The 110,802-nt window shown below is 50.0% G+C and overlaps 1 protein-coding gene across 3 annotated transcripts; it reads left to right on the forward strand.

The window, feature by feature from the left end:
• The first annotated feature begins 42,271 nt into the window (after positions 1-42,271).
• Positions 42,272-105,509, forward strand: CBFB (core-binding factor subunit beta). Of its 3 annotated transcripts, none has more exons than XM_068150434.1 (6): positions 42,279-42,459; positions 42,668-42,754; positions 48,139-48,255; positions 74,365-74,481; positions 83,734-83,860; positions 104,986-105,509. In XM_068150434.1, the coding sequence occupies exons 1-6, from the start codon at positions 42,382-42,384 to the stop codon at positions 105,006-105,008; spliced, it is 549 nt and encodes a 182-aa protein (XP_068006535.1). In that variant the 5' UTR covers positions 42,279-42,381; the 3' UTR covers positions 105,009-105,509. The 3 variants fall into 3 exon arrangements, with proteins under 3 accessions (XP_068006536.1, XP_068006535.1, XP_068006534.1); XM_068150433.1 differs by having other exon boundaries at positions 83,734-83,829; XM_068150435.1 differs by lacking the exon at positions 83,734-83,860 and having other exon boundaries at positions 42,272-42,459.
• The last annotated feature ends 5,293 nt before the right edge of the window (positions 105,510-110,802 follow it).

Below are 110,802 nucleotides of genomic sequence, written 5' to 3' on the forward strand. Positions count from 1 at the left end.
TGGAGGCAGAATTCCATTATTAATGTGCTGTTAATCACCTGGGCAATGAATACCCTGCCTGTGTTAACTGCCCTCTTCCTCCGGGCACAGCCGGCGGCTCTTGCGTGAGGAATAACACGGCAGAAAGAAGGTGGCTGGAGGCTCGGCCGCCCCGACGGACACCTTTGCTTCTCACCTAGGCTTAGTTGTTTGGCACTAAACCAGCTGGTGAAGTAGTGGGTGTGGGGAAGCCTGATCCACACAGCGAGGGCACAGATGGTCCTGCTGCCTCTTGAAGCTCTGGCATGGGCATCTTCATGCCCCACACACCTCCCACCCCAGAGATGCTGTGGAGGGATGGCTGTTCCCATGGGTGTAATCTAAAAAAGGGGAGGTTTGGACTAGACAGAAGGAAGATTTGGGGTTTTTTTAATGCTGATGTTCGTGAGATACTGACCCAGGCTGCCCCACAGGGTGGTAGGTGCCCCAGCCCTGGAACCATTCCAGGTGAGGTTGTTTGGGGCTCTGAGCAACTTGCTGTAGTCCCTTCTGGAGAAAAGGAGCCTGAAGGGAGGAGACCCTTCTCACTCTCTGCAACTCCCTGAAAGGAGGCTGGAGACAGGGGGAGGTCAGTCTCTTCCAAGGAACAAGCGATAAGATAAGAGGAAAGAGCCTCAAGTTGCACCAGGGGAGGTTTTAGGTTAGACATGAGGAATAATTTTTTCCCCTGAAGGGTTGCCAAGGCTGCACAGGGCAGTGGTGGAGTCTCCATCCCTGGAGGGATTCAAGAGAGATGGAGATGTGGTGTTGAGAGACATGATTTAGCAGTGACCTGGCAGTGCTGGGTTCACTTGTTGAACTTAGAGGTCTTCTCTAACCAAAATGATCTGATAATTCTATTAACTAAACCATCTGGTGCATGGGGCTCTAGGCAAGCCATGGGGACACCTCCCTACCAGCCCCACCTGCAGCAGGGCACACCCATGGCTGCTCTTTCCTGCAAGTGGAGACCCTACAAACTCTGGCCACTTTTCTACTTGTTATTGCCATCTTCCCCAAATTAAAGCATCTGACCACCACCAATGCTGGCAAGAGCCATAACCAGGCTGCCCCCCACAGCCACAAGGACCTTCACGTCCCTAAATGACCCTGGAGCACCGTGGGGGGTCCCTTAGGACAGGCTGATGCTCTCATGTGCACGTCCAACCTCAAGACCATAACCAGCTCACAGCTGAGGCCCACTGTGCTCTGGGAAGCTTAGCTTTCACCCAAGATGCCACGAGCAGGAGGGGTGATGGAGGGACCCCCATCTTCCCACAGCTGCCCTGCACAAAGCAGCTCATTCTCAGCAGCTTCCAGCACCGCTCCACAGCAGTAAATATTGCATTAGCTGTGGTGGGCTGGGGCTTTGGGCCCATCTCCAGCTTGGCAGGCTCCTCCTGACCAGCCAGCAGAAGCAGTACAGATTATGTGAGCTGGGAGCAGAGCAGAAAAGGGCAGAAAGCAGCCCAGGGGGGTGTGAGAAGCGTGGCTGTGCGGCGATCGAGGGGCAGCAGCGGCTTAGCTGCATCCTGCTTGCTCAGTCTCGGCAGCTGGCAAAACCCTCGTGCAACACAGCTTTGGTGGAGTTAAACTTTTCCTCTTAGGGGAAAAAAAAAAATGAAAGGAGGCAAAATAAAGTGACTTTCTGGACCCAAGTGTTTGGGAATCAAAGGCGAGAAGGTTCCAGCCCCGCTCGGGAAAGGGCTTTTCCGCTCCCAGGCGATGCTCTGGGGTTTTGCTGCTGTGATTTTGAAACTTTCTGGAATTTGTTTGGGTTTTGTTTCTGCTTGCTGGGAAAGGTCACAGCTTCCCAAGCAGGCAGGCAGGCAGGCAGGCAAGGAGGGAGAGCTCCGCTTTCCGACACAGCCCTTCGCTCCCAGCCTGCCCGGTCGTTGGGGAGCCTGGCTGCCCCGGCTCACCCACGGTGGAGGCTTAGGGCGGAGGGGATCTGAGGAGACAAGACAAGAGGCATTAACAGATTGCTCCACGAACAAAACCTGCACACAAAAGGCCAAAAACCCAGCGGGATGAAACGAATCCAAGGTGGTCCTTCCAAAGCTCCTGGCTCAGGGAGCTCCCGGCCCCGACTCCGGCGTTTCCCCTCCGTCCCGCTCACAACGGCCCTTTTGTTAAAACCTCACATCCTGACAGAATTTAATACCATTTTTATTTTTAATCCATCACATGTGTTTTGTTTGGACAAACCCGACAGGGCTCCGCTCGCCGGCAGCCCTTGCCCAGCACCACCGCATTTCTCAGAGCTTAACCTGTCGGCGGGGCCGGGACGCGGCGAGCCATCGTTACACGAGCACAAAGACCCCCACGGGCTCCTCTGCAGCCCGGGCAGGACGAGAGGAAAAGGTCCTCCGGTTGCACCAGGGGGAGGTTCAGGTTGGACATTACAAGAGAATTCTTTGCTGATTGGGTTCTCAAGCAGGCAGAGAGGGACCTGGGGGTACTGGTCGATGGCAGGCTGAACATGAGCCTGCAGTGTGCCCAGGCAGCCAAGAGGGCCAATGGCATCCTGGCCTGCATCAGGAACAGTGTGGCCAGCAGGAACAGGGAGGTCATTGTGCCCCTGTACACTGCACTGGTTAGGCCACACCTCGAGTACTGTGTCCAGTTCTGGGCCCCCTCAGTTTAGGAAGGAGGTTGAGCTGCTGGAACGAGTCCAGAGAAGGGCAACAAAGTTGGTGATGGGCTTGGAACACAAGCCCTATGAGGAAAGACCGAGGGAGCTGGGGTTGCTCAGCCTGGAGAAGAGGAGGCTCAGGGGTGACCTTATCACTCTCTACAACTACCTGAAGGGAGGTTGTAGACAGGCGGATGTTGGTCTCTTCTCCCAGGCAGCCAGTGCCAGAAACAAGAGGACACAGTCTCAGGCTGCACCAGGGGAGGTTCAGGTTGGATATTAGGAAGAAGTTCTATACAGAAAGAGTGATTGCCCATTGGAATGGCTGCCCAGGGAGGTGGTGGAGTCACCATCATTGGAGGTGTTCAGGAGGAGACTTGATGGGGTGCTTGGTGCCATGGGTTAGTTGTTTTGGGTGGGTTGGATTGGTTGATGGGTTGGACGCGATGATCTTGAAGGTCTCTTCCAAACTGGTTTGGTTTATTCTAAGTTCATTCTAAGCACTGGGGCAGGCTCCTCAGGGAGGTGGTTGAATCCCCCATCCCTGGAGGTGTTTCAAAGAGGCAGGGATGTGGTGCTGAGGGCCATGGTTTAGCAGCAGCCTTGGGAAAGGTGGATTCAATGCCCACACCAAGTGCTGGGTCCTGTGGCTCACAACGACCCTGTCAAGGCTCCAGGTGTATGGCACAGTGGCTGGAAACTGCCTGGTGAAAAAGGATCTGGCTGTGCTGGTCAACAGTGTTTGGAGATGAGCCACCGTGTGCCCAGCTGGTCAAGGCCAACAGTACCCTGGTCTGGATCAGTAATGGGGTGGCCAGCAGGAGTAGGGCAGGGATTAACCCCCTGTACTGGGCACTGGTGAGGCCACACCTCAAATACTGTGCCACTCACTTCAAGAAGCATGCTGAGGTACAGCAGCAGGTCCAGAGAAGGGCAACAAATTTGGTGAGGAGTCTGGAGAGCAGGGCTGGGTGAGGAGCAGATGAGGGACCTGGGGTTATTTAGTCTGGAGAAGAGAAGGCTGAGGGGAGACCTCATTGCTTTTGTAAGACCCACCTGGAGTACTGCATCCAGTTCTGGTTTCCCAATCATATGGGCACAGAGTTGTTGGAGTGAATTCAGAGGAGTCCACAAAGGTGATCCAAGGGCTGGAGCACCTTCGCCATGAGGACAGGCTGAGGGTTGTTCAGCCTGGAGAGAGAGAATATTCCTGGGGAACCTTAGAGCTGCCTTCCAGTAGCTGAAGGGATCCTGCAGGAAGGATGGAGGGGGACTTTTCATGAGGGTATCTAGAGATAGGACAAGGAGGAATGGTTTGAAGCTGAGGTAGAACAGGGTTAGACTGGAGCTTAAGAAGAAGGTCTTCAGTGCAAGGGTGGTGAGACTCAGGAACAGGTTTCCCAGAGAAGTTTGTGGATGGCCCCTCCTGCCAGGCTGGACAGGGCCTTGGAGCAACCAAGTCTAGTTGAGAGGTGTCCCTGCCCATGGCACGGGGGGGGGGGGGGGGGGGGGGGGGGGGGGGGAGAAGTTGATCTCTAAGGTCCCTTCCAACTTAAGCCACTCTGTGATTCCTGGGGCCCCACCCTTCAGATAGTTAGCGATACTATAAACAGGTAGTTACAACCAGATACTGCAAGCAGGTACTTACAAGCAGATGTTACAAACAGATATTTACAAACAGATGCTATAAACAGCTATTTACAAGCAGGTGTTAAACACAGCAGTTTACAAACTGTCTCTGCTCACCCTTTGCTCCTGAGCTGTCATATCCTCGGGTCCTGCTGCCTACCCCCTGGAGGAAGGCTGTGGTGCTGGGCTGCAGGGCAGCCAGGACTAGCACCCATGGGGCTGCGAAGGGAAGTGGCAGGCTCTGTAGGCACCCCAGCAGGCTCTGCAGCATGCCAGCAGGCTCTGCAGGCACCCCGGCAGTCTGTTGCAGCCCCTCAGCAGCCTCTGCAGCACCCCGGCAGGCTCTGCAGCCCCCCCAGCAGCCTCTGCAGCACCCCGGCAGGCTCTGCAGCACCCCAGCAGCCTCTGCAGCACCCCGGCAGGCTCTGCAGCACCCCAGCAGCCTCTGCAGCACCCCAGCAGCCTCTGCAGCACCCCGGCAGGATCTGCAGCACCCCGGCAGGATCTACAGCACCCCGGCAGGCTCTGCAGCACCCCGGCAGGATCTGCAGCACCCCGGCAGGCTCTGCAGCACCTCGGCAGGATCTGCAGCACCCCGGCAGGCTCTGCAGCACCCCGGCAGGCTCTGCAGCACCGCAGCAGGCTCTGCAGCACCCCGGCAGGCTCTGCAGCACCCCGGCAGGCTCTGCAGAACCCCAGCAGGCTCTGCAGCACCCCGGCAGGCTCTGCAGCACCTCGGCAGGCTCTCTGCAGCACCTCGGCAGGCTCTGCAGCACGTCGGCAGGATCTGCAGGCACCCCAGCAGCCTCTGCAGCGCCCCGGCAGGCTCTGCAGGCACCCCGGCAGGATCTGCAGCACCCCGGCAGGCTCTGCAGGCACCCCAGCAGCCTCTGCAGGCACCCCAGCAGCCTCTGCAGCGCCCCGGCAGGCTCTGCAGGCACCCCGGCAGGATCTGCAGCACCCCGGCAGGATCTGCAGGCACCCCCAGCAGGCTCTGCAGCACCCCGGCAGGCTCTGCAGCACCCCGGCAGGCTCTGCAGCACCTCGGCAGGATCTGCAGCACCCCGGCAGGCTCTGCAGCACCTCGGCAGGATCTGCAGCACCCCGGCAGGCTCTGCAGCACCTCGGCAGGATCTGCAGCACCCCGGCAGGATCTGCAGCACCCCGGCAGGCTCTGCAGCACCTCGGCAGGCTCTGCAGCACCCCGGCAGGCTCTGCTGCCCCACGGGGAGCGCTGCAGGTATCCCAGCAGGCTCTGCTGCCCCACGGGGAGCGCTGCAGGTATCCCAGCAGGGCTCTGAAGCCCCAAGGGGAGCGCTGCAGGTATCCCAGCAGGCTCTGAAGTACCACGGGGAGCGCTGCAGGTATCCCAGCAGGCTCTGAAGTACCACGGGGAGCGCTGCAGGTATCCCAGCAGGCTCTGAAGTACCACGGGGAGCGCTGCAGGTATCCCAGCAGGCTCTGAAGTACCATGGGGAGTGCTGCAGGTATCCCAGCAGGCTCTGCTGCCCTCGGGGAGTGCTGCAGGCACCCCGGCAGGCTCTGCTGCCCTCGGGGAGCGCTGCAGGCACCCCGGCAGGCTCTGCAGCACCCCGGCTTCCTGCTGGCCGTGGGTACATCTGGCTGCTGTCAGGAGCAGGGCCGTGCAGGGAGCACGCAGGGGCGAGCGCGGCCCCCCGGGGAGCGCCTTTGTGTGGGCCCTCAGAAGCGCCTGCTCTGCGGCCGGCTGCTCTAATGAGCTCCAGACCCTCTCGGGAACATCAGATGCGTTTCGCTGCCCTGCTCCAGAAGCCAGCCCTCTCCCCGAGCGGGGAGCGGGGAGCACGTCTGCTAGGGCTGGGATGGCAGTGCTTCAGAGAGCCCTGCCTTGGAGACCCCAGCAAGCCAGCAGCCCCAGACTAAGGCTGCGTGGTGGCTTTCAAGGGACAATAGCACAGCGAGAAATCCCACTTCAGACACTCCTTGCTCAAGAGAAGCCTGGCCAAGAACCCGCCAGCACGATGTGCTTTATAGCTGCAGGTCTCAGCCTCTGCCTCTGGCACAGCTGTGGCCCTTGGGTCACTTCTGCGTGCCAGGCTCTCAAGGGGCTTGATTTTACCCAGTGGGTTTTAGGCACACTAGGTTAGTCCTGGGATGGTTCTTTCTACATGCAGGTGATTGTTTGGTTTAAATCCCAGCTGGCAAACATGGCAGCACATGACAGCACATCTTCCCCTGGGCAGGAAGTGGTTGTTGATTGAAGCTCTGCTCTGCTCTGCCCTGCTGAGACCACACCTGGAGTACTGTGTCCAGTTTTGGGCTGCCCAACTCAAGAGAGGTAGGGATCTGCTGGAGAGAGTCCAACAGAGAGCCACGAGGATGATTAGGGGACCTGAGCATCTCCACTATACAACAACCCCATGCAGAGCTACAGGCTGGGGTCAGAGTGGCTGGAGAGCAGCCAGGCAGAAAGGGACCTGGGGGTACTGGTTGACAGCAGCTGAACATGAGCCAGCAGTGTGGCCAGGTGGCCAAGAAGGCCAATGGCATCCTGGCCTGCATCAGGAATAGTGTGGCCAGCAGGAGCAGGGAAGTCATTGTGCCCTGTGCTCAGCACTGGTTAGGCCACACCTTGAGTCCTGTGTCCAGCTCTGGGCCCCTCAGTTTAAGAAGGACATTGAGACTCTTGAATGTGTCCAGAGAAGGGCAACGAGGCTGGGGAGAGGCCTCGAGCACAGCCCTGTGAGGAGAGGCTGAGGGAGCTGGGGTTGCTTAGCCTGGAGAAGAGGAGGCTCAGGGGAGACCTTCTTGCTGCCTACAACTGCCTGAAGGGAGGTTGTAGCCAGGTGGGGGTTGGTCTCTTCTCCCAGGCAGCCAGCACCAGAGGACACAGTCTCACTACACCAGGGGAGGTTTAGGCTGGAGGTGAGGAGAAAGATCTTCCCAGACAGAGTTGTTGGCCATTGGAATGTGCTGCCCAGGGAGGTGGTGGAGTCCCCATCCCTGGAGGTGTTCAAGAGGGGATTGGATGTGGCACTTGGTGCCATGATCTAGTAGTCATGGTTTATTTAGTCTTGGGTGACAGGTTGGACTCGATGATCTTTGAGGTCGTTTCCAACCTTATTGATTCTATGATTCTATGAGAGGCTGAGAGCCCTGGGGCTGTTTAGTCTGCAGAAGAGAAGGCTAAGAGGGGACCTGATCAATGTCTATCAATATCTGGGGGAGAGGGGGTGTGTGTGCTGTGTCCAAGTGGAGGGGGCCAAGCTCTTTTTGGCAGTGTGCAATAACAAGACAAGGAACAATGAGTACAAACAGGAACATAGAAGGTTCCACTTCAACATGAGGAGAAACTTCTTTACAGTGAGGTTGACAGAGGATGACAGGTTGCATAGGGGGGTTGTGGGGTCTCCTCTGGAGGCTTTCATAACCCACCTGGATGCCCTTGAGTGCAGGCTACCCTGGGTAATCCTGCTTTAGGCAGGGGGGTTGGACTGGACGACCTCTGGAGGGCCCTTCCAACCTCTAACATTCTGTGACTCCACGAAAGGAGGGGGTGCACTTTATGAAAATCTGTATTTTTGAGCTGCTCAGTGATAGACAACCCAGGTTTCCCTCCTCTTCATCACTGATGGCTCCCTAGGGCACTGGCTGCAGGGATGTCCTGGCTGCAGGGGCACCCAGCTTTCATTTGGGTTTGGTGTGCAGTTGTGTTTTGGAGCATTGTGGTAAGCCAGGGTCTGAAGGTCTCTGAAGCTTTGTTTCAGTCAGACTATGAAACCAAAGGCAGAATAAGCTCCTGTGTGCTCGAGTTTGGGTTGTAACCTAAGGCAGGCTCTAGGAGACTTTTGTTTTTATAGGCAGACCTCCTGAGGGCAAACCAAGGCCATCAGCGCTACTGGGAGCATGCTTGCCAGAGGATGTGTGCCCACCAGCAGCAAGGGACGTGAGACAGGGGCTTTTCCCAGTTCCCAGCTGTTAAACAGAGCAGCATCACAAGCCTTTGGGAGGTCTGGAAGGATGCCTTAGCTGGGAGGTCCTGCAGCAGTCACCTGGGGACAGCCAGTGGGTGCCCTGCATTTATTTACCCCCCCCACACGACATGCCCAAGCGCTTCGTGCCAAACCACTGCGGGCCCTGCATTCAACCACCATCTGCCCTGGTGTGGCAGGGCTCTGGGACTGGCTGGTAGGTCGGCTCAGGTGTGGCATCTGTCTCTGGGGCTCTTTGTTACTCAGTAATCGTTGGACAAATCCAGGCTTTGTCACAGACTTGTAATGAAGCCCCAGACCGGCGGAAAATTCTGCGCTGGGCGGAGTCCAAGGGCGCTGGCGTTGCACAGGGGTCATGTTCAACTCATGGATTTATTTTGTTCCTGGGAACTCGATCCCTTGGAGCTGGCTCCCGGGCTGGGGCAGCACAAATGCTGGCCACTCCCTAAGAATAAACCTGGCTGGATAAACATGGGCTCCAATAGGAGACAAACATCCTATTCACCAGCTCTCCTGGAAAAGTCATCGGGGGAAAAGTCACTGCCAAAGCCTCTGCGGCAAAGGCATCTCTGGAACACCAGGCAAGGATGACCCAGGGGTCGGGGCCTGATCCAGGGAGAGGATGAGAACAGTGGGGCGCAGCAGGGCTGCCGGTTTGCTGCCTGCCTGTGGGAAACCTCTTGGCGTGGTGCTAATCTCCGTGGGGGAAATCCCACAGCGTGGTGCTTTGGCCCCTTGCCTGCAGGAGAGGACGGCAGGGCTTCTGCGCTGGGGAGGGTGGAGGACAAACTGAGGCTTTGTGTGTAAGAGCTGGCTTCAGCTCAGAGAGAAAAGGAACTGAGGAATAGCTGGGGGGAAACACAGAGGGGACTGAGGCTGCTTTGTGCCTGGGCAGGCCGGCCCAGATTGCGCTGGGGGACATAAAGCTGGGGACATATTGTGAGCACGTTGGAGAAGCGATGTGTTGTGCTGGCTGGTGTGTGGTGGGACAGAGCCCTGCTCAGCCCTTTGCCTGCCCTGCGAAGGAGAGCTGCCTGCCATGCCCACACCCAGCACTCATGGGTATCCCTGTACCCCCAGGCACCCAGATCAGCCTTCCAGAATACACCTCTCACCAACACAGGGACCTTGTTCCTGACTATTGCAGGGGGATTTTCCAATTAAACTGATTATTCAGCCCAAATCCTAAACTACTGCAGCTCCAGGCCTGGCCTACCCTGGTTCAGCTAAGCCAGCCCAGCCAGCCTAACTTAGCAGCACACGTTGTTAGAATCACAGAAATCATAGAACTGTTTCAGTTGGAAAAGAACCTCTAAGATCCTGAAGTCCAAACATCAGCCCTAACACCACCATGGCCATTAAACCATGGTCCAGACTGCCATGGCCACAGGTTTCTTGAACACCCCCAGGGGTGGTGACTCCACCACCATCCTGGACAGCCTGTTCCAATGCCTGACCACTCCTCCCACTGAGATACTTTTCCTCATATCTGACCTAAACCTCCTCTGGCACAATTTTCAGGCCATTTCATCTAGTTCTATCACTCAATACTAGAGAGAAGAGACTGATTCCCACCTGACTGATTCAGGGAGCAGTAAAGAGCAATCAGATCGCCACTCAGCCTCCTCTTCTCCAGAATAAGCATCCCCAGTTTTCCTCAGCTGCTCCTCACCAGCCCTGTTCTCCAGACCCTTCACCAGCTTCATTGCCCTTCTGTGGACAGTCTCCAGCACCTCAATGTCCTTCTTGTAGTGAGGGACCCAAAACTGAACCCAGTCTTCAAGGTATGAAGGAAAAAGGTCACTTCCATAGGAATCCATATGAGTCTGGAGCTGCCGTGGTCCATCGACTCTGGACAGGACGGGATGCAGTTCGGGCTGGGATGCTGGCACAGATGCTGTGCTCCATCACTCACCAGCCTCTACCCTCTGCTGTATCTGAAACGCTTCACTTCCTCCCCCAGGGAGAAGATCCCCAAAGTCATCCAACCTACCGGAACAGCCCCATCCCACGAGCAGAGCCCGCTCAGGTGCAGCTGAGGCGGCGGAGCAGCCTGCGGAGAAGTATGGGATCCAGATGCCAGGAGCAGGGCTCGGTGCGCTTCGAATGTAAGGCATAGGGAAAAAGTCCAGGCAGAGCCTCTTTATTGATTTTAATGAAAATAATCTGTTGCCTCGAACGAGGATGTTAATTAAAAGGCACCCGCTGCTCTTTATCGCTGGCTGAGTCTCTGGCAGCAGTAAAGAGAGAACCGAGTCGGGAGGCTGATGCCAAAACCTCCCCACGGGGAAGGTGGATGGTGCCGGGAGCGGGATGCGGGGCCGGAGCCTTCCTGCTCCCCTCTGCTTGGGGAGGGGGGTGGAAACAGCTCCCAACAGCTTGCAACCCTTGTGTGAGCCAGGCCTGACAAGCAAGGCTGCTGGAGAAGGGGGCGAGAGCTGAGGGTGCAGCCCACCCCAGCTCCTCTCCCCAGCAGATGCCAGCCCAGCTCTCCTGCTCACTTCATCCTTCCTCACAATAGCATCCCTTTACAGAGAGGGGTTCGTCAGGTTCTCTTCACCGTGTTACGCCTGAGACCACTACGCAGACAAAGAGGCACCAGGAGCACAAAAACTTGCTGCATCTTGCCTGGAGGCAGCAAATTTAAAAGCAAAATTGGATTCTTAAGGCCCCGTGGAAAGTCACTGAACCTGCCATGCAAGGTCTGCTGGCACAAAGGCAGGGACGCTGGAGAAGAACCCCTGGGTGAACGCTCAACTTTTCTGATACAGATCCAGCAGGCAAAGGCCCCAGGCTCAAAAGCAGGGTAGAGCTTCTGAGGTGGTTTGTTGGCTTTTGGTTGTTTGGTTGTTTTGCTTTTGTTTTTTAATCTGGACAAGAAAGATGGTTTTGATTCCTTGTGAAGCATCTCACTCATGGCTTGTTCCCCACCCCCCTGTGCAACGGCACACTGGGGCTTCTGCCCTCGTTTCTGGCCCTGCATGGTTCCTCCTCCCACCTCAAACCCCCCCTGGGTGGTTTGGAGGGTTTGTTAGATGATTTTTTTTTCCCCCAGCTCTCAGTGACCCTTGAGCTTCACCCTCACCTTCCTCCTCCATACCACTTTTCAGTGACCAACGGTAGATCAAACTCCACTCCCAGTCCATTCCCAGCCCTCCAAGAGCTTTGATTTTCATTTGACTTTCTTTCCCCCTCCTTGTACTGGAGAGGGCAGTGAAAAAAACCCCAGCTTCTACTTCAGGAAGGAGCTGTTTTGAGTGCAGCTCTGGGTTCCTGGGCTGCCCACAGAACAGCTCACAGCCCACGCACACCCCAGCTGTCTCCAGGAACGTGGGCTGATGCTGAGGACACCAAACTCTATCAACAGAATCCATTGGGTTGCTTTATTAAGCAAGTAATCTCTGAAGAACACCTCTGTGGGCTTTGGCCTACTTAATACAGGGCTTGGGGCTAAAAGCAATGCCAAAGCCAAGACTCAACCCATTACTGGAGGTAATTCCTATAATTTTCTATTAGATGGCTGGTAGGAGATGTTCAGAAGCCTTCCAGAGGCTTTTGAAGTAGCTGAGTTTTCTGCTCTCCCATTTGGTGTTGGGGTCTCCTGCAGCCCTCTTATTTTTTTTTTCCTGAGGGGCACCCTGTGTCCCCACTGTCACAGACTCACAGAATCAGCCAGGTTGGAAAAGACCTTAGAGATCATCAAGTCCTACCTATCACCCAAAACCTTCTATCAACTAGACCATGGCACCGAGTGCCTCATCCAGTCTCATGTTTTAAACACTTCAAGGGACCGTGACTCCACCACCTCCCCAGGCAGCCCATTCCAGTGGCCAATGAGTCTTTCAGTGAAGAATTTCTTCCCAACATCTTGCCTAAACTTCCCCTGGCACAGCTTGAGACTGTGTCCTCTTCTTCTGTCACTGGTTGCCTGGGAGACCACCACCCCACCTGGCTACAACCTCCCTCCTCATGGACAGGGGAGATGGGGGCCAGTGGGGATGTGCCCAGCATGCCTGTGCAGAGGTGAAGCCTGGGGTCCACACTGTCCTAGGCCTAACTGGAGCTTGGGGAGCTTTGCAACCAGCCATTAGACATGTTTACTCATGTATTCACCAAAGGTGCCTCCCCCAGCTCCCAGTAAACACCATCAAGACCCACCTCCTCTCCCCAGAGACCTCCCAGGGCAGATCCTGACCTCCCTAAGGCTCTTGGCAAGGAGGGCCACGCTCACTCCAGTGCAGGGCAGGGGGATGCCCAGGGCTTACCCATCAGATGGTGGCAGGTTTATGTAGATGGGGGAAGAAAGAGTGAGAGCAGCCCGCTCACCTGTGCCGACCCTGCCTGCTGCCAGGCTCAGCCACATCAAAGAGGCCATGTGGGTTACCCAGGATTGGAGTCAAGCTGCATGCAGGACTCACAGGAGCTGCTCTCACTGCCTGCTCCTGGGCATGCAGAAAACAAATGCGTTGAAACATTTGCTTAGAAAATGGTTTGGACTGGGGGGGTTTTCAGGGTGGGTTCCCCCCCCCCCAATTTTTTTCTTGTTTTGCTTTGTTTTCCCTTGGTCTGCAAGCTGAGGGTGAGTCATCTCCCAGCTTTCCTCAATGAGAGATCTAAAAGCACTGGGAGGAAAAAAAAAAGCAGCAAGCCCCAAAAGACAAAGCAAAACACGTCTGTTGTTTTAATCACGGCTGGGTTTCACAAGGACATAGCTGGTCTGGGCTGTGATGCAACCAGCTCTCTTCTTCCAAGTCACACACATGGGTTTTGATGTTCCTGCTGAGATCCTCTACTAGGCTGGCAAAAGCTGTTCAGTCTGCACCCTCACACTCCCCAGGGACCTCCTGTCCCGTATGTCTGGGAGCACACAGCATCACGAGGGGATAAGCAGGACCTCTGGCCTTGTTTTGTTTCGAGAATGCCAATGGCATCCTGGCCTGCATCAGGAACAGTGTGGCCAGCAGGAGCAGGGAGGTCATTGTGCCCTGTACTCAGCACTGGTTAGGCCACACGTTGAGTCCTGTGTCCAGTTCTGGGCCCCTCAGATTAGGAAAGATGTTTGAGTTGCTGGAAGGTGTCCAGAGAAGGGCAACAAAGCTGGGGAGGGGTCTGGAGCACAGCCCTGGTGAGGAGAGGCTGAGGAGCTGGGGTTGCTGAGCCTGGAGAAGAGGAGGCTCAGGGGAGACCTTCTTGCTGTCTGCAACTCTCTGAAGGGAGGTTGTAGCCAGGAGGGGGTTGGTCTCTTTCTCCCAGGCAACAGAACAAGAGGACACAGTCTCAGGCTGTGCCAGGGGAGGTTTAGGATGGATGTTAGGAAGAAGTTCTTCCAGAGAGAGAGATTGGCCACTGGAATGTGCTGCCCAGGGAGGTGGTGGAGTCACCATCCCTGGAGGTGTTTAGGAAGAGACTGGCTGGGGGTGCTTGGTGCCATGGTTTAGTTGATTAGATGGTTGTTGGGTGATAGGTTGGACTTGATGATCTCAAAGTTCTTTTCCAACCTGGTTAATTCTATTCTATTCTATTCTATTCTATTCTATTCTATTCTATTCTATTCTATTCTATTCATTCTATTCTATTCTGTTTCTGTTCTATTCTATTCTATTCTATTCTATTCTATTCTATTCTGTTCTATTCTGTTCTATTCTATAGCTATTCTATTCTATTCTATTCTATTCTATTCTATTCTATTCTATTCTATTCTATTCTCTCTGACATGGAACAGGCTCTTCTTATTTAAACAAGCAACCACTGCTCTCAGCTGCCCAGCACAGTGATGGTGTTGCTGTGTGCTAGCAGCCAAAGTGACAAATGGTCTAGGAGCTGGTGGACTGTGGCCACATGTGTTGGTGGCCAAACACAGCTTGCCTTCTCCTCCCACCTAGTCCTGGCTGTGCAAGGCATCTGGACAGTTGCAAGGAAGGAGAACCCATGATCTGTTTCACCCATGGTAAGGGTGATGAGCTGCAGCCCTGGGGATTTCTGATATAACATCCCTCGTATCAGATGATAGAACAAGAGGAAATGGCCTGAAAGTGTGCCAGGGGAAGTTTAGGGTAGAGATCAGGAAAAAACTAAGTTATTTATGGAAAGAGTGGCCAGGCATTGGAACAGGCTGCCCAGGGAGCTGGTGGAGTCACCATCCCGAGGGGCGTGTTGGGTTGGTGGTTGGACTCAGCGAGCTTAGAGAGCTTTTCCCACTGAAACAGTTCTATAATTCCATAGCAATCTGTCTGTACCTGGGGTTAAACCCCAGCCATGCTGTGCAGTACAGACACAGCCAGCTCAGTTTGCCTGCTCTGGGAGTACTAGAGCGAACAATGGCAGTGGCCAGCTGCTCTGGGGCTTGCTGCTGAGCCTGCAAAGGCAGGCAGCCATGAGAAGCCTGACAGGAGGACAGTGGAGCAAAGTGCAGAGCTCTTGCTTCAGCTAGGCCCAGGCAGCTCCGTGCACAGTTGTTGGTTTTCCTCCTTCCTTGCATTTAACTCAAAAGAGAGAGCAGACAATCCTGGTTGGCTCCATTTGCCTCTCCCCCTCCCCTCCCAAACAGAAAGTCACCCCCGGTTGTGGAGCGAGGGAGCATATTCAGAGCTGAGAGAACAGCAGCCACAGCATTCTTTCTAAGTCTGCTCTTTGATGAGCACCTCTGGCTCTTCCCCGAGATAAATCAGCCGTGGGGCTGGGTTGTGATCTGGAGGTGATATCTCCATGGCTGGGAAACACCCGGAGAGGGCTTGCGTCCTGCCGGGCTCTCCCCATCTGGGGTTGGGATCGTTTGCCACATGTTATCATTTAGAAATGAGCTCATTTCGTTTGGCCAGGCAGGAAAAGAGGTTGGAAAACATCTCAGGAAGGAGTGACCTGTGGAGGCTTTTTTCATCCCCCCCCTGTACCTTGTGTCTCCTGGGGAAAGTTCTGGGCCCCTCAGGTTAGGAAAGATGTGGAGTTGCTGAAGGTGTCCAGAGAAGGGCAACAAAGCTGGGGAGGGGGTCTGGAGCACAGCCCTGTGAGGAGAGGCTGAGGGAGCTGGGGTTGCTTAGCCTGGAGAAGAGGAGGCTCAGGGGGAGACCTTCTTGCTGTCTGCAACTCCCTGAAGGGAGGTTGTAGCCAGGAGGGGGTTGGTCTCTTCTCCCAGGCACCCAGCAGCAGAACAAGAGGACACAGTCTCAAGCTGCGCCAGGGGAGGTTTAGGCTGGATGTTAGGAAGAAGTTCTTCAGAGAGAGAGTGATTGTGCTGCCCAGGGGGGTGGTGGAGTCACCATCCCTGGAGGTGTTTAGGAAGAGACTGGAAGGGGTGCTTGGTGCCATGGTTTAGTTGATTAGATGGCGTTGGGTGATTGGTTGGAGTTGATGATCTCGAAGGTCTCTTCCAACCTGGTTTATTCTATTCTATTCTAAATATGGTGATGAAACAGAACACTCAGCTAAAGAAGGCTCTTCTGTGATGTCCAACAGCTCAGACAGGACCCATGAGCCTTTGGAGAGCTGACAGGGATCATCAGAGATGAGCAAGAGCTGCCTACTTAGCTGCAGTGGACACCAGCTCCAAGCCTGTTGGGAAGCATGAAGAGGACCTTGCCAGCCCTCCCTTACTCTGCAGGGGGTGAAGATGTCTCTGGTTGCTGTGAAAGGGTTGGATTAGATGACCTTTAAAGGCGCCCTTGCAACCCAAAGCATCCTGTGATTCCATGATCCCCCCTGGCACTCTGCAGCCATCAGGGGCACCCCTTCAGGAACCCTGCCCCCCTGCCCAGCAGTGTGGTGGTCTTGGGTACAGGGAACTGGGAGGTGGGCAGTGGGAGGGCAGCCCATGGGTCTGGTTTCAGAGGAACAGGTGTGGGGGAAGGGTCTATCCCAGCCACCTGTAGAGCTCTGCAGCTGAGGATCATCACATAGTTGCCTGCAGAGCTGTAAAAGGCTGCAGCCAGGGAGGATGTGTGCTTATGAGGTTCTGGTCCTGCAGGGGAGAGGAGGTTTTGGTGTCTGACTGCAGGTCTGAGGAGCTGCTTGAGCCTCTGCTCCCTACAGAAAGGCAAGCAACGCTGCAATCCAGGAGTGGTGTTGAGGTACTGCTTCTTGTAGGTTGTTGTGCTCTGTGGGGCTGTGCTATGGGTGTCTGAGCAAAGAGCAGGGAGGTGTTAAACCAAGAATCTCTCATTCATAAAAAGAAGTTGGGGCTCTCAGCAACTGCAGGAGGCATTTATGGATCTATGAAGGGAGACATTCTTTCTGGACCAGACTCTTGGAGGAGGTGACAGAGCACTCTGGGAGGTGTGTGTGGAGATTTTGGGTTTGATGGTGCTGGGTCAGTGGTTGGATTTGATTATCTTAAAGATCTCTTCCAAGCAAAATAATTCTATGACCTTGCTAGGATTAAAGGTACTTCTGCCCCACGGTAACTTAGAAGCTTGTGACTTGATGACAGTACTGAGCAGGGCCTGGAAAGTGTGACTGCAAGAGTGTGTGATTATCTGTGTCTCCAGAAAGGCTTTGAAACCAGAGGGCAGCTCTTGCCAGACTGGTGCCACCACAGTGCTGGACCAGAGGCACAAGATGCTGCATGAGAGAGAAGAGGTGAAATATTTTGGTACTGGAGCAAATGCACTGGCAGACTCTCAGCTGAGATCTTGTGGGGGGTTTGAGAGCCATAAATCCTGTGGGTTATCAAACACCTCTTCAAACTCCATGCTTACCATGGAGGAGGACCAACAATGCTTTGTCCTCGTGTGCCACCACAGCACAAGCTCACCAGAGGTGCTGGGATGAGTGAAGGTGGCCTTGTGGGAAGGCAGTGAAGCAGGAAAGTGAAGAGCAGGTCCACCTACAGGCTCTATTAAACATCCTAGATGTTGCAGATGGTCTCCTCTTGTGTGCTGCTGCTGCTCACCTGCAGCCAGGTGGTTTAGGGCTGGGGGAACTGAGCAGCTACTTAGAGCAACTGGGGGCAAATCAATTGAATGTTTTCCTTGGGAGTTAGTCCAACTTGCCTCTTGCATGCTGGATAGGTAAGAGAAAAGACTGAGGCTCTCTCTGAACCCCAGCACTGGCTGCACATGCCTGATGTGACCCAGGAAGGTGCAAAGGCTCGGGATAGTTCAGGTAGGATGTGGGGGGGACAATTTCTTCCCTCAACGGGTCATCAAGGTCTGGAAGAGGACTGCCCAGGGCAGTGATGGAGTCCCTGTCCCTGGAGGGATTGCAAAGCCTCCAGAGTGGAGGTAGAGTGTGGTGCTGGGGCAAATGGTTTATTGGTGACCTGGCAGTGCTGGGCTGATGGTTGAAATTGATGTTCTTAAAGGCCTCTTCCAACCAAAATGATTCTGTGCCTTGCTTAGACACCCAGGAGGCATGTGGTCACTGCTGGTGGAAAGAAAGCTGCCAAAAGAGCTGAGGAGGCCCAAGTGGCACTAGCCATAACTATTTTTAACATCAGACCTTATCAGAATACAACCACCACAGCAGCAGGAAGGCAAGGAGCTGCAGTAGGAGATCTAGAGAGTGATTACTGCTCCCTGCATGTCTTTTCCAGCCTGTGACCTGCCAGGAGCTCCAGTCTCCTCTGCTTGGTCCCTGCACCCTCTGAAAGGGTGCTGGTCTCATCCAGGCATAGCCACTGCAATGAGATGTGCAGCTATGTGCTTGGTTAGTTCTCTCTGTGCTGGCACCCTCCCAGAAAACACCTGGTACTTGGAATATGCTGTCTCCAGTGTAAATCCTGCCCAGAGCTGAGATGGGCACCAACCATGCACAGGGGGAGTGTGGCTGCTTGGGTAGAGTGGACTGAGAGTTGGGCAGCATGTGGAGTGAGTGTGGGGCTGCTCAGCTCTGTCCTCCAAAGAGACATGCATAAAGGCTTGAGAAATGTTGGGATGAATGGCATCATCACTTTCATGCTGGGCCCTCCTAATTTAAAGCAGGCCAAAATTCTCCCTAGTGTCAGGTGACAGAATGAGAGGCAATGGCCTGAAATTGTGGCAGGAGCAAGTTAGGGTGGATGTGAGAGAAATTTCTTGACTGCAAGAGTGGTCAGGGGATTGGCACAGGCTGCCCAGGGAGGTGGGAGTCCCCATGCCTGGAGGTGCTCAAGAAATGAGTGGCCCTGGCACTTTGGCACATGGTGGTGTTAGGCTGATGGCTGGGCTCATGATCTTGGAGGTTGCTTCCAACAGAAACAATTCTCTGATTTCATAAAGAGTGAAATCCTTCCAGTGCCCTCCTGGAGGGGTGGGAGCTGTTGGTGAAGCCCCAGAGGCCTGGCTCCAGGGAAGGACACAATGCAGTACGCTGGCTCTGTGCCACTGGTGGATCGTCCTTGGCCAGCCCTGCCTTGGTTGGGGGTCAGCCATGAGGACTGTGGTGGGTGGGGGGCAGTAGGGTCCCTGCTGCCAGGCTCACTGGCAGAGCTGGGTTTGAGACAGAAGAGGAAGCAAGAGAGTATTTGCATGCCCTGGCTACACCCAGCTCAACCAAATCAGCAGCAGATGAGCCCAGGCACACCTCCTGCCTGCTCCCTAATTTATGGCAGCAGAAGCAGGGAGGGGAAGGTGAGGGGGAGTAGGGGAGGGAGCAGCAAACAGGGCCATTAGACATGCAAATACTGCACTTTCTAGTTCTCCAGTGCTTTCCCTCCCAGCACCCCCCTGGCTTTTCCCACCACCGGCAGCCCAGGCCGGTACGCTGCACACGGCGGGGTGCAGAGAGCTGGGCGGGGAGAAGGGCAAGCCCGTGCTACGCCATCCCATCCCCGCTGCGCTGGCTGCCTCCATCCCGGTGCCCGCCCGGCCGGACGTGCCCAGGCACTGGAGGCTGCGTGTGGGCAGAGCCGGTGCCCACAGCTGGCTGCATGGCGGCGTGGGAGCCGCGGGGCTGCCGGGCTCGCCGCGGGCTGTGTGCTGCGCCCGGGCTGCAGAACAAAGCAGGTGCTTCACCTCCACACCGACCCTAGCAGACTTCCTCCTTGCAGTGTTCACCACCTTTCCAAGGCAGCTTCCCATGGGGACGAGCCAAGCAGAGCCGCCCGTGGGGCTGGCTGTGGGCCCTGGTGGGGAGGTGTCCTCCTCATCTGCCTGGTGGAGCTGCTGCCCCTGAGGAGCTCAGCTATGAACCAGGGGATGGGCCAAGCCCTCGTTGCTATGGAGCCCTTCTCAGAGGCACACCACAGAATCACAGGATGGTAGGGGTTGGAAAGGACCTCTGGATATCAAGTCCACTCTGCCTGCTAGAGCAGGTTGACCTAAAGCAGATAACATAGGAACATGTCCAGGGCAGCCTTGAAAGTCTCCAGACACTAAGACTCTACCACATACCTGGGCAGCCTGTGCCAGTGCTCTGCTACCCTCACAGTAAAGAAGTTCCTTCTCATGTGTAGATGGAACTTCTACATTGAAGTTCATGCCCATTACCTTGTCCTGTCACTGGGGAGCACTGAGAAGAGTCTGCCCCCATCCTCCTAAGATTTCCCCCTTCAGCCTCTTCTTCTGTTAAGCTAAACAGACCCGGCTCTCTCAGCCTTGGTACCTCTGGCTTTAGGACAATTCTTTTGGAGAGGCTAAGGTTTGCTTGTCCCTGCAAAACAGGAGCAAACCTGCTGAGCAGCTTTGGAATGAAAGCAGCAGTGGGAGAGCAGGATCAGTCCGTTTGCAGCTCCTCCAGAAAGGCTCTGTAATGAAGCGGTCCTTTGTGCATAGCAGGAATGGAAACAACAGCCCTCAAGTCTGACCCCAGACAATTGTTTTCAGCAAAGAGGGCTGGGGAGGCAATTAATAATGTTTAAATGAAGGAAAGGAGAGGGAAGGGGGGGGGGGGGGGGGGGAAGGCATGCCATGCTATATCTAGAAATTCATCTGAGGGCCAGGGCTGTGACAGAAAGATCTATGCTGCAGCATTTCTGTCAGGATAAATGACCCTCCTGAGAGAAGGAGGTTTTGAGGCTCTTTCTGCCCCACTGGACATAATTTAAGAAATGCATTACTGCTCAAAGTGGCTAATTTTAGCCAGTGGATGAGTTGCACAGGGTCATGCTTCTCCTCGTGCGCTGGAAGGAGAGGGGCTATGTTATTAGAGAGCCCTACTGCAAACAGTTTCTGATTAGAAGAGAGCCCATCAGCAGCGTTTCTGCAATTAGGGGTGGGCATCAAGTTCCCTGGCACTCGGAGGGGCTGCTAGCAAGCCTTCCTCTCCTCTGCTGGGAGCAGAGGGGCAGGCTGAGAGAAGGCAGCCCGTCTCTTCAGAGCTGCTGTGGAGTTTCTCAGCCAGAGCCAACTCTTCAAGTCAGGCTGTCAGAGTGCTCCAGCCCTGCCGTGAAGGGAGCCCCTTGAAGAGTAAGAAAAGAGAAAGGGTTTCGTGTCTGCTTCCAGCCCCTGCCCTCGCAGGGGAGCTGCACGGCGCTGGTTTTCCTGTGACATGGACGCTCGTCCCCCGAGACACGAACCCAGACCACCAAATTCATTTTGCAGAGACCACCAAACGGCCATCTGAGATCAATTAGCTTGTCATTACTCATCCCCATCAGGTCTGAACCGCTGACCTACAAGTGCGAGTCCGTATATTTGTCTCCCAGCAATGTGTAGAACCATCCAGCTACCTAATGAGAAGAGATTCCTCCATAAACAAAGCCGAGGAGGTCGTGCTCTCGCCGTCCATCGCCGGCTCCAATTAGCTTGAACCCGAGGGCCAAGTCGAGCTCAGCTTGACGGAGAGGTAGGAGTCTCTGGGGTGCCCAGCTCTGTGACAAGAGGCTGCTGACTGGAGCAGAATGGCTCCTGTTAGTGACAATTTCGAGCCGTCGGAGAGCTTGCAGTGCCGTTTTAACTCTGCATTTGAATGGTTGCTTTGTTATTAGCCTTATTTATTGAAGACACTAAAAAGGCAGTCCAGGGGCTGTGTTTGCTGGCTTGTGTGCGTTGGAAGCTCATTATTTAGATGAGGGGATTTAATGTGGAAGGAGAAATGCCTAGATAGGTCCATAGACCTTTTAATTAAAGAAGCTTGAACTTGACTGAAGCCTTTGCTGGCTGCAAAGGATGAGATTATTGCACACGGTCCTTTGGATTTAAACAGAATTGGACCCACAGCTCCTTTCCTCATTAAGAATTTCTTTGAAGGTCAATAAAACCTATCAGGGAGGCACCTTCTTACAAAAGATTGTGGTGATAGGACAAGGGGCAATGGCTTTGAGCTGGAAGAGGGGACACCGAATGGGAGATAAGGAAGAAATTCTTGAGAGTGAGGGTGGGGAGACACTGGAACAGGTTGCTCAGGGAGGATGTGGATGCCCACTCCCTGGAAGTGTTCAAGGTGCTTTCTAGCCTGGCCTTGAGCAGCCTGGTCAAGTGGGAGGTTGGCAGGAGGGTTGGAACTAGATGATTTTTAAGGACCTTTCCAACCCACACCACTCTAGGAAATACTCTTTCACAGAGGGTTCTCAAACACTGGAATGGTCTGCTTGGGGCAGTGGTGGAGTCACTGTCCCTGGAGGTGTTTAAGCTGCCTGTGGACCTGGCATGTAAGGACATGGTTTAGTGCCAACCCTTCAGTGCTGGGTCAGAGGTTGGACTGGATGACCTTGGAGGTCTCTTCCAACCAGATCTGTTCTGTGGGTCTGTGATGCTTTCTTGCCCATTTGTTTTCTGGTAGTGTATGGGGAGCCCTGGAAAACAGCATCACTCCAAACTTTGAATTCCTTCAGGATGGTTTGCAGGCACTGATGGGTTTTATACCTTTGGGGAGAGTTGCTCCAAGTTTCAGAGGTCTAGCATGTGCAGATGCTGCTGTGCAGGTGCAGAGGGTGGTGGCTGGGTGTCTCATTGCATGGGCTTGGGAAAAGGCTGGAGCATTGTTGGAAGCAGCCCCCATGGAGGGTCACAGCCCCCTTTTCATCCTCCACTTTGCAAGAGATGTTCTCCAGCAGCCAGCCCCTGAACCAGCTCAGGCTGCAAACCATCTCCTTCATAGAATGGTTTGGGTTGGAAGGGACCTTAAAGATCATTTGGTTCCAGCCCCCCTCTTGACATAGGCAGAGACACCTCCCACTAGACCAGGTTGCTCAAGGCCCCATTCAGCCTGGCCTTGAGCACCTCCAGGGAGGGGCAACGTGGCTGAATGGATGGCTTCAGCCAGACCTCCGAATGTGCTGTCAGGGCTTTTACTCAGGCCTTTCCGGTGCTGAAAATGTGGTTGTGGGTACTGGCCCTGCTCAGAGACATCTTCATGGCAGTGGCAGCACAAGCAGAACACTGTAGACCCTTCATCCATGGCTCTGTTCCTCTGAGCACAGCTGTCAGACTTGCTTATAATTCACTGGGCTTACTACTATTTAATTTTTCCACCCAAATGCAGAGCAATTGCTTTTTTCTTCAAGGCCAGGCAGAAAGGGACCTGGGGAAACTGGTCAATAGTAGGCTGAACATGAGCCAGCAGTGTGCCCAGGTGGCCAAGAAGACCAATGGCATCCTGGCCTGCATCAGGAACAGTGTGGCCAGCAGGAGCAGAGGGGTCATTCTGCCCCTGTACTCAGCACTGGTTAGGCCACACCTCGAGTACTGTGTCCAGTTCTGGGCCCCTCAGGTTAGGAAAGATGTTGAGTTGCTGAAGGTGTCCAGAGAAGGGCAACAAAGCTGGGGAGGGGTCTGGAGCACAGCCCTGTGAGGAGAGGCTGAGGGAGCTGGGGTTGCTTAGCCTGGAGAAGGGGAGGCTCAGGGGAGACCTTATTGCTTTCTACAACTCCCTGAAGGGAGGTTGTAGCCAGGTGAGGGTTGGTCTCTTCTCCCAGGCAGCCAGCAGCAGAACAAGAGGACACAGTCTCAAGCTGTGCCAGGGGAGGTTTAGGCTGGAGGTGAGGAGAAAGTTCTTCCCAGAGAGAGTTGTTGGCCATGGGGATGTGCTGCTCAGGGAGGTGGTGGAGTCCCCATCCCTGGAGGTGTTTAGGAAGAGACTGGCTGGGGTGCTTGGTGCCATGGTTTAGTTGATTAGATGGTGTTGGGTGAGAGGCTGGACTCTAGAATAAACCAGATTGGAAGAGACCTTAATCTCTTCATGTAATGGAGGTCTTCATTGGGAGCTGCATTTCCCAACACCTTCCTAGGAGGGTGGCAGCTGTCAGGAAAGCAAGTGCTGGTTGCACTGGGTGACCTTGTATTTGTCTTCAGCTTCCCCACTTGGTGTGAGTGGGGTCCATCACAGGCTCTTTTGGGTGCTTCTAATGAACATAGGCAGCAGAATGTGACAGATGAGGCTAGCTTGGCGTTAGTGCTACATGGTAGAAACCCAGGAAGTGCTCCTCTGGTGTTGAGAGGCAAGGTGCCTCAGCCCAAACTGGTGATTTAAAGAGGGAGCTTTGGGGAAATTGCCACAGCTTGGAAAATAATTGGTCCTTTTGTAAGCTCCTAGAGTCAATCAGAACTCCACCTTTCATGATTAAGACCCTTAGAATGTTTTCTTTGCCATACTTTTAAATTCCAAATGACTCAGTGCCTCTGAGGAATTATTCAATTGACACAAATTTGTTCCACCTAAAATGAATAGCAAGGCTGAGAAAGGGATAGGAAATTGTTCATTCATCACTGCCTGCCTTTCCCCCTGGTGTATATTTCTCCTGATCAAAATGCAGCCCTGATATTCAACCCAAGGAAAACATTTCAAGGGGTCCATCGTGTGGCACGAGCTTCCAAAACGCTTCTGAAGCTGATAGCAAGAAAACATCATACATCTTAGTCATGCTGTGGAGAGAGAAATGTAAGGTTCAGCTTTTACCACAGCTGCAGCAACCTCTACCTGGCCTTTCCACAAGATTCATGAGCCGATGGAGCAGGGCCGGAGGGACGCTGCTGCGTTACAGGCTTGGGTTTCGGTGTCTAAAGGAGCGGAAAAGTCGGCCTGTCTTTCAGGCCCCTGATTCAGAAAGAACCTGAAGCACAAGCTGGAGTCTCATTCAGGTCAATGGCTTTCAGGCATGTGCTGGATAAGTGCTGCCCTTGATCCGCTGTTTTTAAAGTAGAGCAGGGCAGCTTCAGGTTAGCTATAAGGAGGAAGCTCTTCACAATCAAGGCAGTGAGATACTAGAACAGGTTGCCCTGAGATAATGTGGAAGCCCTATCCCTGGAGATTAAGACCAGGCTGGATGAGACTCTGGCCAGCCTGATCTAGTGTGGGGTGTCCCTGCCCATGGCAGGGGGGTTGGAACTAGATGATCCTTGTGGTCCCTTCCAACCCTGAATGATACTATGAGATATTCAAGGTCTGGGCAGTCCAGTTGGAGCTGTCCCTGCTGACTGCAGCAGGGCTGGACAAGATGACCCTGGAGGGTCCCTTCCAACCTGATGCATTCTGTGATTCTATGATTTCTGCCTTGACAAGGAGCTGTGCTTGACAGACCAATCCCTTGGGGCTGGGACAATACCTCTGGCAAGAAAATCCCATGAAAGTAAGGAACCTTTGGAAGAGAAGCTAAGCTGCTGTTGAAGTACCTCTGAGTCCTGTGCTAGCTGTGTGGGCCTCCTGTGCTTCAGGAGTGCCAGACAGGGAAAACTGCACCTTCCTTCTCCAAACCATCAGCAGCTGGCCCACCTGCCTCATAGAATCAATAAGGTTGGAAAAGACCTCAGAGATCAAGTCCAACCCAACACCTCACAACTACTAAACCATGGCTCCAAGTGCCACATCCAATCCCCTCTTGAACACCTCCAGGGATGGGGACTCCACCACCTCCAGGGGCAGCACATCCCAATGGCCAACAACTCTCTCTGGGAAGATCTTTTTCCTCACCGCCAGCCTAAACCTCCCCTGGCACAGCTTGAGACTGTGTCCTCTTGTTCTGGTGCTGGGTGCCTGGGAGAAGAGACCAACCCCCACCTGGCTACAACCTCCCTTCAGGGAGTTGCAGACAGCAAGAAGGTCTCCCCTGAGCCTCCTCTTCTCCAGGCTAAGCAACCCCAGCTCCCTCAGCCTCTCCTCATAGGGTTGTGCTCCAAACCCCTCCCCAGCCTCGTTGCCCCTCTCTGGATGTGTTGTTCTTAAACTGATGAGCCCTGAACTAGACACAGGACTCAAGGTGTGGCCTAACCAGTGCTGAGGACAGGGCACAATGACCTCCCTGCTCCTGCTGGCCACAGATGCAGGCCAGGATGCCACTGGCCTTTGTGGCTGCCTGGGCACACTGCTGGCTCATGTTCAGCCTACTATCAATCAGCACCCCCAGGTCCCTTTCTGCCTGGCCACTCTCCAGCCACTCTGACCCCAGCCTGTAGCACTGCATGGGGTTGTTGTGGCCAAAGTGCAGCACCTGGCACTTGGCCTCTGCCCATCTGTCCAGCCTGTCAAGGTCCCTCTAGAGAATCCTCCTACCCTCTAACAGATCAACATTTATTCAGAGGACTGTTTTAACAGCTCAGTACCCCAAGAAAATGTAATTGTCTCTGTGAGCACCTCTCATGGGTGCTTGGCAGTGGATTTAAGTTTACCAGCAGGGAAACAGCCAGGAAGGCTTCATGTGCTGGAAATGAACATCAGGAAATCAAAAAGGCAATGCAGAAGTTTAAACAGATTGAGTAGATTAATGGAGAATGAATCTGTGGGAGGTAACATGACCTCTGCAGGTGTCCAAGAGCCTCCAAAACATTTGGTGAACTAAGGAGAGCACAGGGCAAGGATGCATCAGGGGAGAGATCAAACCTGTAAGTTGATCAGCAATGGGATATAACTATCAGCTACAGGAGGCAGAGACTGGGGATCAAGGTATTTGAACTGCAGGTGCTGCTTCACTCTGGCCCACTTCATGCAGCTGGGCAGGAACCCAAACTACACCTCAGTTTCCCTCCCTCTGCCCTTGGGATCTGGGGCATTTTAAACCCAGCTCTAACGTGTTGTCTTTGAAGGGAAAGCAGGATGAATAAAAAGTGAGCCCTTTGTGGAACTGCTAATGAAGACAAAGAGCTGAATTTTAGTCTCCTTTTTAATCTTTTTGGCAGTTCATGTGTTCCCTGGCTACACATGTTTTCTTACAGAGCAAAGCATAATCAGCTTTGCATCCTGCATTGCCACGAGCACTTCCTCTTCAGTTCAAAGGCAGCACAGTGGAACTGTGATGGAGGGACCCAGCTTTATGTCCATATTCATGCACACCTCTGCTTTAAACACAGCTCCTTGCACTTCACTTGGGGCTCGTGCTGCTGTTTTCTCACCTCTGCTTTGTGGCAATGTCACTTGGAGCACAGATCTTGTTTGTCATTAAACAGAAGTTGCTTGAGGAACAAAGCGGGGGAGGCCGGTGCCTCCAAACCCAGGGCAGCAGCGTCTTTAGCAGCTGGCCTCCCTGCTTGGCTCTGCAGCTACTGAGCTGAGCTGCTTGGGTTTGCCTCTGTAAGCATAAAAAAAAAGAGGGAAATGGCTTTAGGGGGGAAAAAAAAAGTGCAGCCCTGCCTTTCCAAGGGCTTTGCACACTCTTCTCATGTGCGAGCCAGTGTGCGGGCAGCAGCTGTGGGAGCAAGGAGTTTCCAGGCAGAGAGTTCAATCGCTGCAGAGCGCTCCTGGGCTTTTGTTAGATGTGTGCTGACACTCGTGGTGTTCCTAAATGCAGGCTCAGTGATAAATGCTGGGAAACAGACCCACGGGAGAGCACTGCAAGGACTTTCTGTGCTCCTGGGCGTGTGGCTTTGACACTGAGCTCTGGTTACCTGAAGAGCAGACTGACTCGGCCAGCTTTCATTTCAGCATGCTCCAAAGTCAGTTGGGGATGGAAGCTGATGGGATTTAATATGATTAAGGCTTTTGGGGGCTTTGGTTGGCTTGTTGGTTGATTTTTGTTTTGGTTGTGGTTTGGTTGGTTTGTTTTTTGTAGTGGACAGAAAGTGGAAGCTTTCCCCAGCTTTATTGTTTCCTGGAGACACTTTCAGGTATCTGTAGCTTCTCCAACCTGGTCAATTCTATCCTAGTCTTTGAGAAAGAAATCTCCAGCCATGTACATCTAAGGGGAGACAACTCACTTAACTTGAGCCTTTCACAGCCAAGATGTACAGTTGTGGCGGGTGACACACCTTGAAATGGGGAGAGCTGGACCTTAAAGCTCTGCTCTGCAATGCCTCATTGGCAGCTCTTACAGGAAAATTGCAGTGCTTGAATCAATGTCTCCTGCTAAGAACACTTTTCCTGCTCGTTGTCTGGTCCTCTCTCAGCTGAGAGGTGCCCAGACTGTCTCTTCCTTGGCAGAGAGAAACAGGTCTGCCATGGTTGCTTGCTGACTGGGAAGGACCTGCAGAGGATGGTTAGTTAGTCTTGTTTGCCCCTTCATAATGATCTGCGAGCTCTACCTTGGAGGTGGTGAGGGTGACCTGCTTGCAGGCAGATCCATCAGGCAGGTAACCCTGGAGTGTGATGGCAGGTTGGCTTCAGCACACTTTCATCCAGACTGGTTACTGGTGAAGCTGAAGGTGTGAACCCCTTGGATCTCTATTTGGCTCTTCCTGGAGGTAGAAGTAAAACCTGGGTGGCCAAACATTCTCCTTCTTGACCCTGGATCAGCAGCATGAAGAGCACACCCAGATTTTGTCTTTGGAAATTAATGCTGCTTCAGGTTCCTGCCAGATATTGGGTGGGGGGCTGAAGTCTGCAATGGCAGCAGACTCCTTATGAGAGCAAAAAGGAGCTGCTAAGATACCATGGTGGCAAATGAGCACTCAGCCAAGCTGAGTGAGAGCAGATGTGAAAGAGGCTGGGATCCAGCACTGTGGGAAATCAGTCTGCAGAGTGCAAAAGGAGAACAGATCCTGAGTTAATTGTAGCCATTTCCTATCTTGAGGCAAACCAAAGGAACACAGGTGAACAATTTGGTGCTGCTGAGAAAGCCACCCTAAATAAGAAGCATGTGAAAAATCAAGTCTAAGAGACAATGGGGTAGAAGAAACAAAACCCCTCTGGATCTCTAGAGATCTGGGAAGCTCAAAATTGGCACTCATGCAAATTTGTTGGTACATGATAAGGTTGAGGAAGCTGCTATGAGAAGCAAAAGAGAAGTGGTGAGAAGCTGTTCCCAGGGTAATGACCTGGCCACCAGACATCCCTGGCTGGGCAGCAGAAAGGTGTTCCCTGAATCTTCTGACACTCTCAAGTGTCTTCCTCTGATTCCCCAACGATTCCTCTTAGACTTTCTACCATTAACATTACAGACATTGAAAGGACCCTAAAGATGATCTAGTTCCAAACCCTCTGCCATAGGAAGGGACACTAGACCACGTTGCTCAAAGCCTCATCCAGCCTTCCAGGGATGAGGTATCCACAACTTCTCTGTGCAATCTCTTCCAGCTCCCCCACTTATGAAGCTTTGAAAGAGAAGGAACAGAAATGGCAAGTGGGAACAAAGTAGTTAGACATCTATGAAGACTGCCAAGTTCAAAGTGAAGTTATAAGGTAGAGGCTGAAAAACTCCCATCTAGGATCTTTCCTCAGAAAGATGAAGCATAGCAGACTGCTGGATGAAAGGGATGCATACAGCCTTGGCTCTGACAACAGAGTGGAAAATCCCTGGCTGGAGAAAAGAAGAAAGAGGTTAAGGTAGCTGTAAGGAGATCCTAGGATACTGGGCTCAGATAAGCCCTAGAGCAGAAGGAACAGCAGCCAAGAAAAGGAACTCCATCAATCAGCAGCCATGAAAATGTGTGTGAACTCTTCTGAAATTCCCAGGGAGAAGAACATTTTGGGTTGAGAAGTGATGAATGCAGAACTGTAAACCCTGGTGTCATCAGTCCTTCCTAGAAGCTAGCTTTCCTTGAGTGTGGACAAGTTGCACAACCTCCCTGTGCCTCTCTGCTTTATCACTTCTGTCAGATGGGCGTAGAGAGATTGTCTCTGTCAAAACATAGATGTGAAAGATCAACAGTTATAAAATCCTTCTACCAAGGGGAGAGCCTCACTGGTGGCATCTTTGAATTATTTGGTATGAAGTAAATATTGAGGGGCATTGCTATGTCACCTGGCTCACTTTTGAGCTGCTCTTTGCTACAGCAGGGATGGTTGCACTCTGTCTGCTCCTGACAGCCTCCCGTGATAGAAACTCATTTCTCCTGGGAAAGCTCTCCCAGGACCCACATTATCATTATGGTTAAATGTTCTGCTGTTACCTCATCTTGATCTTGCTGCTGGGAGCTGAACCCATTCATTACTGCTCACCCTATCTGCTGGGGGGGCGTTGGGTTTGGGAGATACAAGAGGTGTCTGTGTTAGGAGTGGGGATGCACCCATCAAGCGTGTCGGGTGGTTTTCATGGGAAGAAGCAGTCTGACTGCTTACAGCTTTGCCAAAGCTCAGCTATTTAGGCTAAAGCTTTTCCATGCCAGGCATTTCCCTCAAGCTGTTTTCCAGCCCCTGTTGGGCTTTTTTTTTTTTTTTCCCTTACCCTCCTCTTTGCCTTTTCTTTGTAAAATGCAGCCAAAACTCTCAGCTGTTGCAGAGAAGGAGGCTAGGGAATGATCCTGCTGCGCTATGGCTGAATGGGAGAACTTCAGGGATGGGACTATTTTTGGAAAGCCTTGAGTGTTCTGATCTGAAGGCAGGGACAGGGCTTTGACTTGAAGATCAGCTGGCCAGGTGCTAACCCTTCCACAAAATCAGATCTTTGTGGTGGACACAGGTTGGTTTGTCTGACTCCAGCTTGGGAACTTCAGTTGATACTGCGATGATTCAGTTTAGTCTGGAAAAGAACAAGATCTCCTCTCGGTCTTCTCATGTCTAGAAATACCTGAAGGGTGGATATCAAGAGGAAGGGGCCAGGCTCTTTTCAGTGGTGTCCTGTGATAGGACAAGGGGTAATGGATACAAACTGGAACCCAGCAAGTTCCACCTCCACATGAGGAGAAAATTCTCTGCTGTGATGGTGCTGGAGCCCTGGAGCAGGCTGCCCAGAGAGGTTGTGGAGTTTCCTTCTCCCTAGACACTTTCAAGCCCCACCTGGATGCATTCCTGTGTGATCTGCCTTGGGTGATCCTGCTTTGGCAGGGGGGTTGGACTCAATCTTCAGAGGTCCCTTCCAACCTCTACCATTCTCTGTTTCTCTAAGAGCCTGAGGAGTCACTCCTTGTTTGTGCAGTCTCACTCTGCACAAACCCAGTTTGGCAATGGAGTTAGAGGAAACCAAAGTGTGGAAGATCACTCTACCTGTGTGTCTGTTTTTCTCTCTTCTACACCACCAATTGCTGAGTCTGCAGGTCAAACTCTAGCAAATATGAGAATGGGGGAGAGAGCAGGTTTCAGAAATACTCTCAAAAGCCTTTAAAATGTATGGGTAAAAGGGGAGAGTGGAGGTGCAAATCCTGAGGGAGCCATCCTGCCTTTCTTGTAATGCTCCCCAGAGCAGCCTGTGTTTGTGCACATTGTCATTTGTTAAGCCCCTTGTGACAGGATTCCACTTCATATGTAAGCCATATTTTCCCTCTTTCAGTTTTCAAGGGTGGTTTCTTCCCCCCCTCAAACAGTTAAGACTGTTCCAAATCTGGGCTCTCTGATGAAACCAGAGCAGCCTTTAGATATACATTAATCATGGTTGGATTATGGGGTTGGAGTAGCCACTGGAATTTCTTTCTGGTGAAACTGGAAGTGACCTTTGTTTCTCCTTGTTCTGTGGGTCAGTCTTGAGCTTAACTGGACATCTACAAACACTGCAGCTGCTAACAGAGACCACAAAGGTGACCAAGAGGTGAGGAGCAGCCTCTGCCCTTCTTGTGGCTTGCTTCTTTTGCTGCTGCTGCTGCAGCATGGGCTTGTAGATGTCCCATTGGTCTCCTTCCTGTTGGTAAGCACAGGCCTGGGCAAGGGGAGCAAAGCAGAAAAATGCAGCAAATTACAAGAGTTGAGACTTGAGGGGAGGGAAATCCACATCTAATAGGAAAATCCTATGGCAGAGCATGCTGAAGAATCTGTCTTGGAACACAAAGAAGGCAGCAGAGCATCTGTAAATACATCCTTCAACGTGGAACATGCAATCAGATCTGCAGGGGGAAATTCTTGTGCTCTTATGAAGTCATGGCTAAGGCTGTGAGACTTCATTCTGACCCAGGGCGCACCCATCCCGATCCAGGTGGAGGGCTGGGGCCATCCTCATTCCTAGTCAGTAAAAAAGAAACAACACCAAAAAACACACAACCCCAACCGAATAGCTCTAGCAACAGAGGAGAAGCACAAACCCAAAGTTGCTATCAGCACCTTGCCTCTTTGAAATCCCTTCCAAATTCTCCTGGGATAAGATCAATGAGAACAAAAACAATAACAGTGCTGTATGAAAAGAAGGTGAAAAGGCAACTCCCTCAGCAGTACACACCCAAGCAATGGGCTTGGCTTTGCTTTCTTGGAGCTGCCATGAGGCAAGCAGAGCAAGGAAGAGCCCCAAAGCAGCAGCCAGCTTTCTGGGTTTTTCCTTACTTCACGAGTTCCACAATGAAAGCAGCGGTTGGCATCTCCTGTGCCGGAGTGCTCCCAGCCTGCCCGTGATGGAATGTGCTGATAACCAGAAGTATTTCCCTGCAGACTTGGTCTGAGACCCAGATTTAAATATTGCTAATTTCCAGCATTTGCCTCAGCAAGAGACTTCACCTCTTGGTGATCATCTGTAAAGGGTGGCAGCTCTTCCTAGCCTGGAATGGCAATAAAGCTGGTGAAGGGTCTGGAGAAGAGGTCTAAGAGTGGCTGAGCGAACTGGGACTGTTTAGCCTGGAGAAGAGGAGGCTGAGGGGAGACCTTCTGGCTCTCTACAACCCCCCCAGCACTCCAACCTTCTTTCAGGGAATCAGTCTCTTCTCCCTACTATCAAGTGGTAGAACAAGAGGAAATGGCCTTGAGTTGCATCAGGGGAGGTTTAGGTTGGATATGAAGAAAAATGTCTCTATGGAGGTCTTTTCCAACCTGGTCTATTCTGTTGTCTTCTATTCATGGTCACAGGTTGAAACAAGCTGCCCAGGGAGGTGGTGGAGTCACCGTTCCTGGAGCTGTTCAAGAAGTGTGTAGCCATGGCACCTTGGGACAGGGTTTAGTGGGCATGGTGGGGTTGGGTTGATGGTTGGACTGGATGATCTTAGAGGGCTTTTGCAACTCAATCCTGTGATTCTACAATTAGACTTTGTCCCCTAGGTTTTGTGCTCACCTGAGTGGAGCACCAGTTTCTCCAAGACCACAAGAAAGTAGCCAAGAGTCCATTTGTTATGAGACCAGGTGGCGTTAGCTGTATGCAAATGCATGGGTTTGATGTGTTCATTGTGACAACAGAACTCTGTGCAGATAAGAAATGTAACTTTTTGTATCAGGAACAGTGTGGCCAGCAGGAGCAGGGAGGTCATTGTGCCCTGGACTCAGCACTGGTTAGGCCACACCTTGAGTCCTGTGTCCAGTTCTGGGCCCCTCAGTTTAGGAAAGATGTTGAGATGCTGGAAGGTGTCCAGAGAAGGGCAACAAAGCTGGGGAGGGGGCTGGAGCACAGCCCTGTGAGGAGAGGCTGAGGGAGCTGGGGTTGCTTAGCCTGGAGGAGAGGAGGCTCAGGGGAGACCTTCTTGCTGTCTCCAACTCCCTGAAGGGAGGTTGTAGCCAGGAGGGGGTTGGTCTCTTCTCCCAGGCACCCGTCACCAGAACAAGAGGATACAGTTTCAAGCTGTGCCAGGGGAGGTTTAGGCTGGATGTTAGGAAGAAGTTCTTCCCAGCAAGAGAGATTGGCCATTGGGATGTGCTGCCCAGGGAGGTGGTGGAGTCCCCATCCCTGGAGGTGTTTAGGAAGAGACTGGCTGGGGTGCTTGGTGCCATGGTTTAGTTGATTAGATGGTGTTGGGTGATAGGTTGGACTCGATGATCTCGAAGGTCTTTTCCAACCTGGTTAATTCTATTCTATTTTCACCTCAAAAATGCAATTCTGTGAGGACAAGATTCTTGGAGCAAGAAGACAGGTTCAAAGGTAACATCTTACTGCCTTTGAGGCAAAAGTAAAGTTGAGATTGTCATAAAGGCAAAAAAAAAGTGAGAGTGACCCAGGCATCTGATTGGAAGTAGGAAACCTTTGACTACAGTATCTTCTGGAGAACTCCCTAGAAACAGAACAGGGGCTTTAAACAAAAAATCTTCTTGAGATTAATGCAGGCTGAGCCAATAAATCCTCTGGAGTACTCTGACTCTTCAAAACAAATAGGGAATGCTGGAAAGAGACATCTGATTGTGCAGAAACTTTGTTTCTCACCAGCAAAAATGCTTTCAGCTCAGGTGTGCCTGTGGCAAATCTCCCCCCCCGTGAAGCTTATTGGTATTTTTCACTTAGGCAAAGTCTTGAAATCTTTGAGTGCAGTTGGGAGTTAATTTCTGATTTGTCAAGGTAAATAAAAAAAGAAAGCTTCATAAATACAACTGCTTTCCACCACTGGAGCTGGGACAGGAAAGAATAAGCTCCAGGCTTACAAAAATAATCTCTTTTGAATCCAAAGGCTCACTTGGACATTATCTGTACTGAGACTGAATGACCTCTACCAGTTGTACTGAGTATAATCAAGAGTGTAACAGACTATAACACAGCTTGCTCAGAGATAAACATTCACATGTAAAACCAGAACAGGGTTTTGAGTCACCCTCTGTTTAGTTTTCTGCCCCACCATCTCAAATTCAACCCATGAACAACTCTCCCTAGAAGTGCTGGCATCCCATGCTTTGAATTTGAATACCCCTTGTGTTGATCGTGTAGTGAGTAGGGGTTGTTCAGCCTGGAAAGAAAGCTCCAGGGAGACCACCTGATGGTCTTTTAGTACTTCGAGTGGTCAATCAGAAAGCTAGGGACAGACTTCTAAGCAGAGCCTATTGTGACAGAACAAGTGGTGATGGTTTGAACTGAAAGTGGGAGATTGGGAGTGGAGAGATGGGAGAAATGTTTGGCACTGAGGGTGGGGAGAGCCTGGCCTGGGTTGCCCAGAGAGGTGGGAGATGCCTCATCCCTAGACCCATGGCAGGTCAGGTTGGTTGTGGTGCTGAGCAACCTGTGCTGGTTGCAGATGTCCCTGTTTACTGCAGGGGACTTGGACTAGATGAGCTTCAAAGGTCCTTTCCAGCCTAAACCATTCTATGAATGTGAAAGGATGGTTCCAGGACCAGACACTTGTGCTGTCCTTGCACATGAGCTTCTCTCTCTCATCAGCCACTGTGTGTGTCAACCAGTTTCTCAGTGTGGTGTATGATAATAAGAGGGGGGAAACAACCAAACCAACAACCCCAAATCTCCTGAAGCCTGGAAACAGAAGAGGAGGGAATAAAATTAATCCAAACAGATGGTGTTTCATCTTGTTTATCAGGTAGAGATTTAGCTACTGGAGGCTAGCAGAGCACATGCTTGTTGTGACTGTTTCTTAGGTAGACTCTCTGCTTGTGGCTCCTTAGTGTCACCTTCAGTTCTTCATGTGAAAGAAAACCTCCAGTATCCTGGATGGGGGTTAACTTGATACCCACTCTGAGCTGCCACATTACTACTGTCAGCTTGTACTGGGCCTGAGGAACTGAAACTGTCTGATTTGGTTGTCCTCATGTGGCTTCCTGGAAGCCCTTGAGATCTGAACATCTGCAGGGACTTCTAGAACAGCTATGAGATTACAGGACCTGTCCAGCCCTTTTATGTCTTGTTGTGCTTAGTGTCTTGTATGACATAGATGTGGAAGGCTGTCTGCTAGAGCATGCCACCCCTCAAACCCACACATACACTTCTGAAGAAGTTTTTAATGGATTAGGAGATGCCATGTAATGAGACAGTGTGGTTGATAGCAGACTCAGAAGGAGCTGTGCCTGAACAACATCCAGCTGAGTGCCATTAGCGTAGTCCCTGTGCCGATAACAGCATCTCCAGAGCTAATTTCACAAAGGCAGCTTTCAAATGCTTCCTTTTATGTCTGTAGGCTCGGGTGAGTCATGCCCTGTGCTCAGTTCAACTTTCTCCTCATTGCTCAACAGCAGGGATAATGACAGTGCCTGTGCACTTTACATGGAGATCCCAAGATCTTCATCTGAGCATCTTCAGTCATTTGATAGGTGGAGGAATTGGGGAATCAGAGGGGAAGTGATAGGCCCAAAATCCCTTAGCAGGCCACAGGCAAGGGGGGAAGAGGTATCAAGTCCTGTCCTCTGCTTGCCAGGTACTGGAGGCTCTCAGTTCATGTGTCTCTCTTCACAGTGCTGCAAGTGGTAACATGGAAAAGAGGGGGGAGTGTGTTAATATAAAAGCTGCATATTTCCACTGCCAAAACAGTCAGATGCCCCACAATCTCAGAAATGCAAGCCTGCTTTGGTCTGTCCCCAGTAACCAGTCTGAGAGTCAAGGGGCCTTCTGGGATAATCTGCTCTCTAATTGAGCAGTTCAGCCTGTGTTGCATCCCTGGAGGAATAATGGGTGCTGATGTTCTCAAGTTTCTTCTCACACTGGTTTCTGAAAAGCACCCGTGTTCCCCTGGAGAACTGAAAGTATGGAGCCTGAGTTTTCAGTTCATTCTGGTGGTGGGTTTTCCTAAGGCAGTGTCCAGCTCAATAACCAGAGGCTACCTTCACTACCTTGGGCTCCTGTATGTGGTTTTCCACTGTACTTGCACAGCTGCACATCCCTGATCTTTTTCTGATGAGTTGCTGGCATGCAAGTGGTCAGGAGCGTGTGTTCTGGAGGGTGTCCCAGGCTGTACAGGCCATGATGTGGTGGGAGAGGCCAGAATGTATGCTATGGAAACAAAGGCTATTTCTTTGTGACACAAACTGCTAAACTGCCAGGGCTCAAAACTAGAAATAGCCCAGGGTGTCCAGATTGCCCAGTGGGAAAGGGGTGGTCTTTGTTATTTTAGCCCTGCCCATGAAGACCTGGTTGGTCTCTTCTCCCAGGCAGCCACCAACAGAACAAGAGGACAACACAGTCTCAAGCTGTGCCAGGGGAGGTTTAGGCTGGATGTTAGGAAGAAATTCTTCACAGAGATTGGCCATTGGAAGGGGCTGCTTAGGAAAGTGGTGGAGTCACCATCACTGGGTGTGTTTTAAAAACAAGTCTGGTTGAGGCATTTAGTGCTATGGTTTCATTCAGTAGAGGGTGTTGGGTGATAGGTTGGACTTGATGATCTCTGAGGTCTTTTCCAGCCTGGTTACTTCTGTGATTCTTTTTTTGCACTGTAGTAGAAACTCAGGCTGAAGCAGAGGTGTGAATGTAGCTACTGTAGCACCAGAGTCATTGCAACTAGGGTGCTCGCTGACCAGGACTGGGAAGTTGGGCTTCAACAGCTTCAGGATGAGATGGTTCTCCTGTGTCCTGGCTGGGTACTCCAAATGATTTGGAACACCAAAAGGCAGGCAGGAGTCTTGTGCTGATGAGGAAGAGCCCCATTCAATGATTTCAAGTAGTACCTGCAGGCATATTCTTTTAGGAGAAAGGTTCTAGCTTTGCCATCTGGAGAGAACAGATGTATCTGTCTTATAGCCTGGTTGAGAGAAAGGAGACATCAGAGGTGCTGCTTCCTCCCTCATACCTGCCGTGCTTAGCATTTTTTAGGTGGTAGGCAGCTTCCCACTCAGAATGCAAAATTAGATCATTTTGTTTCATGGTACTGCTCTTATCTCTCTTTGTGTGCCAGGTGAGATGTTTAGGTATCAACTCTGGATGTAGCCAAGTACTGCAAGTTGTGTGCTGTCACATTTGGAGTCCCTACATCCACCTCTACATAAAGAACTTCCACAGATGTGAATTGACTCTCATAGCTCATGGCCCTCTGCATTGCCCAGCTCCCTCATTAGGGTTGTTTAGGGAGTTTTGAGATAAGATAGATCTTTATGCTGATGTACTCCAGGCTAGACACGAAAGGCTGCTCTGGAGGCAAGTTAGAGCATTTCAGGATGGTTTCTGCACGTGACTCTGGGTCCATGAACCAATCAGCAATACTCCATGCCACTGGTTGGGAGCATCAGTTGTAGTAAGGAAATACAAATCAGTCTAAGGGGGAAAAGTCAGTTTATCTGCTCAGTTTCTGCCCTTCTCCTTGAATTTCATCGAACCCATAAGCACAGACCTTGCGTAAGTGGATTGCATTTCACACCTATGTGCATAATTACACCTTGCAGACAGTTTATTAATGGCTCTCTAATCACAGAGTAGCTTGTATGTACATAATACTGGTGTTTGATTATGCTGCAGCTCCCATAGATCAATGGATACCCAGGAGCCTGGCTCATTAATGTCTCACATGTGAGAAATCTGGAGGACAATATCACATCGGTGCCATGCAGTGGTTCATTAAATACTGGTACCTCAGGGAAAGCAGAGGTGTGAAAGGCATGGTGGAGAAGGGTTGGAGAAAGAGCAGTGTATGCAGGACTTGGCACTTGAAGAAAGCAACCTTTGTCAAAAACATCCCACCTGTAAATCTTTCAGTGGTGTCCTGTCTCAATTAACCATGTTAGATCTTCTTTTGAAAGAGTCTGCTCTGAGAAAGGGCTCTGAAAGCACCGTGCCTGCAAGCTTCACAGAATGGTTTGGGTTGAAAGGGACCTGAAAGATCATCTAGTTCTAACCCCCGCCCCCCCCCCCCAGCCCTGGGCAGGGACACCTTCCACCAAACCAGGCTGCTCAACCTGGCCTTCAGCATGTCCAAGCAGGGGACATTTCTGGCTTGACTATTTCTGGTTTGTGAAGGTGACTCACCCAGAGGCCTGATGGGCAGCCTAAGCTCTTGTGAATCAACAGATGGAGGATTTGCAGACCCCTAGGTAGGGCTACAAATATTTGAACAGCCAGAGCCACACTGAAAGGGTTGGCAGAGAGATGACTGAGACACCTTTTAGGAAGCAGTTGCATTTGGATATGCCAAGGAGGAAAGGTTCTAGCTTGGTTTGTTGTTTTGATGACACAGCACTACAAACAAAAATAAGTTTGGTGAGCCATAGAATTCCCAGGAGTTTGTATCCCATCTCTAACACGATAACCTCAGCTCTCCCTCTCATGTCCCCCAGCTCTACCACCTGCAAAGCTGCTTCTGATCTCTGTTGACTGTCTGGCCAGTGGCCAACGACTCTGGCCAAGCAGAGTAAATAACTGTGGAAATTCTGCTGCAGCCTTTCTCACAGCAAAGCCGTTCATTTGTGTGCCTCTCCTCTGCTGAACTTTGCTGCCTGTCAGAGCTGAATTGCCTTGTGAGAGGCTGGAGCTGCCTGGGGTAGAGAGAGGGAGGAGATGGTCACATTTTATGAACTTTCCTTCATGAGAAAACAGGCCTAAAAGAATTGTGTTCTCCCAGTCTATCTGTTAAAAAGGAATTGGTTCCCTTCACTAAAGAGCTATTCTTCAGAGCAAAAGTTACTTGTGTATGGATCAGCTTAATGTAGAGAAACTGGACAAATCCAGCAGAATAATCATAGAAACACAAAACTGTCAGGATTGGAAGGGACCTCAAGGATCTCCCATTTCCAACCTCCCTGCCATGGGCAGGGACACCTCACACTCTACAGCGGGTTGCTCACAGCCACATCCAGCCTGGCCTTCAAAACCTCCAGGCATGAAGCTTCCACCACCTCCCTGGGCAACCTGTGCCAGTGTCTCACCACCTTCCTGGGGAAGAACTTCTTCCTCACATCCAATCAGAATCTCCCCATTTGTAGTTTTGTTCCATTCTTCCTAGTCCTATCATTACCTGACACCCTAAAAAGTCCTTCCCTACCCATCTTATGATACTGTGCCACCATTTTCCGCCTCAGCACCGCTCAGCTCTCCTGCTTCTGCATCAGACCAACTGAGGCAACAGACAGAGGCAGTGCCTGATCTGTTACAGACTTTCCAATAATATTGACTCAATTTAAAACAAAACAAAACAAATTTGCAGTGGAGAAAGGATGACAAAGGGTTAGACAAAGAGCTGCGTGGAGGCAAGCAGTCAAAGCTGGCGTTCTTTCCAAACCTCTGAAAAATCTGTGCCAAGGTCAAGAACCCAAACTTGCTGGGTGATTGTCTCCTGTTCCTTGTTTCAGGACTTTACAACCACTCATCTTGCTTTTGACCTTGGTAAATATTATCTCTTTTCCAGGTTGTTGTTTGGGAGAAGGCTCAGTCAGTTGGGGGGGAAGTGAGGAGGTGGGAGCTGGGCGATGTACTAGCAAGTAGTGAAAGATTATTGGAGGTTAAGAGAGCAGGTTTCTACCTTATGAACTTGGCAGCTCTCCTGCAGGTCTGCACTCTTGGTATTGATCATGTAGTGAGATGAATAGTGATATGGATTTTTTCCCCCCCCCTCCTTATTTTTTTTTTAATGTCTCATTTTGGGACCTTTAAATGTGGCTGGCATTCAGGAGAATTTCACTTAAGGGTTGATGGAGAGGTGGGCACAAGCCAACCTCATGGGGTTCAACAAGACCAAGTGCAGGGTCCTGCATCTGGGTCGAGGTAATCCCAGGCACAAATCCAGGCTGGGCAGTGACTGGCTGGAGAGCAGCCCTGAGGAGAGAGACTTGGGGGTGCTGGTGGATGAGAAGCTCAACATGACCTCTCAATGTGCACTTGCAGCCCAGAAAGCAAATCAGATCCTGGGCTGCATCAAGAGAAGTGTGGCCAGCAGGTCAAGGGAGGTGATCCTCGCCCTCTACTCAGCTCTGGTGAGACCCCACCTGGAGTACTGTGTCCAGTTCTGGAGCCTCTATTACAAGAGGGATCTGGAGGTGCTGGAAGGTGTCCAGAGAAGGGCCAGGAGGATGGTCAGAGGGCTGGAGCACCTCTCCTGTGAGGACAGACTGAAGGAGTTGGGGCTGTTCAGTCTGCAGAAGAGAAGGCTCTGAGGGGACTGCATTGTGGCCTTCCAGTATCTGAAGGGGGCCTACAGGAAAGCTGGGGAGGGACTTCTCAGGATCTCAGGTAGTGATAGGACTAGGGGGAATGGAATGAAGCTGGAGGTGGGGAGATTCAGGCTGGAGGTGAGGAGGAAATTCTTCCCCATGAGAGTGGTGAAACCCTGGAATGGGTTGTCCAAGGAGGTGGTCGAGGCCCTACCCCTGGAGGTGTTAGAATGGGCTGCCCAGGGAGGTGGTGGAGTCACTGTCCCTGGTGGTGTTCAAGAGGGGATTGGACGCAGCACTTGGTGCCATGGTCTAGTCATGAGGTCTGTGGTGACAGGTTGGACTTGATCTTTGAGATCTCTTCCAACATTGGTGATACTGTGATACTGTTTTTCAGACCAGGCTGGATGAGGCTCTGTCCAGCCTGATCTAGTGTGAGGTGTCCCTGCCCATGGCAGGGGGGTTGGAACTAGATGATCCTTGTGGTCCCTTCCAACCCTGAATGATTCTGTGATATAAACCTAAATGAATCAGGATACTCTATAATGCTTTCGTGTTTTCAATCTCAGCATATTTCCTTTTCCTACTTGGTTGTGACTGAAGGGAAGCTTTTAAAACAGTTCTTTTAACTTTAGAATTTACACAGGGAGCTGCCTTTTGCTAATGTGTCCATACTGGGAAGGAGGATATGGCTTAAACACACACAGAGTTACTGAATAAATCTGCAGTATGTATTACACATCTTTTTTTTAGGATCTTGTCTACACTAAGCAAGAAAATGTTAGTTTTCTTTTTTTATGAAGTCTATACACAATTAGTTAAGAGATCCAGACATTTCCCTCCTCTTTTTTTTCCTTTATTAATTTGCTCATACTTGATTCAAATCATGCCTTCTGGCTAACCTCAGCGTTGCCCTCTTCCAATTTGCATGAGTACGTGTAAAGTTAAGATTGTAATACTGGGAGATTGGAAGACCTCATTTCTTTATCAAGAGATCTAATATGCTCTAATATTTTTCTGCTGGCAGTAAGTATGGTAATATCCAACTGGGGTGGTGTTTTGTGTGTGAAGCTTATCCTTACGGTACTGCAGAGCTGCTAAAAACCTAGGGAAGTCAGGCATTGGAACAGGCTGTCCAGGGAGGTGGCGGAGTCACCATCCCTGGAGGGTGCTCAAGGAACCTGTGCCCGTGGCACTTTGGGTCATGATTTAATGGCCACGGGTGGTGTTGGGTTAGAGGTTGGACTCGATGATCTTAGAGGTCTCTCCCAAAGCAAAGCAATTCTGTGATTCTGTGAGTTGTTGGAGGAAAACAGTGCATCAAGGCTTGTATGCAAAAATGAATTTGGGGACAAGAGATGATGTCCTGCTGAGCTCCTTGGTTGAATTAGCGCCTGTGAAATGCCTGTTTCAGGCTGCAACCTTGGTGCTATGCTTTTTAAGCACGAACTTTTCAAGTGATGGGGTTTTGGCTCTAGGTACCAGGATTCCAAAGGCATGCTTTGCAGCAGTGGGTGCTCGGCTCTCTCCAGGAACAAGCCCCTTGCTCGCAGTCTGAGGAGGGGCAGCGACTGCCCCAGCCCCGTTTGGCTGGCGGGTTCCCTTGGCAGCCGTGAGGTACGATTCTGCGAGCACCTTTTGGCGCCTCGCAGCACCTCCTGGGGCGGGTTAGCTCCCGCTGGTCCATGAAGGGGTCCGGTGGGACGCCTGCCCTATCTCTCCTTCACCACCACCCACAGCGCAGGGGGCGACACGGGGCGGCCGCCTCCGCCCTCTCCGTCCGGAGCAGGTGCAGGGGCTGGCCGGGACAAGCCGCCGAGTCCCCCCGGCGATGGGACAGCCGCCACTGGGGCAGCGGGCAGCGCCGAGGCTGCTCCCTTCGAAGCAGGAAGCCGGAAACCATCGAGACAAGCCGGGTTAGCGAGAGGAGGGGGGAAGCAAGAGGGAGCCACGGAGCTCCCCTCACGCCCCGCGGGGTGAGTCAGGTCCGGCTGCGGGGATGGGGACGCCGGGCGGACACCGACTCAGCCCCCTCATCCCGCTTCCCGCCTCAGAGGAGGCGGAGGGAAGGAGGGAGAGGCGCGTCCCCGCGGCGCATGCGCGGCGGAGTTGTGAATGGTGCGGCTGTTCGGGCCGAGTTTACGAGCCGGGGAGGAAGTCGGAGAGGAGGGAGGGAGACAGAGAGCGAGCGGGGAGGCGGGAGCGGGCGGCGGCGGCTGCTGCTCTGAGCGGCGCGGCGAGGGGAGGAGGGAAGAGACAGGAGGGAGGGGGACGCCGGCGGCGGGGGCTAACAAAGGGCGAGGCGAGCGCTGGGGCTGGGACAGCGCGGGGCGGGCAGCCGGCGGCGGCCCCACCACCATGCCGCGGGTTGTCCCCGACCAGCGGAGCAAGTTCGAGAATGAGGAGTTCTTTAGGAAGCTGAGCCGTGAGTGCGAGGTGAGGCGGCAGAGAGGGCGCCCCGCAGCTTCCCTTTGCCTCCGCCGTGGGGAAAGTTTTTGGCGGAGGGGCCGGGGGAGAGCCCCGCGCCCTGCCTGGCATCAGCCGCGGCAAGGGAGCTGAGCCCTGCCAGGCGCAGTCAGTGCACTCCGCTACCCCCTTATCGCCGGCACTGGCCCCTCCTGATTGCGCGCCCTGTTCCCCGCAGATTAAATACACCGGCTTCAGGGACCGGCCCCACGAGGAGAGGCAGGCCCGCTTCCAGAACGCTTGCCGCGACGGCCGCTCCGAGATCGTAAGTTGCGCCGGGCTCCCCTCGGGGCCCGACGGGACCGGGCCGGGGCGGCTGCCGGCGCCTGTCCGCCGCGGACAGGGTGACGGCGGGGGCCGGGCAGCGCTCCCGGGCTCCTCCGACGCCTTCCCCTCCTTGTTTGCGAAAATACAAAGTTTTGCGGGAGGTTTTGAAAGAGGAAGGCTTGGGAGTAGCGAAGTAGGAACGCCGGGGTGTGGTGGGAGCGGGGTGCTGCGGGGCTCAGGGTGCGGGAAAGTTTTCCTTCGGGAAAAGGAGGAAAAAAGAAACCCCAAATAAAATTGGATCTGCCGCCTTTCAGCTTCCGAGGGAGAGGCGGGTTTGGTTAAAAGGCAGCGGCTTCTCTCCCTTCAGGAGCAGTGCTTTTTCTGCGCCCTGCCTTCACCAGGGCGGTTAGAGCGAGAGGTTGACTGGAGCGCAGGGTTGAGGGGAGGTGATGGGAGGTGAGGAAAATCTCCCTTCAGAGCCACCCGGCAGTGCGCTCCGCTCCCCGGGCACGTGTTACGGTTGTAAGCTGCTTATTTCAATAGGGCAACTTTTTTCCTTTCTTTATTTCTTTTTCTTTTTTTTTCTTTTAATTTTTTTTTCTCCCCTCCCCGGAAATAGTAGCTTCAGAAATGAGTAAAAATAGTATAGAATGTACTCGCTAAAAAGTCTTGAATGCGCTGCTTGGTGTATTTGTGAACTAGATCAAAGGCTTTGAGAATTAGGCTTAGAAACTCGCGACTTCATCTCAGTTGTTCTCATTCATTAAGGTTACTTACAGACTACTCTCTTCTGAATTGAGAAGTGAGATGAAGTATGGCTCGGAGTAGTCAAGAACCCGACCAGTTATTTCCTGGTTTGATTTTTGCTGTGTGTTCCTTCCATAGGATCAGTAGCTCTTACTATGAGAATGAAGTGCTTAACTCTTCACTGCTCTTAAAATGAAGAAGTAACCTCTCTTTCATTTAGAGCATGCGATGAGGGATGAGGTAAAATTGCATCCCCCTTGAAAATAACCCCTGCTTTTGCCTAGGTAGGTTGGAGACCATCCTTTAATTTCCTGTGGTATAGGTATTACTAGTCAGCTCCCAAGGAAATTATTCTCATGCACAGTGAAAACTACACTTCTGCCCATCCAAACACACACAATTGAGCAGCAAGTACTGCAGCTGATTTGTTCATTTGCTGTTTTGTGAGCGTGGGGCTGGACATTCAAGTACATGGTCCTTTTTTACTCAGTAACTTTATTTTAGCCCTGCTTGTTATCTGTGGTCTTAGAACCTGTAATATTGTTTTGTGAGAGGCCCTTTCTAGCTGCTCTCCTAATTTCACTGTTGGTTTGTTGTTTGCCTCTCTTCTTTTTTTTTTTTTACATTCATTTTTCATTCTACCTGTTTTGCTTCCTTGAAGAAGTCACCAGGGAGACAATGGGCAGGTCAGGGAGTGTAGTTTGCTAGTGCTAGAAGTTCCTGAGCAGGTGAAAGTGCACAATGTACCCGAGTCCTTTCCTAAAAACTAAGGGCCGTGTAGCTGATGGTAATCAGCTGCACAGGCTGCAGTGGAAAGCTACTCTATTTCTGTAAATGGGGAGTCACTGTAGTTTCAGCTTTTTACTTCTAAGCCTTTCTCTGCCAGGACTTCATCCCATGGCAGCAGGCAGTGATACCTGCCCTGTGTTATTTTTACTTCTGCTTAATTATAAAACAGCCTCCTGAATTTCTTGCTCGGAAACATCTGGTTTTGTTTTGTGAGCGGGGCACGAGTAGTCAGGTTTATTTAGAAATGGAGTGTGTGCAGTGGCTGATGCTAAAAAAAACAACCCCAAAACCTTAGCAACTTGACTGGTTTTTCAGTCTTGAATGTTTTTCCAGGCATCAAGGATTTATACTTTTATCTCCAAAGGGAGCTTTTGCAAACGGTCTTACATACTTTCAAGCAGGCAAAAAGGAAACAAACCCCAAACCGGGGAGCAGCTTGGGGATTTGGTGTAGAAGCAGCAGTGGGGTTTTGGTTAGTTCTGCCAAAACAGCTCTTGATTAAATAAAGTAATTACCTTTGTAACTGAGAAAGTAACTGTGAAATGTCAGGTGAGATTTGGGGTTCGCTGGCGTTGCTTTGATAACTTGAAAATGACTTTACGGCTTCCAGTTGGTGTTGGGAGCGCTCCTCACAACCTGTTTGTGTGGAAGGTTCCTGTGTTCATGTTGTCTGCGTGGTGGTCAGGTCACCCCTGTGCTGCCTCATTAGCTTTGTGCAAAATTGGAGGCATTTTAGATTGATCTGACATATTTTCAAGCAGGCAAAAAGGAAACCCAAAAAAACCCCAGACCAGGGAGCAGTTTAGGGATTTAATGCAGATCCAGCAGTGGGGGTTTGGTTAGTTCGGCCAAAACAGCTCTTGATTAAATGAAGTAATTGCCTTTGTAACTGTGAAATGCCAGGTGAGATTTTGGAGTGCAGTGGCATTGCTTTGATAACTTGAAAATGACTTTACAGCATCCTGTTGGTGTTGGGAACGCTCCTCACAACCTGTTTGTGTGGAAGGTTCCTGTGTTCATGTTGTCTGCGTGGTGGTCAGGTCACCCCTGTGCTGCCTCATCAGCTTTGTGCAAAATTGGAGGCATTTTAGATTGATCTGACATATTTTTAAGCAGGCAAAAAGGAAACCCAAAAAAACCCCAGACCAGGGAACAGTTTAGGGATTTAATGCAGAAGCAGCAGTGGGGTTTTGGTTAGTTCTGCCAAAACAGCTCTTGATTAAATGAAGTAATTGCCTTTATAACTGAGAAAGTAACTGTGAAATGTCAGGTGAGATTTTGGAGTTCAGTGGCATTGCTTTGATAACTTGAAAATGACTTTACGGCTTCCAGTTGGTGTTGGGAACGCTCCTCACAACCTGTTTGTGTGGAAGGTTCCTGTGTTCATGTTGTCTACGTGGTGGTCAGGTCACCCCTGTGCTGCCTCATCAGCTTTGTGCCAAATTGGAGGCATTTTAGGTTGAGCTTTAAAAGGCTCTGGATAGAAAAAAGTAAATACATATAGTGGTTGGTTTTTTTTCCAAGTTCAGTGATGTGATCTTGATTTATTTTTCAGTAAGAATCCTTTATAATTTGCCCAGGGAGGGAGATGGCAGGGCTCAGTGTAGCCCTGTGTGGCTGTTAGTGAGACCTTTCTCAAGTTTTCCTGCGTTCAGCTATGATTTGTAGCTTGGGAAGCACGCGAGTCTCTTAATTGGAGGCTTTAAGGGGAGGCAACGAGCTCCAAAAATCAGGGAATAAATCTGGATGGCTTGTGTTAAGAACTGATGGTTTAAATGGTGCCTGTGTGATTCTGTGAGGGTTTTGTGCTTTCATTTTCTTCCTTTCTCTTGCATTTTTTTTTTCCCCCATGGCTCTCCTGCACAAGTTGTGAGGTGGAAGCAAGGAGACGTGGGCACCTCGCTGCCTCACTTGGTTTCCCAGGAAGCCAGTAGAGTGCTTCTGATCCAGTATCCTTGGGATCTGCAGACACTGGGGTGGTCTGAAGGGCTGCAGTGCTCTCTTGGCTCACACTCTGAGATCTGCCTCCTTGCATTTTGTTTTGAGTGTGTAAATGAAGGAGTACAAAAGACATATTTGCGAAGGGTGCTGGGAGGTGAGAAGGTTCTTGAACAGGCTAAATGGTGATAGCTTATGAGTCAAAACCACCTGGAGATGGGTGTAATTTTTTTTGTTGCTGCATCAAGAGAATCACTTGGAGAAAAGCAAAGGGGTGATAAGAACTAGTCAGCCAGATGCTGGCGGTCTGCAGCCCTCCCAGTTTTGGTACCTCCTATTTGTGCAAGTGTACCCTTGATGAAGCTTCTGTTACAGTGGTGGAAACGCTTGCCTTGGCTTACTGTAGGGAGGGCAAATACTCATGTGCCTAGACAGTAGCCCTACTATTAGTAGGAGCAGTTCTTCCCATTGTAATGACATGGAGAATGACCTGACAGCTTTGAAAAAATGAATACCTTTTTTTATTTAAGAAAAAATAAATCTGCTTTTAAGGATAATGTGGCACAGAACCTGGTGGCAGAGTATGAGCATCACTTTGGTGGAGGGGGAAAAAAGTCAAGACAAAGCACTTCTACTTTCAAAATGGGATGTATTAATCCCGTGACAGCCCTGCAGTGCACCACCGGAACTGTCTTGAGAGAGAGAGACCTATTGTGTCATAGGTAGCAGTGCAGCTAGGCTGCAAAGTTGCTGAATTTTGGGGCTGCTTGGAAAAATGCTGCTTGTAAGGAAATGCCAACTGTCAGAGCAGTGTTTATAGTGCTTTTAAGGAAAAAAAATCCCCTGTGTTCCGGATTAATGGCCATTGAAACCTAAGTGATCGTGGTAATCAATATGGTGATTTGATTGCAACAAATTACTCCAACTCCCAAGGTTAAATAGAGAGCTTGCTTTTGGGGAGCGTGTTGGGGTGTTCTGGGGGCATGTGGGAGCATTTTGCATGCTTTTAGGGTACTTGTGTGGCAGAGAAAGGTGTAAATACTGCAAATCCAACACCTTCCTGCCAAAATCACCTTATTTATGTGTTATCTGCAAGCTGACTTCGTGGCTTGATGTACAAATAAATGCAGCGTTTATGAAGCAAACTGAATTGTATTTTCATTTGAAATGTAGAAAACTACTGGCTTGAAAGCCACACTTGCTTTTTTCTGCTTTGGTTGCCAGTCCCTTCAATGATTTTTACAAAGGGCTACAGTGGAGGATTCCTATGGTTGCCTCTTCCCACTGGCACAGCATCTGCCGGTTTGGATGCTGCTGGTGTCTTAGTGTGGCAGGAGGACTTTGTCCCGTGAAGCTTAATTGAGCTGTATGTCGATGCTGCTTGCCTGTAGACAATAATATAGGGCCTTTTCCATTTCAGTTCAGAGGAGTATTTGAGTACAAGCAGATTGTGAAAGGAAATGAGCCCTTTGCTGTTAAAAAAACCTTGACCTTAGTAACAGGTCTCAGGAGTTCATTTTCCTCCTGCAGTACTTCTTTCAGAGATCCTGTGCAAGCCCTCTAAAGAGCACAGGCAATTTTTAACATTGCAGGTACTGAGTCTCTGTGCAGGGCATCCAGACAGAGCTGAAAGGACAGAGCCTAATGTCAGCAAAACTGATTTGAACAAAAGTATTGATTCCATGTTGTATTTTCTATCCCAAGCAGCCAATGGCAAATGTTGTCAAAATGGAATCAGATGTTTGTAACTTAATACTCAAAGAAAAATGATGAGTGCATGTTTTTGACTTTAAGTATTCTCTCTGCTGCCTGGCTTAAGACATAAACTGATGTAAAAATAAATGACTGCCTGCATAATTTATGTAATGTCTTGCTCCCTGATCCTGTTTGTATTGATTTTTCTAAAAGGCTTTTGTGGCCACAGGAACCAATCTGTCTCTCCAGTTTTTTCCGGCCAGCTGGCAGGGGGAGCAGCGACAGACACCGACCCGGGAATATGTCGACTTTGAAAGAGAAGGAGGCAAGGTAAGAAGGAAATTGTTGCCACTGAAAGCAATTTGTGTGCTGTGCTGCTGGTCTTTATTAGTTCTATTACTAATATTTCACAGTTTGGCTTGGTGTAGGCAGTCACATGAGTACCACCGAGAGCTGGCAGGATAAAATCTGGTTTCGCTTCGCTTTAATATCTCTGGAGGCAAACACGTGGGCAGTGCTGGTGGCTTTTTAGTGTTTTGAAGAACTTAATTTTCTGCTGTCATGCTGGGGTGATCAAATTCTGCAGAGCAGTTGAAATTTGGTGCGGAGCAAGTGCTGCTAAAATGCTGCAGAAAGTAGACTTGGGCCGGTGGCTCGTGGTAGGCTGATGAAAATCTGCAGTTTGAACAGGTTTTCTTTAGTGGGTCTTGGGTTGCCAGTTGAGAGAGCAAGGATCCAGTGTGCTGCTTAGTGGAATGAAGTGTGTTTCTCAGTTTCACCAGGAGCAGCCTTGCTTTCAGAGTTGATTTCTGAGCTGCTTTTTTACTTCTTTTCCTCTGAGGTGGCTGTCCCATAGCCTGCTGTTGAAAGGTAGCGTTTCCTGATGACACTGATGGTTGCTCTAAAGCCGTGTTAGGTTTAAAGTCGGACACCTTGCCCTAGTCTCATCTGAATAAACTTCCTGAAATCACTTAGAGCTGGTTTTGTTTTACAGGAAAAACATGTTTCAAAAGTAGCTGCCATCACTTATCTATGCTACTGTAGATGCTTTGGGACCGGTCCAAAGATCACTGAATTTTCCTGCAGACCTCAGTAGGTTTGGACCAGCACTTAAGCCCCCACAGCCTTTCTTTTTCAGCTTAATTTCTCTATAATTATTCCATTTTAAGTTTGCTTTTTTTTTTTCAGTAGACTACAAAATCCTTTTGCCTAAAACATTTTGGTTGTGTTTTCCACCCCCTCCTCTTCTAACGAGTACAGCTAATGCTACCAAACCTACCAGGCTGCAGGAAATGTTTGAAGCACATTCAGGTTTAATGGCATGCTGGGTCTTTTAAATGCTGCTAGGTGGAAGGTAAATATTTCCTATGGTGGGAAGACCTGATTGGAAGGGGAAAAAAAAAAAGATTCCTGAGGGCAGATATGGTATTTGGAATTCAAGTTAATGAGGCTTTTTGGGGGGAAAAAAAAAATGTTTTCCATTTAGTCCTGTGAGGCTTGCAGAAGTCTTGACAAATTGGGGGGGAAGGAGTGAGATTGGCTGTGCTGGGTCCTGGCTGCTTTGCTAAGGAAACTGAATTGAATCTGGCTCTTGCTGAAAAATATTGATTCTGGCTCACAATTGAATGAGGAATTTTTTTTTTTGCTTGTAATGTGTAAGAAGACTGAGGTCTCTCTTGCCAGTTCAAAACTAATTTTATTTACTGGGCTGAGTTTTGTAACTTTGTTTTCTCTGAATGAGTTCTTCAAGTACTGAACGGCTTCATCCATTTTCTTGTGTTTTAATCATGGAAGAGCCTGGTATTAAAATAGAACATGAGCCTCCCTAATGAATGCCACTCCCTGTTTTATGTGTGTTTACAGTAAATTCTGGAGTGCTTCACTTTCAAATGCTTAGGAGGTATTTGTCTGAATGAGGCTAGAGGTGGACAGGCTAATAAATGGGAATAGCGTTGCTGCGACCAAATCGCACATTCACCCTGGCCGTCAAACTTCCCTGCTGTAAATCACACGTGAGTGCAGGCTGGCTCTGCCCAGAGCTCAGCTCCTCTGAAGTTATGGGAGTGGCTTCGTTCAGCAGAGGAGTCAGCAGAATTGGGAGAGTCTTTCTTTTACCTTATCAACACAAACACTGAAGTGCTTCGTACGAATTGTCTTGAGATTCGGTCCCCTGCAGATTGTTGTCACTTGGTTTGATTAAGAATTGCTTCTACAGACCTCAGCAGTCTCTTCAACACCATGTGATTTTCTTTTTTTCCCCCTAGCTCTGTGCAACATTGTTTTATGAGCTTTGATTCTGGAGGCAGTGCATAATGTGTGTTTTTTCATCACTGGATTTAAGCCAGCAAGGCATGTTTTTAATTATATGAATAAAAAACGACTGGGAGGGGAGTAGGAAGGGGGGGGGGGGGGGGGGAGTGGGGGTGGGAGAGCTGTCACTTAATTATTATTTCAGGCTTTAACTTTGAGATGTAGAATGTAGATAAACTTAACCAACAGGAGAATTATTTTTACTTGGGAATTCTGCTTCAGTGTTTAGCCAAGCAAGTGATGGCTCAGAATGGTTTGCCCAGAGTTGAAGTGTGTCACCCTTGTGCCTGAGCGGTTTTGTACCCAGCCTGACAAAGCCACCACTGCTGGAACCCTTTCTGAAATGATGGATTTTTAGGTAGAGGAGCACACTTCTGGATCTATGTCAGAGTCAGGATTCTGGGGAGTATCTCCTTCAGAGGCTTGAGGTTTTTCACCCTGGTGTTTCTTAACCGAGGGGTTTTTCCGTGTGCTTAATTTGCCTTTTAATGTGCTGCGTCTGATGCTCACAATGGTTGGGGTAAGCCTCTGGTGGATGCCCTGTCTTCATTAATTCAAGAGTTGGATAGCCAAGCGTTCACTTAATGTTTCTACTTGCTTTAAACTCACGCTTAACTCTCTTTCTTGAGGTAGTTTTAAAGATTCTGCCCTGTCTTTTGCCAGCAGCAAATGTAATTGCAGGCTTGAGCAATTTTTCAGGTTTGTCATATAGCAGAAGACAAAGGAGCACTAAAAATAGGTCCCTGGATTGTAAAAATGGTAGGGCATTGTTTTTCAGTGTGGTTGTGAGGGACATCAAATTCAGTGTATGCCCTCACTCTGGATATCTGAACCATACCAAGGCTTCCTCATCCTTTGGTCAGCTAATACCCAGTTTGGTGGGGTTTGAAAGAACAGATGAAGTTCAGAGGCAGTGTAGCAGTGGAATGCATGGCTTGAAATCTCACTTGGTTGAACACTTGGGATGACACAGAGAACTAGATTTTCATCTTGGTTCTTTGGTATCATTAATTCCTTAGACTTATTTTGTTGTGCTTAATGACAGTCTCTGATTGCTGCTCTGGCTTTGTACTGGTACCTTGTGAACTTCAGGATTAACTCTGTGTGTGTGTGTGGACTTAACACCTACTTTTATGGCAAGTCCCCTTGTTTTGTGAAGAACTATCAGACCAAGCTTTACTCACATAGAATCATAGAATCAATGAGGTTGGAAAAGACCTCAAAGATCATCAAGTCCAACCTGTCACCCAAGGCCTCATGACCACTAAACACATGATTCAGTCTGAATAATTCTTGCAGAAGATACAGTGTCCCAGGATTTTATTTGTTATTTGAGATGTTTATATAGCTCTCAGGTAGCATAGAATCATTCAGGGTTGGAAGGGACCACAAGGATCATCTAGTTCCAACCCCCCTGCCATGGGCAGGGACACCCCACACTAGATCAGCCTGGCCAGAGCCTCATCCAGCCTGGGCTTAAACACCTTCAGGGACGGGGCCTCGACTACCTCCCTGGACAACCCATTCCAGGGCTTCACCACTCTCATGGTGAAGAACCTCCTCCTCACCTCCAGCCTGAATCTCCCCACCTCCAGCTCCATTCCATTCCCCCTAGTCCTATCACTACCTGATATCCTGAGAAGTCCTTCCCCAGCCTTCCTGTAGGCCCCCTTCAGAGACTGGAAGGCCACAAGGTATCCTCTTTTGTTGTTTCAATACCAGCCACTGGTATTGGTGGAGTGTGTGAAGTTGTCTTACTTCCCCTCCCCTTTACACTGCTGTTCTCCATCTCGCTTCTAAGGCAGCTGAACTTCCTGTCTGCTGTTGAGCGGCTGCTGCTCACAAAGCAGAGTCTTCAGCACAGGCTTCTTTCAGCTGAATGTGCTGTGAACTCTGGAGGAGAGCACATCAGGCATGATTTAAATTGATTCAGAGTGCTTGCTTTGCCACATCTGGGAGGGAGCTACAGTTTCTACTCATTAGACTTTGTTCTAGCCGTGACTAAAGATTGCCAGACCTCAGTTTGCTCCCTGAAGATGCTGAGTTTCTACTTGTGCAGTTACAACTAGAGAAATTTTATTTGGCTCTAAGCTGATGAATTTAAAGAGCTGAAAATCTCTTCTGCTGCAGACACCACAGAACTGGATTGAGGAAGAGAAGTGCTGCATCTGAATTAAAACTGTATTGAAATGGCAGCTGACAGCACCGGTTTTCCCCATGGCTCCTCTTTTCCTTACTAGAGGTTTGATAGCTGGGACTTGTCCCCAGTTTCCTGACTTCCCATAGGTGGTTGGGGTGGTGCATTGGCTGCTTCATTTTCAGAGCAAATGCAGTTCCTAGTCACACACAGGATCACCAGGGGAATTTACTTGGAAGGTGAAGGCTTCATTGGTGAGAAATACCTGAATATCAGGTTAACCTGTATTGAGTCAGAAGTTTTACTTCCTTTTCTTTGGGCCTCACCACTTCATCAAGAATTTAGACAAAAGGTTTAGTCATTCAAACAGAGCTGGAGCAGCACCTTTGTTTCCTTCTTTTAGATATGGTTACTTTGAGTAATTCAGTAAGGGACTCTGATTTACAGTTTCAGCTCTCATTTTGCCCTTTCCAGAGAGCCCTGTTTATTACAGTAACACAGTATTGCCAAGGTTGGAAGAGACCTCAAGGATCGAGTCCAACCTGTCAGCACAGACCCATCACTAGACCATGGCACCAAGTGCCGCATCCAATCCCCTCTTGAACGCCTCCAGGGATGGTGACTCCACCACCTCCCTGGGCAGCACATCCCAATGACGAATGACTCTCTTGGTAAAGAACTTTCTCCTCACCTCAAGCCTAAACTTCCCCTGGTGCAGCTTGAGACTGTGCCCTCTTGTTCTGGTGCTGGTTGCTAGAGAGAAGAAACCAACCCCTTCCTGGCTACAACCACCTTTCAGGTAGTTGTAGAGGGTACTGAAGTCACCCCTGAGCCTCCTCTTCTCCAGGCTCAACAACCCCAGCTCCCTCAGCCTCTCCTCACAGGGCTGTGCTCAAGGCCTCTCCCCAGCCTTGTTGCCCTTCTCTGGACACCTTCAAGTGTTTCGATGTCCTTCTTAAACTGAGGGCCCCAGAACTGGACACAGGACTCAAGGTGTGGCCTAACCAATGCAGAGTACAGGGCACAATGACTTCCCTGCTCCTGCTGGCCACACTGTTCCTGATGCAGGCCAGGATGCCCTTGGCCTTCTTGACCACCTGGGCACACTACTGGCTCATGTTTAGGCAGCTGTTGATCAGCACCCCCAGGTCCCTCTCTGTTTGGGAGTTCTCCAGCCACTCTGACCCCAGCCTGTAGCTCTGCATGGGGTTGTTGTGGCCAAAGTGCAGCACCTGGCACTTGTTGAATGCCATCCCACTGGATTCTGCCCATCTCTCCAGTTGGTTGAGGTCCCTCTGCAGAGCCCTTCCACCCTCTAACTGACTAACATCTGCCCCTGAATCCCAAATCCCTGCATTTTCAGTCCTGCAGTATTTGGGGGTTTGGTTTATGCACTGTCACCATCTAAAATGTTCTCACAGTTAGCAGTTACTTGTGTGTGTGTGTTCCCTGGACTCCACATGGCTCTTTGGACAGAAAATAAATAGAATTTGAGTTTCATTTTGTTAATCAGTGGGAACAAGAGAGTCTGATGTTAGGGATGTAGGGAGGAGAACAGAAGTATGCTAGAGCCATAATGTTAAGTAAAGATGATGCTGTGGTGTGCCAGCACATAGGGCAAACTATCTCAGCCATGAGGTGCATGTGGTCTTAACTGCTGCCAACACTTCATGCTCTTAGTTGTCTGCTCCTTCAACCTGTTGTTGAAGGCACTTCAGGGGACAGTGCTGCAGCCCTCAAGAGCTGGGCATCGCCTAACAAACGTTGAGGGAGCTGTTTGTGGGGAGGCACGTGGGTCTGTAGGATGCAACTGAGTTAAGAGCTAGCAAATGTCAGCCTCTAAGGGGTATCTTGGTATTCTTTGTGGGTCACCTCTTAACAGGTGAGGGCAGCTGCTGAGGATATTTTGGTTCCTAGGAGCTCTCCTTCTCATAAACACTTTCTTTTGCAGGTCAGTGTTGTTGCTTCTGGATCTGAAGTCGAGCTGGGCTTCATTGCACAGCTCTCTACAGTCCTTGCCTGATTATTAGCTAGTCCCTTAATCACTGATAGGTTAGGGTAATGTTATTTTGTGGCCAGACTTACATTTTCACCTGCTGTTCTCTGCCTTTGTGCTAGCAGAATTCCTCTTCTGGCTTAGTCTCAGCTTGTGAAGCTTGAAAGATCTGACAGGTGCCTGTCCTCAGAATGGCTGCTTTTTCCAAGCACCCTTAAACAATTGTTCTTCCTCCCACTTGGATCTTCCTGATGACCTCACAACCCCAAAAATCATGGCAACCAGGCAGAGATTGTTCTGTGAAGAGCAGCTGAGGGTCAGTCAAGGTACTTCAGTTGCTGAGCTGTGTGCTTGGACCATTCAGGGTACTTTTGCTTGCTTCAGCCAGGGAAAATGGAGTTAACCCTGATGAAGCCCACATCACTCTCATTCCTTTATGTCTCAGGCTTGTTCTGTAAGTTTTAAACAAGGAAGTCAGTGTGTGGTGACTCTCTCAGCAGATAAATGGGCTTGGTGTTGTATCTAGTTTGTTGTACCCAGCCTGGCTTAACAGCTTCATTTGTTCTTGGAATTGTGTGGCAGGAGTCCTGCAGGGGCTTGATGAATAAGAAGAATCCACTGCTCTGGATGGCTCCTTTGGTCAGTTTTCAACCAGGATCCATCTCTATGATCTGGAGAGAGTATTAGTTTTCTATAGGTGCTTGTGATTCTGGGTTTTCATAGAATTGTCAGGGTTGGAAAGGACCTCAAGGATCATCTAGTCCCAACCCACCTGCCATGGGCAGGGACCCCTCACACTACAGCAGGTTGCTCACAGCCACATCCAGCCTGGCCTTCAAAACCTCCAGGGATGAGGCTTCCACCACCTCCCTGGGCAACCTGTGCCAGTGTCTCACCACCCTCCTGGGGAAGAACTTCTTACTGACATCTAATCTGAATCTACCCATTTCTAGTTTTGCTCCATCTCCCCCAGTCCTATCACTCCCTGACACCCTCAAAAGTCCCTCCCCAAATATTAAAATGCAGCTCTAAGGTCTCCCAGAGCCTTCTACCTAGCCCTCACACTAGATCCATCCAGCCTGGCCTTAAAAACTTCCAGGGATAGGACTTCTACCACCTCCCTGGGCAACCTGTTCTAGAGTCTCACAACCCTCCCAGTTTTATTACTGCTTGTGCTTAAGAGTCTTTTATTTAGGAGAGACAGCTCAGTTTCTTTGTTCTTTTTCTTTCTTTATGCTTCTACATCATTTTTTGCTTTAGAGGAGAGTAAAGCTTCCTCTTGTTTTGCCCAGCTCCTTTGACATGTGGGTCATTAAGACCTGCTCTTGCATAGAGGAGAGCCAGCTAATTGAAAACTCCATTTGAAGGCCACTGGGCATAGTGTATCAGCTTATCCACCCTCAGAACTGGGAGATGCCTCTGTCTGCATCCAGTTTATGCACTGTCACCAGTTAGCAAAGTGGATTTGGGGAGGAGGAATCTTGAGAGCTGATAGCTTGTTGGGTAGGTGTTGTCCTGTGCTGGCAAGCCGGACAGTTGTTCTTGCAGAGTGATTTATCACTGGGTGCCCTCTGCCACTAGAGCATGAGTCACACCAGGCCTCTCTCATGTGACAAGTACCCACAGCCTTTTCCTGGGAATCCTGTCACTCCTCCCATCCTCCAGAGGCCTGTGCAGCCCTGTTCTGCGTGTGGTGATGGTGCAGCTTTGACACAAAGCTCCGGAGCAGTGCTTGCAGCGCGGCTGCTCGTGGTGGCTACCAACCCTTTCTGTGGCTCATAGAATCAAGAAGGTTGGAAAAGACCTCCAAGATCACAGTCCAGCCAATAACACTGCCCAGTCCCCCACTGAACCATGTCCTTAAGCACCACATCTATGCAGCTTTCTGAACACTTCAGGCACGGTGACTCCACCACTGCCCTGGGCAGCCGGTTCCAGGGCTTCACAGCCCCTTTAGTGAAGGAATTCTGTGTGCAACCTAACCCTTCCCTGGCACAACTCGAGGCCATTTCCTCTTGTACTGTTGTTGCTTGTTACTAGGGAGAGGAGACCAACCCTCACCTCACTCCAGCCTCCTTTCTGGTAGTTGTAGAGAGCCAGAAGGTCTCAGCTCGGCCTCCTCCAGGCTGAACAACCCCAGTTCCCTCAGCTGCTCCTCACAAGACTTGTGCTGCAGTCCCTTCACCAGCTTTGCTACTTGCCTAACTACTTAAGATCTGCCATCAGTAAATCTGTTTCTGATTACCCTTTATTCCATCCTGTAGTAGCAGTTACATAACCTTGAACTTCTTTTGGTGGCCTAAACACACCCTATTGGAGTTGTGTAGACAAGCCTTCAAAGCTGCTCTCCTGCCATCATCCTCAAGCTGCCCAGAAGAGGAACAGAGCTAGCAAGCTAAACTGTGCATTCAGGAGAGCAGCTCTGTAGAAGGGGCAGATGAAAGCAGCACTTGGGATTGCTGCCACAGGGATCCTGGAGGAGATCCAGACGTTTGGGGTTGTTGAATCCCTCTCCTTTGCGTAATCAGTCTGCACTTACTAAGTGAAGTTGTTAACATCAGGCTGCTCTCTTCTCAATGAATGAGAAAAGTAAGAGCAGTGCTGGGGTGGATGTCTGCTGCTTCGTGAAGATCCCTTCATGCTTCCTACTAAAGAAAAGAAACATTCAATAGGATGATGAAGCATTTGCTACAAGGAACTGTCATTCCTCTGAAAGTTACTGAAATGCTTCTTCAAGCTTTATTGTCCAAAGCTCCAGTAACAAAATGAGCTAATTAGCTTGCATAATTGCATATTTGATGCTTTAACAAGTTGGCCTGGTGAAATATGTGCTGGGACAACAATATGGTGGGGGGGGGGGTGGGTAGAGGGCTCTTGCACAAGCCTGCTGTTCCAAGAGGATGAGTGCTAATGAAAGGATGGGGTTTTGGGGGGGAAGAGCTGATGCTGCAGATGTTTTGTCTGAGGAGAAAGTCTGTGTTTTCTGTTGCAGTAATATCTAGACTTGTAGATGAGATCCAGATTGTAGCTGCTTGAGGAGTCTGTGAAGACCTTCTGCCTTCTTTCTGTCTCTTAAGAGACTTTGCTTAGTTCACAGAATTGTCAGGGTTGGAAGGAACCTCAAGGATCATCTAGTTCCAAGATTCCTGCTTTCCACTAGATCAGGTTGCCCAGAGCCCCATCCAGCCTGGCCTCAAAAGCTTCCCGGGAGCAGGCAGCAGCTCTGTTGTGGGACTTGAGGGTATGCAACTTGGTTTGTCTGTTCATCTCGGTGTAAACAGAGCAGAAAACCCACAGAAGGTGACACGTGAGGCAGTGGAACAGGCTGCCCAGGGAGGTAGTGGAGTCACCATCCCTGGAGGTGTTCACTAAACAAGCAGATGTGGCACTCTGGGACCTAGCCTAGTGGTCATGGAGATGTTGGGTAGAAGGTTGGACTTGATCTTAAAGATCTTAGCCGACCTTAACGGTTCTGTGAGTGTGTGAGGGGAGGAGTTCTTAACCCCGGGCATACATTTTGCAGTAAGGGTCATTAAACTGTGAATTTTCCATTGAAATCCCCTGGCTGAGGACAGAATGTCGTCTGCCACATATTTCTGCTACTTTTAGGCCTGAAATCCAGGGCAGAAAGCAGCTCTTGGAACACTTGATGGGAGGTTTTATGTCCTGATGAAATCTCTCTTGATGGCAGTTGAGGAGCAGCCAGCATTGTCTGACAAAACAGGTCCAAGGTGACAAGAAATTTCTAGCCTCTTTTCAGCCCAGAATACCAAATTAGATTAAGACAAGGGAGGAGCAAACATTCTTCAGCAGGGGCACTACTGGATTTTTCTGGGTTTATTTGTGGAAAACTAATAGAAGCCTAAAAATGCTAAAGAATAGGAGAACTAAGGCAGGAAGACATCCAGACAAAGTAAACCAGCTCTAGTGGAGTGTTTTCCTCATGCTGCTGGAAAGTGTGTGGGGATTCCTTTCTAAAGCTTCAGGGTTTAGTTTATTTTTAATCTATTAAGGGCAAGCATTTTCAGGTGGGTAGAAGAGCAGTGGGCAACCATCTTGTGTCCAGATGTCTCCAAGTAGAGGAATCAAGAGTGCAACACCCTGCAAAGATATTGCACAACCTGGGAGCCTGGGGGGATTTCATTGCAGGAAGCTATCAGGGGATTAGATACAGCAGACCAGAAAGATTCATGGATTGACAGAATGGTTTAGGTTGGAAGGGACCTTAAAGATCATCTAGAATAGACTACAATAGAATTAACCAGGTTGGAAAAGACCTTTGAGATCGAGTCCAACCTATCACCCAACACCATCTAATCAAACTAAACCATGGCACCAAGCACCCCAGCCAGTCTCTTCCTAAACACCTCCAGGGATGGTGACTCCACCACCTCCCTGGGCAGCACATCCCAATGGCCAATCTCTCTTTCTGGGAAGAACTTCCTCCTAACATCCAGCCTGAACCTCCCCTGGCACAGCCTGAGACTGTGTCCTCTTGTTCTGGTGCTGGTTGCCTGGGAGAAGAGACCAACCCCCACCTGGCTACAACCTCCCTTCAGGGAGTTGCAGACAGCAAGAAGGTCTCCCCTGAGCCTCCTCTTCTCCAGGCTAAGCAACCCCAGCTCCCTCAGCCTCTCCTCACAGGGCTGTGCTCCAGACCCCTCCCCAACTTTGTTGCCCTTCTCTGGACACCTTCCAGCAACTCAACATCTTTCCTAAACTGAGGGGCTCAGAGCTGAACACAGGACTCAAGGTGTGGCCTAACCAGTGCAGTGTACAGGGGCAGAATGACCTCCCTGCTCCTGCTGGCCACACTATTCCTGATCCAGGCCAGGATGCCATTGGTCCTCTTGGCCACCTGGGCACACTGCTGGCTCATGTTCAACCTACTATCAAGCAGTACCCCCAGTTCCCTTTCTGCCTGGCTGCTCTCTAGCCACTCTATTCCCAGCCTGTAGCACTGCCTGGGGCTCTTGTGGCCAGTGTGTAGAACCTGGCACTTAGATGTGTTCAATCTCATGGACTTGGAATCTAGCTGCAAACCCCTGCCGTGGGCAGGGACACCTTCCACTAGCCCAGGTCGCTCAAGGCCTCATTCAGCCTGGCCTTCAACACCTCCAGGGAACAGGCATCCACAACCTCCCTGGGCAACCTGTTCCAGTCTCTCTCCACCTTCACTGTCAAGAATTTCTTCCTCATCTCCATTCTCAATCTCCCCTCTTCAAGCTCAAATCCATGCCCCTTGTGCTGTGACTATAATCCCTTGTCAAAAGTCCCTTCCCAGCTTTCCTTCAGGTACTGGAAGGCTGCTCTAAGGTCTCCCTGAAGCCTTCTATTCCCCAGAGTGAACAGGCACAGCTCTCTCAGCCTGCCCCCATAGGGGAGGTTCTCCAGCCCTCTGATCATACTCATGGCCTCCTCTGCACCCTCTCCAGCTGTTCTCATACTGGGGGCCTCAGAACTGGATGCAGTGCTCCAGGTGGGGTCCCCCCAGAGCAGTGGGGCAGATTCCCCTCCCTGTCCTGCTGCTCTCACTGCTTTGCACACAGCTGCTGTTGGGGCTGCCAGCAGCTGTTGCCAGCTCATGGTGAGTTTTTCATCAGCTGACAGCCCCAACATGTTACTAATGACTTCAGAAGGTCTTAGGGCAGGCTGTTCATGAGATGTGAAGGGTGGTACTTTCCTGACAAAGCTTCAGAGGATCAAGAATAAGAAGAACCTGATCTAGCCCTCTGAGGAGAGGCTGAGGGAGCTGGGGTTGCTGAGCCTGGAGAAGAGGAGGCTCAGGGGAGACCTTGCTGTCTCCAACTGCCTGAAGGGAGGTTGTAGCCAGGTGGGGGTTGGTCTCTTCTCCCAGGCGACCAGCACCAGAACAAGAGGACACAGTCTGAAGCTGTGCCAGGGGAAGTTTAGGCTGGAGGTGAGGAAGAAGTTTGTCACAGAGAGAGTTGTTGCCCTTTTGGATGTGCTGCTCAGGGAGATGGTGGAGTCCCCATCCCTGGAGGTGTTTAGGAATTGACTGGCTGGGGTGCTTGGTGCCATGGTTTAGTTGATCAGATGGTGTTGGCTGACAGGTCGGACTCAGTCTCAAAGGTCTTTTCCAACCTGGTTAATTCTATTCTATAGTGTGAGCTGTCCCTGCCTATGGCTGGGGGGATGGAACCAGATGATCCTTGAGGTCTCTTCCAACCCTAACAATTCTATGATTCATTCTGATACCTAGAACATGAGGAACTACAGCTTAGGTCAGCTAGAGGCTTTTGGATCTTCAAGAAGATTAATCAGGAGCTAACTTATAGGGAAAGGAAACTTCTTCCACTCTCCCATGGATCACACAGCTCTGGGGGTGTGCTGGGAGAATTCTTCTTGCATTTTGGCCAAGCAAAGCTGCATTTATGTAATTCACTGGCTTTATAACTGTGTTGCCTTCTTCTCAGGGTTTTGCTGTTTGGAGGACTTGGTATTAAAGATAAATCTGCAAAGTGCTCATTACTCTAAGAAAACTTCCCAGCCATTGCTAATGATGTTTCTCTGCAGAAGCTGATATTTTTCTCCAGAATAATTATGACACTGTGGAATTGTACTGGATGATGAAAGCTCTGTAGTTGTTAGGGCATACAAAACATTACTGATTCTCATTTATTTCAAGGCTTGATACAGCCCTGCTTCCTGAAGGACTGTTCATGCAGGCTTCCCAGCCTTGAGTCCTGCTTAAGGGCAAGGGTGAAGCTGTCAAAGTGCACAGAGGCATAGAATCATACCGTGCTTTGGGTTGGAAGGGACCTCCAAAGGTCATCCAGTCCAACCCCCCCTGCAGTCAGCAGAGGCATCCTCCACTAGATCAGGTTGCTCAAAGCCTTGTCATGCCTGACCTTGAGTGTCTCCAGGGATGGGGCCTCAACTACCTCCCTGGGCAACCTGTTCCAGTATTCCACCACCCTCATGGTGCTGAACTTGTTCCTCACATCCAATCTAAATCTGATCTTCTGTCATTTCAAACCATTACCCCTATCCTATCACTGCCAGCCTTTGGAAGCAGTCCCTCTGCAGCCTTCTTGTAGCCCCCTTCTGGTACTGGAAGGCTGCTCTAAGGTCTCCCTGGAGCCTTTTGTTCTCCAGGCTGAACAGCCCCAGCTCCCTCAGCCTGTCCTTGTAGCAGAGGTGCTCCATCCCCCTGATCATTTTCATGGCCTTCTGTCAGGTCCATGTCTCCCTCATGTTGAGGACCTCATAGCTGGATGCAGCACTTCAGTGAGATCTCGTTCAACCATCTTGGGACTTTTCCAACTGGAGCAAGTCTTTGATCCTCTGGATGTTTTTACTGCAAGGGACCTGGGGGTCCTGATTGACAGCTGGCTGAACATGAGCCAGCAGTGTGCCCAGGTGGCCAAGAAGGCCAATGGCATCCTGGCCTGCATCAGGAACAGTGTGGCCAGCAGGAGCAGGGAGGTCATTGTGCCCTGTACTCAGCACTGGTTAGGCCACACCTTGAGTCCTGTGTCCAGTTCTGGGCCCCTCAATTTAAGAAGGACGTTGAGAGACTTGAATGTGTCCAGAGAAGGGCAATGAGGCTGGGGAGGGGTCTGGAGCACAGCCCTGTGAGGAGAGGCTGAGGGAGCTGGGGCTGCTTAGCCTGCAGAAGAGGAGGCTCGGGGGAGACCTTCTTGCTGTCTGCAACTCCCTGAAGGGAGGTTGTAGCCAGGTGGGGGTTGGTCTCTTCTCCCAGGCACCCAGCACCAGAACCAGAGGACACAGTCTCAAGCTGTGCCAGGGGAGGTTTAGGCTGGAGGTGAGGAGAAAGTTCTTCCTGGAGAGTTGTTGGCCATTGGGATGTGCTGCCCAGGGAGGTGGTGGAGTCCCCATCCCTGGAGGTGTTCAAGAGGGGATTGGATGTGGCACTTGGTGCCATGGTTTAGTAGCCATGAGGTGTTGGGTGACAGGTTGGACTTGATGATCTTTGATGTCTCTTCCAACCTTATTGATTCTGTGTTTCTATGTGTTGCAGAAATAGTTTGTGTTCCACCTGAGTTTTATCCAGATGGGCATTTTGCAGAACTTCAGTGACCTTAGTAATGAAGCCAGGTGCCTTACACAGCCCTGCTTCAAACCTGGCCAGGGAACGCAACACCAGACCATCAGGTTTTGCTGTGAAGTTGAAAACCATAGCAAGTATTTCCTGAGGTGCCTTTCCAGTTGTGATCTGGAGCACATTCATTCCTCAGGGAATACACTAAGGGAGTGCTATCACTTGTTACCAAACACCACCTGCTTTAATTAGGGAGCTAAAACACATTTTTCTGTGGTTGGTTTTCTTGACTGCAACTTACTGCTGAAGAGTTTTGAGATGTTTTTTTCCCCCTCTTGGCTGTGAAATGCCTCAAGGTAATATTTCCAGCTGTATCTTGAATCACCTTTGACATTTGCATGTATCTATAGGCACATATACATGGATGGATTTCCATGGGGAGGGGGAAATGCATCTAAGAGACTAAAAGTTAGATTTAAAGAATCTATTCTTCTGCCTCCTGTGTCTGGCAGGTACAGTACTTTCCTAACAGATTGCCAGGGGAGGTGGTGGAAGCCTCATCCCTGGAGGATTTTAAGGCCAGGCTGGATGTGGCTGTGTGCAGCCTGCTGTAGTGTGAGGTCTCCTAGCCCATGGCAGGGGGGTTGGAACTGGATGATCTTGGAGGTCCCTTCCAGCCCTGACCATTCTGTGATAAGGGTTAGGCTAAATTAAAAAGCTTTCAGAGACATTATATCATAGCCACAACTTGATTAATTGTCACAACTTGAGGCAGAAGCAGGCTCAGCTAGGGAGGTATTGCCCTAAAAGAGGGGGAATAATGTAGAGGTTTCCAGTCTTTTTACACCAATTTGAGCTTTTGATGCACCAACAAACCCCTGCAATTAATAGCTGCAATAGTTAGCTCAGCTGCTTTTAGGTATTCCTGGAGTCATAGAATCATAGAATGGGCTGAGCTGGAAGGGACCTCCAAAGGCCATCCAGTCCAACCCCTTCTGCAGTCATCAGGGGACATCCTCCACCAGATCAGGCTGCCCAGGGCTCTGTCCAGCCTCACCCTGAATATCTCCAGGGATGGTGTTGCTATTAAAATTCTAGTAACAGGCTGTTAGCAATTCCTGGGATATTTTTCATTCCAGCAGATCCTTCTGTTCCTCACAGTCACTCAGTTGGGATTTCCACTGCTTTTTGTAGCCTTTTAAAATGTGGTGGCATGAAAGGCTGCATTTCACACTTCTCTTTTCCTTCTTAGCAGCCTAGACTGAGACTCTCAGCAAGCCAACTGCTTTGTTGATTATTCTGCATTTGCTGTGAGGGGATCCCCACCTTTTCATAGCTGATGGAACAAAGTACCCTCTTTCATTTGGAGCTCTGAACCTCCTTTCCAGAAGTTCTTTTTTGTATTCTGTAAAACCAAATAGAAAAGCCTGAGTGGTTGGGGGGGGGTTTGATCTGTTGGTGGGCTTGGGTGTGTGGAGGTGACACTGGGGAAAGAAGAATGCTTTAAAAAGTTGGGAGTGGGCTTTTTCCACAGGATACTTTAGAAGGGCCTGGTCACTGCTGAGCTTACCAGCCTCATCTCAAATTATTTCCAGAGGCTTAAAGACTCTCCAGCAGGGCCTGTTGTGGCAGGACAGTGGGTGATGGGTTGAAACTAAAAGGCAGATTTGGACTGGAAGAAAGGTTGAACACTGAGGGTGCTGAGATCCTGGTCAAGGTTGCCCAGGGAGCTGGGGGATGCCCAGTTCCTGGACCCACTCCATGTCAGATTGTGTGGGGCTCTGAGCAAGCTGCTCTAGTTGCAGATGTCCCTGCTGACTGCAGGGGGGTATGGGTGAGATGACCTTTAAAGGCCTCTTCCAACCCAAACCTTTCTTGGGCTATCTGATTCTAAAACTGCAAGTGAAACAGCTGTGTGCAGCCCTGAGGTGGAGGAACTGGCAGAAACAGGTCCCAGGCAGAGAAGTGACAGTGCTGGGTGCTGCACTTTGGCCACAACAGCCCCATGCAGAGCTACAGGCTGGGGTCAGAGTGGCTGGAGAGCAGCCAGACAGAGAGGGACCTGGGGGTGCTGGTTGACAGCTGCCTGAACATGAGCCAGCAGTGTGCCCAGGTGGCCAAGAAGACCAATGGCATTGTGGCCTGCATCAGGAATAGTGTGGCCAGCAGGAGCAGGGAAGTCATTTTGCCCTGTCCTCAGCACTGGTTAGGCCACACCTTGAGTCCTGTGTCCAGTTCTGGGCCCCTCAGTTTCAGAAGGACATTGAGATTCTTGAACTTGTCCAGAGAAGGGCAACAAGGCTGGAGAGAGGCCTCGAGCACAGCCCTGTGAGGAGAGGCTGAGGGAGCTGGGGTTGCTTAGCCTGGAGAGGAGAAGGCTTAGGGGAGACCTTCTTGCTGTCTGCAACTGTCTGAAGGGAGGTTGTAGCCAGGTGGGGGTTGGTCTCTTCTCCCAGGCAAGCAGCACCAAAACAAGAGGACACAGTCTCAAGCTGTGCCAGGGGAGGTTTAGGCTGGAGGTGAGGAGAAAGTTCTTCCCAGAGAGAGTTGTTGGCCATTGGGATGTGCTGCCCAGGGAGGTGGTGGAGTCCCCATCCCTGGAGGTGTTCAAGAGGGGATTGGATGTGGCCAATCTTGGTGCCATGGTTTAGTCATGAGGTGTTGGGTGACAGGTTGGACTCGATGATCTTTGAGGTCTCTTCCAACCTTGGTGACACTGTGATAGTGTATGGGCTGCTGTGCCTGCTGAGGTGTCCTGGAGCAGCCCTGTTGCTCTGGCCAGCATCATCCTGGAGTCCCAGCGTGGCAGCTGCACATGAAGCAGCCCCAGCCTGTCGCTGGTGATGTGGTGCAGTAGTGAGATAGCTGCCACCCTTGAGAAACTGGAGAGCTGTGTTCATCTTGAAAGCCACAGCCAGGTCATCCCTGTACAACTGATGAGGAAGGACTCTTGTCAGGAGGTGTCACTTCCTTTGCCTTGATAGAGAACAGGGTCAAGTTTAACATCTCCCAGGCCCTCATTTTCATAGAGTGGAAGCTGTTCAAGATGTAGCCTGCAAAACTATCTAGAAAACATTTCCTCCTTGTGTTTAAAGGAAGAGGAATCATTTGCTTGAAGGCAGGAGACAGCAGGGTTGATCTAAAACCGTTGGATTCTGGAGCTCTTCTGATTTGTAGTGATGTCTCTATTGTTCTGAGATGAAAAACGCTACAAAGCCTCCTGCACCCATAACGACTTTGTCAGTGGGCTGCTTTGCAGCCCTCTTCATTTACTGTTTCATTCCCAGTTCAAACTGTGTTCCCAAGGGGTTTGTTTCCTGAACCAGTTTAGGGTCTCTGCTGGGTGATGCAAGCTCTCCCTGGCTTGGTTGGGGTTTGTTAGTTTGTTTCCAGAGAGGAGGGGTCAGGATCAAAGAGTGTGGTGTGGAGTTGTCAGCTTTTGCTGTAACTTTAATTCTTTTTACACCAGTCAAGGCACTCCTCTGGTTTCTTCCCCAGAATAGCTGAGGGCTTTAGTGTGTAAGCTGTTTTGCAAAGTTTTAGAACAGCTTCCCCCATGCTCCCCCCCTCCCTTGGTGTTTCAGAGGTTGCTGCTTCTCTCTTTGTCTGCCCCCGTTTAGATACCCAGGCTAGCAACCCTTCTCTGACTATGACCTGGAAGGGAGTTGTTGTATTTTATACCATAGCTATGTAAGAGAGGCCATGGAGATGCTGAGGGACCCTGAAGCATCTCTGTGAGGAGCAAAAGCTGAGAGCCCTGGGACTGTTCAGCCTGGAGAGAAGCAGCCTGAGAGGGGATCTGCTCCATGATCAGCAAGAACTAATAGGGCAGGGGGGGAGGCAAGGGGATGGGGCTGAACTGTTGGCAGTGGTACCCAGTGACAGGACAAGTGGCAGCAGGCACAAACTGGAGCCCAGGAGGTTCCATCTGAACAGGAGGAGAAAATTCCTTGGTGTGGGGGTGCTGGAGCCCTGGAGCAGGCTGCCCAGAGAGGTTGTGGAGTCTTTCTCTGGAGGGATTCCAAACCCCGCCCTGGGCATTGTGATCCTGGGCAAGCTGCTGTGGGTGCTGCTGCTTTTAGCAGGGGGGGTTGGCCTGGATGATCTGCAGATGTCCCTTCCATCTCCCACCATGCTGGGATTCTGTGGTTTGAGGAGGGAGGGAGTGACTGCAGGCTGCAGGAGAGCTGTGCCAGATCTGTATGGCAAGCCCACCAGGCTGTGTGTGTGTGTGAGGATGTGTGGATGTGCATGAAGAGAAATCTTGAGAGGAGGAGGCACAGGAATGCAGAGGTTTCTCTTTGAACACCTTCAACAAGTAGTCTCCTTTTACTTGGCTGCACGCAGCCCATGTTGAGAGAAGCTGAAGTTAGCCTTAACTGATTGAACATCTTTCTTGCTTGTGGCAAATGCTTACGGCTCTTTCGTTCTTAATGGTCAGCACTTCATACGTGAAGTCAGCAGGGAGGCTGCTGCTTCAGTGTTTAAAAGTGGAGGATGATTCAGAAGGTGGGATCAAAACTGGGACAGACTTGGCTCAGCCAAGAGAGAGGCAGCCTGTGTGAGCAGTTGTGAATGGGCAGATGTGTGTGTGTGTGTGTGTGATGAGGCAGAGGGTGAGTCAGAACTGAGCCTCTGCTGTAAGAATGTGTTTTGCTCCAGCGTGCTGGGAAAATGAAAACAGAAAGGGGGGAGGGGGACACACCACAGCACTTCACTGGGGACTGGTGTTTCCTGGGGGGATGTTGAAGCTGGTCTCATGGGTGGTGGTGGTAGCTGTTGTGAGCCTGCTGATTCATTAGTCAGTGGGTGGTGAGAACTGTGTGCAATCTCTGGGGGAGGAAATGGCTTGGGTTGCTTTAGGGAGAAGGAACATTTTCTCTTAACTGCAGGATGTGTGGATGGAGCACACAGATAGCATATCTGGAGCACATCAGTTAAATACCCCTGGTGTTCTGAGATAAGGATTTACTAGAGGACTAAAATAGGATGTGAAACTGAGGTTTGAGGTCCTGGGCTGGAGTGAAGCAGCTTGTGTGTGTGTGTTTTCTTTTCTTCAAGTCATTGAGAACTGTACTCTGTCTGCTTCACTCCATAAAAAACCAAACTGGATTTGAAAAAACATGGACAAGTGGCCTTCCAGGAGCCACCCCCCTGCCTGTTTTTAGCAACAAAGGCAATTCCCAGTTGGCTGGGTTAGAGGAGAGGGTTGCTCCTTCAAATGCAGGTGAGAAGAAATAACAGATTACTTGAGAGAGGACACAAAGGAAGGTGAGAGACCCTGTGTGGCACAGAGAGAGGGCTTTGAGAACAAGCCAGCTTGAGGGCTGAGAAAGCACAAACACAGCTCAACAAGTGAGAGCTGAATGTATTGATGCAGCACCTCCCCAAGAACATGTGTGTTTGTGAAGCTGCTCATCCTCCATCCAGCCAACCTGCCAGCATGTAAGAGTTTACTCCTGGTGATTGTTCAGTCCCCAAGCAGAATATTTGTTCTAACACTAAAAGCCTGTTTCAGCTGTAAAAGCAGCATACCTACTTCTCTCATTTAAAAGGTTCCAAATGCTGCTTTGGTTTGCAGTAGGAGCTGGAAATGGAAGATGCAGTCTGAGGTGAAATGAGACTTGTAACAGCCACCTGAGCAAAACTTCAGCTGGTTTAAGCTAGGGAAAATTGCAGATTTCAGCGTGTGAGAGTCTCAGAATCTGACAGTGGTCAGCTTGGGCTGTGCCAGTGTGTGGAAACTGAGGCACATCTCACTCTCCTCCAGCGTGTGTATGATAGTGCTCAGCCCTCTGCTGTCACTGCCAGAACAGCTGCACCTCCTTTGGTTTATGGGGTGGGGGCATGTACACTGAAAGGAGGCAGCTGTACAACACAACTTCTCCTCTTGAATGTTCCTCTAATGTAGCACTAGGTTTGTCCACCAAAGATAAAGTTGGTGATTGCCTGACTTCCACCCCTCCTCCTTCCTGCTGCTCTCTAGAGCTTTTCAGCCAAGTGTCCAGCCAAGTGGTTCATCTGAGACTCACCCAGAATCATAGACTGGATTTGGTCTGAGCAAGCTGGTCTAGTGGGAGGTGTCCCTGCCCATGGTAGGGAGGTTGGAACTAGATGATTTTTAAGGTCCCTTCTAACCCATAGAACAGTTCGGTTTGGAAGGGATCTTAAAAACCATGAAATTCCAACCCCTGTGCCATGGGCAGGGACACCTCCTACTAGACCAGGTTGCTCAGGGCCTCGTCCAAAGTGGCCTTGGACACTTCCAGGCTTGGAGGCTCCACAACCTGTCTGGGCACCCTGTTCCAGTGCCTCACCAGCCTCCTGGGGAAGAACTTCCTAACAGCTAAATCCAGCTTCTTCCAGACACTCTGATGAAAAGCACCTGGAGGTGTGGGGCAGATTTGTAAACTGATACAAGTGCAGTCAATCTGGGGTTAGCAGCCAAACCTGGAAAGAGTTCCTCTAACAGATCTTTTTATCCACTTTCAATCAGTAATACTGAGGGGTAAAGGTGGGAGGCTCTATGAGGGTTGGGCTCAGTGATCTTGGGCCCCTCAGTCTAAGAAGGACATTGAGACTCCTGAAATTCTCCAGAGAAGAGCAACAAAGCTGGGGAGGGGTCTGGAGCACAGCCCTGTGAGGAGAGGCTGAGGGAGCTGGGGTTGCTTAGCCTGGAGAAGAGGAGGCTCAGGGGAGACCTCATTGCTGTCTGCAACTCCCTGAAGGGAGGTTGTAGCCAGGTGGGGGTTGGTCTCTTCTCCCAGGCACCCAGCATCAGAACAAGAGGACACAGTCTCAAGCTGTGCCAGGGGAGGTTTAGGCTGGAGGTGAGGAGAAAGTTCTTCCCAGAGAGAGTTGTTGGCCATTGGGATGTGCTGCCCAGGGAGGTGGTGGAGTCCCCATCCCTGGAGGTGTTTAAGGGGGGATTGGATGTGGCCCTTGCTGCCATGGTTTAGTAGTCATGAGGTGTTGGGGGACAGGTTGGACTTGATGATCTTTGAGGTCTCTTCCAACCTTATTGATTCTATGATTCTAGAGGTCTTTTCCAACTGCAGGACTTTTGCCTTTGCTCTGCTACTGTGACTACCTTAAGGTAACTTTCAGGGTAGAGAGCTCTGATGGTTTTAAAAAGCTAACTTGGTGCTGGGTGTTGAGGTGCCCTAACAGGTGATGGGCTCACAGCCCAGAGCAGTAGAATAGAATAGAATTGGCCAGGTTGGAAAAGACCTTTGAGATCATCCAGTCCAACCTTCTTAAACAGAGTAATGAGCACTTTCAGATTTATCTTTAATACCAAGTTCTCCAAACAGCAAAACCCTGAGAAGAAGGCAACACAGTTATAAAGCCAGTGAATTATACAAATGCAGCTTTGCTTGGCCAAAATGCAAGGAGAATTCTCCCAGCACACCCCCAGAGCTGTGTGATCCATGGGAGAGTGGAAGAAGTTTCCTTTCCCTATAAGTTAGCTCCTGATTAATCTTCTTGAAGATCCAAAAGCCTCTAGCTGACATAAGCTGTAGTTCCTCAAGTTGTGGTATCAGAATGAATCATAGAATTGTTAGGGTTGGAAGTGACCTCAAGGACCATCTAGTTCCACCCCCCCAGCCATAGGCAGGGACAGCTCACACTATAGAATAGAATTAACCAGGTTGGAAAAGACCTTTGAGACTGAGTCCAACCTATCAGCCAACACCATCTGATCAACTAAACCATGGCACCAAGCACCCCAGCCAGTCTCTTAGTATCATAGAATCATTCAGGGTTGGAAGGGACCACAAGGATCATCTAGTTCCCACCCCCCTGCCATGGGCAGGGACACCCCACACTAGATCAGGCTGGCCAGAGTCTCATCCAGCCTGGGCTTAAACATCCCCAGGGACGGGGCCTCGACCACCTCCCTGGACATCCTATTCCAGGGTTTCACCACTCTCATGGTGAAGAACCTCCTCCTCACCTCCAGCCTGAATCTCCCCACCTCCAGCTTCATTCCATTCCCCCTAGTCCTATCACTTCCTGAGAAGTCCATCCCCAGCCTTCCTGTAGGCCCCCTTCAGATACTGGAAGGCCACAATGAGGTCACCTTGGAGCCTTCTCTTCTGCAGACTGAACACCTCCAGGGATGGTGACTCCTCCACCTCCCTGGGCAGCACATCCCAATGGCCAGTTACTTTTTCTGGGAAGAACTTCTTCCTAACATCCAGCCTGAGCCTCCCCTGGCACAGCTTGAGACTGTGTCCTCTTGTTCCGGTTGCCTGGGAGAAGAGACCAACCCCCACCTGGCTACAACCTCCCTTCAGGGAGTTGCAGACAGCAAGAAGGTCTCCCCTGAGCCTCCTCTTCTCCAGGCTAAGCAACCCCAGCTCCCTCAGCCTTTCCTCACAGGGCTGTGCTCCAGACCCCTCCCCAGCTTTGTTGCCCTTCTCTGGACACCTTCCAGCATCTCAGCATCTTTCCTAACCTGAGGAGCTTGCTAATGGATCTGTTTGGTTTGGAAATGTCAAGGGAGCCAGCGTGGCTTTGTGTGAGGAGGAGGAAAGGTGTGGTTAAACGGTTTTGCCTTCAGCCTTAGAGGTGGTTTCCATTCTCCAGGAAGAGGAGAGGAGGGAAAAGGAGTTGAAATCCCTCTTTCTAAGCCACTGGGGAAAGCACCAGTGTGCTTCAGTGCGTTCTTCATGGGACAAGAGCTGCTGCACCAGCGTGTGTGGTCTCAACAGGGAATCATCCTGAATTGGAATGACCAGATGGTGATTGCAAAAACTCAACTCTCTTGCTGAGGGATTCCTCCTTTCAGAGGTGGAAACTGTTTGCTGTCTGATTCCTGGAAGTGCTGCTGAGCCCAGTGGGGTGAGGTTGAAGGCTCTGATTCAGGAGCTTTTGATCTCAGAAGGGCAAGCTGCGGGCCAGCGGCGCACGAGCTGCCGTGTCAGCAGCTCCGCCTTTGGGCAGGCTGCTCAGGGCTGATAGTGTGCATCAAGGATCACATCAGCTCTGACAACTTGCTTCCCTTTTCCCCTTCATCTTCTGAAGACTTTCAATGTTTCCAGCACTGCTCAGGCTTACAGCTGATGTGCAAGGTGGGCATTTGAAGTCGTGAGTCCTCAGCAGCTGCATGAGAGCTACGGCTGCTGAAAGGAGGCAGGTAGTGGCGGCACAGCATTCCAAACAAAGCATACTGTCCTGTTGGACAACTTCAGAAGCTACAGTTTGTCATCTCTGGGAAGTCCTCTGTGACTTTTGTTGTGGGCCAGAAGGAAAGGGGAGGCTAAGTGAAAGGAAAACGTGAAGATTAGCAAAGCCATAGAATGGTTTGGGTTGGAAGAGACCTTCAAGATCATCCACTTCCAACCCCCTGCCATGGACAGGGACACCTTCCACTAGGTGTGGTTGCTCAAGGACCCATCCAGCCTGGCTTTGAATGCTTCCAGGAGTGGAGCCTCCTATCAGAAATAGTGTGGCCAGCAGGAGTAGGGCAAGGATAGTGCCCCTGTACTGGGCACCGGTGAGGCCACACCTGGAATACTGGCTTCAGTTTTGGACCCCTTGCTCCAAGAATGACTATTTGTTGTTGAAGCAGGTCCTGAGAAGGGCAGCAAAGCTGTTGAAGGATCTGGAGAGCAGGGCTGGTGTGTCACCATTCCTGGAGATGTTCAAGAAACCTATGGCCATGGCACTTTGGGACATGGCTTAGTGCACATGGTGGTGTTGGGTCAATGGTTGGACTCCATGACCTTAGAGGTCTTTTCCAACCCAAACAATTCTGTGATTCTGTGTTACTTGTTTCAGTTCTTCCACAACACTTCCATCTTGTTCAGTGCTTAATTTCAGCTGGCCAGCCTTTGCACAAGGAAACTTTACCTCCTTTCTCTATCTCCTCTATCTCCAGGCCTTTTCTTGTTCTGCTTGGGTGACCTTAGCTGGTAAAGCGTTAGCACTGAGCAAGCAGGCACGGTTGGGCCGCTTTGAAATGCTAACCATCAATTACACTTTGAGGATTTGCCAGAGGATGAATGCAGAACTGTTAGAGGAGTCTCAGTGTGGAAATTCCACATCCTAACTGGGCTGCTCCTGAAGACTGAAAAGGCTCCACAGGATTTTGAATGTCTTGAAATCTGAAGTGGGCACAGGCGTGCATGCATGATTTGCCTCTCTGGTGATTGAACACAGACCGACTTCTGTTCCAGGAGGGCTTCTGACTTGCCAAGTAGACTCAAAATAACTACTGAAGGCTGATTCAATTTGCTCTTTCCTCCTTTTTTACTTTTTTTTTTTCCTTTACTATTTGGTTAATTTTGCTGTGGGGTGGTTGGTTGGGTTTGGGGTTGGTTGTTCTTTAAGGGCTGATGTCACCAAACACACAGTGTCAGAACTCATTAAGCATTGCATTTGCTTTGTTTTTAAATGCCCTGGGTGGAGATGAATCTGTGGCCTTTAGAAGGGGAAATTTCTTCTGCTTGAAATCCCTGTAGCATCTGCCATTACCTAGATAGATGCAGGGCCTTCAGCTCATGCATTATTCCTTGCTGCAGCTCCAGGCACTGTGCACGGTGGTGCTGCAGATGGGTTTGATCATCTGCTCTTGCTTCCCTTTGAAAAGCCTTTCCCAAATGCTGGAACAGGCACAGGAAGACTTGCTGCTTTTCAGCAGGCTGGGGATGGTAGAGCTTATTTTACTAAACTCCAACTAGTTGGCAGATTCCAGGAGGATTGAACCTGGTGCTTGCTCTTTCATAGAAGCATAGAATTGTCAGGGTTGGAAGGGACCTCAAGGCTCGGCCAGTCCCAACCCCCTGCCATGGGCAGGGACACCTCACACTACAGCAGGTTGCTCACAGCCACATCCAGCCTGGACTTTAAAAACCTCCAGGGCTGAGGCTTCCACCACCTCCCTGGGCAACCTGTGCCAATGTCTCACCACCCTCCTGGGGAAGAACTTCTTCCTCACATCCAATCTGAATCTACCTAGTGTTGGGTGATAGGTTGGGCTTGATGATCTCAAAGGTATTTTCCAGCCTGGTCTGATCTATTCTATTCTATCCATTTCTATTTTTGTTCCATTCCCCCTAGTCCTATCACTCCCTGACATCCTAAAAAGTCCCTTCCCAGCTTTCTTGTAGCCCCCTTCAGATAATGGAAGGCCACAGTAAGGTCTCCTTGGAGCCTCCTTCTCGTCAGACTGAACAATCCCAGCTCACTCAGTCTGTCTTCATAGGAGAGGTGCTCCAGCCCTCTGATCACCCTTGTGGCCCTTCTCTGGACACCTTCCAGCATGTCCATATCTTTCTTGTAACATGGGCTCTAGAACTGGACACAGTGCTCCAGGTGGGGTCTCACCAGTGTGGAGCAGAGAGGGAGAATCACCTCCCTTGACCTGCTGGCCACACTTCTCTTGCTGCAGCTCAGGCTGTGGTTGGCTCTCTGGGCTGCAAGTGCACACTGGTGGCTCATGTAGAGTTTCTCATCCCCCAGCACCCCCAAGTCCTTTTCTTCAGGGCTGCTCTCAAGCTCTTTGTTGAAAGAGCCTTGTGCTTTGGGGTAAAACACAGTGCTGCTTGGGAGGAGGAAAGCACGTGTCCTGGTTTAACCATTTAAATGTGCTGTAAAGGACCTTCTCTGCCTGGCAGCATGCCACTTTCTGTGACATGGAGGTAAGCTGACAAGAAAAACAGTGACTCTAACTGAAAGCAGTTACAGGACTCTAACCAACTCCTGATGCATGCCAGTTTATAAAACAAGAACGCAGCTTAAATTTGTTCCATCAGCACAGTAGGCAAAAGTTACAGCCCTGGCTTGATTAAAGGGAGTTCTTGGAAAGGAGGCAGGAGAAGCTGTGGAGTCTCATGTTACCAGCTGGTTTGGATGTTCTTCTAAGAATACATCTAGAAGCTTCCTGTGTCAGTGTTTTTCATGGGGCAGGCGTGTGTGGAAGCGCTTTGAAACCTCACAGGGTGTGCTGTGCTCTGCTTTCAGGTGTACTTGAAGGCACCTATGATTCTCAACGGTGTCTGTGTCATCTGGAAAGGCTGGATAGATCTCCAGAGACTGGATGGTATGGGCTGCCTGGAATTTGATGAAGAGAGAGCACAGGTAAGACAGTCTGCCCACGTGCCTTGGCCATTTGTCCTCCTGCAAGGAAAGGCGCAGTCAGGTGGTGAGCACGTTCTGCCTGGCTTGTTTCCTGCCTTTGCTGGGAGTACCAAGCCCCAAGAAAACTTCAGAACATAGAAGCTCAGACACATGTGGTTGTAGCTGAAGTAGTGTTTTAATTAGATCAGCATATTAGGGGTAGGAATCATCTGCAGTTTACAACTTTGTGGGTGATTTAGCACTCAGGGTGCTACAGAGCGGTGAATCTTGAAGTATTTGAGAAGCTATGGCTGTAACTTGTAACCATTTCACTGGCAAGTCCATCCAGCTGTTTATTTTGCAGTGGTTGGGGTGCTTTAAGCAGCTCTTTGGTTTATTACAGATGAGGGGAGGAGTATTTCTTTTGTTCTCTAACAGTGGTAGACTCTCTTTTAAGGTATGGGAACTTCTGAGAGCTTACTTCCTATCTACCTACTTCCTACCACTGAGATGACTGTTGAGCAGCTGGATCTTTGGACAGCACAAGAGGGAAGTAACTCCAGAGGAAATGACTTTTAAAGTGCATCTGATGGAGGAGGTTCACTTAACACAGCTGTAGGGCTCCTTATTGTTGGCAGACTTGAGACAGAGCTGTGCTTTTGAGATGGAGCCTGGTAACAAAGCTCCTAAAAGCTGTGGCACCAGGTTTGTGTGGGCTTCCACACAGGTCACCTGCCTCTGCAGGGGGCAGCAAAAGGGATGCAGGAACATCAGTTAGCAGAGTTCTGCCATCCAGTCTGTATTCTGTGGTGGACTCTGCACCAGGTTTGTGTGGGCTTCCACACAGGTCACCTGCCTCTGCAGGGGGCAGCAAATGGGATGCAGGAACATCAGTTAGCAGAGTTCTGCCATCCAGTCTGTATTCTGTGCACCAGGTTTGTGTAGTCTGATAATTTAGGAATGTATTAAAAAAATGCTTTCTGATGTAGGGGTTGGTTAAGCATGCAGAGAGAGGAAGAAGGGTGAGCAATTTCCTGCAGCCTGGTTTGTTTTCTTTTTCCCTCCCCAAGTTCTGTGTTCTCAGATGATTCTTAATGTTCTCTCTGCCTGGGTAGAGCCATTTTCTCCTGGTTTCTCTCTGAAGCCTTCCTTTCACTCAAGACCATCAAGACTCCCCTTGAATTCCCTTTGAACCACTGTTCAGTCTCTGCTAAAGGACAGCTCTCTTTCATGTTTCTTCATCTCCTTTCTTTTTGTTCCCTTAAATTCAGGGACCCAGCATCGTGGAACTTAACTGAGCTGCCTTGTGTGACACAGGTCATCCCCTTTCTCTCTTTGGTACCCCTCACATCTGTCTTCCATCTGGGGTTTTTTTTTCCTAGCCACACAAACTGGTTGGTTTTCCACATTACCTTTGTGCCCTCTGAACTGATTTACAGAAGGGTGCATTTTCTGTGTCCAGGCTCTCAGCCCTCCCTTGCTTGGGGCTTTCCCTTTTTTCACAGCCACAGCTGGTCACTGCGTCAGAAGTAGGAACCCTTTGGTTCCATCTAAACACCAAGAGCACCCTGCTGCCCCAGGCATGCAGAACTGCAGAGCACACTGATTGCAAGAGCTGGGAGTAACTCAAATCAAATTGTCTGTAGAGCTGTGTGCTGTTGCAGGCTTTGTGGTGCCTTTTCCCTCCCTAACCTAAACTGATCATTGCATTGTGGCTGTGTTCTGGGCTAAAAGAGATGCTTTGTGTTTAGAACAGTCTCTGAACTGGTCACAGCCCCACAGGCTTTCTTCAGCATGCCTGTAAGGAGAGGGTGTGCTGTTCTGAGAGTAGTCCTGCCACCTTTGGTTAATCCAGGAGAGAAGCCACAGAACCAAGTTGCAACTTGAACACAGCTGTGTGCTGCTATGTTCTCTACTGCCAGAGCTGGATGTTGGTGTTTTGAGCCAGCTAAGGCCCTATCATAGCATATCAGAGAGAAGAGAGATCAGAAGAGTACAGTAGCTTACTCAGCAAGGTCAAACACAGAACCCTGAGGACTGTGCCAAATAAATCCCAAGATTCTTGATCTCTAAGTGTTAAGTTGGAACCAGAGCACTGTCACCTGGCTTCTGGACTGAGATGAGAGAGATTTCACTCAGGGGTCAGGTGTCTGCCTCCCAAATTTGGATAGTTCCTGGATAAAATGGGCACCCTCCCAAAAAGGAGGGGGATTGGGTGACCTGTGTGTAGAATTTTCTCTTCTCAGTTTCCCCATGAATGCTTTCTCATGTTCTGGGTTTATTTTACTTTCCCAGTGTGTACACACTGTCTGGACTAGACTTAAGGATTCCTTCTTGCTGCCTCCAGAAAGTGTTTGTGCACTGGGCATGTGCTTTATTCTTTCTCTCTGTGTGTGTGAGGGGGGTGGTTGTCTGCTCTGAGGTGTCAGTGCTTGCCTGAGTTTTGAGTGCAGGGAGCTGAGCTGGAGGTGTTACAAGTGTGCATCTACAGAGATCTGCCTGTACTCAGTTGCAGATTGTGTCATTTGCTTTCAGTTTGTGCTTCTCAGTGATCACAAGGAGGTCATTGGTCATCCCCATTTGCTACAATAGTAATAGCTAAGAGTTTCCAGTGTCATAATGCACTACACAGCCCCAGAGCTGCCCTCTTGTATTTGCTAGTGCTGTAAACATTTGGGCAATCTTTGACATTCTTCAGTTTCCTTTTTCCTGTATCTGTCACTTCTGCTTCCCCTTTTAAGCCTGTTTTAATACTGCTGGTGGTAGTTGCCCTGACTGCTGACTGTGATCCCAAAATAACACAGATGTTAGAATGGTTTTAAGTGCCTCATACTTGAAACCTTTAGATGCCTGTGATAGCCACTGTCTTCTGTCATCAGAGGGCTTGCTGGCTTTCACACACCTCTTATTCCCACTTTCTGGCAGGCTTGCCCTATACAGATGCAAACCTCTTGCATTTTCTTGCCTCTTACCACTTCTTACTAATGCTAGGGTTGGACAAAACCCTTCTTTGTTGCCATGCTCTTGGAAATCACACTCTCCTTCACCAGCTCAAAAATAGTTTGGAGGGAAAAAAAATCACATGCCTAACAATAAATTACTTGGAGAGTAACTTTTAGTATTCTTTCCATTTAATGAGCAGCTTTTCCATGTCTTAACACTAACCAGTCTCACTTTCTCTTGCTGGAGCTCTGATTCAGCTACCTGTTCAGACTTCAGAGGACTAACAAAGAATAGAATAGAATAGCAGCAGACCAGAAAGATTCATGGATTGATAGAATGGCTTAGGTTGGAAGGGACCTTAAAGATCATCTAGAATAGAATTAACCAGGTTGGAAGAGACCTTTGAGACCATCAAGTCCAACCTATCACCCAACACCATCTAATCAACTAAACCACGGCACCAAGCACCCCAGCCAGTCTCTTCCTAAACACCTCCAGGGATGGGGACTCCACCACCTCCCTGGGCAGCACATCCCAATGGCCAACAACTCTCTCTGGGAAGAACTTTCTCCTCACCTCCAGCCTAAACCTCCCCTGGCACAGCTTGAGACTGTGTCCTCTTGTTCTGGTGCTGGTTGCCTGGGAGAAGAGACCAACCCCTCCTGGCTACAACCTCCCTTCAGGTAATTAAAGACAGTAATAAGGTCTCCCCTAAAGCTCCCCTGGTGCAGCTTGAGGCTGTGTCCTCTTGTTCTGGCACAGCTCTACAGAGGAGCTGGAATATGCTTCCCAGTTGGGCCTGAAATTTCCCTGGATTTGATATTTGTCTTTAGTGTCATTAAAAGAACCATTTCTATCTTCATTCTCAGGCTAGTTGTAAGTGGTTGTTCTCAAAGAGTCTTTTCCTAGCAGGCTGCTGGGTGTGAGGATTTGTGCATGGGCTGGGGTGTGTTTAAGCTTCTTTCTCTCTCTCTGTTGTGTTTTCCTGGGTGGGAGTGTTTTCTGGTCCCATGTCTATGTGGTTCATGTTTTGCTGCTGTTTTTCCTTAGTAGCAGCATTTTTGAATGACACTAAAATGGATAAATGATTTGGGCTCAGCTCAATTCTCCAGGCTGCAATTAGCACATTTGAGTGACATTTGGGGGGGGGAAAAAAACAACAACCCAACAAAAAAAGTTTTATTGAACTCCTGTTGTACAAGTTCCTGGAGTCAACAAAATGTCTCTGATCTACCACAGCTCCAGGAGCAGCACATTGGGGTTTGTACTTCAGAAAAAATAAGGTGTGGTGCTTTATTCCCCCTCCCTTTCCCAGACACCAGTAGAGCAGTGTTTCAGGTGTCAGCAAGTGCTCATTCTAGAGGCCAGCACAGTGATTCTCCCACTGTGAATTTCTGACTACTCAACTGACTGGACAGATGGGCAGAGTCCAACAGGATGGCATTCAACAAGTCCAAGTGCCAGGTGCTGCAATTTGGCCACAGCAACCCCAGGCAGGGCTACAGGCAGGGGTCAGAGTAGCTGAGAGCATGCAGGCAGAGAGGGACCTGGGGGTGCTGACTGACAGCCTCCTAAACATGAGCCTGCAGTGTGCCCAGGTGGCCAAGAAGGCCAATAGCATCCTGGCCTGCATCAGGAACAGTGTGGCCAGCAGGAGCAGGGAGGTCATTGTGCCCCTGTACTCCGCGCTGGTTAGGCCACACCTTGAGTCCTGTGTCCAGTTCTGGGCCCCTCAGTTTAGGAAGGACATCAAGACACTTGAACACGTCCAGAGAAGGGCAACAAGGCTGGGGAGAGGCCTTGAGCACAGCCCTGTGAGGAGAGGCTGAGGGAGCTGGGGTTGCTTAGCCTGGAGAAGAGAAGGCTCGGGGGAGACCTCATTGCTCTCCACAACTACTTGAAAGGTGGTTGTAGCCTGGAAGAGGTTGGTCTCTTCTCCCAGGCAACCAGCACCAGAACAAGAGGTCACAGTCTCCAGCTGTGCCAGGGGAAGTTTAGGCTGGAGGTGAGGAGAAAGTTCTTCCCAGAGAGAGTTGTTGGCCATTGGGATGTGCTGCCCAGGGAGGTGGTGGAGTCCCCATCCCTGGAGGTGTTCAAGAGGGGATTGGATGTGGCACTTGGTGCCATGGTTTAGTCATGAGGTTTGTGGTGACAGGTTGGGCTCTGATCTTTGATGTCTCTTCCAACCTTGGTGATACTGTGATACTGTGATTTAGTTGGGTTTTGGTTATGACCATATCTTTAAAATATTCTGGCTGAAGCTGTACATTAGTCTTTTCTTTCAGAAGCTTTTCAAATGATGGTAAAGAGCAAAACTATTCTATTAAAAAAACCACCCACCTGCTTTCATTTAGGTTGTTGGGGAAAAAAAACCAACCACCAACCAACCACACCACAAAGGGTGTTGAAGACATACCCCAGAGGCCACATCTGGAGTGTAGTTTCCAGTTCTGGGCTCCACAGTTCAGGAGTGATAGGGAACTACTGGAGGGAGTCCAACAGAGGCTACAAAGCTGCTGAGGGGCCTGGAGCAGCTCTGTGAGGAGCAAAGGCTGAGAGCCCTGGGGCTGTTGAGCCTGGAGAAGAGCAGCCCAGAGGGGAGCTGAGCAATGCTCAGCAAGAGCTAAAGGCTGGGGGGCAAGAGGCTGGGGCCAGACTCTTGTCAGAGGTGTTCAATGAAAGGACAGGGGACAAGAGGCATAAACTGGAACCCAGGAGATTCCATCTGAACAGGAGGAGAAACTTCTTTGTTGTGAGGGTGCTGGAGGCCTGGAGCAGGCTGCCCAGAGAGGTTGTGGAGTCTCCTTCTCTGGAGATATTCCACCCCCACCTGTCCATTGTGCTCCTGGGCAAGCTGCTGTGGGTGCCCTGCTTTAGCAGGGGGTTGGACTGGGTGATCTGCAGAGGTCCCTTCCATCTCCCACCATGCTGGCCTTCTGGCATACACAGCTTTTGTAAGCTAGAAAGAGGGCAGCTTTTCTGTAGTCACCTGGGAGCCAAGCTCATCTGTTTTATCTCCATCCTTCTGCATTATTAAGACCAAAATTTCCTTTCCACTGTCTGACCTTGGCTGCCATGTGTTACATGAACATAGCTCTAAAGGGCCAAACTCTGCTCTTAAAAAAGAGTAGGCAGTGTTAAAAATGTTATCTTACTGGCAGCTTTAAACACTGCCTTTCCAGACAGCTGCCTGGGGACCTGTTCCTGACTGGCAGCTGCGTGTATCTCACGGTGCTGGCCCACGAGGGACACTCATCCACATCAGTTCACAAAGGAGCTTCAGGCTGCAGGAGTGTGCCAAAGGCAAAAAAAGCCATTTAATGTTCTCTCAGACTAGGGATGCTTTAGCTCAAATTAAAACATTTATGCACTTAATCCCTGGGTAGATTAAAACTCAGCTGGGTTCTCAGCGTGTTTCTGTCCTCTTTAACAGTCAAGGTTAGGACTTTCCTTTTCAAGTTCTCAACTTGAAAGTAACATTTGCATGTGTGGGGGAGTCAGAAGCAGAATTAGTAGTAATTATAGCTGAGGGCTCGAGGGAGAGCCAGTGCAGTTTATCATAGAATGGGTTGGGATGGAAGGGACCTCCAAAGGTCATCCAGTCAGCAGGGGCATCCTCAACTAGATCAGGTTGCTCAGAGCCTTGTTGAGCCTGACCTTGAATATCTCCAGGGATGGGACCTCAACTACCTCTTTGGGCAACCTGTTCCAGTGTTCCAGCACCCTTACAGTGCAGAGCAATCTAAATCTCCTCTCATTTCAAATCCTTGCCCCTTGTGCTATCATTGCAGGCTTTTAGAAGGAGTCCCTGTCCCAGTGCAGAGTTTTGTGGAACCTCTTTGTTACTTAGTTCCTCCATTCTGAACATTGGAAGACAAGAGTGGCACCAGAACCATTTGTTTTCCTTCTGAGCAAAATATGTGGTCAGAGATCTCTTTTAAGAGAAGTAATTTGCACCCCAATTAATAATGGCTGAAGTGTTAATAACACTTTGAAAACCTTTCCTAATGAAAATAGGGTTTGAAGGACATGAATTTGTTAAAGCTCTTCCTGGGCACAAACCACTGTGGAAAATAAACCACAGGGCTGTGGAAAACCTGCAGGTACTACAGGAGGGTGCACAAATAAGTGGAGCAAGGACTTCTGCTTTGCACTTTATGCCTCTACATTTCATTGATTTAAATGGTAAGTGAGAGTTACTTCTGTGTAGTGATGCACCTCCAGCAGCTTTTCATAAAGCAGAGGTTTTAATTGGTTTGTACTTGGGTGATACCTGTTTTGGCTTTTAAATGAAAGAGAATAGAATTAACCAGGTTGGAAAAGACCTTTGAGATCATCAAGTCCAACCTATCACCCAACACCATCTCATCAACTAAACCATGGCACCAAGTGTCCCAGCCAGTCTCTTCCTAAACACCTCCAGGGATGGTGACTCCACCACCTCCCTGGGCAGCACATTCCAATGGCCAATCTCTCTTTCTGGGAAGAACTTTCTCCTCACCTCCAGCCTAAACCTCCCCTGGCACAGCTTGAGACTGTGTCCTCTTGTTCTGGTGCTGGTTGCCTGGGTGAAGAGACCAACCCCCACCTGGCTACAACCTCCCTTCAGGGAGTTGGAGACAGCAAGAAGGTCTCCCCTGAGCCTTCTCTTCTCCAGGCTAAGCAACCCCAGCTCCCTCAGCCTCTCCTCACAGGGCTTGTGCTTGAGCCCTCTCCCCAGCTTTGTTGCCCTTCTCTGGACACCTTCCAGCAACTCAACATCTTTCCTAAACTGAGGAGCCCAGAACTGGACACAGGACTCAAGGTGTGGCCTAACCAGTGCTGAGGACAGGGCACAATGACTTCCCTGCTCCTGCTTGCCACACTATGCAGGCCAGGATGCCATTGGCCTTCTTGGCCACCTGGACACACTACTGGCTCATATTTAGTCAGCTGTCAACCACTACCCCCAGGTCCCTTTCTGCCTGGCTGCTCTCCAGCCACTCTGACCCCAGCCTGGAGCACTGCATGGGGTTGGTGTGTAGAACCCATGTAGAATCAAATAACCATTATTTACATCATGATTTTATAGATTATTTTAGGTTGGAAGGGACCTTGAAGACCATCTAGTTCCAACCCCCCTGCCATTATCAGGGACACCTCCTAGTGCTAGTCAAGTCTAGATATGAGTGCTGTCCTCAAGGTGGCTTGCATCACAGAATGGCTTAGGCTGGGGGGGACCTCAGAGATTATCTACTCCAACCCCTCTGCCATGGGCAGGGACACCTCTCAGCTAGACTCAGCTGCTCAAGGCTTCATCCAACCTCACCTTGAACACCTTCAGGGAGAAGGCATCCACTGCTTTCCTGTGGCAGCCTATTCCTGTCTCACCACCCTTGTACTGAAGATCTTTTTCCTAAGATCCAGTTTCAACCTACTTTCCCTCAGTTTCAAACTGTTCTGCCTTGCTCTGTTTCTAGACACCCTCAAATCTTGCAGGATCCCTTCAGGTGCTGGAAGGCAGCTCTAAGGTCTCCCTGGAGTCTTCTCTTGTCCAGGATGAACACCCCCAGCCTGTCCTCACAGCAGAGGTGCTCTAGCCCTTAGACCATCTTTGTGGCCTTCCTCTGGACTCTCTTCCACAGTTTTGTGTCTTGTATGAGAACAAAAACGTTTTGCCTCTTTCCATGCAACTTCTGAGAATTCATAGAATCAGTAAGGTTGGAAAAGACCTCAAAGATCTTAATTTAGTAGGGATGTGTGCATTGGAGCTTGGAGCAGCCAGGTGGTGTTCACAAAAACCTTTAGAGCAGTTTTAATTTCCTATTGAAGTGGGAAGGGAACCAACAAACAACAACCCCAAAGTAGAATCATAGAATCAATAAGGTGGGAAGAGACCTCAAAGATCATCAAGTCCAACCTGTCACTCAACACCTCATGACTACTAAACCATGGCACCGAGTGCCACATCCAATCCCCTCTTGAACACCTCCAGGGATGGTGACTCCACCACCTCCCTGGGCAGCACATCCCAGTGGAGAACAGCTTTCTCTGTGAAGAACTTTCTCCTAGCTTTTAAGACAGCAGCAGTCTGGAGAAAGCAGCTCTCCTTTCAAAATGTGTTTGAGTAGCAGCTGCTTTGCAGCCTTGCTGATCTCCAGTGCAGTGATGGAGGTGAGTATTTCATTAACCTCTCTTGGCCTTTGCTGGTGCCACGCTGTGTTCCAGCAGATTCCATAGGACGTATTTGTCTCTGCTGCCAAGTGATCCCTGCTGTTCAACAGCGATGTGATGTGATGCAGAAATTGAGGGTAGGCTCTTGTGTCACTTCTGTGTCATCTGGTTTGGTAGCAGGAGGATGCTTTGGCACAACAAGCCTTTGAAGAAGCTCGGCGAAGGACTCGCGAGTTCGAAGACAGAGACAGGTCTCATCGGGAGGAAATGGAGGTGAGGGTTTCACAGCTGCTGTCAGTAACTGGTTAGTACTTTCCCAAAACTTTAGATTTGTTTCCATTTGTCTGTCTGTGCAATGTTGTGTGCTTGCTGTGTGCTTGCTGTTGTCACATCAGGATTGCCAAATGCGTTGTTTTGGACTCCTGTAAACTGCGTCGCAAAGGTTAAGCTGTGCTGCGAAGTCTCTGATTTTTATCCTTTCCTCCTTTCTGCAGGTGGCCTTTTCTGGGGGATAAATTTGTCCACAGAGCTGCCATCTCTATCTCAGCTGAGACTGTAGTAGCAGAGAGAGGAATCTTTTGCCCCATGCCCTTTTCCTGAACACAGGAAAGGCTTTGGGAGCTCTAGGCACATCATTTTGTAGCCCACTGGCCCAACGTTGTGTGAAACACTACCTGTGAATTTAATCAGATGCTACAATCTGCTGTCTTGTACAGGCTGCTTTTGTTTTCCTCTCACCTTTTTTCTTGCTGATGGGAGCTCTCACGCCTCTGTTTCACTGGTGTAGTTCCTCCTACCTTGTTTTCTGCTTCTTTAGGGCCCCACAGTCTTGAATCTTGCTCACTCTTGGTGAGAGCAGAAATGAAGGGGGACCAAGAAAAGAGGAGCCAGAGAAGGGAATGGAAACCAGCTGCTCTGAGATGTCAGAAAGGCAAGATCTGTGAGAGGGCAAGTAATACATAAAGAGTGTTGGCAAGTTAAGGCAGAGGCTGCAGGTCAGGCAGTGAATAAAGGGAAAACAAACACTTCAAATTGCTTTCCCTCACTGACTCTGTTTCCTACTTCCTAATTCATCAGTACAGCTTGAGCTCACTGTAATCAAATGTGATCAGTCTGCTGCTGCTTAGCTTTTTAGAACATTTGGATATTATTACAGCTAAGCTACTTTTCTCCTGGCATCCTTACTGATAATTGAGATGATCAGACAGACTTTGTTCCCTTCCAAGTGCAACTGGAAGAGGCTGAGCATGAGAATGGGAGGCAAAAGGCAGATGCAGAGAATGCCATCTCTCACTTAGAAGGGGTGGCTGCTGTGAATCTCTGTACCAGGTCAAATGGCAGCTGCAGCAAAGCTAAAATCCTTGCCTTGGAGGCCTCTCTATCCCTGGGTGCTTGGAGCAGCAGCTAGATTACCTGAATCATTGTCACAGCAGAGCTGGAGCTGCTTGTAAGTTCAGTACAAAAAGGTGGAATTAGCTTAATGCTGCTCATGATCTGCCTTAATTTTAACCACACAGTAGGAACTTTAAGCCCAGCTTTGTGTTTCTGACCTCAATTTACTTCAAGCTTTTCTTATTTTCCTTTCCTGTGCCCTTCTTCCCCACTCCTGTTACTACAGAGAAGCAGCTGTGTGCTTACTGAATGCTGTAAGCTGACAAAGAGTGAGGCTTCCTGCAATGACTCCTGGAGTTCTGTGAGTCTTATTCTTTCCTCCAGGTGTGGAAAACACTTGATTTGCAGCAAAGACACACAAAAACCTCTTCCAATTAAGAGTGAGATTGAGGTAATTCTGAGCATTTAGGGCAACATGACAGCCATCAAAACCTTTCACACTTGAGACAACAAGCAGCATCCCTGGCCAGCTGCAGGAGCTGGAGTCAATAGCTTCTGAGAAGGCTCTTGCTTTTAACAAGGCAGCAGGCAGTTGTTATTAAATCTTGTCCTTACTAGCTGCAAGTACCCATCTTCTCTTCCAACACCACCAGTGGTTGTCCCAGCTCTAAAGCACTGGGGTAGGTTACCTACAGAAAGGAAGGAAAGGAAAAAAAACCTTGCTGCCTTGAAGCCTGTTTCAGCAGAATGAAAGCACTGTCAGATGGATGTGATGTCAAACCCAGGTTGCTAAGACTTGGAGTGCATTTTGTTCTGCATGCTTTGTGTTTTTATTTTCCTTGTCCCTGTTGAATGTGTATAACCAAGAGATGTCTGCCTCAATTGCTTGGAGTTCTGTAATTGGTTTTTACATTTCAGTGTTCATTTGTGTGTTTGGTGGGAGGCATTCTGGAACGTTTACAAAGGAGCTTTTGCACTCTGGATCTTAGGACTGCATAAAACCCAGGATATTTTGGGGCAGAGGAGAGAGGGAGGGAGAGGGAGAGCAGAGATAGACTTACAGTGCAATTCCTAAGGAGGAATCAGGTTTCCTTCCAAACCATTCATTGTTTCCCTGCCTTTCACTTCACTTGTGTCCTAATGCAGTAGCCAGGCAGAATCAAATGAACTTTAATCAGTAAGCACTCACATAAAGTGCTTGTGGTCATCAGATAGAATTCTCAGTAGAAAGCAATGCATAAATGTATCTGCCCATGTTTGTTTTATTTATGGTCTGTATTGAATTTTCCAGTGCTCAATCAGCTTGGAAAGAGAGTTTGTCAGCTGTATCCCTCTGATGATGGCATTGCCAGTGGCTATAAGAACATTAGTCCCAGCTCTGTTGTGCACCTGGGGGTGTAAATCCTGCCTCTTTCCTTGGACTGCAGAGATGGGCAGCCAGGAGAGATGGGTTCTAAGGGTGCTGAGTGGCTTTTATGTGTGTTAGGCTGCACACAGATGAAGGTTCCCTCAGCATCCTCTTTTTCATGTGATATCTGTGTGCCTTTCATCGTTACTAAAAACTGATTTCCTGCTGAGCTTGGCAAGGAAAACAAAACTTGGGAATTGCCAGACCTGGAACAGGATCCCTTCAGTGCTAATGATTGCTGTAGGAATTGCAACATTGTCTAAACTCAGGGTATTTCAGACAGTAGAATTACAGCTGAAATGCCTTTAATAGAGACCAGATTCTGCTGCAGTGGGGGACAGAGGGGGAATCCTGCAATATTCCACCCGCTCCTACCCAAAACAGAGGCGCCAGCTCTTTGGAAACATTTATCCATCCGAAGCCTGGCAGCATCTGAAAATGATCAGCTGCAGTTCTTTATTTGTGCAGCTTGCTGGGCAGAAAAGATTCCCTGTTCTGAGCCTGTCTGTAGACTTGTAAACCAAAATGATGTCTCCTTGCCTAGGAGTGATCAGCAAGAGGTGGCTGGCAGCAGCTCAAAGGGCTCCTATCTGGATGTCAGAGGGGTGAGATTTTGAGAGGCAAGGGGGAAAGAGCAGCTGCAGGAACAACTTAGGAATAATTCCCAGATAGCATTGGGTTGGAAGGGACCTTCAAAGGTCATCTTGTTCAACCTTCATGCAGTGAGCAGGGACACATCCACCTGGAGCAAGCTGCCCAGGGACACACCAAGTCTGGGCCTGAATGTCTCCAGGGATGAGCAGAAGCTGCTGGGGGCTTGCTCTCTACAGGTGCTTGAGTCTTGCAGTAAAAGCTTTTGCTTTTTGTTTGGTATTCTGACCATAATAGCATGATGCAAAATGTGTTACATGGGCCAGAATGACTGAGAGGTTGGTAAGGCTGAGCGTGAGCCAGTGTGTGCCCAGGTGGCCAAGAAGGCACCAGCATCCTGGCCTGGATCAGCAGTGGTGTGGCCAGCAGGAGTAGGGCAGTGATCATGCCCCTGTACTTGTCACCAAAGAGGCTGCATCTCAAATCCTGGGTTCAGTTTTGGGGCCCTCACTCCCAGAAGGACATTGAGTTGCTGGAACAGGTCCAGAGAAGGGCACTGAAGCTGATGAAGGCTCTGGTTCACAAGTCTGGTGAGGAGCAGCTGAGGGACCTGGGGTTGTTTAACCTGGAGAAGAGGAGGCTGAGGGAAGACCTCACTGCTCTCTACAGCTCCCTGAGAGGAAGTTGCAGTGAGTTGGGGGTTGGTCTCTTCTCCCAGGGGACAAGCAACAGAACAAGAAGAAACATTCTCAAGTTGTGCCAGGGAAAATTTAGGCTGAACATGAGGAACAATTTCTTGCCCTTAAGGGCTGTGAAGGTCTTGAACAGGCTGTTCAGGGCAATGGAGAAGTCCCTGTGTCTGGAGGGAATAAAGAGCTGTGTCGATGTGGTGCTGTGGGGAATGGTTTAGTGGTGACCTGGCAGTGCTGGGCTAACAGTTGGACTCTGTTAAAGGTCTTTGCCAGCTAAAACTAACTCTGTGACTGGGTACAGCCCCCAGCTGCAGAAACTAGAGCACAAGGATCACTGCTGGGCCCTGTGCTCTTTAACATCTTTATTGGTGATCTGGATGAGGGCATTGAGTCCATCATCAGTAAATTTGCAGATGACACCAAGCTGGGGGCAGGAGTTGATCTGCTGGAGGGCAGAGAGGCTCTGCAGAGGGACCTCGACAGGCTGGGCAGATGGGCAGAGTCCAAGGGCATGAGATTGAACACATCTAAGTGCCAGGTTCTGCACATTGGCCACAACAACCCCAGGTAGTGCTACAGGCTGGGGTCAGAGTGGCTGGAGAGCAGCCAGGCAGAAAGGGACCTGGGGGTACTGGTTGACAGTAGGTTGAACATGAGCCAGCAGTGTGCCCAGGCAGCCAAGAAGGCCAATGGCATCCTGGCCTGCATCAGGAACAGTGTGGCCAGCAGGAGCAGGGAGGTCATTGTGCCCTGTACTCAGCCCTGGTTAGGCCACACCTTGAGTCCTGTGTCCAGTTCTGGGCCCCTCAGTTTAGGAAAGATGTTGAGTTGCTGGAAGGTGTCCAGAGAAGGGCAACAAAGCTGGGGAGGGGTCTGGAGCACAGCCCTGTGAGGAGAGGCTGAGGGAGCTGGGGTTGCTTAGCCTGGAGAAGAGGAGGCTCAGGGGAGACCTTGCTGTCTCCAACTCCCAGAAGGGAGGTTGTAGCCAGGTGGGGGTTGGTCTCTTCTCCCAGGCAGCCAGCACCAGAACAAGAGGTCACAGTCTCAAGCTGTGCCAGGGGAGGTTTAGGCTGGATGTTAGGAAGAAGTTCTTCCCAGCAAGAGAGATTGGCCATTGGGATGTGCTGCTCAGGGAGGTGGTGGAGTCCCCATCCCTGGAGGTGTATAGGAAGAGACTGGCTGGGGTGCTGGGTGCCATGGTTTAGTTGATGAGATGGTGCTGGGTGATAGGTTGAACTTGATGATCTCGAAGGTCTCTTCCAGCCTGGTTAATTCTATTCTATTCTCCACATTGAAAGTACCAGCCTGTGCTCAGCCCAGAGGAGCAACGCACAGGTGCCTCGTGGCAGCTCTTGGCTGCAGCAGAAGGGGATGGATGAAGATCTCCTGTGTGTTGCTCTGTGCAGGTGCAGGGGGTTTGTGGTTTGCTTTGTGCAGCCAAACCCTAACTTCAGAAGCCATCTCCAGCGCGCAGTTTGTCCTGCTCCCGAGCTCAGCTAAGGGTGTTCTTCTGCTGGCTTTCCTTGGGGGTGGGTTGGACCTCTTCTCAGTTTTCCACCTTCATTTGCTCACCTGGCATGTTTTAAATGTCCTCATTTTCTGGTTTGTGTCCACTTCCCATGTTCCTGCCACCCTCTTTATTTTAGCAGCACCGTGTGAGTAAGAGCAAGGAGGCAGAGTGGTTGGCTCTTCTCTCAGTCTAGTCTAGCAATCTGTCTGCTTGTGGTCTTGGGCTAAATTTAAATGGCATTAATGGCTAAGCAGAGCCATTTCAGGAAGCTGCATGAAATTCCCATTTGAAAAAACCTTCATTTTTGCTGGGGGGGGGGGGGAAGGAGGAAAGGGGAAAAAAAAAAGACTAAATAAAAAGCAGCTCTGGCTTGAAACTTGTTTCTTCCTGTAGAAATCCTCCTCAATACAAAGCACCCAAAATAAACCTCCATCCTTCAACAACTGCTGGATTCAAAGACAGGGAATCATAGGATGGTTTGGCTTGGAGAGGACCTCTAAAGGTCATCCAGTCCAACCCCCACCCGGAAGCCAGCAGGGACATCCTCCACTAGATCAGGTTGCTCAGAGCCTTGTTGAGCCTCACCTTGAATATCTGTAGGGATGGAGCCTCAGCTACCTCCCTGGGCAACCTGTTCCAGTGCTCCACCACCCTCATGGTGCAGAACTTGTTCCTAACACCCAATCTAAATCTGCTCTGCTCTAATTTCAGACCATTGCCACTTGTCCTATCACTTTGCAAACAGTCCCTCTGCAGACTTCTTGTAGCCCCCTTCAGGTACTGGAAGGCTGCTCTAAGGTCTCCCTGGAGCCTTAGAATTACATAGAATAAACCAGGTTGGAAGAGACCTTCAAGATCATCACGTCCAACCCATCAACCAATCCAACACCACCTAATCAACTAACCCATGGCACCAAGCACCCCATCAAGTCTCCTCCTGAACACCTCCAATGATGGTGACTCCACCACCTCCCTGGGCAGCACATTCCAATGGGCAATCACTCTCTCTATATAGAACTTCTTCCTATCATCCAGCCTGAACCTCCCCTGGTGCAGCCTGAGACTGTGTCCTCTTGTTCTGGTGCTGGCTGCCTGGGAGAAGAGACCAACATCTGTCTGTCTACAACCTCCCTTCAGGTAGTTGGAGACAGCAAGAAGGTCTCCCCTGAGTCTTCTCTTCTCCAGGCTAAGCAGCCCCAGCTCCCTCAGCCTCTCCTCACAGGGCTGTGTTCCAAGCCCCTCACCAACTTTGTTGCCCTTTGCTGGACTCGTTCCAGCAAGTCAACCTCCTTCCTAAACTGAGGGGCTCAGAACTGGACACAGGACTCATGGTGTGGCCTAACCAGTGCAGTCTACAGGGGCAGAATGACCTCCCTGCTCCTGCTGACCACTGTTCCTGATGCAGGCCAGGATGCCATTGGCCCTCCTGGCTGCCTGGGCACACTGCAGGCTCATGTTCAGCCTGCCATCAACCAGCACCCCCACGTCCCTCTCTACCTGGCTTCTCTCAGCCACTCTGACCCCAGCCTGTAGCCCTGCATGGGGTTGCTGTGGCCAAAGTGCACAACCTGGTACTTAGATGTGTTCAATCTTCTGCCCTTGGACTCTGCCCATCTGTCCTTCTGTTCTCCAGGCTGAACACTCTCCAGCCTGCTCTCATAGCAGAGCTGCTCCAACCCCCCTGATCATTTTTGTGGCCCTCCTCTGGTCCTGGTCCATCAGGTCCACATCCTTGTGTTGAGGGCTCCAGAGTGCTAACTTTGATGCTCCTCCAGGATTCTAGGCAGTAATCTTTAGTCTCCCTTCTGCCTTAAAAAAAAAAACACACCAACCAACCCATCCAAGCCAAAACAGAAAAGGGAATTGAAGATTAAACACCAGGCTAAATATGGCATAATTATTGTTGTCAAATATTATTGGCTGCAGCAGAAAATAGAATATTCCACTCAGGCTCTTTTCTGTTTGTTTTCATTTCTCCTTATCCAGCTCTTGTTTTTTTTGCTTGCTTTCCCCCCCTCACAAATTAATCTGGATTGAATTTATTTGTTACTTCTTGTGTGTACTTTCCAAGGATCTAAGAGCAGTCTAACCTTTAATGCAGCTTTTTGGATGTGGCAGAAGCCCAAACTGTTAATGCTTCCTATGCAGTGGTGGCAAGGGTCAGGGCTGGGCTGGCCCCTAGATGAGTGTCAGATGCCCTTTGCCTTCCCAGAGGGAATAGGAAAGGGAATAAGGGAGGGAGACTGATGGGTTGGGAGAGAAAGGGAAGCAGCTGGGAATGGGAAGAGGAGCAATAAAATGAAATACACAAATAGACACAAGCCAGTATCAACCCAAGCTTCTGATGCTGGGGGCAGGCACAGGGCACGTCCCAGCCTCAGCTCAGCCTCAGACAGGAACCAGATCGAGGAGCTGGAGTACAGGATCACAGGATGTTAGGGGTTGGAAGGGACCTCTGGAGATCATGGAGTCCAATTCCCCTGCCAGAGCAGGACTACATGACCATGTAATCTGGCATTGGATTCAGGAATACATCAGTCAGGATTGGAGGCCAAGCAGGCAGAGTCCTCCTGGGACATTGGCTGTTGGAGAGGCTTGACCCTGAAGATGATGCTCATGGGATGCAATCCCCTGTTGGTCAATTTAGGGTCACCTGTCCTGTCCACTGCTTCCCACAGGTGCCAGCTCTGACTTACTGCACATTAGCATAGGCCATGAGATTTAGTAGTGCCCTTGGTCTGCACAGGAGCAAGTCCAAGCCAGAGCCTTTCTGCACCCCAGCCACTGGCAGTAACTCTCCCCATCAGTGCTCTTACTGCTAGATGCAGCCACTGGCTGTGAGAACCTGCCCTGAACTGGAAGTGCCCTCACTGAGCAGAGACTGAGCTGGCAAGTCAAATCCTGACTAGAATTAGAACAGAATTAACCAGATTGGAAAAGACCTTTGAGGCCATCAAGTCCAACTATCACCCAACACCATCTAATCAACTAAACCATGGCACCAAGCACCCCAGCCAGTCTCTTCCTAAACACCTCCAGGGATGGGGACTCCACCACCTCCCTGGGCAGCACATCCCAATGGCCAATCTCTCTCTCTATGAAGAGCTTATTGCTAACATCCAGCCTGAACCTCCCCTGGCACAGCTTGAGACTGTGTTCTCTAAATTAGTTCTGGTCTAGCTCCAAGGGGGACAGGTGGGTAGTGCAGACTTGCTGTGCTGGTGTGTGAATATTTGCTGCCCTGTGGTTCTACAGTGAGACTACAGCCCAGTGCTGGGTAGAATCACAGAATCAACCAGGTTGGAAAAGACCTCAGAGATCATCAAGTCCAACCTATTATCTAATACCTAACATCTCATAATGACCAAACCATGGCTCCAAGTGCCACATCCAATCTTATTTTGAACGCCTCCAGGGATGGGGACTCCATCACCTCCCTGGGCAGCACATCCCAATGGCCAATCTCTCTTTCTATGAAGAACTTCTTCCTAACATGCAGCCTAAACCTCTCCTGGCCCAACCTGAGACTGTGTCCTCTTGTTCTGGTGCTGCTTGCCTGGGAGAAGAGACCAAGCCCCACCTGGCTACAACCTCCCTTCAGGGAGTTGCAGACAGCAAGAAGGTCTCCCCTGAGCCTCCTCTTCTCCAGGCTAAGCAACCCCAGCTCCCTCAGCCTCTCCTCACAGGGCTGTGCTCCAGACCCCTCCCCAGCTTTGTTGTCCTTCTCTGGACACATTCAAGAGTCTCAATGTCCTTCTTCAAATGAGGGCCCCAGAACTGGACACAGGACTCAAGGTGTGGCCTGACCAGTGCTGAGAACAGGGCAGAATGACCTCCCTGCTCCTGCTGGCCACACTGTTCCTGATGCAGGCCAGGATGCCATTGGCCTTCTTGGCTACCTGGGCACACTGCTGGCTCATGTTCAGCCTACTACCAACCAGTACCCCCAGGTCCCTTTCTTTCTGACTGCTCTCCAACCACTCCAATGAGCCCCTTGCCATCAACTTCCCTCTGCAGAGGAGAGGTCTGCAGTGCAGCCAGGAGCTCTGCAGCGTAATCCTGAACAGATGGCAGCTCACTCAGTGGCAACAAGGCTGGGGAGAGGTCTGGAGCACAGCTCTGTCAGAAGCTGAGGGAGCTGGGGGTGGTTAGCCTAGAGAAGTGAAGGCTCAGGGGAGATCTTACTGCTCTCTACAACTCCCTGAAGGGAGGTTGTAGCCAGGAGGGGGTTGGTTTCTTCTCCCAGGCAAGCAGTGGCAGAACAAGAGGACATGGACCCAAGCTGCACCAGGGGAAGTTTAGACTTGCTAAGCTGCCATTTGCTTTCTTGGCCACCTGGCTTCACTGCTGGCTCCTGCTCAGCCAGCTGGCAGGAGGGCTGAGCTGGATGACCGCTGAGGCCTCTTCCAACAGGATGCACTCAGTGATTCTGTGAGGTTATGACTAGAGATTGCTTCCCAAAGCCATGAGGTGGCTGGGGTTTGTGCAAAAGTGCTGTGGAGTGCAGATGCCAGGGAAACAACTTGAGCTGAGGAGAATCAATGCTGACTGTAGGACAGAGGAGATCAATCTTGCAAATCAGGGCATACTGTAATCTAAGCATCTTCTTTCAGTCAATGAAGGTTAGAAAGGGGCTGAGCATCTAGCTGCAGGCAATCAATGTTAATTAGCAATTTATAACCTTTAGACCAGCCTTCAAACAATAGTTTCTTGAAAGGGAGCATTTGCTGGCTGTTCCTCTTCCCTTGGAAAAGGAAGTGTTTGCACTAAGGTAAAAAATTTACTCCCTTCTTGAAGTTCTTAGGAGCTGTGCTCTTCCCTTTGCTGTTCCTTGAGTCCATTTAACCTGTGTGGGGTACCAGAATCTGGAGCTTCAGAAGGGCTTTTAAACAAAGGTGCAACCATTGCAAAGATTTTAGGAGAAGAGTGCCAGGACTGGTAGGGAAATTGTGCTGCTTGGCCTGGTTGTGCTCCCCAGCAGCCTCAGCATCTTCCCCAGTTGATGAGCAGTTTAGTGGAGAGCACTTGGTTCTAGGAGGAAGATTGTTGGAAGCTTGCAGTGAGATCTTGAGGGGGGTAGGTGCCAAATGATTTTGATCTGTGGCCTTTGTCAAGGAAATTCATAAAGTCACAGAATGGCTGAGGTTGGAAGGGACCTTAGAGGTCATCTACTCCAACCTCCTGCTATGGCAAGGGACACCTCCCACTAGCCCAGGTTGCTCAGGGCTTCACCAGCCTGACCTCCAGGGAAGGGAGCACCCACAACCTCTCTAGGCAGCCAGTTCCAGAGTCTCACCACCCTCATACTGAGGAACTTCCTCCTCAGCTCCAGTCTGCCCCTGCTCTCCCTCAGCTTCAAACCACTCCTTCTTGTCCTGTCTCTAGACACCCTCAGGAAAAGTCCTTCTGCAGCCTTCCTGTAGGATGCCTTCAGGTACCTAAAAGGCAGCTCTAAGGTCCTCCTGGACTCTTCTCTTCTCCAGGCTGAGCAACCCCAGCTCCCTCAGCCTCCAACTTGTTTGTCTTGACTCCAGTGAGTTTGGAAGGGCAGCAGAATGGATGTAGGAATGAAAAAGAGCAGTGAGTGTGGAATTCATAACATTAATCATGCTACAAGGACTGCAGTTTCACATCTGGATCTCCTGCCAAATTGGAGAGGCTGGTTTCCATTATTTGCATAATTTTAAGTGGTGCTTGACATAATTGAGAGAGACTTCTTCCCAGGTTCAAGTGAAAAGGAGAGGTGAGTGCAACTTGGTTGCTGTGGCCAGCAAGCAAAGCAGCTGCAGAGCCTGGGTCTGGGCTGCAAAGTCCACTGCTGACAGCCACAGCAACTGGGAATGTGGTGAAAATCCTGTCTGCTGCTGCCTGCCAGAGGCTGAGAGGTTCAAGATGTACTGGTGATGGGAGCCCTTTGCTGCTGCAGCAGCAATCATAGGATCAATAAGGTTGGAAAAGACCTCAAAGATCATTGAGTCCAACCTGTCACCCAACACCTCAGGACTACTAAACCATGGCACCAAGTGCCACATCCAGTCCCCTCTTGAACACCTCCAGGGATGGGGACTCCACCACCTCCCTGGGCAGCACATCCCAATGGCCAACAACTTTCTCTGGGAAGAACTTTCTCCTCACCTCCAGCCTAGACCTCCCCTGGCACAGCTTGAGACTGTGTCCTCTTGTTCTGGTGCTGGTTGCCTGGGAGAAGAGACCAACCTCCACCTGGCTACAACCTCCCTTCATGGAGTTGCAGACAGCAAGAAGGTCTCTTCTGAGCCTCCTCTTCTCCAGGCTAAGCAACCCCAGCTCCCTCAGCCTCTCCTCACAGGGCTGTGTTCAAGGCCTCTCCCCAGCCTCATTGCCCTTCTCTAAAAATTCTTCAGAGAACATGAAGAGGAACATCTTTAAGGGTGGTGGAGCCCTGGAACAGGCTGCCCAGAGAGGTGGTGGAGTCTCCATCTCTGGAGACATTCAGAACCCACCTGGATATGTTCCTGTGTGACCTGCCCTGGGTGGTCCTGCTTTGGCAGGAGGACTGGACTGGATGATCTCCAGAGATCCCTTCCAACCCCTAGCATACTGTGATACTGTGAAGTGAAGACTGCGGGGGAGAGTCTCTCTTCTGAAGCTCCTCAGAGACCTGAAGTCATCCAGGGTGCTTCATCACTGTGTCTGCCAGCACCAGAACAAGAGGACACAGTCTCAGGCTCCACCAGGGGAGGTTTAGGTTGGATGTTAGGAAGTAGCTCTATATAGAGAGAGTGATTGCCCATTGGAATGGGCTGCCTGGGGAGGTGGTGGAGTCCCCATCACTGGAGGTGTTCAGGAGGAGACTTGACGGAGTGCTTGGTGCCATGGGTTAGCTGTTTGGGTGGTGTTGGATTGGTTGATGGGTTGGACACGATGATCTTGAAGGTCTCTTCCAACCTGGTTTATTCTATTCTGTCAGGCTGGAACTCTGACCAGAGAAGTTCCATCATACAAACACTGGCATTTTCTGTTGGTAGTGGTCTAGTTTTCCTGCCTTGGATTCTGAGAAGGCTGAGTTTCCTCTGCCCTACTCTACTGTTGAGGAAGGGTAACTGAAATGGAGCATTTGAGCTATGGCCACATCTCTGTGGGAGAGGCTGCTGTTAGCCAGCAGCTCAGAGGAATCCCAGAATGTGAGGGGTTGGAAGGGACCAGAGCTCATCCACTCCAACCCCCCTGCCAGAGCAGGAGCACCTAGAGCAGGTCACACAGGAACACATCCAGGCTGGTCTTGAGTATCTCCACAGAGGGAGACTCCCTGGGCAGCCTGTTCCAGTGTTCTGTCACCCTCACAGGGAAAAAACCAATTCTTCCTTCTGTTTCCATGGCACTTCCTATGCCTCAGCTTCCACCATTGCCCCTTGGGCATCACCCAGCAGAGCCTGGCTCCAGCCTCTGGGCACTCACCCTGCACATCCTTATCATCAGCAATGAGGTCACCCTCAGGCTCCTCCTCTCCAAGCTCCCCTCAGCCTGTTCTCATAGGGATGATGCTCCACTCCCTTCTTCATTGTCATGGCTCTGCACTGGACTTTCTTAAAGCATTTTCCTGAGGTCCTTCCTAAGCTGAAAGGCCCAGAACTGGACACAATATTCCAGATGTGGCCTCACCAGGGCAGAGCAGAGGGGCAGGAGAACCTCTCTCAACTTCCTCACCACAGCCCTTCTAATCCACTCCAGGTTGCCCTTGGTCTTCCTGGCCACAAGAGCACATTGCTGGCTCATGGTCACCCTCCCATCCACCAGGCCCCTCAGATTGTTTTCTCCTTCAGTGCTCTCCAGAAGGTCAGTCCCCAACCTCTCCTGCTCCAAGGGGTTGTTCTTTCCCAGGTGCAAGCCTCTCCCCTTGCCCTTGTTGAATTTCATTCCCTTTCTCCCTGCCCAGTCTCAGTCTGGCAGAATGGCAGCACAGCCCTCTGGCATGTCAGCCACTCCACCCAGTTTGGTGTCCTCAGCAAGCTCTCAGTTGCTTGCTGTTAGGCCTGCCTCAATTGGCAGGACTGAAGTGGAGGTGTGCTTGACTGGAACTGGTCACTCTGAGCATTGGTTTAGTCCCCTCTGGGTTTTTTTTTGGGGGGATGGGTTTTGCCCTGTGGTTGTATGCTTTTCAGAAAAGGATCTGCAATGTGTGCTCAGGTTTGGTGGTTTGGGGGGTTTTCTTTCATTGCAAATCCTTTGCAGAAGGCTGACAGCCCCTTCTGAGAGAATCCAAATGTGCACTGGTTAGTTTTTCATAACCCAGCCTGATTTCTCACTTACTTAGTAAATTATAGATGACAGATGCCAAGGCTCATAATGCATCTGCTCTGTCTGCTTCAGCAGCATGGAGCTGCCAGAATGCAATTAAAGAATTGCAGTGCAGTTGTCCATGGAGAGACTTTATTTTGGCTGCTCTTACCGAGAGCCCTTCTTCAAATTGCCTCCTTCCTTCTCCTCCTCCTCCTCCTCCTCTTCTTTTTACCAGTGCCTCAAGTTGTGTACACAGTGCTTGGGCTCGTGAGTTCACTGCCTGGGACTGAGAGGTGCCAGTTTTAATAGAATCAATAAGGTTGGAAGAGACCTCAGAGATCATCAAGTCCAACCTCTCACCCAGCACCTCATGACTACTAAACCATGGCACCAAGTGCCACATCCAATCCCCTCTTCAACATCTCCAGGGATGGGGACTCCACTACCTCCCTGGGCAGCACATCCCAATGGCCAACAACTCTCTCTGGGAAGAACTTTCTCCTCACCTCCAGCCTAAACTTCCCCTGGCGCAGCTTGAGACTGTGTCCTCTTGTTCTGGTGCTGGCTGCCTGGGAGAAGAGACCAACCTCTTCCTGGCTACAACCTCCCTTCAGGTAGTTGTAGAGGGCAATGACGTCTCCCCTGAGCCTCCTCTTCTCCAGGCTAAGCAACCCCAGCTCCCTCAGCCTCTCCTCACAGGGCTGTGCTCGAGGCCTGCTGCTTAGGTGATTTGTGGCAAAGGAAGGACAGCTTCAGGGCAGCCCTGGCAATCCTAAGTAAGTCTCCCTCCAAGCTTCCCCAGTTCTGCTTTCTCAGAGCTATCATGTGAACCAGCTGGTGGGACTGCATTATCTTTTCCTGGCCATCTCATGTGGTTAAATGAGTTGGTTTCCTTAGGTGGTACATCAGAGGCCTCTGAGCATGCAGAGGAAGGAGGTGGCTGCAGATGCTTTCTCAAAGGCTGACAGAAGGGATTTTGTCTCTCTGCTTGCAGTGCTGGGTCCAGCTCTGGAGCCCTCAGCACAGGGGAGGGGGGGGGCCTGTTTGGTCCAGAGGAGGCAACAGCAATGATGGGAGGGCTGGAAGCCCACCTTGTCCTGTCACAAGAGACCCTGCACAGGGCTCTGTCCCCAGCTTTCTTAGAAGCACCTTTAAGTCCTTCCTGAAAGGTCTCCCTGGAGGCTTCTCCAGGCTGAACATCCCCAACTCTCTCAGCCTGTCCCTATAGGGGAGGTGCTCCAGCCCTCTGATCACCTCTGTGGGCTCCTCTGGACTCTCTCCAGCAGCTCCAGGTCCTTCTTGTGTTGGGGACACCAGAACTGGAGGCAGTACTCCAGGCAGAGTCTGAGCAGAGCAGAGGGGCAGAATCCCCTCCCTTGTCCTGCTGCTCACTCTACTTTTGATGTAGCCCAGCACATGGTTGGCCTTCTGGGGTTCAAGTGCACATAATGGTTGGACTTGATGCTCTTGAGGGTCTTTGCCAACCCTGGTGAGTCTGTGTTGACAGTCCCTCTGTGTCCATCCCATGAAGTGTTCCATTTCAGGATATGTGGAAGGAGAGTGGCAGTTAGGTTGGCTTCAATACATAGCTTTGAAAGGAAAATTAGCCCTGCAGTGGGATCTGTGTTGTTTACCTTTTCTTCCCCCCTCTCTCTCAAGCAAATGTTGTCCTTTCACTCAAGAGCAGATGAATAACCCTGGAAGTAGGGCTCCTTTTCAAACTTCAGCTCAGCATTGGCCTGAGCCATGAAATATTGCTGGGGGAAGATGAATAACTGCTGCTTGCACATGACCCACTCTGCATGACTCACAGCAGAGTCCTCCATTTCCCAGTGGCAGAGACAGATGCATCCTTCTTAATTGAAGCAAGGCTCCTTAATCTTGGAGGGGCTGAGCTCATTACTCACTGGGAGGCCTGCTGCTGCTCCTGCATGGCGTTGTGAGGTGTTTCTCCAAACTGACAGCACCTGCTGAACTGCAGAGGGTGGATTAGCAGCGCTGAGGGCAGCCCCCCAACCTGAGACAGTTCTGGAAGTGGTCACTTGACATCTAGAAAAGGAACTGCTGGCTTCCTGTCACAGGCTGGGGAGAAGCACCAGGTGCCACCACACTGGTAGTCACACTCCTTCTGCAAGCAGGGTTAGGGATCTTGTGGCATTTCTGAGGAAAGTTGTGTCTTTGGTGGGTGAAAAGCTGGGCAGGAGCCAACAATGTGCACTCCCAGCCCAGAGCCAGCTGTGTCCTGGTCTCATCCCCAGCAGCAGGGGCAGGGAGGGGATTCTGCCCCTTTGCTCTGCTGAGATTCTGGGGCCAACTCTGGAGTCCTTAGCACAGCACAGACAGGGACCTGTTGGAGTGGGGCCAGGGGAGGCCACAGCAATGCTGGGAGGGCTGGAAGCCCTCTGCTGTGAGGCCAGCCTCAGAGAGTTGGGCTTGGCCAGCCTGGGGAAGAGAAGGCTCTAGGGAGACCTTCTGGTGGCTCTTCCCTGCTTAAAGGGGCTCTAAGAAAGCTGGGAACAGACTTCTGAGCAGGATCTGTTGTGACAAGACAAGGGGTGAGATAGGTTTCAACTAGAAGAGGGAGACTTAAACTTGGAGAGAAGGAAGAAATGTTTGACACTGAGCAGGGGTAGACCCTGGCCTAGGTTGCCCAGAGAGGTGGGAGATGTCCCATCCCTGGAACCATTCCAGGTCAGGTGGTTTGGGGCTGTGAGCAGCCTGCTGTAGTTGCAGCTGTGCCTGCTGTCTGCAGGGGGATTGGACTGGGTGACCTTTGAAGTTCCCTTCCACCCCAAACCATTCCAGGGTTTTGCCCCCTGTCAATGGCCAAAAATCTTGCCCAGTGCCTGATGCTCTACTGCCTACTTGCTGTCTCCATTCAAGGTGATTTCTCCTGTCTGAACAATGAAGTGAAAGCCACAGCTGAGGTGCTTTTTCCCTTGCCCCAGCCTCTGAAGCCCAGCTGTACCTGTGTCACTGTGCCACATGCACCTTGGCAGGGTGGGGACTGGTAGAGCAAACCTGGTTCACAGGATGCTAGAGTTTGGAAGGTACCTCAGGAGCTCATCAAGTCCAACCCCCCCTGCCGGAGCAGGACCATACAATCCAGCACAGGTCACACAGGAATGCATCCAGATGGGGCTTGAAAGTCTCCAGAGAAGGAAACCCCACAACCTCTCTCTGGGCAGCCTGTTCCAAAGCTCTGTGACCCTCACAGTCAAGAAGTTCCTCCTCATGTTGAGGTGGAACCTCCTGTGCTGTAGTTTCTATCCATTGCTCCTTGTCCTATCCCACGGTGCAGCTGAGCAGAGCCTGTCCCCTCCTTCTTGACCCCCAGCCCTCAGGTATTTATAGACATTGATTAGATGCCCTCTCAGCCTTCTCTTCTCCAGCCTGAAAAGCCCCAGGGCTGGTCTGGCAAATTTAATGTTGTGGGGGGGTGGATATTCAACCCACCCTAGGCTCTCAGCCTCTCCTCCCAAGGCAGTGCTCCAGTCCCTTCACGCTCCTCGTGGCCCTCCATTGGGCTCTCTCCAGGTGTTCTTGCTCAGGGGTGAAGCAGGGTGTCTGAGGGAGATGGAGCAGTCAGCCCAACATGTTGCAGTCCCTTGTGTAGATCCTCCCTGACTGAAATGTGAAATTACACTTCTTTACCCACCCAGAGCAGTGTAAGACTCTGTAATGACTGCTTTGGGTACATTTGCAGGGTAATTTGTCATGCTTTTTGCATATCACTTGAAAGGGCAAATCTGGTAGTTGTTCAGTAGTGGCTTCTGCAGACTCTGCAAGTAGCAATGAGGTCATGAATCATGTGAATTCTTTCATGTGTTTGGAAAGAAAAGGCCACTTTAGGCAAGGCATAAATGCAACCATATGTCCATACCTTGGAGCCTTCCCTGAAATCTGACAACAAAATTGCTGAGTCCTGAAGAAGCAGCTCTGCTGCTTTCCCAGCAGGGCTAGAGGAGCACTCAACTTGCTGGCTTTTCCTAGTGAAGTGTAGAAGTGTCCATGCAGTACAACATTGGTAACTGGCCTGGCTGGGAGTCTGGCCTGGGGAATTCCTGAGGACAGTGCTTGCCTTTGTTTCCTTGCAGAAGAAAGGCAGCAGTCAAACCCAGAAGCAATCTTGGTACAATCTGGTCAGGGGGAGAGAAGTCTGCAAAGTGGGACTGCATTCACACAACCACAGAGCACAGGGGGCTGGAAGGGACCTCTGGAGATCATCCAGTCCAACCCCCCTGCCAGAGCAGGAGCACCCAGAGCAGCTCACACAGGAACACAGCCAGCTGGGTTATGAATGTCTCCAGGGAAGGAGACTCCCCAAGCTCTCTGGGCAGCCTGCTCCAGGGCTCTCTCACACTCACAGTGGAAAGCTTTTCCTTCTGCTCCTGTGGAATCTCCTCTGCTCCATCTTGCATCCCTTGTCCTGTCATTGGACATCCCTGAGCAGAGCCTGGCTCTATCCTCCTGACACTGCCCTGCCCATCTTCAGCAGCATGAATGAGGTCACCCCTCAGGCTCCTCTGCTGCAAGCTGTAGAGCCCCAGCCCCCTCAGCCTGTTCTCATGAGGCAGATGTTCCACTGCCTTCAGCATCTTTGTATCTCTGTGCTGGACTCTCTCAGGCACTTCCCTGAGGTCCTTCTTGACCTGAGGGGCCCACAACTGGACACAATATTCCAGATGTGGCCTCACCAGGGCAGAGTAGAGGGGGAGGAGAACCTCTCATGGCATACTAACCACAGCCCTTCTAATCCTCCCCAGGATGCCTTTGGGCTGCTTGACCATCCACCAGGACCCCCAGGTCCCTCTCCTCTGCACTCCTTTTGTTAAGTGTAGTGCAAGTTTAATTTAGTAGGGATGTGTGCATTGAAACTTTGAGCAGCCAGGTGGTGTTAACAAAAATCTTTAGGGCAGTTTTGATTTTCTGTTGAGGGGGTGGGGGGGAGGGGAAAACAACCCCAAAGTAGAATCATAGAATCAATAAGGTTGGAAAAGACCTCAGAGATCATCAAGTCCAACCTGTCACCCAGCACCTCATGACTACTAAACCATGGCACCAAGTGCCACATCCAATCCCCTCTTGAACACCTCCAGGGATGGTGACTCCACCAACTCCCTGGGCAGCACATCCCAATGGCTAATTGCTCTTTCTGTGAGGAACTTTCTCCTCACCTCCAGTCTAAACCTCCCCTGGCACAGCTTGAGACTGTGTCTTCTTGTTTTGGTGCTGGTTGCCTAGGAGAAGAGACCAACCCCCACCTGGCTACAACCTCCCTTCAGGTAGTTGTAGACAGCAAGAAGGTCTCCCCTGAGCCTCCTCTTCTCCAGGCTAAGCAACCCCAGCTCCCTCAGCCTCTCCTCACAGGGCTGTGCTCCAGACCTCTCCCCAGCTTTGTTGCCCTTCTTTGGACACATTCAAGAGTCTCAATGTCCTTCTTAAACTGAGGGGCCCAGTACTGGACACAGGACTCAAGGTGTGGCCTAACCAGTGCTGGGTACAGGGCCCAATGACCTCCCTGCTCCTGCTGGCCACACTGTTCCTGATGCAGGCCAGGATGCCATTGGCCTTCTTGGCCACCTGGGCACCCTGCTGGCTCCTGTTCAGCTGCTGTCAATCAGTTCCCCCAGGTCCCTTTCTGTGTAGCCTTCTCCTTGTTAAGTTTTCCCCAGCCATTTCCAGAGTCAGGGCTGAATGATTTGGGGGTTGGCAATGATGTGGGGGGGAAAAAGCCAACCCAGTGAAATGCAGTTTCTCAGCATTTTGCCTCTCTACAAAGAGGGCAGCTTGCAAGAGGGCTTCAGGGCTGTGGGCTGTGCTGTGGTTCTTCAGAGAGTTCCTGAGAACTCTGTGGCTTTGTGCACCAGCAGTGGTGGTGGTGGCTGTCACGTTCTGCGTGGAGGCAAAGCAGAGGTTGAGCAGAGCAGGCAGAACAGAGTGAGCAGATAGCTCATTTCCCCCCTCAAGGTCTAAAGTGCACCTGGAACAGTGCAGTGTGGTAAGTCTCTGGTCCAGGAGAAGCTCAAGTCAATGAAAACACTGCAGGGAGATGAATTTGGGAGCGATGTGACGTGCTCAGCCATCTATGCCTTCTAGTCTTTCTCCCCCCAAAGTGATCCTGAAAGACTTCACTTGATCCTGAAACCTTGGCAGGAAAGGTTAAGAGAGGAGCTGAGAGGAGATCTTACCAATGTCTGTAAGCACCTGAAGGGTGGGTGTCAAGAGGCTTGAACACCTCCAGGGATGGTGACTCCACCACCTCCCTGGGCAGCACATCCCAATGGCCAATCTCTCTTTCTGGGAAGAACTTTCTCCTCACCTCCAGCCTAAACCTCCCCTGGGACAGCTTGAGACTGTGTCCTCTTGTTCTGGTGCTGGTTGCCTGGGAGAAGAGACCCACCCCCACCTGGCTACAACCTCCCTCCAGGGAGTTGTAGAGAGCAATAAGGTCTCCTCTGAGCCTCCTGTTCTCCAGGCTAAGCAACCCCAGCTCCCTCAGCCTCTCCTCACAGGGCTGTGCTCCAGACCCCTCCCCAGCCTTGTTGCCCTTCTCTGGACACATTCAGGAGTCTCAATGTCCTTCTTAAATTGAGGGGCCCAGAACTTCATCCATCACAGAATTGTTTGGGTTGGAAAAGCCTTCTAAGATCATCCAGTCCAACCATCAACCAACCCCACCATGGCCATCAAGCCCTGTCCCACAGTGCCATGGCCACAGGTTTCTGGAACACCTCCAGGCATGGGGACTCCACCACCTCCCTGGGCAGCACATCCCAATGTCCAATCTCTCTCTCTGTGAAGAACTTCTTCATCACCTCCAGCCTAAACCTCCCCTGGCACAGCTTGAGACTGTGTCCTCTTGTTCTGGTGCTGGGTGCCTGGGAGAAGAGACCAACCCCCACCTGGCTACAACCTCCCTTCAGGGAGTTGCAGACAGCAAGAAGGTCTCCCCTGAGCCTCTCCTCACAGGGCTGTGCCCCAGACCCCTCCCCAGCTTTGTTGCCCTTCTCTGGACAGGTTCAAGAGTCTCAATGTCCTTCTTAAACTGAGGGGCCGAAGATCACCAAGGGGGCTCTAAGGTCACTGAGTCTAACCCTTGTAGAACCCCCACTTTTACCCCTCAATATTACTGATTGAAAGTGGATAAAAAGACCTCTCTGTTAGAGGAACTCTTTCCAGGTTGGTTGCTAACCCCAGATTGACTGCACTTGTATCAACATCTTTGCTAAACTGAGGGGCCCAGAACTGGACACAGGACTCAAGGTGTGGCCTGACCAGTGCTGAGCACAGGGAACAATGACCTCCCTGCTCCTTCTGGCCACACTGTTCCTGATGCAGGCCAGGAGATCCTCTAGAGAGATCCTCCAGGTGATCCTCCAGAGAAAGGATGGTGCCCACCTGCTGGCTCCACATCTCTCTGCCAGGACTCCTGTTGGCTTGGGAGGAGGGTGTGCATGAGGGGGAAGGAACAATGTTGGCGTTACAAATGATCGCCTCGGTTGCTGCTTGAAATGTGAAGTTTCTGCTTTGGGCTTGGCTGTGTTCTCATTCATGTTAACACGGTGAAGAGCTGAACTGCACTGATAACCTCCCCAATGACTTCTCTGCTCCTCACTCCTCCTCTGTTCCTGCAGGCAAGAAGACAGCAAGACCCTAGCCCGGGCTCGAACCTGGGCAGCGGCGACGATCTGAAGCTCCGTTAGGCTGTCCCGGCAGCCGGCGTCCCACGGCTCTGCGCAGCTGCATCGCTTCTACTTGGCAAAAAGGATCTAATAAAAGACCAGAAACTGTGATAACTGGGTATATTATGGTCTGTTTCCTGACCCAACCACCCTGAGCTGCCATGGTTTGCACTATGTTTATGTTATGATACCTGCATTTCCCATTTGGAAGCATGTAGCCAGTGGCGATTGGAAATTTTTTGGGGATGGGGGGGGTGGGGAGGGGGTTGTGTTGGTTTGGGTTTGGGTTTGGTTTGTTTCTTCTATGCAAACTTGGTTTTGTTGGCACTATTTTAGTGAAATGGAAACTTATGCAGCTATAAAACCATTTATTTTTGTTTTGTGTTTTGGTTTTGGTGGGTTGGGTTTTTTTTTTCCCCCTCCCTCCTCTCAACTGTAATAAAAATTGTCACTTAAAAATAGGTCAAGGTATGACAGATTTCAGCCTCTTTTTTTTGTTCTTGTGGTTGGTTGGTTGGTTGGTTGATTTTGGTTTTGTAAACTGCTGGAAGCCAAATTGATTCCAAGCTTTTCTTCTTTTATTCTCTTGTCGGTTGGTTTTTAAGGTGTCGATTGTCCTCCTTGTGCTCCTGCTTTTGTTTTGAGCTCTGTTGCATCCTTGCCTTTCAGTTTCCTTTTCCATTGGTCCCTCTGTTTACCTCCCCGACTTTGCAAGGCCCTTCTTAAAACTGCTGACATTACCTTGCACGATTTCCAAGCTCCCAACCCAGTGAACCTGAGCTGTTGGCCTCAGTTTTCAAGATGCTGTGGCTTTGTTGCAGTATTCTCTTCCCCACTCAACGATTCCTTGGTTCCACTTCTGAAATACAAACCTTCCAATGTCTTATTTTTCCATCCATTTGATGTGTTCTGCCCCAATATCTGTCTTAGGTTGTGGGGTTTTTTTTGTCCCTTCTGGCTCAAGCCAGTGTGGGTGGTTATTCTAGCCCCTGTATATAGTCCTGTGCTGAAACTCAGAGGAAGTCGCAGGCTGGCTTCTGTTTTATTCAGGGATCTTTTTAACTAGCTCTTAACAAGAGGGGTACTGCAGCTCTACAACCAAGGTACTCAACAGCAGGTTCAACTGGGAACAGAAAGTGAGCAGCTGCCAAGGTGATCTGTGTTTCAGAATCCTGGTTTAAGATAGCTGCTTTCAGTATGTTTTATATCTTCAGGCTTGATTTTTTTTCTGCTGAAAGGTGAAAAGATGAGGTGAGGCTGTGTGCAGAAAACATCTCACACTTGGTCTTGGATCTTATGCACAGCAAGGCTCCCATTGTTGTTGTTTGCTAGCAGGGTAAGAGGTGGGATGAGTTAACCCGTGGGAGTTTTGTTCTGTTTGGGGTGATGGCACATGGGTTTTGTTCTCCAATGTTTCAACTGCCTCCAGTATTTAAAGCAAAATAGATTGGGGAAAAGTGATGCCATGTGGCTTGGTTAAATTGTGGTGCTTCCTGTGCAGCCTGGTTTGAATCATCACTTAACCACCCATGGAAAAGGGGTGATCTGGCTTCAGCATTAAGAATCGTTCTGAGGATCAACCCTCGTGTGCTGAGAGCACTTCAGTCTTTCTTTTTCTGTGGGAATTTGGTAATTACCCTCCTCGTTAAGAGAATCAGATGATGGTGATGATGCCAAAAGTCTGGCAAAACAAAAAAGGATGCAAAAGGTCTGGCCAAAAGGAAGGTGCAAAAAAAAAAATGCCCCAAAAAATCTGGCCAAGCAAAAAAGGATGGAAAAAAAGGATGCCAAAAATTCTGGCAAAGGGAAAAAACAAGGATGCAAAAAGGTCTGCCCCCCCCCCCCCCAAAAAAAATAGGTGCAAAAAAATGGTGCCAAAAAATCTGGCAGAGCCAAAAAAGGATGCAAAGAATTCTGGCAAAGGGAAAAAAAGGATGCAAAAAGTCTGGCCACAAAAAAATAAAGGTGCAAAAAAATGGTGCCAAAAATTCTGGCCAAGCAAAAAATAATGCAAAGAATTCTGGCCAAGCAAAAAAGGATGCAAAAGGTTTGCCCAAAGAAAGGTGCAAAAATATGATGCAAAGAATTCTGGCCAAGCAAAAAAGGATGCAAAAGGTCTGGCCCCCAAAAAATAAAGGTGCAAAACAATGATGCAAAAAATTCTGGCCAAGCAAAAAATGATGCAAAGAATTCTGGCCAAGCCAAAAATGATGCAAAGAAAATCTGGCCAAGTAAAAAATGATGCAAAGAATTCTGGCCAAGCAAAAAATTATGCAAAAGCTCTGGACCCCAAAAAATAAAGGTGCAAAACAATGATGCAAAAAATTCTGGCCAAGCAAAAAATGATGCAAAGAAAATCTGGCCAAGCAAAAAATGGTGCAAAAGGTCTGGCCCCAAAAAAATAAAGGTGCAAAAAAATGAGGCAAAAAATTCTGGCAAAGATAAAAAATGATGCAAAAGGTCTGGCCCCCAAAAAATAAAGGTGCAAAAAAATGATGCAAAGAATTCTGGCCAAGCAAAAAATGATGCAAAGAAAATCTGACAAAGCAAAAAATGATGCAAACAATTCTGGCCAAGCAAAAAATGGTGCAAACAATTCTGGCCAAGCAAAAAATGGTGCAAAAGGCCTGCCCAAAGAAAATAAAGGTGCAAAAAAATGATGCAAAAAGTTCTGGCAAAGCAAAAACTGATGCAAAAGGCCTGGCCCCAAAAAAAATAAAGATGCAAAACAATGATGCAAAAAAATCTGGCCAAGGAAAAAATGATGCAAAGAAAATCTGACAAAGCAAAAAATGATGCAAACAATTCTGGCCAAGCAAAACATGATGCAAACAATTCTGGCCAAGCAAAAACTGGTGCAAAAGGCCTGGCCAAAGAAAATAAAGGTGCAAAAAAATGATGCAAAACATTCTGGCCAAGCAAAAAAGGATGCAAAAGGCCTGGCAAAAAAAAAAATAGGTGCAAAAAAAATGATGCAAAAAATTCTGGCCAAGCAAAAACTGATGCAAAAGGCCTGGACAAAAAAAAAATAGGTGCAAATAAATGATGCAAAGAATTCTGGCCAAGCAAAAAATGATGCAAAGAATTCTGGCCAAGCAAAAAATGATGCAAAAGACCTGGCCCCAAAAAAATAAAGGTGCAAAAAAATGATGCAAAGAATTCTGGCAAAGGAAAAAAGGATGCAAAAGGTCTGGCCCAGAAAAAAAAAGGTGCAAAAAATTGGTGCAAAAGATTCTGGCAAAGGAAAAAATGATGCAAAGAATTCTGGCCAAACAAAAAATGATGCAAAGAATTCTGGCCAAGCAAAGCATGATGCAAAGAATTCTGGCCAAGCAAAAAATGATGCAAAGAAAATCTGGCAAAGGAAAAAAGGATGCAAAGAAAATCTGGCAAAGCAAAACATGATGCAAAGAATTCTGGCCAAGCAAAAAATATGATGCAAAGAATTCTGGCCAAGCAAAAAATGGTGCAAAAAGGTCTGGCCAAGAAAAATAGGTGCAAAAAAAATGATGCAAAGAATTCTGGCCAAGCAAAATATGATGCAAAGAATTCTGGCCAAGCAAAAAGTGATGCAAAAGGTCTGGCCCCAAAAAAATAAAGGTGAAAAAAAATGATGCAAAGAATTCTGGCCAAGCAAAAAAGGATGCAAAAGGTCTGGCCCCCAAAAAATAAAGGTGCAAAAAAATGACGCAAAAAGTTCTGGCCAAGCAAAAAAGGATGCAAAAGGTCTGGCCCCAAAAAAATAAAGGTGCAAAAAAATGAGGCAAAATATTCTGGCAAAGGAAAAAAAGGATGCAAAAAATTCTGGCCAAGCAAAACAATGATGCAAAAGGTCTGGCCCCAAAAAGTAAAGGTGCAAAAAAATGATGCAAAGAATTCTGGCCAAGCAAAAAATGGTGCAAAGAATTCTGGCCAAGGAAAAAATGATGCAAAGAAAATCTGGCAAAGAAAAAAATGATGCAAAGAAAATCTGGCAAAGGAAAAAAGGATGCAAAGAAAATCTGGCAAAGCAAAACATGATGCAAAGAAAATCTGGCAAAGCAAAACATGATGCAAAGAAAATCTGGCAAAGCAAAACATGATGCAAAGAATTCTGGCCAAGCAAAAAATATGATGCAAAGAATTCTGGCCAAGCAAAAAATGGTGCAAAAAGGTCTGGCCAAGAAAAATAGGTGCAAAAAAAATGATTCAAAGAATTCTGGCCAAGCAAAAAGTGATGCAAAAAGGTCTGGCCCCAAAAAAATAAAGGTGAAATAAAATGATGCAAAGAATTCTGGCCAAGCAAAAAATGATGCAAAGAAAATCTGGCCAAGCAAAAATTGATGCAAAGAATTCTGGCAAAGCAAAATATGATGCAAAGAATTCTGGCCAAGCAAAAAGTGATGCAAAAGGTCTGGCCCCCAAAAAATAAAGGTGCAAAAAATGATGCAAAGAATTCTGGCCAAGGGAAAAATGATGCAAAGAATTCTGGCCAAGCAAAAAATGATGCAAAGAATTCTGGCCAAGCAAAAAAGGATGCAAAAGGTCTGGCCCCCAAAAAATAAAGGTGCAAAAAAATGATGCAAAGAATTCTGGCCAAGGAAAAAATGATGCAAAGAATTCTGGCAAAGCAAAAAATGATGCAAAGAATTCTGGCCAAGCAAAAAATGGTGCAAAAGGCCTGGCCCAAAAAAAATAAAGGTGCAAAAAAATGAGGCAAAAAGTTCTGGCCAAGCAAAAAAGGATGCAAAACGTCTGGCCCAAAAAAAATAAAGGTGCAAAAAAATGAGGCAAAAAATTCTGGCAAAGGAAAAAAAGGATGCAAAAAATTCTGGCCAAGCAAAAAATGATGCAAAAGGTCTGGCCCCAAAAAGTAAAGGTGCAAAAAAATGATGCAAAGAATTCTGGCCAAGCAAAAAATGATGCAAAGAAAATCTGGCCAAGCAAAAAAGGATGCAAAGAATTCTGGCCAAGCAAAAAAGGATGCAAAAGGGTCTGGCCAATAAAAAAGGTGCAATAAAATGATGCCAAGGATTCTGGCCAAGCAAAAAAAGGATGCAAAAGGTCTGGCAAAAACAAAAGTGATGCCAAAGGCCTGGCCAAAGAAAAATGATGCAAAAGGTCTGGCAAGAACAGAAGTGATGCAGAAAGGCCTGTCAAAAAGAAATGATGCAAAAGGTCTGTCAAAACAAAAGTGATGCCAAAGGTCTGGCCAAAAAAACAACCCCTACAATTGATGCCAAAGTTGTGGCCAAAAAGGTCAGCAGATGTCAATGGGAAGGAGAATCTTTGTCGGGCTAACCCTCTGCCTATTTAACATCACTTCCAAATGTCAGTAGCTGTAAACTGGGAGGATGTCATCAAAGTGGAATATTTTGATACTTCAGTTTCAGTGTGATTCACCTGAAAGAGCTTCCCCTGCCCCCCTTCAGTCCTCACTCTGTGGCCACAGATTCTTCTTGCTCCTCTTTTCCCTTCAAGCCAGAATGTTCCTCAAGTCTTGCTGCAGTGAGTTATTTAAGGGCCAGCTGCACGCATCCCTCCCCGTGGAATCTTCTCTGCCAGCTGTGGCAGTTATCATAGAATCATAGGATCAATAAGGTTGGAAAAGACCTCAAGGATCATCAAGTCCAACCTGTCACCCAGCACCTCATGGCTACTAAACCATGGCACCAAGTGCCACATCCAATCCCCTCTTGAACACCTCCAGGGACGGTGACTCCACCACCTCCCTGAGCAGCACATCCCAATGGCCAACAACTCTCTCTGGGAAGAACTTTCTCCTCACCT

Source organism: Melanerpes formicivorus, unplaced genomic scaffold (genome assembly GCF_026170545.1).
Source record: "Melanerpes formicivorus ecotype bairdi unplaced genomic scaffold, bMelFor1.0.p_v2 SCAF_20, whole genome shotgun sequence".
Taxonomy (NCBI): Eukaryota; Metazoa; Chordata; class Aves; order Piciformes; family Picidae; genus Melanerpes; species Melanerpes formicivorus.

What these genes read in the sequence shown, in the direction of transcription:
- CBFB (XM_068150433.1), top strand. Translation starts at nt 42,382, where the DNA reads ATGCCGCGGGTTGTCCCCGACCAGCGGAGCAAGTTCGAGAATGAGGAG. An exon ending in TTGAAAGAGAAGGAGGCAAG is followed by an intron (nt 48,256 to 74,364) that starts GTAAGAAGGAAA and finishes CTCTGCTTTCAG; the next exon opens with GTGTACTTGAAGGCACCTAT. An exon ending in TTGATGAAGAGAGAGCACAG is followed by an intron (nt 74,482 to 83,733) that starts GTAAGACAGTCT and finishes CTGGTTTGGTAG; the next exon opens with CAGGAGGATGCTTTGGCACA.